Source organism: Sus scrofa, chromosome 17 (genome assembly GCF_000003025.6).
Source record: "Sus scrofa isolate TJ Tabasco breed Duroc chromosome 17, Sscrofa11.1, whole genome shotgun sequence".
In the NCBI taxonomy this organism is placed as follows: Eukaryota; Metazoa; Chordata; class Mammalia; order Artiodactyla; family Suidae; genus Sus; species Sus scrofa.
The window spans coordinates 62303895-62437313 of NC_010459.5; the positions used below are offsets into that span (position 1 = coordinate 62303895).

General features: G+C 65.7%; 6 protein-coding genes across 20 annotated transcripts; 3 read left to right on the top strand and 3 right to left on the bottom strand.

The window, feature by feature from the left end:
* YTHDF1 (YTH N6-methyladenosine RNA binding protein 1) lies at positions 25408-37418 on the bottom strand. Of its 2 annotated transcripts, XM_021078235.1 has the most exons (5): positions 37294-37418; positions 36994-37018; positions 35849-35928; positions 30074-31591; positions 25408-26603 (listed from the first exon to the last, which is right to left on the bottom strand). In XM_021078235.1, the coding sequence occupies exons 1-5, from the start codon at positions 37318-37320 to the stop codon at positions 26577-26579; spliced, it is 1677 nt and encodes a 558-aa protein (XP_020933894.1). In that variant the 5' UTR covers positions 37321-37418; the 3' UTR covers positions 25408-26576. The 2 variants fall into 2 exon arrangements, with proteins under 2 accessions (XP_020933894.1, XP_020933895.1); XM_021078236.1 differs by lacking the exons at positions 35849-35928; positions 36994-37018; positions 37294-37418 and adding an exon at positions 33121-33296.
* Positions 47769-52326, top strand: BIRC7 (baculoviral IAP repeat containing 7). Of its 4 annotated transcripts, none has more exons than XM_021077579.1 (8): positions 47772-48514; positions 49295-49394; positions 49637-49718; positions 49847-49892; positions 50650-50853; positions 51067-51138; positions 51218-51488; positions 52103-52238. In XM_021077579.1, the coding sequence occupies exons 1-7, from the start codon at positions 47809-47811 to the stop codon at positions 51481-51483; spliced, it is 1476 nt and encodes a 491-aa protein (XP_020933238.1). In that variant the 5' UTR covers positions 47772-47808; the 3' UTR covers positions 51484-51488; positions 52103-52238. The 4 variants fall into 4 exon arrangements, with proteins under 4 accessions (XP_020933240.1, XP_020933238.1, XP_020933237.1 ...); XM_021077578.1 differs by having other exon boundaries at positions 47773-48514; positions 49829-49892; XM_021077580.1 differs by having other exon boundaries at positions 47775-48514; positions 49829-49892; positions 51239-51488; positions 52103-52323.
* On the bottom strand, positions 52968-65567 carry NKAIN4 (sodium/potassium transporting ATPase interacting 4). 3 transcript variants are annotated; one of them, XR_002339923.1, is made up of 7 exons: positions 64812-65442; positions 60356-60493; positions 59352-59432; positions 58235-58429; positions 55592-55652; positions 54263-54347; positions 52968-53217 (listed from the first exon to the last, which is right to left on the bottom strand). XR_002339923.1 is itself a non-coding variant. In XM_021077583.1 (7 exons), exons 1-7 carry the CDS (start codon positions 65491-65493, stop codon positions 53208-53210), a joined length of 606 nt encoding a protein of 201 aa, XP_020933242.1. In that variant the 5' UTR covers positions 65494-65567; the 3' UTR covers positions 52968-53207. The 3 variants fall into 3 exon arrangements, 2 of the variants coding, with proteins under 2 accessions (XP_020933242.1, XP_020933241.1); XM_021077583.1 differs by having other exon boundaries at positions 59370-59432; positions 65440-65567; XM_021077582.1 differs by having other exon boundaries at positions 65440-65567.
* ARFGAP1 (ADP ribosylation factor GTPase activating protein 1) lies at positions 76166-87942 on the top strand. 8 transcript variants are annotated; one of them, XM_021077587.1, is made up of 14 exons: positions 76175-76329; positions 79350-79413; positions 79765-79874; positions 80126-80297; positions 80670-80770; positions 81365-81451; positions 82187-82283; positions 83190-83246; positions 83910-83942; positions 84624-84653; positions 85330-85386; positions 85816-85875; positions 86342-86412; positions 87328-87942. In XM_021077587.1, the coding sequence occupies exons 2-14, from the start codon at positions 79354-79356 to the stop codon at positions 87665-87667; spliced, it is 1275 nt and encodes a 424-aa protein (XP_020933246.1). In that variant the 5' UTR covers positions 76175-76329; positions 79350-79353; the 3' UTR covers positions 87668-87942. The 8 variants fall into 8 exon arrangements, 7 of the variants coding, with proteins under 7 accessions (XP_020933246.1, XP_020933248.1, XP_020933247.1 ...); XM_021077589.1 differs by having other exon boundaries at positions 76176-76329; positions 83910-83930; XM_021077588.1 differs by having other exon boundaries at positions 76177-76329; positions 83910-83930; positions 86336-86412.
* COL20A1 (collagen type XX alpha 1 chain) lies at positions 91489-115160 on the top strand. 2 transcript variants are annotated; one of them, XM_021077584.1, is made up of 37 exons: positions 91489-91538; positions 92437-92528; positions 94057-94167; positions 95481-95624; positions 95993-96136; positions 96373-96495; positions 97317-97475; positions 97758-97877; positions 98376-98540; positions 99054-99218; positions 99454-99623; positions 99810-99939; positions 100715-100857; positions 101029-101152; positions 101298-101437; positions 102050-102179; positions 102405-102547; positions 102654-102786; positions 103127-103269; positions 103426-103555; positions 104487-104525; positions 105190-105328; positions 107122-107264; positions 107467-107576; positions 107954-108112; positions 108219-108296; positions 108810-108896; positions 109563-109616; positions 111572-111667; positions 111753-111806; positions 111899-111952; positions 112221-112274; positions 112914-112985; positions 113385-113420; positions 113529-113595; positions 113805-113951; positions 114996-115160. In XM_021077584.1, exons 2-37 carry the CDS (start codon positions 92447-92449, stop codon positions 115019-115021), a joined length of 4014 nt encoding a protein of 1337 aa, XP_020933243.1. In that variant the 5' UTR covers positions 91489-91538; positions 92437-92446; the 3' UTR covers positions 115022-115160. The 2 variants fall into 2 exon arrangements, with proteins under 2 accessions (XP_020933243.1, XP_020933244.1); XM_021077585.1 differs by having other exon boundaries at positions 104490-104525.
* Positions 120778-132752, bottom strand: CHRNA4 (cholinergic receptor nicotinic alpha 4 subunit). The gene is made up of 6 exons (XM_021077821.1): positions 132665-132752; positions 131127-131278; positions 128043-128087; positions 127855-127964; positions 123585-124857; positions 120778-121110 (listed from the first exon to the last, which is right to left on the bottom strand). Exons 1-6 carry the CDS (start codon positions 132750-132752, stop codon positions 120985-120987), a joined length of 1794 nt encoding a protein of 597 aa, XP_020933480.1. The 3' UTR covers positions 120778-120984.

Below are 133419 nucleotides of genomic sequence, written 5' to 3' on the forward strand. Positions count from 1 at the left end.
AACCCCTGTGGGCTCAGCCCAGCCCTGCCCGGATCAGGACGTGATGGCCACATGCTTTAGAAACGCTCACTGCCAACTGGGCTCTGCCCGCTGGTTAGAAGATGGACCGCCCGGCCACAGGCTGGCACTGGGCGAATTTTCCCTCAGCCGAGCCCCAGGCCTGGAGCCCCCCGGCTGTGGGTTGTGTGGTACGAGCGCCGGGAGCGAGCAAAAGCCCCCGGTCTGGGCCCTCCTGGTGGACGGGTGCCCAGGGAGGGTCAGCTCATCAAGGCTTTAGGCTCTGCAGGGTTGCTGCCCCTCTGGGGAAGTGGGTAACAGCAGCGCTGGGCAGAGGGGCCGCTGTTCTTGTCTCGGGGGCCCCAGGGCCGGCACGGGGGCCTGGCCAGGGGGCAGGATGCCTGAGGGTGCAGGGCGCCAGTGTGGGAGCCGGAGGGGCCGGGGTTTTCCCAGGGCCCTGGACGTGTTCTCAGGTCAGAAGTTTGGCTGCAGGTGTGGCCCCCATCCCCCGAGCGAGGGGGCGCCTCTCGCTCCCCCCTCCCTCCCAGGTGCACTCAGGAACCCTGCCGCAAAGCAGCACCCCCCCAGCTTTGGGCACAGACCCTCCGCATGCGCCAGGGGAGAAGGTAACGGCAGCTACAGAGCCGGACACGCCAGGCCCTTCACCACAGGCTGATCTGCCTCAGCCCCGTGAAGGCAGGAAACCAAAGCCGAAGCCTTGGGAGAGGCCTGCCGAGCAGTTATTGGGTCCAGAACCTTCCAGTGCTGGACAGACATGCCCACCTGCGGGACCATCGGCAGCTCCGGCTCCCCCAGCCCTGGTGCCCGCTCCATGGGTCGAGGGTCCAGACCCCATCACCAGCCAGGCGCCCACAGCTGGGCCCCACCCACAAGCACCTCTCCTGGCAGCTTCTTCCCAACACACCTCGTTTCCATGGTGACGCCTCTGGGTCTTCCTGCCTCTCCCTCCGGTTCCGGCATCGCAGGAGTGCGGCCCCAGGCACAGCGGGAAGAGCCTGTGGACTGACCTGCCCAGCGGGCGGCCTGATCTCCAGGCACCACAAGAAGCCCACGCTGGCCCCGGGCCACCCCTTCATGCCCGGAGGTCTTTGAACTGGACAAGCCAGGTGCCCACACTGGCTCTATGCAGCCCTGTGTCCCCACTGAGGGGCCTGCCAGCTGCTGGCCACCCTCTGCGCTCCCGAGGGGGCCTCCTGCAGCCTCAGGATGGCCTCCAGGCCCCTCGCCTCCCCCCTTAAGCTCCCAGCACCACAGATGGGCACTGCTCCACATCCCGCCCTGGAAGGGCATTCTGCACCCCCTGGGCCTGTGTCCCCAGGGTCCTCCCTGCCGCCCCCACCCCTATCTTCCACTGCAGCACTTCCTGGTGGGTGAGGTCATCTCACAGCCGCCCCCCCACCACTTACCCCCAGACACACCCATCACACCCACACCAGCGAATCTTCAGCTCTAAGGACACCTGGGTCCTGGCTGCAAAGCCAGGTCTTGGGCCCTCACCCCGCGGTCTGCTCCAGCAGCAGGTCCCCAAACAGGACAGCCACCTCCTCCCCAGCCAGCCAGCAGGAGGGAGCGCCCACTGGGGGGCTGCTGGCTACACACGCAGGGGAGCCCCCACCCCTTTGTCTGCTCCAGCCCCAGTGGGACTTTGTTCCCCCAAATCCCCAGACGCCAGGCTCAGCCTCTGCCTGGGGCCCCCATGGCAGGAGGGGTAGGCAGCCTGTGCGGTCTCCCCTGGGGCATGCCAAGCTCCACCTCCACTTCCAGAGGAAGGGGTGCCGACCCTCCACCACCTGGAGACAGATCCAGGGCTCCCCGGAGGGGACGTGCCTTTCACAGCAGCCCCCTGCCCCGCTCCTGCGTGAGGGGGTCCTCTTGTCGACTGCAGCTGCCCTGGCCTCCTCGCGGCCTCTGCTCTCAGTCTCTCTGGGACACGCTGCCCCGGAACCGCCCCCCCCAACCTTCACACAGCTGCTGCCCAAACCAGCCAGCTGCACCCACGACTGTGGGTCCCTGGACGGGGCCTGGGCTGCTCCCATTGCCACCCAGCCCTTCCCATCAGTCCAGGCCCAATCCCTGAGGATCTGGAGAAGGTTCTGGAGGCTGCACCCTGAGGGCTTTTCAGGGGAGCCCACCCCTCCTTCCTCCCTGGGGCGTGCCCCTCAATACCAGGAAGCTGGGCTGACACAGCCCCGCCGCCCCAGGACCTGCTGCAAAGCCACTCCACCTGCCTACCTGTCCACGGGAGGGGGAGAGGGAGGGGAGCATCCCCAGGGGCCTTGCTCCCAGGGAACTGACCCGGGGCCTTCCTCCAGCCCCAGTCCACGCGCAGAGGAAGCAGCTCCCTCCCTGCCTCTGCGCTCTGTCTGCACCTGAGCATCAAGCATCCATCAAGCTTCGGCTGCCCAGGGTCCTGTCAGAACAACTGCCCCAGGCCACCCAGGCCCGGGGAGTGGGGTTGGTCTCCTCCCTCCCTGCCTCCCTCCGGGATGGATCCCAGATAATATCGCTCTGCGGCTTTTCATGGAAAATGATTCTGCTGCTGTGGTTCGCAAAGTGTGTCCGCATCAGCTGGAGCCACGTTCCCTGAGTGCACCACACACACACACACACACACACACGTATGTTTGCGCGCACACGGACACGCGAACAGGCGCTGCACACGCTGTCCAAGAGGAGACGGCACTGGGAATACCTGTGTCGGAGCTCCCGTCGTGGCTCAGCGGCTGACGTGAACCTGACGAGTGTCCGTGAGGTGGCGGGTTCCATCCCTGGCCTCGCTCTGTGGGTGAAGGATCTGGCGTTGCCGTGAGCTGTGGGGTAGGTCGCAGATGCAGCTCAGATCCCACGTTCCTGCGGCTGTAGCTCCGATTCGACCCCTAGCCTGGGAACTTGCACGTGCCGCAGGTGCGGCCCCAAAAAGAAAAACAGAAAAATACCTATGTCTGCGCGCGCTCACAGAGTTTTCTCTGCTATTCTGCTTTGTGATGCCAAAAGTGGGACAAATTCCTTTGATTTCTTAATCCTATGTGCCACTGACAGCAAAGAGTTCAGTTCTGTGATGTCCCCAAATAAAGGAAACCAGACTCTCCAGGGTGCTTACTGCAATTTCTCACCCATCGCCGCTCAGGAGGGAAACAGTGAACTTAGAACTGGCTTCCCACCCGCGTCCCCCACGTCCCCTGAGGCCCCTCCGGTTCCCACGGGCTGCCCACTCTGGCCATGTTCTGCCAGCTGTCCCAGGTCGGGGCCAACCCTCTGCCTGCCACGCACATCCGTCTGCTCCCCGGACATGCTCGTCCAGGCGTGTGACATCCAGGGGTGGGGTGAGAGTGCTGCCGGCAGTGCCACCCGTCGGCTTTGGGTGACAGCGGGGCAGGCTCCCCTCTGCCATTGTCAACTTCCTTGGTTTAAAATTCTCCTTAAATCCTTTTTAAGCAAAAAATAAAGACCACCGCCAATGAGGAGGCCTCCCCGCTCCTTTTCCTCTATGGGGCTGGTCCCTCAATAACCACTAGGAACCCCTCGGGGGAGGAGGGGCCCAGGCCGGGCACTGGCAGGGCCCGCAGCTCCTCACAGCCAGGCAGCGGGACGCCAAGACCCCTCACACCACGGGCCAAGCCCCGCCCACCCCAGTGTGGGGGACACAGTCTGTGAGGTGGCAGAAGCCCTGCTTCATCGTGCTGCACAAGCCCTGTCATGATGTCATCCTCACTGAGGACAAGCCCTGGTCCCTCGGGTCCTTTGGGCTTGGGGAGCCTCGTTGGTGGGCGTCGCAGCGGGCATCCGAGCAGGTGTGACCGAGCCTGCGCTCTGAGGCCCCACCATCGCGTTCCCCGAGCAAGGGACGCGCCCAGCCTGGGCTCGGGCAGACGGCTGTGTGTGCAGGCCCGGCCCGGCTCGGGGGTCTGCTGGGGGTGACAGCCACTCCACCCCCCGCTTGCACACGCGCGCACAGGTATCTGCACACCTGTGTGCACACGCAGCACAAAGACGTTTCCGCCCCCGAGCGTGGAGATTTACTGGCTTGGGCTCCACGGAAAATGGGGAGAAGCGAAGCCTCGCCAGGCAACCGGCCGGGGTTGCCATGGCATTTCCGAGACAGCAGCTGGCCAATCCGGGCCGAGGGCGGGCAGGGGTCCGAGCGTGGGCGGAAGAAGACTGTGCGGCAGGCACCGCACGCCCCACGCACGCACGCACGCACGCATGCACGCACGCAGCCGCGCAGGCGCGCACACCGGGCTGCATGGGAGCCACAGGCCTGAGGACAGCCCACCTCATGAATATTCATTACGCCGTTGACAGCAAAGCCAGTTAACCACTTGGCCGCCACTTTGACGGAGGCAGAACAGTTAACCGCTTTTTCTTGGGTGCGCTCTGCTGGTTCACCTTTGGGCGCCGGGAACAGGCTCTGAGGGCTCTCCACCCGGCCCTGGGAGGGGCCTGCACGGTTAGACCCCTGTGCTCCCGCCACTCCCGGCCCTGACCTGGGGCGGTCCTGCGGCCTGCAGTCAGTCACCTGGGGCCCCCACGGGACCCCGGTTCCCACCCAGAAGCCAAGCGCAGCGCAAGGTCCTTCCCGAAGGTCACGTCCAACCGCCCAGTCCCTCCCTGATTCCTGGATCCCTGATTGGGACAATGACAGAGCAGTGACTCCAGCCTTAACTAGCCTCGCCTGGGTCACCCCCGCCACTTCCCAGAGCCCCAGCTTGTGTCTCAGCCCAGGTCCCTAGAAAGCAGGGCCTGAGGCAAGGGCTAAATGCCCCCAAGGGCCGGGAGCTCTGTGGGGGCTGGGGGCTGATGGCTCTGACCTCAGGGTGTGAGGTGTCCCAGCTGGACGCCCAGAGGACGAGGACTCCTCCAGAAAATCTGCAGAGAAGCTGCCCCTCCCAGCGGCTGGCCCGCAGAGGAGGGCGGGTACACCCGTCTTGCTCCCTCCAACTTCCCCTGCCTCTGGCCAGGTCCAGCTCTCAGGAGCCCACCTCGGGCATTCGTTTGTGCCTTCTGAGCCCGCAGGGGAGCCAGGGCCCTCCCATTGCCCACGTCTGGGCGGGCTGCCCTCTGAGCCCACAGGGGCATGGAGCCCTGAGTCCTGCCCACTGCCCAGAGGGCTTGGGGGTGACCATGCCAGCCTGCACGCGCTGTCCCTCCCCGTCCTGCTCCCCCCGCAACCTGGGCCAGAATGGAGATGAATGCCTGGCATATAAGTTAAAGGGCAGCTTGAAGGTGGCGTTGGCGTCCAGAGGAGCAGTGGGGGGGCACATGCCCACCCGCCCGCCACCAAGGGAGTGTGGGGGGAAGGCCCTCAGGGCCTCTGTAGGCGCTCAGGACCGTCCACACCAGGGAGAGGACGCCTGGTCACTCCTGGCCCCAGTCCTGACCTCCCCTGAGCAGCCACAGGCCCCGAGGGGTCATGCAGCCCCTGAGCTTCAGTGTTCTCAGCAAGAGACCCTCACAGCCCCCTCGGCGTAGTCCAGACGTCCTTCTTGTGCCTGGTACAGAGAAAACAGGCATGACCTCCACAAATGCCCATCTGAGTCCCTCGCCCATCTGCGGTCCTGCTCCAGCCGTGACGGTGGCCACGTCTCTGCTGCTTGGCCCTTGGGCCTCCCACTGGGTGCAGGTAGGAAGAGAGGCAGGGGCTGTGGTGGCCCCCATGGTCTCTCTGCCACCTGCCTCCTCCACCTCAGCCCCTCCCCTGGCAGCTCCCCACGTATGCTGCCCACTCCCTGCCCTCCCTTGACCCTTGGGCCAGGGGTGGTCACAGCTCTGCAGCTCTGAGTCCCCTGGAGAGTGACCCTTCATATCTGGTCCCCAGGGCCTGATGCCAGCCCCCACACCCTGAGCCCAGTGGGATGTGCCAGAAGGGGGCATGGGAGCTGAGTGCCAGCGGGTGGGGGGCTGAAAGGGTGGGGCCCCAGCCCAGGGCGGCAGGAGATGCGCCCACTGGGGGCTGCACCGCAGAGGGGAGTGTGTGGTCTCCGCCGCGGGCTGGGGCAGGTGGAGCGGGCGGGAGGCACTGAGGCCTGACCACTGTCGGCCAGAGCTGGGGGGAGGTTTGCAGTCCCAGGGGCCTTCCCGGGTGTTTGGAAAGCTGCCCCTCCCCCACTGCCCCTGAGTGCCCATCACCCAGAGGATGGGTACGAGGCTGGGGTTTGGGACAAGCCAGAAAGTGCCTCTCGAGCCCAGGGTGAGGTCTGGGGACCCTGGCGTGTGCTACCCACGCTCCGTGGCTAGGCTTCTCCCCCTCGAAGGAGGGGTGGGCCAATGACCAGACCCGGCCATCTGGGCAGCACCTCGGACAGCTCCCCGCCCAGCACAGAGCGGCAGGCACCTTCCCTGAGGGTCCTAGAGTCCCCTCCGGCCCCTAGGGGTCCTTCTGGCCCCTGGAGCAGGACAGCAGATGGGGGAGGAGCCAGGTTAAGCCAACGTCCCTGAGGGGGCCTGGCCAGGGGGAATAAAGCCCCCGCCCCCACTGCGCTCCCGAGGCTGTGCCTGGGGGCCGGAGGCAGCAGGCCCCTCACCCCTGGGTGCTCCAGTCCTGAGGCTGGAGGCCTCTGACAGCCCACTTTCTGGGACCAAGCCGTTGACCCATTTTTGGTCACCCCCTTGCTCCTTGCCTTGTGCTAGTGGAAACCAGCACTTTCTTAGATGAGAGCGGGCCTTTGAAATGGGAGAAAATGGGGTGCTGAGCAAAGCTTCCCAGGACTGCCTTACTCCAAAAGCAGGCGGCGTCATTAACACGTGACTTCTAGATCAAAACGGCTGCCCTGTCCGCACCCTCCCCGAATCCCTCACACACCGGCGGCGGGGCGGGGCCGTCCCTGTCCCCGTGTCTCAGATGAGGACACTGAGGCCCAGCGTGGCTCAGGCACCCTTGAGGGGAGCCCACTCTTGAGCCATGATGCCAGGACCCGCCTGTGTGGACGCCAGCAGAGATGACCAAGTATCCAGGGAGCAACTCGGCCAGGACTGACCTCCTTGTGGAGGCCACGACCCGGTGGGGTGGGGCGAGGAGCGTCTGGGGGGCCGGGCGGGGAGCGAGGGAGGACCCCGAGGGAGCAAGAGGTGCCTGGAAGGTAGGAGAGCGCACGCAGGCGCAGGAGGGCGGCGGGGACCGGCAGCCCCTGGCCACAGGGCCTTCCCCCGTCGCCTGAAATGGGGGCACAGGTGGCGCCCTCACCCACCAGCACAGTCTCTTGCCCATCATGCCATGGGAGCCTTCCACTTTCAAGAATGAGTCACAAGAGAATATTTTTGCCAAAGCAGGTTCAGTGTGGCCTCATTCTCTCAGCTGGCAGTGACGTGACCTGACTGTTTGCAATAGCAATAGCCCGGCCCTCGGCAGGACAGGCCAGCGCCGTCTTGGAGGGCAGGAGCCTGGCCAGCCGAGGTGTGTTCCGGGGAGGCCTGGCTCCCCCCGAGGGCCGCAGTCACCCAGAGGTGGGGGGTCTGGGTGTGGGGCGGGGAGGAGGCTAGGGCGGCATCTCCATGGTACAGCCCAGCCTTCTGTACCAACATTGGAGCCATGGGCTCAGGATCTGGGCCGGAGTGGCTGCCACACATCCGTCCCCTCTCGGAGAAGGAGCATGGTGAGAGCCGGGCTGGGCCCCCGAGGGCCTCGTCCAGGACAGGCGGCCACGCAGGCCCCGGGCAAACCCCTCATCCATGTGGCAAACACAGCAGAGATGCCTCCACGCCCCTCCGCTCCATGTCTGACCTGTTTTCAGGGACACAGGAATCCTCCAAATTCCTCCTTGTCATAACTGGGCAAAACAATCCAGGGAAAGAACAACATCCCAGGGTTCGTGGTATCAAGGCTGTTTTCCCTCCAGTCCGGAAGGAGATGCGCTGTCAGTCAAGGACTGGGCACCCTGCAATGAGGGTGGGGGGTGAATACTAACTCTCTCCTACCTCCCTCGGATCTGCTGGGAACTCCCACAGCCAAAGCCAACTTGAAGCCAGAGGCACAGAGGCCGCAGATGGGCACGGAGCACAGAGCAAGAGGAGGTAGCTGCACACTGGAGGAGAAGCAGCAAGATCTTAGCAGCCATTCACACCTTAGTGAGAATTAGTATCTAACACCTTCCAAAGGAGGGTATAGGGAGAAAGGAGGCTTGGAAAGTGATCCGAGTGATGGCAAAAGGCAACCGTGACCATGGCACACATCCCAGTGGACATGTCCCTTCTTCGCCTCTGCTCCTTTCCGGAGGCACGTTCAGCTCTATCTCCCTCCTGGCCGGCCTCAGGCGGGCCCCTTGAAGGCAGAGAACGCTGGCAGCCCCGGCCCTGTCTGGCCTGAGTCATCTCCAATACCAGGGACAGGGTCTCAGACAACCCCAGGGTCAGCTTGTGCCACCCCACCGTCACCACCAGATCTCCCTCCCTCCGAGCAATCTCCAGGTGGGAACAACAAGTTAGGAAGTAAAGCCCAGGCCTGATGCCAGCCTCTGGTGCCGAAGCAAGGAGGCCCCCCCTGCGGCCCCCAGTCCGAGAGCCTCCATGACCCTAACCCACAGGGCCACCGAGCCCCCCTGCTGCCTCTCCTGGCCTCATATGGCCCCGTGCCCCCTTCTGAAGTGAGTGACTGTGCCTGCGACAGCTTTAGCTCTGCACCGCTAGCGGAGATCAGTATCACCAACCCCAAATAAACACGGACCCTGCAACGCAGACAAAACCAAATTGCTTCCTCCAGGTCACGCACGCCCGGCATTGAAGGCCTTGAGTGTGACGTGATTACCTGGGATCAGCACCCAGGGCCGCTCCTCCACACACCTGCCCCAGGTGGGCAGTCCCCTGTCTGGATGCTGGAACGCCCCTTTCGTGTCGGCCCCAGCCCCCCAAGCTGGGCAACAACTATCCACCAGCACCCTCTGCCCCCTCCCAGGGCACAGGTCAGTTCCCCTGCTGCCCACAACCACAGCACGAGGTCCCCTCACCTCTTCCAGCCACACGCATCCTGGTCTCTCATGCGCCCCCCAGCCCTGCCCCCAGGCCAGGGAGGAGGGTCCGTTCTCCTGGGAACCAGGGCTTGTCCTCCACCCCCCCCACCCCCCCACCCCCGCCACTTCTTCGCAAAGCCGCCTTGTTGGAAGTTCCAGCTGTTTCTCCCAGCAGGGGACGCTCCCTGTGACCTTTGCCTGCGACCTAACCCTAAGCCTAAAGGGCGGGGGGGGCAGCCCTGAAGAGGAAGCCAGAAAGCACTCCTGGCCCTAAGCGCAGGCTCCTGGGAGGCCTCCGAGCAGACAGGGTGGGGGCGGGGCTGGAGGACGGTGTGGATTGGGGAGGAAGAGGGAGGCGAGGCCCTGGGGTGGAGGGGACATGTGGGAGAGAAGGAAGGAGACTTGGGGCCGGGGGAGAGGGTGGCGCAGAGAGGGACCCAGAGAGCGAGGCCCTGGACCCAGGACAGAGGGCCCCGCTGCTGCCCGACGCAGTCCCCTGGAAGCTCGGCTCAGGCTGTGTGTGGGGTCCTGACCGCTGGGGCCTCTGAGAGCGGAGGGAGAAGGCACCCTCTGGGGGCCCCTGGGGCAGGACAAGGCCGGGGCTGCCAGGCCTCTGTGACAGAAGAGGGAGCCTTAAGGGGGGCACTGCCTGAGGGCCTGGGGACCTAGAGGGCTGCCAGAGGACCAGGCACCCCTGTCCCCCAAGGGGACACCTCATCGCCTCACATCCTTCCCCCAGGCTGTCAGTGGAGCGGCAGGGACAGCGCGGAGGCCCCTCCGGTGTGGACTTGGGACATAGAGCCTTGGCCCTGGGGCGCAGCTGGTGTCCCCAGCCCTTCACCCCACCTGGCTGAGAGGACAGATGGGGTAGCAAGGAGGGAGACCCCAGAGCCAAGGGGGTTCCTGCCCCCAGTGCTGCAAGGCCCAGGGCCCGGAAGGAAAGTTCCTCTAAGCGGGCATCCCTGCCAGGGGCCCTTCACGCCTGGGTGGGCTCGAGCCCGCAGCTGAGCAGGAGGGCTCAGGGCTGGCAAGGCCGGTTCTGCAGGGATCTGGGATCGGGGAGGCCCCAGGCCCCTTGCTCGGCGGAGGGCAGCAAGGGCAGGCCCACGCCTGGCTTCCCAGCGGTAATCGCTGACACTAGACCCCAAGGTGGGACCCGTGAGGCCTGTCTGCACTTCGCCCAACGACACGCCCTCTGGGACCCAAGTTGGGCTGGGGGCAGCAGGGCTGCATCAACTCCAGGAGCCAGCCGGTGGAGGGGTAGCCAGGCCCAGGTCGGGGCTGGGTCCCTGCTGGGGAAGGGTGGTTGGGTGGGGACCTCAGAGAAAGCGGGCAGGGCAGTGGGGGAACAAAGGCCCGTCCCTGCCACGGGCCAGGCCCCCGGCCGCTGCCCCTCACACCAGGCTCTGCCGGGCTCCTGCACTGGCCTCCACGCCCCCGACTGCCCAGGTGTGCCACTTACCTGGCCTCCTGGTGACCGCCCCTCCACTTCCGCGGCCCAGTGACTCAGCTGGAGCGGTGCACCTCCGGGCCCTGGGCCCTCGTTGTGCGGCAGGGCTGGCTGGGGCTGGCAAGGAGTAAGGGGGCGGGGGCTCGGAAGAGGGGCGGCTGCCTCATTTCCATGCTGGGCCCCTGAGCCCCCGACCCATTGTGCGCCTGGCCAGCTCACAATCGCGGCTTTTGTGGTGGCTTTGCTCCCACCCTCCGCCCTCGCCCTCCACACTCAGGCCTGGGCCGGTGGCCTGGCCCCCCACCTACTTCCAAGGGCAAAGGAAGGCCCTCCATCTCCTGCCGGGTCCCGTCTAGACCCAAACCAAGGGACAGGAACAGAGAGCCGAGCCTCTGTGCTTGGGGGGCTCGTGCCCTGGTTGCACTGCACGTGCTCCCACCCCCAGTCATCCAGGGAGAAGCAGCCAGGTCACTGCCCTCAGAGCACGTAGGGGTGGAAGAGGCCCCCGGAGCGTCCCAGCTGGGTAGGGAGGGAGCCCTTTGGCACCAGGCATCTGCTCTGTCAGTCTGGGAGCCATGGGATGGGGGGAGAGAGGGGAGATGGGGGGAAGGGAGGGGGCGGGAGGGGGGATAGGGAGGAAGGGGCGGGACCCCTGTGCTGCCCTGGCTGGGGATGCTGGGAGTCACCGGTGCCTGGGGGAGGGGACCTGGACCTCACTGCCAGAGCAGGTCTGTGCCTGGGAGCCTTTGAGGTCCCAGGACCACACACGCTGGAGCTGGTAAGCTGACCATTCTGAGGCTGCAGGGGGCCAGAGCAGGAATTGGTCCTGGAGCCCTGTGCCCAGGTCACCAAACTGTCCCCCACTGAGGCTGAAGCCCTCGGCCTACCCCCCTCCCCAAAGCCGTCCCTGCCGTGCACCCTCCCACCCCCGCCCCAACCTCCAGCCTCTCCCTACTCCCCTTGGGGTGGCCAGACCCCGCCCCCCACTCCTCCTCCACCTTGGAACAAGGGCAGGGTCAAGGGTCAAGAGGCTCGGAGCCAGGGGTTCCCAGATGTGGCCACGGTCCCTCCCCTTTGTAGAGGAATGACAGGCCTGGCACCCAGGAGGGGCAGGCGTGTGACGAAGCCGGAGCGGAAAGGGCGGGGGCTTTGCCGGTTTCCGTGGGGCTGCTCAGTCCCGCTATTCACAGGCTCTCATGGTGGCGGAGGCGCGGGGAGGGGAGAAGGAAGAGGGTCCAGGCCGCGTCCCTCCCGCCTCCTCCCTGCTCCCGCCCCGCAAAGCCACCTGACCCATCTCCAAGTCGCCGGCCCAGGCTGGTGAGGCGCCTTTGTGCGCATGGAGGCGGCCGCCCGGAACCCCACGCCCTTCACGGGAGCCGGGGAGCCCCTGCCCCCATCCGCGGAGCTGGCAAATAAATAAATCCACAAACACAAATTCTCTGTGTGCTTGGTGGAAGTGGCACGTGGGCCGTGGAGGAGAGAAGGCGCGGGAGCGGCAGGGGTCGTTGAGGCTGGGCCGGCGCCTGAGGAGCGGGAGGAAGCTCACAGCCGAGCGGGGGCCTGGCAGCAGTAAGTTGATTCTATGGAATCTTTGGAGGCTTCAGGGCCACCGAGAAGGTCCCCACCGTGTGGGCACAGAAGGGCAGACAGGGCCGCTTTCTCACCCAGCACCCACCTTCCTCCCGAGGGCCAGGGCTGGGTATGGAGGGGCAAGCATCCGGCCCCACGGTGCCCAGGATCCCGAGGGCAAACACCCACCGCTGTCCTGAGGGTGTGCAAAACGGGTCCGATCCAAGGTAGGGGCGCCCCGCTCCGGCCTGCCTGGGGAGAGGGGCGCGGTGGCGGGGTGGGCAGAGTGGAAGCGCGCCGCCAGGGAAGGAAACGGGTCATGAGGAGTGCTGGCCAGCCCCTGGTCCCCGGGGAGCCAGCCCGGTGGGAAAGCGGGTCTGAAAGAAGATTTGGGGTCTGTGACTCTGAGGAGCCTTCCCCCTTAGAATGCAGACAAGCTGCAGGGAGCCAGAAGTCGGAGCCGGCCCAGAGCTGTCCAGGAACTCAAGGCTGGGGAGGCCCAGAGCCCTGAAGGGAAGATGGGGAGTAGGGTGAGAACAGCCCAGAGACCGGGAGGACGCGCCGGGCTCAGGGATGGGTTTCAACACCATGGACAGCGGCCCCCGCCATGGCGGGAACCCTACCAGCTGCAACAGAGCCACGGTCTGTGATGAAGCTGAAACTGCCAGCTGCCCGGCACCTCTCACCCTCTACCCCTTCCAGCGAGCATCAGGCCTGGGCCCAGCCGTGGCTGTGAACTCACTGGGCACTGGCTGGGGGAGGCGAAGTTTGGCCTCCATGTGGGCGAGTAGGAGGGTTCTGCAGCCCACGCAGGGAAGAAGGGCCACTCCTGACACCAGCAAAGGGTGCAGAATTGCAGCAGGGATGGGTCCTCTGGGAAAGGCCGTCCTGGCAGGCTGAGGAAGGGGGGTGTCGAGGGCAGAGCTGCTCCGGATGCCAGCCCCCCCCCACCCAGTCGGCATTGCTTCCCTAGGGCTCCCGGAAGTGCTGGAGGAGCCCTGAAGCGAGGAACCGGATGGCATGCCCACCACAGGCGGGAGGGTCAGCAGGGTGGGCAGGTTCTGCTCTGAGGGCAGGTGGCACGGGGCCTGGGTGGGCCCGGAGCGAAGGAGAGGGGACAGAGGCCTGCTGGCCGGGTGGAGCCTGTGGCTTGCTGCCCATCTGCCCTGGAACAAAGGCCCGTGGGGGAGGCATGAGGTGGTGGCTTAGGGAAGCCACTGGTCCTTGGCCCCAGAAGGACAGGTCAGCTCAGCCCTCAGAAGGACTCCAGGGAGAGGGCACTGTCCCAGCTGTCAGGTGTGGGCCGGGAGACAGGAACACCGCACCCCGGTCAGGACAGCGAGGACAGCAGTCTAGGATGGGGCTGGCTCCCTCTATCCTCCTATAACCCCCCATAGGGCCAGAGCGCCAGGCTGTGGGCCTCCTTAGAGCTGTGCTCGTCGCCAGGTCCCTTCCCTTCCTCTGGGGGTTGGAGGGGCCGGCGGGAGAGAAGGTGCAGAGCCGGGCGGGGGAGTGAGTTTGGGGAGAGGAAGGAAGCGCGAACCTGCGGTGAAGGCCCGAGTGCGGAGATGCGGCTGCGGGTGCGGTGCGACCGGGCTGTGCGCAGCCAAGGCGTGGCTGGAGGGTGTCAACACGCGCTCAGGGGACTGCGGCCGGTGGGCTGCCGGAGGAGCGTTCCCGGGGGCGCGGGTGTGTGTGTGAGAGAGGGGGCGTTCCGTGGGCAAACGTGTGGCCGCAGGGCGCCGGGACGGTCGAGGGCGCTCGAGGGCGGCGTCCGTGAGAGCCAAGGAGCGCGCGGGGCGCGACGCGGCGGGTGTGCGCGGGAGGCACCGGGGGCGCAGTGCGTGTGCGCGTGTGCGCGGCGCGCGTGCCCCGCAGTTCTCAAGGACACCTCGGGGAGGCGGCGGCGGAGCCGGTGTCCGGGTGACGTCACCGCGCGCCCCAGTGATAATCGCCCGGTGCCCGAGCCGAGAGCGGAGACGCGCGGAGGCAGCTGCGGCGGCGGCGGCGGCGGCGGCGGGCGGGGGACAGTCGCTCCCGGGCTGGCCCCGGCGAGCGGGAGCTGGGCGCCCGCCGCGCTGAGCCCGCGGACGGTCGACTCCCAGCGCTCGCGGACTTACCCGGCTCCTTTTGCGGCGTCCCCGCGCCCTCCTCCGCCCCGGGCAGCGGCGTGCGGAGCCCGCGGGACGCGCGGAGGCCGAGGAGCGGCAGGCGGCGGCGGCAGCTCCTGCCCCGGACGGGTAACTGCGCTCGGGGCCGGGCCGGGGCGAGTGCCGCGAGCGGCTTCTCCAGGTCTTCCCGTCTTTCTCTCCTCCAACAGCCCCAGCGCCTTGCGCCCGCCCGGCGCGCGGGGAGGGTGAGCTCTCCGGGTTGTGAAAAGAGACTGGCCTTCCTTTCTGAGCACTGAGATTCTTTCTTTTAACCGCTTTCGTAGCGCGCTGGCGGGTCCGGCCGGGAGGGGGCCACAGCGGGGGAGGGCAGCTGCGGAGGAGCTGGCGGCGCTGTCGGGGCGGGCGCCGCACCTCTCGGCCGCCCGCGGCAGGCGGCCGGGCGCGCACACGCTCGCTCTCCCCGCGCCTCCCGCGCCTCTTCGCCGCGATTCCGCGGGGTGCCAGGCTCCGGGGACGCCCGAGGGGCTTGCTTGGAACCCCTCCCTGCTGCGGAAGGGGAAGAAGAGTGGGCTCTTCGGAGTTGGGGGCGGATCCGGGCTGGAGTCCGAGGAAGCACCGTCGGCGTGGCGCAGCGCCCCCGCCCCGCCGCCAAGACGCCGGAGCGTTCGCGCCCTTCGGGGCGAGGACCCCACGCGAGCCGGAACTGCGGCCCCGACCCCGGCCGAGCCGCTCGCCGCAGCCCTGAGGGCCCCTCTGCGTGTTCACAGCGGACCTTGATTTAATGTCTATACAATTAAGGCACGCGGTGAATGCCAAGAGAGGCGCCTCCGCCGCTCCTTTCTCATGGAAATGGCCCTCGAGCCCGGCCGGCGCGGTGCCCCTCCCGAGGGAGGAAGGCGAGTCCAGCCCCCGGCGGCCCCTCGCGCCGCGGACAAATCCGGCAAACAATGCGCCCGCCCAGAGGGCGGCCCAGCTGCCGGGCCAGGGACCTGGCCGCGGGACACAAAGGGACCCGCACGCCGCGGGCGTCGCGGGGCGGGTGGGGGCAACCTAGGGGGAAGCCCGCGGCTCCGACGAGGCTGCGGCCACATGTGTCCGTCCGCGGCACGGAGGGCCCGGAGGGCGGCGGGGAGCGGGAGACAAAGGGAGGGTCTGCGGGGGGCGGCTGAGCTGGGGGTGGGCGCCGGCGAAGGTGGGGGAGGCCGCGCGCCCGGGCGTCGGCGGCCGAGCGGACTGGGTTTGGGGAGGTCCCGCCACTCCGCGGGCGGATCGGAGCGCTGTCCGCGGTGCTGGCGGTGGGTGGCCCCGCGGGACAGGAGCACCACGGGCTCGGGGCCAGCAGTGTCCGGAGGGCCACTCGCCCCAACTGCGGCGTGCTGGGCGTTGCCATGGCTACGAGGGAGAGGGTCGGGCAGGGCCTGAGGTCACTGCGAAGTCCGTCCTTCCTCGGTCCGCTCGGCGGAGGGGTGGGGGCGGCCCTTGAGCTCTTGGAACTACCTCTGCACCTGGAGGACGAGGCTCAAAATGAGGCGGGGGGTGGGGGGGGGGGGCGCGTTTACACCCGGGGCCGGGGTCCAAACAAGGGCAGGTGGATGCGCCTGACCGCATTGTGCCCCAAACCTCCTCTGGCCTATGCAGGACTAGGCACGTGAGGCTCCGCAGCTCCGGGGAGAAGGCAAGTCCCTCCCCCACCATCTGCAGCCGCAGTGACACCCACTCAGGTTTGCTGCAGGCATTTTTTTTTTCTGTCCTCGGAGCCAGCGCCACCTGCTGGCACCCTGGTCCGCAGCTCGCCCTGGCTCCTCCTGCCCCCTTCTCACGGCCAGACTCCCCCCACTGGACAGCATTTTGGATCACTTTTGGGACAGAGGGGCCTCTCCAGCCAGGTCCAGGCACCCTGCTTCCCCTCAAGCAGGCCCCCAACCCTGGCTTTGCAGCCGCAGCCTTTCTTCTTTTGCTGGGGCGAGATGAGCCCCCCTGGCCAGGCTCCAAGCCTGGGCAGGGGCCTCGACTCCCTTCTTCTCGCAGCCCCTGGGCCCCAGGCAGGGAACAGAAAATCAGCACAAAAGGAGCCACTTGGGCTTCCGGGGCTGTGGCCCCTCAACGCCCGCCCACTGCCTCCTGCAGCTGCAGGCCGGGCACCTGCCTCCCCCTCCCCCTCTCGGCTCAGCCGTCCAGCTCCTCCCCGAGACGTGGGCTGCAGGCACAAGCAGAAGCTGGGGGCCTCCGTCTGCCACCCCGCCCTAAGTCGGGGTCACTGCAGAGTTGGGGAGTCCTCCGAGCTCCTGCTCCCTGGAGGACGGGAAGGGCCAGAGAGCCGTGGCCCTGTGGTGGTGCAAGGCTGGCCTCTGGCGCTTGGGGGCGCCGCTCCTTTCTCCTGCTGCGAGGGGTCCAGACAGCACCCCAGGGGGCATCTCTGGTCAAGGGGGGGCTTCAGGGTCACTCTGGATGTCCCCCCAGGTGTGGAAGGAGGGTGGCCCTTGTCCAGTCTGAGCTTCTCTACAGGCCCTCCCTGACCGGCCCCTCCCTGTGGACCAGGAATGGGGGCAGCTCCGCTCTGCTTCCGCGCCTTCCTTCCTGGGGACTTGCCTTCAACCAGGACGGACCTTCTGAGTGGCTGGCCAGGCTGGGCAAGGACACCAGGGCGGAGAGGCAGCGATCGCCGCTTTCCCGGGCTGGTCAGTGTCCTTGGTGGGGGGGGGGGGCTGGGAAGAAGCTGGGGGCTCTAGGACCCTCCCCTCAAGGAGGCCTGAAGGCACAGTCCCGGCCCACGGGTCCACGGTGCTGCACGGTTCTCGGGCCTCCACAGAGCTGGCGTCACCAGGCTGGGCTGCAGATGACGACGGCTGCCATGGGGAGGCCACGTGCCACAGGACACCCAGACCCCAGGGCTGAGCCCAGACCGCGCTCTGCTCCCATCAGAGCCCCGCGTGTCCCTGCTCAGCCCCCGTCCCACCCACACAGGGAGCACTGACCCCTCCGGGGAAGAGCCAACCACCCTTGTGCTCTGGGCTGGGCCCCCAGGACCCTCCCCGCAGAGGTGTGGGGAGCCATCCTGGGGACAGCATGCTTGGGCGAGTGCTCAGAACACCCCCGAGACTGGGCTGGGTACCGAGCTGAGGTGCAGCCCAGGGCGCTCCGGCAGGAAAGCCCCCGGAGTGGCCCCCTCGACCTGCCTGAGGCTCCAGCCCTGTAGAGAGTGAAACCTACTAAACACCGAGGTTGCTGCCACCTGCTTGCAGCCCCCTCTGTGCCCAGCACTGCCCGCTCTGATGGGCAGCAGAGGAGGGAGGTGCTGTGCGCCCAGACAGAGGTCAGCCCAGGCCAGAGAAGTCCCCTCCCCACACTCCCGGTCCCCTCGGCCCTCTGTGGCCTTGCCTTAGGCGGGGGGCCCTCAGGTCCAGCCCCAGGGCAGGCCGAAGGCCTATCTGCTCTGGCCAGCAGCTCGGTTGCTGGGGGTGGGTGACCCTGGAGAGCACTGGTCCTCGGCAGCCCGCCTTCCCCTCTGGGCCCCCAGAGCCGGGTGGGGGGCAGGGTGATGGTGGGGGCAGTGAAAGACAAGCTCTGCTCCCCCAGCTGGTGGGGCAGGGAGGATGCCAAGGAGCTGCCCGCGGGCTGCTCCCACCCAGGGGACTGAGCAGGCGGCGGGGTCTTCTTACCACGCACCCTCCGCACCTCCATCCCCTCCAAATGGGGCTGTGGGATCAGGAGCCGAGCCCCTGCCCTCAGGCAAGCATGGCAGGGGCACCACTGACTCCCCACACGCACACTGACCCACCTCCCTCCTCAGCTTCTTGTCCCCGCCCCCAGAAGCCCTCGTGGTCCCCTCAGCGCAACGAGCACCCCGGGGTGGAGGAAAGGCTGAACCCCAGTCTGCAGCTAGGGCATGTTTCGGGGGCGCATTCCAGGCACCCCTCCTCCCGGCAGCACGCCTGCAGCTGGCCTTGTCCCCACACAGGGGACCCTTGCAAGAATCAACAGCCAAGAAAAAATGGCCACAGAGAGGGGCACATGTCAGCAAAGGCCACTCCCCACCACGGCTGGCGGCTCGTCCCCAAACACCGTCCACCCAGGGGGCCTGCAGCAAGAAAACAGGGCCCCTCTGCCAGCCATTTCTGCAGACACTGACGGGGCGAGGACAGCTGAGCACAGGCTGTCCCCACGGTCAGGGCAGGAAACTGAGTTAAAGGGACACACACAGCCTCTCTGGCAGATAACAGGCTCTGCTCTCAGGGCCACAGACCACATCTTGCTTGGGTCCTCAGTCCCATTCAGCAGGTCCTTTCCGGCTGCCCCCAAATGCCGGTGGGCTCCCTGCCTCCCCGCCCCAGGGTCACCCCTCTGGCCGCAGGGTCCGGGGGAGTCTGCGTTCCAGCCTGGCTGCACCTCCACAGGAGTTTATGCCCGAGCCTCAGCCACTTGGGGAGGGCACCGGGCTGTCTCGGAGAGTGACGGAGACAGTGCCTGCTGTGGACCCTCCTGCCGACCAGCCCCGGAAAGTCCGGCCCTGTGAGTCATGGGCACCCCCACAGCAGGAGTGCTGCACTCCCAGCCTCAGGCTGTGCCCTGCTGCAGCTCAGAAGGCACACAGGGTCGCGGCCCCACAGCAGGCACTGGATCTGCAGGTCAGGACGGCGGCTGCAGAAGCACACACAGCCAGCTCAGGCCCACCTCGCTCTGGCACACATGTGCAGACCTGGGTCTGAGCTCTGCCAGTGCTGGAACTCGCCACACGAGGGTGCCCTGGAGCCACTGCTGTATTCTGCTCCTGAACACGGGAGGTGGGGCCGCCAGGGGCGAGGACAGGCTCAAAGGCCATCTGTGGGAGGTGACAGCAGAGACAGCCCCCTCCCCACTTCAGACCAAGGAGGGAAGACCCATGGGGTGAGGGCCACTCACGCCTGGATGCTCTTCCTTCGACAAGTGTTCCTGAGCCTGTTGTAGGCACCAGGCCACAAGGGCCACCAAGGCCTGGGATGGGACCCTGATGGACAAAGAGGGAATCCAGATGGAACTGAGTCTGGGACAGAGCAGAGCCTCTGGATGACAGCAGACAGGAAGGTGGGCCCCCCTCAGTCGTTGTCAGGGGCAGCCTCAGGCCTCACCCAGTTCTCCTACCTCTCTGTGCTCAGTTTCCTCATCTGTGGCTGGAAAGTGAACCAGACATGTTCACTCCCTAAATGTGGTCATCGACATCACCTCCACCTCCACCACCACCTCCATCACCTCCACCACCACCTCCACCACCTCCATCACCTCCACCTCCCCCACCACCACCACCACCTCCACCACCTCCATCACCTCCACCACCACCTCCACCTCCATCACCTCCACCTCCACCTCCATCACCTCCACCACCTCCACCACCACCTCCACCTCCACCACCACCTCCATCACCTCCACCACCACCTCCACCACCACCTCCACCTCCACCACCACCTCCATCACCTCCACCACCACCTCCACCACCTCCATCACCTCCACCACCACCTCCACCACCTCCACCTCCACCTCCATCACCTCCACCACCTCCGCCACCACCTCCACCTCCATCACCTCCACCACCTCCACCACCACCTCCACCTCCACCACCACCTCCATCACCTCCACCACCACCTCCACCTCCACCACCACCTCCATCACCTCCACCACCACCTCCACCACCACCTCCATCACCTCCACCACCTCCACCACCACCTCCACCTCCACCTCCATCACCTCCACCACCTCCACCTCCACCACCACCTCCATCACCACCACCACCACCACCTCCACCACCACCTCCATCACCTCCACCACCACCTCCACCACCACCTCCACCACTTCCACCACCACCTCCACCACCACCTCCATCACCTCCACCACCACCACCTCCACCGCCACCTCCACCACCACCTCCACCACCACCACCACCTCCACCACCACCTCCACCTCCACCACCTCCACCACAACCACCACCTCCATCACCTCCACCACCACCTCCACCACCACCTCCATCACCTCCACCACCTCCACCACCACCACCTCCATCACCTCCACCACCACCACCACCACCTCCACCTCCACCACCACCACCACCTCCTCCACCACCACCACCTCCACCTCCATCACCAGCAGCAACTCCATCACCACCGTCATTCTCAGTGACAGGTGCAGCACCATTAGCATCATGGACCTCACAGGTCACTCAGACTCCCTCTGGCTCATCCTGTTTTCAGTCCTTTGAAGCAACAGGGTGGGCGAGCAGAATGAAAAGGATGCTGACCCACTGGCCCTGTGGTCACCCACGGGTCACTCAAAAGATCCATGTTGCTCCCAGGAGGGTGACCACATGCTGAGGACACAGGAGAGGCAGGGAGGGGGTGGGGCAGCACTGAGAGTTGAGTGGTGAAGTGTGGGGCACTCTGGGTGTGGCGGTCATATCCCCAACCCCACATAGGGCCGCTCTCACCAGGCCATGGAGGCCCCTGCCATCACTGCCCAGGCAGCCCCGGACCCGGACGACCATCAGGCAGCCTCCAAGGGCCTTTCCCCACAAGCCTTCAAAGTGCCAGGGAAGACCCCTGTCCTGGCAGCCAGAGGGGTGCAGAACCCCCAGGGCCATAAGCCCTGCCTCCTGGTTTGAAGATGTGGCAGCCAGTGGCCATGGCTCTCAGAGCCCACCTGACCACAGACTGGAGATGAGGCCCCAGGAGCCCACAGAAGGCCTGTCCCAGGTGCGTCCCCCCTTGCTTGTGCAGCTGCCTCAGACAGAGGCTCAGGCAGGAGCCTCCAGGGGCCTCTCTTCTTCCTGGACTATTAGCATCTTTACAACCAACCCCTAGCATTACCAGGGCCCACGTGTACATGCAGACGTGTGGATTTGCATGGGTTCATGTGTGTCTGTATGTGATGGGTTACATGTGTGCACACGAGGGTATGTGGGTGTTTGCTCATGCACCCATCTCTTTGTGTTGCTGTGTGTGTGTGTGTGTGTGTGCGCGTGCACGCACGCAGAGAGTGGCTGGAGGGTCAGGAAGAAGCAGGGCCTTTTGGACTCACAGCTGTACTGACTGGAAAGCCCTCCCCCTCGCCACCCCCTCCCCAAATAGCCCTTCAGACCTCGGCTCCGCCCGTCTCACAGAGGCCGCCCTGACCACCCCAGTGGCAGGCGTCCGAGGGACAGGCTCTCCTTAGGGCGCTTCCTACTCCCCTCCCCCCAAGAAGCCCCACCCTCGGGTCCCTCACTGGCAGCCAGAGGCCCCACAAGGACCCGGTGTGTGGTCCAGGGCAGCAGGCCTGCCTACCTTCCTCACGGGCCAGGCTCTGCCCTTCAGGCCCAGTAGGACCTCCCCCCAGCACCCCCCACCGCATCCTGGAGGCCACCAGGCCAGCGGGCAGAAAACTGAAAAGAGGCCAGAGCAAAGCCAGCTCTGAGCCACCCCCACCCCCGGGAGTGCTGCCACCAGGAGCGGCGTGGTTGGGGCCAGCCCTGAGCTTCCCTGCTCCCGCACTGCCCAGGAGGAGGGCGCCAGCAGGGGACTGTCCCAGGAAGGCCAGGTGGCCATTTGTCTTCCTGCAGTGCCCACAGTGCCTCCCACCCCCCCATCTGTGTCCCTACCTCCTGTGCAGCAGGAACCCTGAGCACCAGGAAGTCCCTCAAAAGGCTGGGCCCCGGACCCTGACTCTTGGAGGCGGGGCCAGACACACGGCCTGCTTGGGGCAGGGCTGTGGCTGAGGGACGCCCTAGACCCTGGCCTCCCTGCCCGCTGCCCTGACCGCTGGCCCTCGCAGCCCAAGCCCCTCACCCACCCTGCCTGCTGCCGGTGCCCCGCCCTCAGGCCCCCAGGCCCCCAACCCCTGCCCGCGGGAGCCCACCGGCTCCTCCCCGCCCTCGAATTCTCCAGAAGAAGTCCCAGCGAGCTTCCTTCCTTGCCGGCCTCTTCCTTTTGCTGAGTTCCAGCAGCAGCCAGCTGGGTACTGTCGCCATCTGCTCACTCTGTGACCCTGAGGGACCTCAGTGGCAGGGGCTGTGTCAATGAGCCCTGTCCCTTTGAAGGCCAGTGACCAGCGCTCCAGGGGCTGGCTAGGTTCCAGGCTCCAGTGACATCGGGGCTTGGGGACCGTGGGAGGCCCTGAGGGATCTTCACTAGGCAGTGACAGCGTTCAGGCGACGGCAGCAGGCCAGGCAGGAGGGAGGCCTGACATCAGCCCCTGGGGAGGAGAAGCGGGGGACCAGGCAAAGGGTGCCATTCAGCCAACAAAAGGGGGCAAGCCAGGGGCCCTGGCCACTCCCTGGAAACTGTCCTCTGGTGGGGCCATCCCAGCCTCGGGCACGACGCGAGGCCACACCAGAATCTTTGCCATCCCTCCTTGCCACATCCAGGCAGGCCACGCGTGGATGGCAGTCCTCCTGCAGGGGGGGTGGCCAGTCTCACGGGAGCAAGGAGACACCGCAGCGAATCCCCCAGCAGGCCGGGCCCTGGGCCCCTGCCCCCGCCTCTGCTGGCGGGCGCCCCCTCCCTCGGCACTGGCCCTGGGACGAAACCCATTTCTGCTTCCTTGGGCTACAGCCTGGGGCTGCTGGCCACCAAGCCCTGGGCCCCGGGCTCCCGGCTGTCCTCCGTGTCCCCATCTCCTGAGGAGGCCTACGAGGGACCAGCCACCCAGGGGGCCCACAGGAAGGAGCTGGAGGAGTGGGGCCGGTGACGAGGAGCTGGGGGTCAGCGACCAGAGCAGGTAAGGGGGCTGAGCACGACCTCGAGGCTCCGTCCACCGGGAAGCAGGGCCGAGACGCTTCCTGCTCACCCCAAGGCGCCACCAGCACCGCTTATGACCAAACTGGGCGCAGATGGTGCCTTAGGGGAACTGCCACAGCCGCAGCCACTCTCTGGAGCCTGGTGTGCACCAAACACACACGAGAGCCCCGCAGAGACCTCACACAGGAGAACATGCACCCAACACGGGTACACACACAACACACGTGCACGAGCACACCCACATGTACACAGCACAAACCTACCTGTACACACACACACACACACACCCCTACACACATACAGAGCGATTCCTACCTATACTCTTGTGTGCCCAACACCCACACCTGCCCAGCCTGCACACACAACACACACCGGCCAACACACCCACACATACCTTCGCTCTCACGCGACACAGGCACACACCTACACACGTTACAACACATGCGCGCACCCCACGCACGCCCAGCAAGCCGGGGATCCAGGGCGTGGGGACACATGGGCGGACGACGTGCTCTCACAGCCTTTCTGCAACTGTGACGTTATTTCCAAGCAAGTGTGAAGACAAAAAAGTGGCTTCTCCCCACCCCATCCTGACCCCGGGGAAAGGCCTCCGTGAGCAGCTGCCCCAGCGCCACAGCCCCAGCCCTTCCCGTCTCCAGATGCCAAGTCCCGCCCAGGCTGGGCCCCCAAATGGCAAAGGAGGAGCGAGGCCCGTCCTGCCGTGAGCAGCTCCATCCGGCGACCGGGATGTCTTGGGGCCCATGAAGCCCGCCCCCGACCTCAGTGCCGACCCCGAGAAAGGGGTCTCCCACCAGGACGGATGCCAGGCCAGTCATGCCTGGGGACACATCCCCCAGGCCCTGGGGACAGCCATGGCCACCACCACCTAACACTAGCAAGCCATCCCAAGACAGAGGGACAGCTCGGGACCTCCTCCTGTGGTGGAGAGGGCAGCAGAACTGACGCCTGGGGGTGGGGGGCCCCCGGGCCCTTCTCATCCAGAGCCCTTGCACCCCAACCCCCAGGGCATCCTGCCCAGGCCCCTGCCCAGGGAGAGAAGCCACCCCTGAAGTGCCCTGAAGCCCCTCATTTCTGAGCCAGGTAAGCAGAGCTGCGGTGACACAGCCCTGTCCTCCCAGCGGGGGTCACCCACCAGCCCCTCCATTCTGTCCCCTCCCAGACCCCCAGGGAGCAGAGGGCAGCCACATCATCAGAAACCACCACCCAGACTGCCAGCCTGCGGCAGCCCAGGGCTGCCCAGGGTAAAGGATCAAGCTGTCCTCTACCTGGAGGGACACCTGCGCCCCCCGCCTCTGGGCTCCCAGGACTGTCACCCTATGGCCAACAGTCAGGCCCCTGTTGGCTCATTCCTGTAGCTGCCCTCCGGAAGGCCACTCTCGGAGGGGAGCTGGGGCCGGCAGGTGGGTGCTGAGGGCTGGCCCTGCGTCCAGGAGGTGCCCACCCTGCGTCCGGCCACAGGGCAAGGCAGGGCCCAAGTTCCCTTCCGGCGTGGCCTCCCCTCCAGGCCACACCCTCACCCGAGTCCCCCTCTGGGGTCCCTTCCGGTTAATAAAGGTAAACTCGAGAAGACAGCCCACTGGGTGCTCTTTCAGCTCCAAGTGTCCCCGCGAGACGCTCCCCCAGAGCCGTCCAAGCCAAGATGTGCGGGATGGCTCCCGCCTTTTCTTGAACAACACTCTGGTCTGGAGGAAGACCCTGAACACGCACATCTCAGCGGCGACTCCGGGACGCGGAAGAAACAAACGTGGGGGCTCGTGCAGGCCAGCGGCCGCGAGCTGTGAGCACACGGCTGAGGGCCGGGGTCTGCTGGGGTCCCTCGCTGGCAGGACACAAGGCCCTGCGCCCTGACAAGGATCAGAACCGAGGCCTCGGCTCAGCCGCCTGCCTTGTATCGAAGTCCAGGGGTCCCGGACAGCAGGGAACTCGGGGGCCGCCACCCACCCCCACCCCCACCCCACAGGCCGCGCCAGCCTCTCCCCAGGCCTCCAGCACTAGACAGCTTAACGCCTGGCACAGCCGGTCTGCAAACCAGCCTGCAACGACGCTGCCTCCAGGAGACCTCGTGGGGCACCCTGGGCCTCAGAACCCATCAGTCAGGAGCCCCAACTCTGTGTGCTCTGGGCGGGATGGGGGGAGAAAGAGAGCTGGCCGGGCTGGCCTGGGGGCCCTGACCTGATGTCCCCACTGGCCACCGCCCAGGCTGGATGTCCCTCCTCGGCCCCAGAAAACGAGGGAGGTGGCCGCCCTCTGCCAGGCGCTGGCCCAAGCTGGCAGGCGAGAGGCAGCCTTCAGAGCCGGGAACACTTAAGGACCATCACCCGGCCAGCCAGCAACTGATGCCGTCACGGCCCCTGCCACCCTGCCTGGCGCTGACTGTCACGGGCACTGCTGCCACCTGACCTGCCAGGGAGCACCTACGGGTCCAGGCAGCCCAGGCAACCAGGCCGGGAAGAAAATGGTTGGCAGACGTGAGACCCACGCGGGCTCTGCAAAGGGATCCTTTTTCCTGGCTTTGCAGTTACGTGAACTGGTAAACGGGCGAGGATGAGATGACACCAGACTGCTAAATAGGTTTTGTTTATTAAGGCTTGTAACCTCCTAGAGGGAAGCAGCCCTGTGGCCGTGACTCTGTACAGGCAGTAACAGTTCAGAGAAAGTGACACGTTCTAAATACGAGTCTAAATAGCACAGCTTAAACTTTAACTCGGAGGGCCTGTGGTGAAGTTTTCAGAAAGCACCTGCGTTCTGGGGGGGCCCGCGACGGCGCGGCACAGGCAGGCGGCGAGCACGAGCCAGGCGCGCACGCCGCTCTCAGGCTCCAGCTCAAACTCCCGCGCGACGTCCTCAGCGGCCCCTCAATCCACAAAACGTGACAGCACATTCAGTTTCTAAAGGGTTTTGTTTTTTGCTTTTTTGAACCCATTCAACAAGAAAAAGAAAAGTGACACACGCTGAAATTTACAATCGGTGGCACCATCCGTCACGGGGTCTGGATTCCTAGGTCCCACGGGAAAGCTCAGCAGTACCGGTACAAAACCGCAAACCGGTGTCAGGACCCCCCAGGGACAACAAGGGAAGGGGACGGCCGCCGTGGGAGGCGGGTGTTCCAGGGAAACCGCAGTGGCCAAATCTGAACACCTGAAATCTTTCCTTCTGTCGGGTAGGAATCAAAGGGGCAGATCAGGAGGTAACAGAGAAAATGGCAAACCAGCTGGACACGGTGACAACGAGCCTGTCGACCTGAGCATCTTGAAGAAGAATGTTTAAACAAAACACGCGAAATGCCAGGCAACTCGGGTTTCTTACGTTCACCATTAAAGCAAAAGGGGTGAGACGAGCCTCGTGTAAAGACGTCAAATGACTGTGAGTGTGAGAACGAGAGCGTAATTGTCACCGAAAATAACCATGATAACAAGAATAAATCTTTGGGATGGACTGGACTCGGTCCTCACGGCTACTCACGCTGAGCGCTCCGGCGGTCTGAGCCATCAGCCGACAAACCGCCCTCCCCGTGAGCGCTCACCGACCATGACACACAGAAAGGGGACAGACGGACGAGGGCCGCTCTGGGCACACGTAAACTACAAACAAGGGCAAGACGCGCGCGCTCGAGCCCTGCACGAGGCCGGCCGGGCCGACGCCCGGGACGGCGCCCCGCACCACGCCCTCCGCCGTGCCGGGCGCACGGTCCCACAGTCCGTGTCAGACGGTGCAGGAAACGGCTCTGTCCTCACTGTTTGCTCCGATTCTGCCGTTCCTGCAACGAGAGGAAAGGAGGCGTCACCGTGAGCGGCCACGCCGTGCAGACTCCCGCAAGCCGAGGGGCCGCAGCCAGATCTGGACCCTGCTCCCCGCCGCTGGGGCCGCGCGCCCAGGCGTCCGATAGCGGCCTCCCCGTGGCGGCCGGCCGGGCAGGGCGACGCCTCGAGATGACCTCCTTTCCTGCGCCTGTGGACCAAGCCTGCGACCCGCCGCGCGTCCCTCCCCACGGGCGCCCGCCGCCTTCTCATCGGCGGGGCCCGAAGCCGCCCCGGCCCCTCGGTTCAGCGCCGCCGCCACGCTCAGCTGCGGAGGCGCAAAGGCCCAGCTTCCCCGGCCCCCTGAGCAGGAGGCGGGCGAGGGTCCCGGCTGGGCCGGGGCTGGCCGGCTACGGGTCTCGGACCTTCTGCACCCAGGAGGCACGGTGCAAGGAGGAGCCCTTCCTCCTTGCTAAAAAAGGACTGCACGTGTCTTCAGGTTAACAAATACCCCAATTCTCCCCCACGTGCTCCGTGTCGTCCCCCAGGGGACACCTGAGTGCTTTCCAGGCCATGTCCCTGTCCCGGAAAAGCCCCAGCGCGTGGGTGTGAGCAGGCTGGGCCGACAGCCACGGCGCCAAGAACTGACTCTCCTTCACTGGAGAGCTTGAAACGCTGGGTTTTGGGTTTTCCTAAAACATTCAGCTACCGCCCCTGCGGAGAGCAGGTCCCGACCTCTCTCTTGAGTTCCAAGCGGTGTCTCTCGGAGCCTTGACTGCCTCCCACCCCAGAGTGGGCAGCCGAGCGGAGGTCGCGCCTTCCCAGGGGGAGCTTGGCAGCATCGAAGGCCCGCTTTCCACGCAGGGGCACCGTGGCCGCTCGTAACACACAAGGAGATCCTCAGCCTGACAGCCCCTGTCACTCCAAACCCGCATGACTTTAAGTGCCCTCAGGAGTGGCTGCTTCTAGATTTATGAGCCGGAAGCTTGCAGGGCTTGGACTGACCCAGCTGCCCCGAGGTGCGGTGCCTCCCCAAGGAGCGGGCCACTGTCAGATGGACTGTGAGGCGCCGGAGGTAGGCAGGCCCTCCAAACGGCAGGTACATGCCACCTTCAGCACCAGGCATCCTGAGCATCGTGAGCCTTTGGAAACGATGGAGTCAAACTTCAGACAGAAACCGATGAACCCCAGGACACAGCAAGGTGGGCTTCCTGGAGGCCTCGCCCGCACAAGCCTGGGGTCCAACCCCGTCTCCCTACACATCACCCTAAGGACACACCCACCCTCCCTGGAAAGCCATCCGGGCCGCGTGGAGACCACAGCCCCGTGAGTTCGAGGTGGAAGCTGCACCGGGACAGCACCAGGTCGGGGCTGAGAACAGGATCAAGGCCCCACCGACACCTGTGGACCGAGGCTGCCAGCCTGGCCAGCCCGCGCCTGTGCTTGCTGCACCCACCTGCTCCGGAGCATTCCCAGCCCAGGGGAGGAGCAGGCCCGCGGAAGCCCGACGAGGCCAGCAAAGTGACAGAGGACAGCCCTGCCGGTGAACGTGCCACCACGGCCTGAGCGTGGGCTGACCCCTTCCACCCCCAGCTCCACCATGCGGGCGCCGTCAGCTGGATCCACCGCCATGCCACAAGCTCCAGGCACCCAGTTCCAACCACGTCGGGCAGGAACTGACCCCTCAGCTCATCAGAATCTTCAGATCCAGGATCACAGCGCGAAAAACAAAGCACACACAGAGTCAGCTCCCGGGAGTTCCTGCTGTGGCACAGCAGAAATGAATCCAACTAGAAACCATGAGGTTGTGGGTTCGGTCCCTGGCCTTGCTCAGCAGGTTAAGAATCCGGCATTGCCATGAGCTGTGGTGTAGGTCTCAGACGTGGCTTGGATCGAGTGCTGTAGGCCAGCAGCTGTAGCTCCGATTTGACCCCTAGCCTGGGAACCTCCATATGCCACAGGTGCAGGCTTAAAAAGCAAAAAAAAAAAAAAAAAAAAAAAAAAAAAAAAAAAAAAAAAACCCCAAAACAGAGCCAGCTCCTGGTCACCATTAGCGTGACCTCTGCCCGTCCCCACAAAGGCAGAATTCGGCATTTCATTTCATACCCCAGAGAGCAAAACCAGACTCACAGTAACCGCAACGAAGCAAGCCCTTTTATTTCCTGCACAGGAGTAAGAGTGGATCAAGCCGTTTTCCGTTTTGCAAACTGTGCGTTGTTAGTTTGTGCGACTTTAAGGCTGCTCACGGCGGAGTTCCTGTCATGGCGCAGCGGAAACGAATCTGACCGGAAACCATGAGATTGCAGGTTCGCTCCCTGGCCTCAACCAGTGGGTTAAGGAGCCGGTGTTGCCGTGACCTGTGGTGTAGGCTGCAGATGTGGCTCGGATCCTGCATTGCTGAGGCTGTGGTGCAGGCCAGTGGCTTCAGCTCTGATTAGACCCCCAGCCTGGGGACCTCCATGTGCAGCTGACGGCACCGTGTTCTCCGTAGGTCCCGCTACACGCTTTTCTGCCTGAAACTTTACTCAGGACACTGAAGTCCTCAGAGGGGGAGATGCGTTTTAACATGGGGACCAAACAAGGGTTGAAAACCCAGCTGTTATCAACTGACATCTCGGGAAAGGCAAGACATTTTATTTATCTTCCAGCCACGCCCACAGCACGTGCAAGGTCCTGGGCCTGGGGCCTGAACCCGCCCCTCCGCTGTAACCAGAGCCACCGCAGCGACAACACCGGATTCAGGGATCCACTGAGCCACGAGGGAGCTCCCGGACTGGACATTCTAATACCGAAAAAGCAGGAAGACCCTCAGAATGAACTGTCTTGAACACAGCAGCTTTGCGAAGTGCCACGTCCTTATCGTCCCCACTCCTGGGCCAGTTTCTGGGCACTGAGACCCACCCTCACCATTCCACTACCTACGCGGAGCAAGCTCGGGCCTCCGAGAACCGCAGGAGGTCAGGGTTTTGAGAGAAAAACCAGCACCACCCTCTAAGCAGAGTGTCCCCTGCTGAGAGCAAGGCCCTGCGAGGCCCTCGGTGGGGGCCTCTGCCCCAGCAGCCTCGCCCGTCTCTCCTGGGGGCCCCCAGGGCCAAAGAACATTCTGAGTGTTCCTGACTCGACCAAGACCGGGAAGCACCGCCGTAGAAAGATCACGATTCGTGAACAAGGGCAAGTTACGTGCGAGTCCTCAAGGGGGGGACTCTGCACAGCGGTCCCCACCGTGGTTCCTCACCGGAGGACACCCAGTCCCGGGGGCCGCCCCGCCCCCGCCGGCGCCCCGCCCCCCGCCGGCGCCCCGCCCCCCGCCGGCGCCCCGCCCCCGCCGGCGCCCCGCCCCCCGCCGGCGCCCCGCCCCCCGCCGGCGCCCCGCCCCCCGCCGGCGCCCCGCCCCCGCCGGCGCCCCGCCCCCCGCCGGCGCCCCGCCCCCCGCCGGCGCCCCGCCCCCGCCGGCGCCCCGCCCCCCGCCGGCGCCCCGCCCCCGGCTCACCTTGCGCACCACCTCCTCCTCCTCCTGGCGCTTCTCGTAGTGCGAAAAGTCGTCGAAGATGGAAGTGGAGTGCTTGTAGGAGGCGATGATCTTCAGCACCTGCTTCGCCTTCTCCAGGGGCACCTCCTGGGTGTCGCGGGAGTTGGTGACCGGCTTGTTGTCGTTGTTCTCCAGCCGGATGTGCCGGAGCTGGTTGTTGGGCACGTCCTTGACGAAGATCCACTTCACGTCGAACTTGCCCTTCCACTTGTCCTGAGACCAGACCCCGGCGCTGGTGCCGTAGTCCACGGGCGACTTCATCTCGGCCACCCCGCAGAAGTGCCCGCTGCCGTTGACGCTGAAGAGCAGGTAGACGGGCCCCTTGCTGCCCAGCGCGCGGAAGGCGCTGTCCAGGCGCCGGTTGCCGTGCTCCGTGCTGCACCAGATGGAGTACTTGATGGAGCGGTGCACGTCGTCCTCCGAGTAGCTCTTGATGATGAACACGCGCCCGCTCTTCAGGTTCCAGTCGAACTCCCGCGGGTTGTAGCTGTGCGCGGCTTTCAGCTTCTCAAGGACGGGGTGGGACTCCAGGCTCGGGGCCGCGCCGGGCGGGGCGCCTCCGGGGGAGTTGCTGTCACCGCAGCCGGGGCCGCTCTGCCCGAATGCCGCGTTTCTGTTGCGAGGGGCGACCCAGCGGGTCTGGGGCGGCTGAGGGGGGCCTGGATACTGCGCGTGGGCCAAAGGGGGAGGCTGAGCCGGGAGAGGCTGCGCCACCGGCTGGGGCTGGGGCGTCGCCTGGGGGGCCGGCGCCTGCTGGGGGGCCTTGGGCGCCGGCCCTTTGTTGTCCCAGGTGCCGATGTCCAGGTTATGCTTTATGGGCGGAGGGGGCAGCGCAGCCCCGATCACAGGTCCACTCTTGGCCTTCATCTTCGGCTGGGGCTTGGCGGGCTTGCTGGCAATGGCCGCCCACGACGTGGGCTTCGACCCTGGCATGTTCACACTGGGCCCTCCGCTGCCAGACAGGACGCCCGTCATGGCCACGCTGCTGACCACCGACCCCACCGTCTTGACAGCAGAGGTGGTGACGTCCCCGAGCTTCAGGCCCACCATGCCTTGCTCCAGGCTGTTCACGCCAGGGGCCTTGCTGAGGGTGTCACTGTGAAAGCCCGCCTGCCCGTCCACAATGGTGCCGCCCAGGGAGCTGGGCGGGTAGGTGTAGCTGCTCCCATAGGCGGAGCTCTGAGCCTGCTGCCCCTGAGACCCACTTGTGCCCCAGGCCGAGAAGGCGGGGTTCTCGGGGAAGAAGTTAAACCTGTGCTGGTAGATGTTGCTCCCCAGGCCCCCGGGCTGCCCAAAAACAGCATCATGCATGAAGTGATGGTCTCCGTTACTGAGCTGGCCGTAGGTGGTGAGGTACGGGATCGGGGGGTCCCCGCCAGTGGACCAGGGTGCCTCGCTGAGGGAGTAGGGGAATCCGATGGACGGCGGCGGGTAGTAGCTGGACAAGTAGGGGTCGGCCATGGAGGGGTAACTGTTACTCTGTGGAAACAAGCGGGCGACACGTTAGACGCTGTGGCGACCCGGGGGACCCCGCTAGAGCACAGGCTCCCCACCCCCTCCGGGGGCGCCCGGCCAGGACAGAGGAGGAAGACCCAGGCGACCCGGTGGCTGCCCCAAACACAGAGCATCACTTGCAGCGACCTGGATTCACGCTGCGGGCAGCAGCCACTCAGAAGCCCCACTTCGCCTGCGAGAGCGAGCGGTCCAGTGGGAGAGACCAGGGCAGGAGCAGACCTGACCTACTGGCCACACCGCTCACAGAAGGACACCAATGGCAGGCGCAGCGCCACAGAGAGCGAGGCAGCTTTAATGAGCAGGAGACAGGACGCTCAGGGCTGCGGGCCTTGGACCTGACCCCTCACTCAACCCCCAGGACTCCTTAGCCCTGACCCCACGCTCAACCCCTAGGACTCCTGCCCCAGCAAGGGCCCGCCGAGGAGGCCCCTCCACTGGCCGGTGACCCGGTGGCCCCAGGCGGAAGCTGGGCTGCGGCAGCCAGGGAGGGTCCGGGCTACCTGACCAAAAGGCCTGAGGACGGGAGGAGCTGGACCCCGAAGGCCTGCGAGAACAGGCCAGCCCCTCAGCCCGTCCCAGCCCGCACATGAAGGTCCCCACTGCCACCTCCTGCCTCCCTGTCCCCACCGAGGACTCCTGGGGCTCCAGGGATCAGAGCTCCTTCCTGCCAGCAGCTCGCTGGACGCGGGCCAGTGCCCGCCAATCCCCACGGCTCTCGGGGAGCACAGCCGGGACAAGAGTGCCCCCGTGTTCAAGGGAACAGCCTCGGCGGCCTTCCTGGAGAGACAGGCGGATTCCGGCCCCTCAATCCACCTGCGCCTGCGGGAGAGGCTGCTCCGAGGAGCAGGACCTGGGTGGGGTCTGGGCAAGGCGGGGCAGCCCCCAGGCCAGGAGCCTCTGGGCGAGGACCTCAGCCCCCACAACAGTGACGATGCCTCTGGACAACAGGTCAACCCTCTGCAGCGTGGCCAGCCCTCCCCCTGCCCCCGCCACCACTCGGCCTGGGCAGTGCCCTGATCACAGTAACGCAGCCTCCTCCACAGGCAGGGATGGCACTGGGAGGAGAGGCCGCGTGCGTTCCGGACACGGCCCCGGCCCCAGCCCCGGGCTGCACTTCAGCCTTAACCACCAACTCAGGACCCGAGAGCGCGGACACCACATTAGCCACTTGCAAGGCCCTCAAGCCCACACCCAGTGTCACTGCTGTCCTGCCACAGCTACTGCCACCGTGGGGCCAGGGGTTAGCAGCTGGCTCCAGGCAGGACAGTCCAGGGAAGAGGAAGCAGGCCAGCGTGTGGCACCTGAGTCCTTCCACCGCGGGAGGGACCCAGGGAATGCATGTGGGAGACAAGCGGGCCTGGAGGACCCGCACCCCGTCCTCCAGTGGGGGTCAAGCTGAAGGGCTATGGTGAGGTGCGGCCGTGAGTGAGGCCACGCTCCTACCGCAGAACCGAAAACCAATCCATCCCGCCAGGCGGCTTCCCCGCGCGCACCAGAGGACGCGTCCCAGCACAGCGCGGGACAGGCGTCCACGAACCCCACACGGTCAGCACCGGACCCGGAAACGACCTTCTGACCAGCAAGCGCGTCTGTTACACCGGGAACACGGCTGAGTTACTGAAGAGGGAAGACGGAAAGGCGCGCTTTATTCCTCCGTCCCCATCAGCCGGGACGGGGCGCCGCGGCCGGGCTGCGGAGGGTGCACGCAGGCGCCGGGACTCCCGCGCCCGCCGCCCGGCCGGGGGTCCGCCGGCAGCCCCCGGCCCTGACTCGGGCCCATCTCCACGCGCTGAGCAGGAACTTCTGGGCCCTCCCCATGTCGCCTCACCTCCGAGGGAAAAACAGAGCCCTGGAAAGCAGGGGCCGGCTCAGGACGAGCAGAGCCCAACCCATGCTGCCGGCCTCGGAAGGGGCCCAGGGCTGCTCCAGCCGGGCGCTCCTGGGGCCACGGGGAGCGGCGCCCCAGGCCTTCCTGGGGGGAGAGCCAGCGCCCCCGACGCGGTCCCAGCACGGCGCACGGTACTGGTCAGCTCCCTAAGCCAGAGGCGCACGTCTTCATGCCCCAGTCACCCGAGGACTCCTGCTCCACGGATCACAAAGTCACCGTGTCTCCAAGCGGCTACCACAAGCCAAGTCCGGGTTCAAAGAGAGGCGAGCACCGCGGGACTGACCGACCTGCCCGCTCGCCACCTCGGGCGGCGACAGCTCCACGGGGTGCACGCGGCCAAGCGAAAAGTCGCGCAGGGAACCGTCCCCTTAAACAAGTGCAGTTTTGCTCCTGCCAACGACAGCTCTGTGGAGACGAAGCCGTGTGCTCAGCAGCCTGGCCTTTCTGAATGGGACTCGTGGCCGCACAGGGGCATCCGAGGGAGGAACCATCCCAAGTGGCTCCCGACGCATCACAACCCACGTGGAGAAACGAGCCGCAAACTCGGGACCCAGGGCCCCGCCGCAGGCCGCCACCAGGCACGCCAGGGCCTCTCTGGCCCTCGGTTCCTCCGTCTAGGAGGGAGCTCCTGGAAAGTCAGGCTGTGGGCCCCCCACCCCGGGTTGCATGCTTCTCCACGCTGCAACAGCAGGACGTTTCTGGAACGTCTGTTCTCAGTCGGGAGCTCTCGCGATACTCACTCTTCAGGGTCGTGCTGATTAACCGGCTGAACGGCACTCGTCCTCACGGACAGGGCGGCGGCGGCGGCTCGCCACAGTCTCTCTGCGCGGCTTTCCCGGGGCCAAGCGGAGCTGACTCCGCACTGGCTTCAGAAAACCATCTACTTCGCTCTTTTTTTCCCTCCTCTTCAGGGCCGCACCCGCGGCCCATGGAGGTTCCCAGGCCAGGGGTCGAACCGGAGCTGGGGCCGCTGGCCTACACCACAGCCACGGCAACACGGGGTCCTTAGCCCCCTGGGCAAGGCCAGGGATCCCGCCTGCATTCGCCTGGAGACAGGTCAGGCTTGTCACCGCTGAGCCACGCCAGGAACCCCTACCTCACTCTTTCTTTTCTTTTTTACTTTTTTTTGTTTCCACGCTTGTTTAAACCGAAGAGCTGATTTACAATGTCGTGTTAGTCCCAGATACACACACACGGCAGGGACTCGGTCACACGCACCTGCTCTCTTTCAGATTCTCTTCCCTCGCAGGTCGTTGTAAGGCACTGAGCAGAGCTCCCCGTGCTGCGGAGCGGCCCTTGCTGTCCAGCTGTTTCACGGGGCCCTGCGGTGTGTGTACACCAATCCCTCACCTGCTCCGCGTGTGAAAGCGTCCCTCTAAGCAACACAGCTCCGGCCTCAGAAAACACCCTCCTCGTGTAGAGAAACAGCCCCCTGACACTCTGGTGAGCCTTCAATGCCTCACCCGGCGAAACCAAATCGCAGGAGTGATGAGACAGTCAAGGAAGGAAGTCCACGTTAACTCCCAGCCACGCCTGAGCCAAAGCCCATCGCTGAGCAGCCAGGTCTCTGCAGCCCTGTCCGGCCCAGGGCGCGGCTGACTTGCCAGGCGCAGCCAGGAAGAAGGCCGGGGAGAGAGGAAAGTGCTCAGACACTGTAGAGAAGGGTAGCTTAGCAAGAAAAGAGGCAGAGGTTGTGCTTAAACTTGGACTCCAACTAGCGCAGTGCTTCTACCCAGCACAATTTAGCCCCCAGCAGATACGTGCCAAGACACCGCTGGTTGTCACGTGGGGGGGGCACTAAGGACACCTCATGGGTAAAGGCCAGGGAGGCTGCTAAACATCCTGCAATGCACAGGAATGCCCCCCCACCACCACCACCGTGCCAAGAATGTTTCAGCCCCAAACTTCCCTGGTGCCAAGACTGAGAAACCCTGCGACCGACACCCAAGAAGACCAGTAGCCAGGATTTGCTGCGGTGCATCTGAAGCTTTACGGGTACCGTCTCATCTCTCCCCACAAGTCCATCAGGAGCTCCCCCGTCCTACAGAAAAGGAAGCAGGAGCAGGGAGGGCAGGCCCCCCGAGGAAGTGCCATCAAGTCAGCGGGCAAGTTAAGATCCCAAGGCTGGAGCCTGGCTCCAGAGTCCTGCTCTTAGCGGCTCTCCAAGGCCACAACTGCCATGATGCAGAGCTCGAAAAAGGCCACTCTTTCCAGTGCCTCACAGTCTGCTCCTTTGCTGTTTAAGACGGAGAAGTGAGAGACACGGCAGTAACGGGGGAGTGCGCAGCACAATCAAATCTAACGTAAAATAAGTTCAAAGCAGATACGCTCACCTGGTTTGACTGTCCAGAAAGGTAGGGCTCAAAGTCACTGTCATGAACGCTATCCTTCTGATGCAAAGAACCATTTTGTACTGGAATGAGAAGGGGCAAGACATTACCTTTGAGTTTTTAAAACACTGCTCTTAATCGTGGAAAGTAAAGGTAGTAACGCTTACGTCCACCCCCCTCTACAGGAACTGCTTTTACTCAAAAAGGGCCACAGTCATCCCAGAGCTAATCAGAACGGTGACACTAAACTTTCAACAACTCAGCTTACGTTTTTGGTAAAAATTAATTGTAGTTTGGTATATGGTGACAAAACAGAGGTACAGACAAAACAATGCAAGCAACTGGTAGCTGGGTTTTGGTGAGGAGGAGGTGGTCTGAGGCTGCTGTGTGCCGGACAGAGACGGTGCTTCCGAAAGCCCGACTGCACACGCAGAGCACAGGAAACAGCGCAGTGGAGCCGGGAAGCGTGTAGCTGCAGTGTTTCTGAACTACCACCTGGCCGTGCTTATTTGCCACTGTCACAACGCTCAGCCAGGAAAGGAAGGGAGAAGGACACAGGGGCTGGGCCTCGTCCAATCTGAAAACACGAGGGACCGGATCTGGTTCTGCTCACGCAGCACACACACCAACTGCAGTCTTCTGAGGAAAGACCCAGCGGCACCATGGGAGGGAGGGAGCTCCGGGAGTGCGTTTTGGGGGTCTGGCCCCAGCCAGGACATCCCAAGAGATTGTAAAGACTTAGGAAGCGGGCGGGTTTCACAGGGTGAGGCCACCAGCTCACCCGGGTAAGGCCAGACCAGGTAGGGCCAAGGTCTGGCGGTCACCCCGGAGCCAGCCCCACACCTGGAGCTGCAGACAGACAGGCAAGTGGCGGCTCCCTGGGCTCCTTCCCCACCTAATCAACCCGCTGGCCGTGGGGGAGAAGGATGGAAGTGCTCAAAGCACCTATTTTCCTACTGCTTGAAAAGCCCCTGCTTTAGACCTGTTACCACTCCCCAACAACTGGGAAGTTTCACCTCCCCTAAGCTAAGGGAGAGAAACCGCGATTCCGGGCGCCCCTGCCCACACCTGTTTTTCCCCCACGTGTGCGCCCGGCCCTCGGCGAGCTCCGCTCCAAAGCCTGCGCGGACCGTCCCGACCGCACTCACCTTTAGTATCCTGTCCTTTCGTTCTCTGCTTCGCCACAGGCCCGGACGGTGGGAGCGGACAGAACCCGAGGAAGGGAAATACAAAGTTATTCGCAAGAACCCTTCCAGGCGGGCGGCGCGCTCTGGCCTGAACGGCCCACGGTCCCAGGCGACGCCCACCCGGCTCCCGGCTCCGAGCCCCCCGCCCTGCGACCCGTGCCTCTGGCCCTGGGCCCCGCGACCCCGGCCCGGCCCCGTGACCCCGACTCCTGTCCCCGCGAGCCCAAGCCCCCGGCCCTGCGACCCCGGTCCCGCTGCTACCTGGGGGTCCACGCTGGTGGCCGACATGCTTCATGAACAGCCGGCGCGGCGCGGGGCCGGGGCACCCGCCGGCTCGGGCCTCCCCGCGAGGCCGGGCCTGTCACCCGCGCTCTCGCGGCCCCGCGCCCGCCGCCTCCTTCCCGGGCGCTGGTCGGCCGGGCGGCGGCGGCGGCGGCTGCTGGGCGCGCGGGCCGCTTGCGGACCGGCGCAGCCTGGCGACCAGGACGGGACGCACTGACGAGGAGCGGATTCCAATGGCGGCTGCAGCGGCGGCGGCGGCGGCGGCAGCGACGGCAGCGACGGCGGCGGCGGCTGCGGCGGCAGCGGCCGGGACGAGGCTGAGCGACGTAAGCGCGCGCGGGGCAGGCCGGGAGGCCGACGGGCCGCCACGCGCCGCGCCTGCGCGCCGCCACCCTGCGGGACGGATCTCGCGCCTGGGTCCCAGTCTCGCGCGGCGGGGCAGGGCGAGCCCGGGAAGTCACGTGGGCGGGTCCAGAGGCTCACGGGGGGCGGGGGAGCAGCGCGGCAGGTGTGCACCTGTTGGGTCTCAGGGCCGCAGCCATCGCGAAGGCGGTGATGCTGCGGCAGCAGGGCGGCGCGTGCCAGCGCGGGGTGGCGCAGCCCGATGGCACCCCCTCGCTGGTGCCCGAGAGGTGAAGAAGCGCGGCCAGTGACCGCAGCCGCTCACTTATTGATTGCCAGTTACAGCAGGCTGCAGTCCACTGTAGCCCGCAGCTCGCCCCAGACGCCCGCCGGCATCCTCAGAGGGACACCCAGGCTCTGAGCTTTGCGGTCCTGGACTTCTGCAGCCTCTGTCCCCGTGGAGCCCTGGGCTCTGGCCTCACTGAGGGCGCTGCTTTGTGAGCGCTCTCTTGGGTCTCCAAGGGGCTCCCCAGTTTATAACCAATTTGCACGTTAGAGCCTCAACCCAGATTTCACCACAGGGAAGAAAAGAGCTCAGCCCTGCACCGGGCCCTGGTCCAGGAGCCTTTTGGTCTCTGTTCAGGGATGGACAGCCCCTCCTTGGCTCCACCTTCCTGAAGGGTGGCCGGTTCTCGCTCCCCACTCCCATGCCACCCCACACAAGGTCCCCAGCCTGGATGCCCCTTGGGGCTCCCCGGCATGGCTCCTTTCCCAGCTCTCCCAGGTACACCATCTTCTCAAGGCCCAGATCTCATGTTGTCCTCGTCCTGCTGAGGCTCAGAGGCCTGGAATGCTGGCTCGCTCAGCTTCTGGTAGCCCGAGGTGTCCCTGGCTCTCTGCCTCCGTCATCACACAGCCTTCTCCCTGTGTCATGTCTCTAAATCACCCTCCTCTTCTAGGAGGCGCTCTGATCCACTGTGACCTCATCTTACCTCCATTCTATCTGCAGGGATGCTGTTTTCAAATGAGGGCCCACTCTCAGATACCAGAGAGACAGGAATCTTTTCCAGGGGGCCACCGTTCAGCCAGCACAGGGATCACAAGTGATGTCAAGTAAAAAATCTGGAGCCACGCTCCAGGGCCGGAGGTGTGGAAGTTCAGATTCACAAACGAGAGGCCTGAGGAGGTGCGGTGCCACCGGCCAGGGTGCGGCAGGCAGGACCCGATAGCTACAACCTGGGCCCACCCCAGGCTGCCTCCCCGCCAGCTGGGAAATCTGGCAGTGTATTCCTCACGGATCTCAGCGAGGGGAGAGGGTGAGGGCCACCCAGAGCAGGGAACGTGAAGATCCCCAAAGGCTCTATGTAGGGACCGTGGTGGCCCAGCACAGGGGGCTGAGGCCCCCAGACCAGTGCCAGGGGGAGGCTTTTCCTCCACCAGGCCTGAGCACACCGGAAGGACGGAGTCCGGAGCCTGGACCTGAGCTTCCTGTCATGCAGGTGGTCACTGCCATGGTCTGGCTATGAAGGGAGTGAGAGAGAAACTGCCCCAGTCTGGCCCACCTAGCCCAGCTCCTCTGCAGCTGGAGGCCCAGGCCCTGCAGCTGGGAGAGCAGCTCGTGGCACAGGGAGGAGGGTAGGACCGTTGGTGACACTGACTAGCTCAGGCTTTGGCACGGCACAGGGCGGGATCTTTAGGGCAAGGGTGGCCCAGCTCTGGGTCTGTGCTGGGGCCAACAGACTCGCCCCCTGCCCGGAACGTTGCCCCTGCCCTTGGCACCTGATCCCTGTCATCCTTCACTTTGCAGAGCGGCCCAGTCCATGCAGGCACAAGGCGCAGGGGCCTTCTGTCACGAGTGTCTGCTGGCAGAGACAGCCCACTCCATCCTGCGCTCTCCCCCGCAGGTGCCCCTTCCTGCTGTACCCAGCACGTTTGGGATTTTCTGAATATTTCCAGCATTGATTTAAGGAGGTTTGACTTTCTGTTTATTTCAAAGGCGTGTAGGTGCGTGGTCAAAAGCCTCATCTGTGTACAAAGTGGGAGGCAGAGGGTCCTTCCCACGCTGCTCGGGTTCCAGCCTCACTGGCCCCAAGGCACGTGCACACTTGTGCAAGGGCACCAGGACAGGGGGTCCCGCAGGTGGCATCACCGGTCAAAGCGCACTCGCACGGGCCACCTGCATGGTCTTAGATCTGGCACGTCATCCCCCAAAGAGGCATGACGAGCTGCCAGCGGGGACACTTTCCAGCGAGCTGGGGGCGGGGCCTCAGGGTGTCGGCCCCGAGGTCAGGCGAGCCCTTGGCTGAGCAAACCATCCCCTGGACGTTGGACAGGGCGCACCTGACAGCCGGCCTCCGGGGTCTGCGCAGAAGACGCCTGCCCCCTGGCTGGGCGACAGAGGTGCCCATGCTGCTGTCGGCCACTCCCCGGCCCCCTTCTCACTGACACTCAGGGCTCAGCCCTGCCGGAAGCCCCTTCACACCCCCACAGACCTGCTCACCTTCTCAGGCTCTTCCTGCTCCCAGCTCAGGAATAAGCTTGACGCACCTCCTGTGATTTACAGTTTTGACACTGATTCTCTCTAAATAACTCGCCGGGTCCCTGATTCCATACGTGTTAACTGAGCGCTTCCCTCCACCCTGCAGACGTGGGAGCTGCGGATATGAGCCTGATCACTCAGTGCCTGCCGTGCACCAGGAACCAGGGATGCTGGAGGGCAGAGAATGAGCCTCCTGCTGCCCATGAGGAGGGAGGGACAGGGATAAACTGGGCACCTTGGATCAGCGCCGAGATGGAGCCAGGAGGGGAGCCGTCGCAGACCTGAGGCTCAGGATGGGCAGACTGGGAGCCAGGGCACAGAGGTAGCTGCCTGCCTGCTGGAGGGGGAGCTCCCGCAGCCCCGGCCACGCCTGTGTCTGCTGCTGAGTGCTGGGAAGACCCAGCTGGGTGTGTGGGATGCGCCATCTGACGGGCAGGGAACACACCAGCAAGGCAGAGGCCGTCTGGGTTCCTGGAGCAGCTAAGCCTCTCGGAAGTTAGAGAGCTTGCCCAGACCACACCGCTGCTCCGTGACCACAGGAGGACTTTGGCCAGCTCCTGGCACTGGCAGCAGCAGTGTCCTCGGCAGACACCCTCCCCGAGGGGCCCCACAGCCATGCCCCCCCCCACTGGCCATGCCCATCAGCTCTCCCTCCCTGCTTTGCCAGGAGCTGCTTTTGCAGTGTTTTAACTCCACTTGGCCAAGGGTGCCTTCTGTCAGCACCAAACTGTCCCCAGAGACATGCCAGGTGGCCTGGGGCCTGGATGTCTCACAGGTGCAGGAGCAGAACGCACCTGCCCGGTGGTTGCTGCAACACTGGGGGCTAGATTGCTCTGCAGCAGAGTTCCAACTCGGGTGGCTTCGACCTTGGCAGTGAGAATGTGCGGGAAGCTTCCAGGCCAGCAGGGCCACCGCAGCACAGGGCAAAAGCTTGGGGCCTTGCTCCCCAGGCAGGAGGAGGCCTTCCCTTCCTGCCACCAGCTCTCTCGGGACCCGGTGGCCTTCGGTAGTTGACGTCGAATGTCCCGCTCAGGGAGGGCGCTCACAGAGGGGCACGTGCCCTCCTAGGCACCTAGGCCCATCCCTGCCGGTCGGTGTCCTTCCATGTTCACCCCAGACTCCCGCTGGGGCGTGGGGCAGTGATGGTCACTTGGCGGGGACAAGGGAGTGGGCAGCTGAGAATCCATCCTGGAGGAGGGGCATTGGGAGGCCCTGAGTCCCTGACATGTGCCCCATTGTCCCACCGATGGCACTTTACAAAACATAACTTCAAAGATAAAGTATCAGCCATGTCAGGGAGTTCCCTGGAGGCCCAGCGGTTAAGGATCTAGTGTTGTCACTGTTGTGGCATGGGTTCGATCCTCGGCCCAGGAACTTCCACATGCCATGGGGGCAGCCAAAAAATGTTAAAAGTATTAAGAATGTCAAGATGGGAGTTCCTGTTGTGGCGCAGTGGTTAACGAATCCGACTAGGAACCATGAGGTTTCGGGTTCGGTCCCTGCCCTTGCTCAGTGGGTTAATGATCCAGCGTTGCCGTGAGCTGTGGTGTAGGTTGCAGACGCGGCTCGGATCCCGTGTTGCTGTGGCTCTGGCGTAGGCCTGTGGCTCCAGCTCCGATTCAACCCCTAGCCTGGGAACCTCCATATGCCGTGGGAGCGGCCCAAGAAATAGCAACAACAACAACAACAAAGACAAAAAGACCGAAAAAAAAAAAAAAGAATGTCAAGATGGTAACCACAGAGCTTTAAACACCAAGCGCCAGCCCATCGGAGCGCAGGTTGAATGCCCGAGGCCCCAGGACGCCATGAGCACGCTCCACTACAGGTCCCCAAAGAGTGGGGAATGCGGGAGCCCGTGTGGCCACAAAAGCGGGGGAGGAGCGGGGGGGCCAATGTGACGAGACCGCACAGAGATGCCTCGAGGGCTCCAGGTGGCCTGGGATGGGCGGGGCCTCGATGGCTGGGCCAGGTGCCCGGGGAGGGCAGCGGTGGGAGGGGAATGAGGGTGAGCAGGGCCAGCTGGGGGGGTCGTTCGTGGAGGGCAGGTGAGGAGAACTACGTGCCCACCGCCACCTCCTGTGGGAGGAGGGGAGCCCAGGGCCCGCGGCAAACGGCCTGGAGTGGGGCCGACTCTCTGTGCGGCTGGCCAGCCGTCTCTTTGCATGCCAGCCTCACCCCTCCTGTCCAGGGACACATCCGGCTCAGTCTGGGGTGGCCCCCTCGGTCCCTGCGGTCAGGGGGGGCCTGGCCGACTGGAACCATGAGCCCCACCCGGGACAGCAGCCGAGCTATGAGCACAGGAGCGGTCAGCGGCCACCTTGGCCTGGAGATGGTGCCGCCTGGAAGCAGAGCCCAGTGGGGCAGAAGGGGCAGGCCTGGTTGATCCCCAAGCGGTCACCATTGGGCTTTTGGTCACATGAACAAATACTTTTCACTTTTGCTGCAGCTTTGCGTTTCTGTCACCTGCTGCTGAGAGTCCTGACCGTGGTGATGGTGGGTGCATGATATGCCAACCTCAGGCCCAAGCCAGACACACAGCCCCACTCGGCCAGCCCCCCCTGGCTGCCTCCAGGCTCCCCCGCCTGCCCCTCACAGCCCTGCACCTTCATACACCGCGGGTCCCCGAGAGGACCCACCCCACACACGTGCCCGTGAGCCTCCCACCTGCTGTTCCCTCTGCCTGGGACACCCTTCCCTGGCCCTGCCCAGCACACTCAGCTTCTCCTTCATTCTGAGGAGCCCCCGGAGTCTGGAGCCCCCCCAAGTCTGCCCTTCCCTCCTGCGGCTCCCTTAAGCCTCTCGATTATTCTAGGGAGCCGGGGCCCAGCTGGGTCATCACTTGACTGCAGGAAATGCTCGCATGTGTGAGACCCCAGCCCTCAAAAGTGCCTCCTCGTGAGCTTTCAGAGCGCGAGGCAGAGATGGAGAGACCGGAAGAGGCTCTGGGACCCTGTGCCATGCTCACCCTCCAAACGCCTGCGTGGAGGTGGAGTACGCCGCCCGCTTTATCCTGCAGCCCAGCAGCTCTGCTTTCCCTGGAAGCCTGCCCCCAAGCCATGGTCAGCAAGCCCCCTGATGCAGCCCTTCCTGAAGCTGACCCCGACCGTCCCCGGATGCCAAGGCTGGGATGTGAGGCTGGAGACGGGACCCTCAGGCCTCCAGATGCGAATGTCTGACCAGGGGACATTCCGGGCTCTGCAGGACTGAGACCAGAAGGCCACTCCTCAGCCTCCCCCTTCCCTATGCCGGACCTTCAGTCCAGCCGAGCCTCCCAGCTCAGCACCCGGGCTTGGGGAGGGGACAGGAAGGAGCAGCCGCCAAATCCTCTTCGGGGACTCGCCCAGCGTCCCGCCTGGGCCTGGGGCCATGCACACCCAGGAAATCCTCCGGTTGACCAAACCCCGGCGGTGCAGCCTGGGGCGCGAAGGCGGCCCGACGCCGTGGTCCAGACACCGGCGCGGGGCTCACAGCTGGGTGAAGGTCAAGGTCCAGCCTCACCAGTGGGGAGATGCCCGGGATGGGGGTCCGCCCAGCGCTCACGTTCCCCGCACGCCCCCTGCTGGCCGCTCACAGCTCTGCCCGCAGCGCCCTCCTGCCCACGGGCCACAGGGCGGGGAGCCAACCAGCCAGGCCCAGCTGCTGGGGGCCCACAGCCTCTGAGGCCCCCAGCAGGGGTGCCCACCCAAGGACCCTCAAGAGCACAGCCATCATTTGCCTCCCGCCCACCCCTCCAGCGGCGGTGGCCCCCCCAGTCCCGGTTTCAGGGCCTGCTCTGGAGCACTCTGCCCAGCCCCCGGCCTGGAGGGGGAAGTACATTCTCTAAGGGGAGTGAGTTTTGTTTTGTTTGCTTATTTATTTGTTGGTTTGTTCATCTTTTTAGGGCCACACCCATGGCATGTGCAAGTTCCGAGGCTAGGAATTGGCTGGGAGCTACAGCCACTGGCCTCCACCACGGTCACAGCCATGCTGATCCATAACCCACCGAGCAAGGCCAGGGATCGAACCCGCATCCTCCATGGATGCCAGCCAGGTTCGTTACCACTGAGCCACCACGGGAACTCCCCTAAGGGTGAGTTTTTAAAGGACACTCTTTCCCTCTCTCTCTGGCTTTCTCTCTCTCTCTCTTCTTTCCTTAAATCTTTATGACCCTGTGGCCCAGGCACCGTTCCAGGCTCTAAGGACCCCACAGAGAACCACATCAGATGGGGCTCCCACTGCCCACGTGACCACCTTGGCCTGTCCACGCTGACGCTGCCCGTCCTGGGTAGGGTTGTGCCCAGCTTGGGCTTTGTCCGACTTCCGCTGGTGGTGCTTGGAAGGATGGGGTCCTTGTCACCATCAGCGAATGGGGCTCCAGGTGGAGCACGGGCCTCCAGGCAGGGTCTGCCTGCAGAGGCTCTGAGGCGGACCACGCTGTGAACGGCAATGAGTGGGGAGGGGGCGCAGCCCCAGGGCTCTGCCCCACCTTCCCCAGACCTTCCGGTGGCCCCAAAGCCACCTCACAGGACTCCAGTGTGCTTGCCTGGTGCCCTGTGGTCACCTGGAGACTTCGCTCTGTGGCCACAGGTGAGAGTGCACCTGCGCCAGCCAGGCTCCCAGACCCCCAAGGGGGGAGCTCTTTCCTCAGCCAGGAGGGTGGGGGTGGGGTGCAGAGAGGGGCCCACTGCCCCACATCAGAGGGTGTGGCCCCCGGGCCCAGCACCCCAGCACTGGACATCCTGGAAGATCAAGAGCTGGAAGGACCAGCGCCTGGCTCCGCAGCGCCCCCTGGGGCTGACTCAGAGCTGCCCTCTGTAGCCCCATTGCAGGGAATGAGTCCCCAGGTCTGCCCCCCTGCCCAGTGGCCCTGGCCCCGCTGTCCAGAGGGGAATCCAGAGCGTGTTCAAATGGCAAGCACCCACGGCTTCCAGCGAAGAGTTTTCTCAGGCAGGGGTGCGGCTCTGGGGGGGCGGCAGCTGTGCTCATGCCTGCCCAGCCCCCCTCTTCTTGCGCTGCCTCCCATCACAGGGCGGGGAGCCCTCCGTGTGGGGACATTCCTGCCCAAGCCCGGCTGGTCCTGAACCTTTCGGGGAGAGTGGGGATCTGGTCTGGCTCCAGGAGCAAACCGTACGGGGTCCTGAGTGGTCTTCGTGCTCCTGTGTCTAAGCGGTTGGGGTGACCCAGAGGCCTCGACCCTCCATCTCCGGTCTGGCGTCGTCTTCTTACCTGGGAAGGCTTCACGGTAAAGACCCACAGCGCCCCCGAGCGGTCGCAGGGCGCCTTCTGCGGCATTGCACGTGTCGGCTCAGGTTTAAAGCTGACACTCGGTGAGAAAGATGGACAGATGGCAAAGAGAGCACCTCCAGAAGGAAACAGCAAAATAGTCAACAGCGGCTTATTCCTCAGTGGAGGGAAGGCCGAGGGCCTTTTTGAGGTGCTTATTTCGAAATAGGTAGGGATGCACGGAGAGTTGCCAGGGAACATGCCGAGGCCCAGTGACCTCCCTCCCAGGAAGCTCCCGCGCAGGGTCAACTCTGGGCGCTGGCCCTGGTGGTGCCAGAGCTGGTTCAGAGGGTGGCTTTGATTTTCTCTATATTTTCAGTATTCTCGAAATTTCTGGACTACGTAGATGATAGTTATTTTTAGCTCCCTATTTCTTTCTATTTAATCATGTGAGCAGCATATGAATAATTTCTTGTTTCAGGAGTTTCAGCCTCGGCTGCAGACAAGGGCAGAGGCGGAGGCTGGTCCTTCTTGAGGGGCCGGGCTCCTGCTGGTGACCCTCGGCCCCCCCTCTGCAGCTCCACGCCTGCGTGCACACGCAGAACCCCTGCTTCGGCATGTCGGGGGGACTGGACCCCTTCCCGGGAGATTCCCACAGGCTGGGGTTGTTCGTGGGAAGGTCCAGAGTGAAGGCGGTTGCTTGTCCCGTCCCGGCCCCCTAACTTGGGGATCCGAGGGACTAGAGCAGCGGTGCCCCCATGGATGCCACCTCTGCTGCCGGGGCCACCCCGAGGGTCCTCCAAGCGGGGCTGGTCCCCAGGCCCAGACCGTTCAGAGCAAACCAGGGGCTGCAGTTTCCCTCCTGAGGTGCCAGCAGCCTGGAGGGACCCTGGTGCACAGCCCCATCCTCAGGAGGGTGGGGTGGGCAGAGTGGTCCAGAGGAAACCCACCCCCGGGGCGGGCGGGCACGCTTCTCATTTCCACACAGAGCGGGGAGCCAGAGCCTGGGGGGGTGCGATGCCTGGTGTCCTGAGGTGACCTGCTGGGAGTCCCGCTGTTGGGAGTCCCGCTGTTGGGAAGTCCTATCTGGGGCCTGTCCGTCTCCACGTGGCCCCAGGACTCCCCTGCCCCAGGAGACTGGCCCACCCCCTCCTGGAATTGCCCCAGCGGCGGCGGCGGCAAAGCGGCCTGCTACCTGCTGCCTGGTTTCCCGCCACACTTTTAGTGCACCCTCGGGAAAGCAGGTGGGACTTCAGGGGACCCAGGCCACACGGGGCTGAGTGGCTGGTGTGGCCAGGATGCTGATGGGGTGTCCTTGAGGGTGAGACTGCAGCCCCCACTCCCAGGACTGAGGTACAGCCTGGGCTCCGGGCTCCCCCATCTCTGCCGGGTTCGCAGCACGCACCAAGGTATGGGGAGTGGGGCCTGCTGGGGCCGGGGAGGGGGGCTCCAGGCCTGGGTGAGGACCCCTCCTCCCACCCCTTCTTTGTGACCCTCGGGTGGCCCTGCCCCCTTCCCACCTGGTCCTCGGGCCGGTGGGCCCCTCCTGCCCCCAGGATTAGCAGAGCACTCTGCTTGTGCTGGGCGCGGGGGCCACACCCCATCCGGTCTTCCTCCTCGTCCCACCCCTGCCCAGAGCCTTTCTGTCCTCAGGACCCCACTGGGCCTCCTGGGAGCACTGGCTTCCCCAGGGCGCCCATGTGCCCTGACCGCTGGGCCAGGCTTGTTGCTGAGGCCGAGACCGGGTCTGGGGGAAGGTGATGGCAGCGGGGTCTGGGGCGGGGGCCAGCTCTGAGCACCCAATGCGCCTGGTGGTCCCGATGCCCCAGAGCAGCAGGACCAGCCTGATGCAGCAGGCATGGGCAGGTGGCACTGTGGGCCCCACCAGGTGTCCCCTGTGTCAGGGTCACAGCACCTCCGAGGGAAGACTAACCTTGCAGCGTGTGGCTCCAAGACCCTGGCGGGGGTGTGGCTGTCCTAGGGGAAGGGACAGAGCCACTCAAGGGTCTGCCCAGGGCTCCTGCTGCCACCCAGCCGGACACGGGGAGGGCTCGAGCCCCTTTCGTCCAGGGATGGGAGCAGGAGAACACGCAGGTAAGCCTCCCTGGGGCCCAGGCCCAGCCCTTCACTAGGCGCCCTGTGACTCCCCAGCCGCCCCCGGTCCTCCACCCGACTCCCGCCCCCACCCTGGTCATCCCCCCTCCCCCGGGCAGCACTGACTGTGGAGTTTAGGTCACCTGGAACCTTCTGCTTTCAGAGGCCCCTCTGGCGCCCGGCCCAGGAACTGACAGCTGACAGAGGGCGTAGCCCCCCTTTCAGCCCTGCCCCTGCCCCCCCCATCAGTCCACCCTCCGCGGCTTCCAGAGCGTTCTCTGCCCCTCCCCTCGTGCCAGGAGACACTGCCTGCCCCCATGGAGCAGGATGAGAGTGGCAGCCCCCAGGCTGGCCCCGCCGCTGAGGCCCCTGCCCCGGAGCCCCGTGACACACTCCTGCCTCAGGGAGCATGTGACACAGGCTGCCACGCTGGCCCCTTCCAGAAAGCAACGGGCCCCCGTGTACCCCCTCCCGGCTTTCTGGCTGCTCCCCCACCTGGGGCATCTAGGGGGCAGGACCGTGCCTGCCTCGCTGCCCCGCTATTGGAAGCAAAGAGCGCCACTGTTCCCAGGCAGGCCTCAGGGGTCAGGAGCCCGGGGCAGACTGGCTGGGCACATTGCAGGGCTGGCTGTCCAGGGGCCCCATCGCCGCACAGAACTGGTCAGGGCTGCGTTTTCTGTATGGGGCCTGAGAACAGGGCCAAGTGTGGGTGCTGCAGCCTGAAGCCGAGCCCCTGGGCTGCTGGTGACAGCCCCACCCAGGGGCGCCATGGACCCCGCCCTCTATGCGCCCACAGCACCCTGTCCTGGGGAGGCCAGGACCACATGGATGGGCAGATCCTGAGCCAGCTGCGCCCCCTGGCAGAGGAGGAGGAGGAGGCTGGGGCCGGGTCTGCACCCTCCGCCAGGCCCGCCTTCCCCGGCATGGGCTCCGAGGAGCTGCGGCTGGCCTCCTTCTACGACTGGCCGCTGAGCGCCGTGGTGCGGCCCGAGCTGCTGGCTGCCGCTGGCTTCTTCCACACGGGTGAGTCCTGGGGGCCTGGGCACCGTTCCAGATGCTTCTGGGCTGGGCGCCACCTTCTCCATGGGGTCCGTCCTCCAAGGCAGGGAGGGTCCTGGCCTGATGCAGAGGGGCCAGCCCCCCCCCCCCGCCCTTCCGTGCCTGCCCCCCGCAGTCCCTCCCATGCTTCAGACCAACAAGTGCATCTGGGAGGGGCCAGGACAGCCCGGAACACTTGGTCCCTGCCGTGGGGTCAGCAGGGGGACAGCTGGAGCCGGGAGGCTCTGCGGGCCCCGGCGTCCATCCGGGTACAGGCCGTCAGGCGCCCCGGGTGGGGGGGTGCCTGTGGCAGCCCCCACCCGCGGTCTCTGCACCCCAGGCCATCTGCACACAGTGGGCGGTGAGGAGAGGCGAGGGCCTCGGGGTGAAGGTGAGTCATGAGTCCCTAAGACCAAGCCCAGCAGCAGACAGGCCCCCTTCTTTCTGTCGCCAAGAACCCAGCCCAAGGCGGGGGCACCGAGGCCCCGCCCCCACTCTCTGTGAGCAGGGCAGATGCCCCACCTTCCCCTCCCCAATATTCACCCACCACCCCCACTCCACCTTTGAGAAAATGGGGTGAATTCCGAGGAGAATGTTGGGCAAAGGGGCAGCAGAGGCCAGTGGGAGCCCCCCGGGCTCCCAAGCCACCACAGAGAGGCCCTGCCCCCGAAGGAAAGGCCACCCAGGGGACCAACCCAGCCTGGGGGACACTCCTTGGTGTGCCAGGGGCCAGTGTGCTCAGGGCCAGGTCTCTGCTCCACCCAGGCCAGCAGGACAAGGTGAGGTGCTTCTTCTGCTACGGGGGTCTGCAGAGCTGGGAGCGAGGCGACGACCCCTGGACAGAGCATGCCAGGTGGTTCCCCAGGTACCAGAGCTGTGGCAGCTCCGTGCCCAGTCCCGGCGGCTGAGTCCCGGGGCCCCTGCGGAGGGCGCTGGGCTGTTTCCTTCTTGATGTTCAGCAGTCTGTCTCCAGGACGGCTTCCCGGCAGGTGCCCAAACCCGGGAGCCCAGGCCGGGGGCGCAGGGGTCCACCCAGACAGTGCAGTGAGGGGGGTCCCTGGCGGCCCGCGGTCCGCAGCCCACGGGGCGGCTGAACCCTCCCCTCAGGTGTGAATTCCTGCTCCAGACCAAGGGGAGGGACTTTGTCTGCAGTGCGCAGGAGTCATGCTGCCGCCGGCCGGGCCCCTGGGTGAGTCCTGCCTGTCCTTGGGCCTTTGAAGGACGAGGGGGCGGGGCGGGGGCGGGGGCGGGGGCGGGCCCTCCCCTCCTCACCCAGCTCTTCCGTCTGCTCGGGCACAGCTGACTGGCTCCTTCCAGGACCGTCCGGAGGACCCAGAAGAAGCAGGTCCCGCGGCCGCCTCAGGTGAGCAGGGACACGTGGCCCCACCACCCTGCACGCGGGCTCTCAGCTGTCCCCCTGCAGGAGGCTGCTGCCCTGGGCATGAGGGTGTGGCCTGGGCTTCGCTTCTTGGGGTTTCACACAGGTACCACGTGTGCCCAGGGCCCCAGAGACGCCAAAGCCGCCCCCTGCTGCCCGTGAGCTGGGTGCCGTGGGCTCGGCCCACCCCGAGGCTGGCCGCAGAGGTGTGGGGAGGAGAGGCCACCGTGCACCCACAGCCTCTGGTGGGGCAGTGGCCAGCCACGCCCAAGAGCCAGCTGGCCGCTATCCTCAGCGCACGGAGGAGCTGGCTGGGCTAAACTCTGCTCCCCCTGCAGCGGGGTCAAGCGGCTCTGGGGTTCAGGTCCGGGGCTTCCAACCAACCCTGGGTCAAGAGCTTTTCCTCTCGGAGCCTCAGTGCCCTGAGCTGCGACACAGGGACAGTGCCAACCTCGAATAAACCTGGGTCCACACGACGCTCGGGGAGGAGTGCCTGGCACACAGTCGGGCTCCATCTGTGGCAGCTTTGAGGTCAGGCTCACGTCTTCCCTGGGTGGCAGCGCCTCTGACACAGGCTCTGGGAACACAGCCCCGACTCGGGCGAGGATGACGGCCCCAGAGGCCCCTTGGGCTGAGGGGGCCCCGGTGACCAGCCACAGTGGCACGCCCCTGCCCCTCCAGGGATCCCAAGGCCCTGGCTGTGGCCTGCCCTCTGCCCAGCACCCTTCGCCCTGCCTTGCAGATGCCGGGGGCAGCCGGGAGTGGGCTGTGTGGAGCCAGTGCCCGGCGGTGCAGGCGGTGCTCCGGATGGGCTTTGGGCGGGGCCAGGTGCAGCAGCTGCTGCAGCGTAAGTACCACCAAGCAGTGCTAGCTGGCATGTCCACGTCGCAGCTGGTGGCCGACCTGCTCCAAGAAGAGGACAGGGGCTCTGCAGCAGGAGCCAGAGGTACCTCAGCTCCCTGGACACTGCCCAGCTCTCCCTCCTCCTCCCTCCTGGGCACAGTCCTCCCTCCCATCCCCTAGTGCCCGGCACACAGTATCCATGGCCGCCACCTGAGGGGCCAGCTGGGCACAGTGGCCGGGTGGAGAGGAGGCTCTGGGGCGGGGATGGGGGTGCTGGCACAGGGCCGGGCCTCAGGTCTGTCCTAACTGCCCGCAGCTCCCGCCCACCTGGGCCCTGAGCCACCCACATCCAGGAGAGAGGCGCAGGTGCAAAGCACCAGGGAGCCAGGTGAGGGGAGGGCCCTGCTGGGTGGGGGTGGGGCAGGCCCTCCTGGTCTGGCCCAGCGCCACCAGTCACCATGGGTCAGGGTGTGGGGGCGGTGTCACAGGTCACGCCGGTGAAGAACCAGGTGGAGCCCAGGTCCCAAGGGAGCCCCAGGGAGCCCGGGATGCAGAGGAGCAGCTGCAGCGCCTGCGGGAGGAGCGGACCTGCAGGGTGTGCCTGGACCGCGCCGTGGCCGTCGTCTTCGTGCCCTGCGGCCACCTGGCCTGTGGCGAGTGTGCGCCCAGCCTGCAGCGGTGCCCCGTCTGCAGGGCCCCCATCCGCAGCTGTGTGCGCACCTTCCTGGCCTAGGCTGGGTGAGCGTTTGGCCCCGACCATGACCGCACTGCCTTGTGCCCGCGGGCATGCCGCAGCCACCCCACCAGCGCATCCTCCTTCCTCACCTCGCTGGCCCGGCAGGCGCTGCGGATCAGCCCATTGCCTTCCCCCTGAGGCCCAGACACCTGTCCTGAGTCCTTCTCAACACAGCACCCTGGGGGCCACCACCACTCTGCTGGGCACGTCCTGCCTCGATCTTCCCAGTGGTCGGGGGCACGATGCCTCCTGTTGGGCTGGGCTTACCGGGCGGCAGCCAGGCCAAGGTGGGGGATGGCTGTGGAGGCGGGTGAATCGAAGGCGCCCTTGTTAAAGGCAAGGCTGGGGTCTGCCTGAGCACACGACCCCCACGGAACCTGGCAGCTGAGGCCGGACAGAAACGCGTGGGGGGCGGGTGGGCAAACCGCCGATGCCGGGGGGGGGGGGGCAGGAGCCGTGCGCTCCTTGGCGTTCCCCAAATCTTCTGTGCCCCCCAGATCTCCCTAAGATCTTCGAGGGGAGCAGTGGCAGGGAAAGGAAGCCCCTCGGGGCTGAGGGTCCCCAGCCGGGGGACCAGCCACCTGGAGCCGCTAATTCAGCCCCCTCCTCCTTCCAGGAGCTGTGAGCACCAGCCCCGAGGGTTCCCGTCACCCGCTCAACGTGTCCCTCGGCCCACCCAGTGGCTTGCGGAGGACAGCTGAGCTGGTGTCCAGCACTGACCACTCTGGCGGGCAAGAGGGAGCTGCAGGTGGCTTGGCGCCAGGGGCCAGGAGGGGGGCGCTTTACCTACGTGTGGATGCTTTGAAAGCGTCAAAATAAAGTGTGGGTTTTCCCTGCTCAGCAGCGTCTGCTCCCGCCCCGCCAGCCCTCTCCCCACCACACTGCCCTAAACGTCTGTCCGGCGCCCTCCGCGTCTCGCCTCGCCAGCGGGCAGCCCAGCCCATCGGCCCGCTCCGAACCTTCCCCCGTCCCGCCCCCTTGGCCCTTCCCCTGTTCTTCGTCTTTTCGGCGTTTTAAGGACTGTTAGACTGGACTAGGCTCAGGCCGCATCTGAATCTGAACTTGTAATTGTTCACCAAGCTCCTGCGTGTAGGCGAGGTGGTCGGAGGGAAGGTCCCTCTTCTCCTGAACGTGCAGGCGCCTACGGAGGCTCTGGAACATGTTTTTCCCGTGGGTTCGAACACTGACCCGTGATCCCCCCAGGAGGCCCTTGTCTTGTGGGCTCGCGGGCAAGCCCAGCCCCCACCCAGGGTCCCACTGGCTGCAGCACCTGGGTGTTCAATCCGGAACCTGCGCTCGGATGGGCGTCACGCTTCCCGCATCTCGCAGTCCCTGGGCCAGCCCTGCCCCCAGCACGGGTTGTGCGGCCTTTGGGGTCTGGCCGCCCCCAGCAGGGCACCGAGGGAAGCATGCCCTGGACAGCAGCCCCAGGCCTGCTGCAGGTCGAGTGTGAGACCAGCGCCGCCGGAGGCCAGGGGCTGAGGTTTTTTCTTGTGTCTTTTCTTTTCATTTTTTTTTAGAAAAGGGAAACAAGCTCTTTCGAGGGTGCCGCCACTCCAGCCCCGGGCCACTCTGCCGCCCTGGCTCACATCTGGTCACTTGCTGGGGCACCTGCAGGGCCGTGGGGCGGGAAGGCGCAGGGAGTCCTGCTGCCTGGCGTCTCCTCGTGTGCGGCGGGTCGCCGAGGCCAGAGGTCGCAGGAGGGCAATGGCTGCTCTTACTTACGCAGGCCTGTGGGGGGGGGGGGGTGGGCAGGGTCAGACAAGCTGGAAGGAGGGCATGGCTGGTCCACAGTCAGCAGGCTGCTGGGCCCTCTTCCCTTGGAGAGCAAATGGGACAGTCTCTAAGAAGGGGAGGGCTTCCTGGCCTGGAAAGGGTTGGGGACGGGCTAGAGCTGCCCACGCAGGCAGCCGGGGCATTCCCTGGAGACCTGACTTTGGCCCTCCTGGGACTTGGGGGGCCAGGCTGGGGCAGAGGGCTCAGCCTGGGTCCTTCTGGACACGCCTGCTCCGCGACCGAGGAAAATCCCAGAGGCCTGCCCAGCTCTGCTCGTTCTTTCAGAGCCGATGCTCGGCCTGGGGGAAGCGAGGCTCACCCCCCTTTTGGGAGCTGGACACCTGCTGCCTCTGATGGCCCTTGGCTGACGTGGGTCCTTGCTTCTAGGACAGAAAGGCTGGGGGGTTACCAAGGCACAGGTCTACCCAGGGCACAGCTGCAGATGTGATCTTGAAGGGCGGGCTTGTCCCCAAGAGTCTGGGTGGAGTGTAGGAAGCACAGCTCTACCAGAAGGACCACAGCAGTCTCTTCTGACCCCAACCTTCAGGATTTCACACGGAACAGGGCCTGTGGCCAAGGCCGCCTTACAGGAGGTGGGCCAGCAGCCCGGGCGCCCCCACTTGAGGATTTTCAAGGGGAAAGAAGCCCGGCCCTCTCGAGGTAGGAAACCAACACTTCAAATTTCCTGCCACACTGAGACCCAGGAAAACTGCCACTCGGCCCAGAAGGGAGGTGGCCTCTCAGTGCCCCAGCCTCAACTCCCACAGACTCTGCTGGGTGCACAGCTCCAGGGTGTGGGGGCCCAGCCCCAGGACCTCTGCACCCCCACACCTGGCCCAGAGCCAGCATGGAGCAGTTCTCAGAAAAGTGGGGGATGGATGGACAGATGGATGACGGGTGAACAGACAGATGCCTGGTGAGAGGCCCCAGGGAGAGGAGCCGCTGGCTCTGCCGCCAGGGCTGAGCAGGCCAGCGGGGGCGGCCCTGCAGCTGTACTTACAGGGATGTCTGCTGGAACAAGAGCCTGGAAGGCTTTTCATTGACATGGTAGAGAGGAAATGGATCAAATCCACCAATGAAATCAACTGAAAGAAACCGAGACCCAAATAAAACAAAGCCCGACGGTGGACAGGATGGCAGAGGGGAGGGCAGAGCTTCCCGCGTGCCCTTCCCTCAGGCGGTGATGGAGGTGGGAGGAGCCGCGGGGAGGAGGGCAGCCCGGACCTGGGGGCAGAGGGCGAGTTCCCACGGGGCAAGTGCTTCAAAGGACGGTGGTGCTCTCGGCAGCAGATTGACACGGATGCTCGGAGCCTGGGCGGCTCCACCGCGCCCTGCAAGGCTCTCGCAAGGACAGTGCCCTGAAGCTGCGTCCGCACAGTGCACGGCTGGCCGGGGCTCGCTGAGCAGAGCTCATGCATTTCTGAACCCCAGGGCTGGCTCCCTTCTTAAAACTTCCTTTTTTCTTTTTCTCTTTTTTCTGTGCCCACAGTATGCAGAAGTTCCCTGGCCAGGGATCGAGCCTGTGTCACAGCAGTGACAACACTGGAGCCTTAACCCTCAGTGCCACCAGGGAGCTCCTCTGAAACGTTCTGACGGGACGAATGCAAGAGGCCCCTTCTCTTTCTTCCCAGCCAGCGGTGGGCTGAGCAATGGTTTGAGGTCCCATGGGGGCTGGTCCAGGAGTGGGTGGCCTCTAAAGGACACGTGGACCCCCTACTCTGTGCCCCCTGACCTCTGGGAAAGAGGCTCTGAATTCCGATTCAGATCCCAGGGAAGGTTCTGCCTGAAGGAACCATGAGCCCCCCGGTGCACCCAGCCCTGCACACCCTGGCCAGACCCCATCTGAGCTTGGCATGGTCAGGGCCAGGGAGGCCACCCAAGTGCTGGTGCCGCAAATCAGAGGAGAGTCGAGCAGGCCCGTGGGTGGGGGCGTGCAGACGTTGCCCAGACTGGCCCGCCAGCACTGGGCCCTGAAGGGGGCCTGTCCCCAGCTGCAAGGAGGCACGAGGTGGGGGGTTTCCCCTGCAGGTCAGAGGCAGCCCTCCACCGCGACCCTGTGGGGATGAGGGTGGGGTGGCCACGTAGCCCAGGAGCCCTCAGACTGAGGACTTGGGGGTGCACAGACCCCTGTGCCCACAGCCTGGGGCCTCCCCTGTCTCTGTCAGGCCAGGCCTCCATGGCATGGGGACCCAATTTCAGAGGCCAGGTCTCAGTCCCGGGCCGTGGCAGGCCTGTGGCCAGCCCTCAGCTTCCTCTCCCTCCTCTGCTGCCCGGCGGGGCTGGACGGGTCACTGACAGGCTTTTGCGGGAAGCTGACGGTCACACTTACAGCTGTCCTCCTCCTCCGTGAAAGCGCTGACCACAGAGCAGGCACAGACAAAGCCCACGAGCTGAAAGACACGGGAGTTCTCTCAGGGTGAGGACCCAGGGGCCAGGGAGGCAGCAGACTCCCAAGCGTCCTGACCCTGAGGCCACTGCCCCTGGGGTCTCGGCGTCCTCCTCTAAAATGGAACCAGGACAGTGACGTGCTGGCCCCCGGAGCTCTGGGGGTGCCTCCCCCTGTGGGTGAGGGCAGAGCAGGGCGGGTGGGTCAGGGAGGTGTTAAACGGGCAGATGACACTGAGAAAGAAGCCCTGGGGACAGGTGACCACAGCCTGGATGGCCCCAGGGTGACCGTGCCCCATTCCAGCCAGGCTGTCCACCCTGGTGTCACTCGCTTTAAGCGGACAGCTGCCAGCTTTCTCCTTGGTGGGTGGGGCACCTACAGGCAGTCACGGCTGAGCATCTGAGCTGCAGTCGAGGCATCTGGGCTGCCTGGTTTGGATGAAAGTACAGGGCCACCCAGGATGTGGCCCAGCCTGCAGTTCTGGGCAGAGTGGACGGGGCTGGCTGCTGCGCTGTGGGAGCCAAGGGCTTGGCTAGGCACAGGTTCATCAGCGAGGCTCCTCAGAAGGCAGCAGGGGCACGGTCTCAGGAGGAGAGACTGGCCTTCCATCGGCAGTAGCAAGACCTCAGGGGTGTCACTGAACCTTGGTGTCTTGGTTTCTTGACCACAAAACGGTCCCAACAACCTCCCTGGGCACCCAGTGCGCCTCAAAGGGGCAATGGAGCAAGGGGGGCTCGGAAGCCCGTCCTTCCGGGCAGCAGGTCAAGGCCCCTCTGCCCCTGTCTCCTCGCCTTTGAAAGGCAAACTTGACACCCTTCCCAACAGCTCTGCGCCCCTGTGCCCCGTCCACCTGAGCCTGGTGCTCCTCCCCCAGGAGGGAGCCTTGTCCGGGAGCTGGCCATGGTGCTGAAAGGCCCCGCAGGTGCACCCCAGGCGCTGGCCACACCGCTGCTGTCCTGCTGTCCCCTCCCGCCCCTCCTCCACACCCAGGTCCTCTGAGAGGCTCTCAGCCCCCGCCGTCCACTCCCCCAGCACCAATGAACGTGCAGCCAAGGGGCTGCTGCTCCTGGACCCTTGAGCGCAAACAGCAGAGAGCCGACCAGCATTTAGGAGCCAGCATTTCACAGAAAAAGCCCTGTTCCTAGGATGAGGGATAAAAGCGAGGAGGCGTTCCTGTCGCGGCTTAGCGCTAACAACCCAACTAGTATCCATGAGGATGCGGGTTCAATCCCTGGCCTCGCTCAGTGGGTTAAGGATCCGGAGTTGCTGTGGCTGTGGTGTAGGCCGACAGCTGCAGCTCCAATTTGACCCCTAGCCTGAGAACCTCCATAGGCCGCAGGTGCGGCCCTAAAAAAAGAGAAAAGAAAAAAAAAAAAGACAAAAGCCCAGGAGAAGCTTCCTTTGCTCTTCTCCAGCTTCCTTCCTTCCTGCTGCCGTTCGCACTTTTAGCACTTGGCTCAGAAGCTCTGACGTGGGTCCTTGGCAAGTGATTCTTTCTCCCTTTGAGGAATGCACCGTGTTCCCAAGTGTTTTCAGGGCACCCTCTTTTTGCCTCAGTGAGTGAGCGTGGTGGGAGCCAGTGTGTCCTCACAGCTGAGGGAGGGGAGGCGCCCAGACACCCCAAGGACTGGCTTCTGTAGGACGGGTGAGAGCCGAGCAGAGGGAGCCCTGGAAGCCGGCCCGGCCACCCAAACTCTTAAACTTTCTCTGCCAGGGAAGGCCGTGGACTTGGACTTCAGCTTCTGCTGTCAGCTGCTGGTGCAGCACCTTCACCCTAAGAATGCAACATCCACCCGGACACACAGTGTCGCCACTGCATGCTCCTCGCAGGAGCCCCAGGTCTGACCAGTGGCCGCACCAGTCCCGCCCGAGGCCAAGAGTCCGCCCAGGCTGCCAGGGACCCGCCCGGCCCCGCCCTCCAGGCCAAATACTCAAGGCTCACTTAAGTTGGAATTTTAGATACACGGTGAAACTATTGTTGGTGTAAATCTGTCCCAAACATGGCATGGAGTGTGCTTCCACTAAAACTTGCTGTTTGTCTCAAATTCACACGTAACTGGGATCCTGTATTTTCGTACACGGGGTCTGCATCCCGCCTCTCAACGCCACAGGAGCGGAACGCAGCCGGGTGCAGGCCAGGCTGGGGCTCCACCCTGTCTCCGCCCCGCTGTCGGAGAAGGAAACAGTCCCTCTGGCGTGGAGGAGGCCGTGGGGAGGCTGCCTCCAGGGCGGGAGGAGGACTGCAGGGGCCTTCCTTTGACCGCCCCCCCCCCGAGGGCCCCCCGGCCCAGCCTCGCAGCGTCATCGACACCTTGGGGTTCTGTCCCCTCAGTTCAGCCTCACGCTGACCCTAGGATTGACGGTGGTTCTGAGCCCACTTTCCAGAGCGGGGCACTGAGGCTCAGGTGGCCCAGGCCACATAGGTGGGGACCCGTGGTATGGTTCCTTAGCCCCTGGGCAGGGATGGGTGAGGAGGGGTCCCTGCCCTGGCGGAGGACGGCTGCCTGCCTTGGGCAGGAAAGGCTCGAGGCCGGTCCCACGGCAGAATGAGCCCCTCCGCCGCGCCCCCTCCCGCCCCGAGCTCACCGCCACCAGGATCTGCAGGGCGCTGTGCAGGGCCTCCACGTAGCTGTGCTCCAGGGCGCAGCTGATGCCTGGCACCAGGGCCTGGCCACCCGGGGGGCCCAAGCCGGCTGCCGGCTCCTTGCGCACACAGCCTGGGCCATGCTCACGCCACCAGGAGCGGTGCCTGGAGAGGTTGAAGGTCAGGAGCTCGCTGTCCTGGGGGGAGGGGTGGGACCAGGTCAGCACCAGACACAGCCAGCCCCCGCCCACTGCAGCCCAGACTGGGCCCCCGAGATCGGCAAGGGGTACTTCGCCCTTCCACCTCCCCCACCCCGGCCCCCTCGGTCTCCAAGGCCCTACCAGCCACTCCCCTGCAGGCAAGGCCTCGCTGTGCCCCGGCTCACCACCCCCCAACACCCGCCCAGGTCAGAACCGCTCTCCCAGTGCCCCGGGCCCTCCTGAGCATCTGTCTCCCCTACTGCGGCTCCAGGTGTGGTCCAGGAAGCAGCAGCCGCCTGCCATGCTGCCCACCCGTGCTGCCCACCTCCTGGCTCTTAGGAGCTCCTTCTGAGCTTCGGGCAGGCATGAAATGAAATGCTTTGTGTGAGGTTCCCCATCGGCTGCTTGGGCAGAACGCGCTCAGCCCCCAGCGGAACACAGCCTTGGAGGGGCCCTGGGCTTGAGCAGCACTGCGATGAGTGGCCAGAGGGTGGGCAGGGCAGCGTCCCCTCCGCCGGGGCACCGGTGCTGTTCCCACCTGCACAGCCCACCACCCGCACACCTCCACGAAGGCTGCTCTCTGCCGCTGTTTTCGGCCTTGACTCTCCTAGGCACTGCCCAGGCTCCAGGGCCCCTCCTCCAGGAAGCCCTCCCTCATGCATCTCCTCCCAGCTGGAGCCCACCGGCCCGCCAGTGCCCTCAGCCCCTCATCCATCCATCAGATCCCTGGTCTTTCCCTAAACCTTGACTGCGTCTGCCCTGCGGGCCAGGACTGTTTCGGGTGTGGGGACAGAGCCACGGGCAGGCCCCGCCCCGCCTTCACCGGGGAGACGGTGACAGATGAGCAAACACATGCAGAGCCCATGGGGCCTGGCCGAGCGCCCCTCTGACTGCCTGAGATTCCCACGGCTTCACTCACCTTGGAGAGGCCCCCTACCTCCAGGTAGAAGCAGATGATGAAGGCGTTCCAGGTGATCCAGGCGACTGCCCACACAGCGTACTACGGGGACAAGAGAGGGTGGGGGGAAGCTCTTTGGGGGGCAGGACCTCTGCAAGGTCTGGAGGAGGACATCCTGGAGCCCGCTGGGAACAGGTCCCACACCATGCCAAGGGGATGGCCCGGCTCCTGCTCCTGGGGCTGGGGGAACCCAGGAGACAGAGCCTTGGGGAAGCGACAGCCAGAGGGAGTCGGCATGGAGCACATTTTTTGAGCTCGGTATCCTGGCCCAGTCCATCCATGGACCATCCCCCATGGACAATGACGAGCACGAGCCTAAGTGGCCTGAACCCCCAAGCACCCCGTAAAACTTCTGCAAAGAGCACCCCCGGGCGCTGCCTGCGGGGAGGGGGTGCTGCCAGCTGGCATTCCCTTTTGCCAAGCTTTACTGAGATGCAGCCACGCCCCTCGTCCAGCACCGCTCAGGCTGCACCTGTGCCGCGGCAGAGCCGACCGCCTTCCACGAAGCCTGAGGGATGTGGCCCCTTCCTGCAGCGTTTGCTGCAACCCTGGTCCAGACCAATTGTTTCCATCTGCACTGAGTGAAAATGCTGCCCTGCTCAGAGCACAACTTTCTCAGCGTCCTTCCTGATTCTTCAGAAGCAGGACAGTGCAGGGGTGCTGGCAGGGGTGGGGGGGCTGGGGGGCTGGCAGGGGCGGGGGGCTGGCAGGGGGGTGCTGGGCCACTCTGGGCTCCAGTCAGGCCCCTGGCAGCTGCTCTGCTCCTGATTCCCTGAAGCCACAGTTTCCAGGTCAGAGCCCACATGTCTAGCCTGGGGAAGGTTTGAGCCCAGGTCAGGGCAGCTGACATTCTGGCCTTTCCGGGTTTCTGGCGGCTTCCAGGACAATGCCGTCCCTGGAGTCCCCATGCCAGTCCTCCCAGCCCACCTGCCCACAGGAGAAGAGCAGGAGCGGAGCGGACTCACCACCACGACGTAGCGGGGCCGGTACTGGATGGTGCCGAAGAGGCCCAGGACGACCACGACGATGTGGGTGAAGGTGGCCAGGATGGGCGCCCACTGGTAGCCCAGGAAGTCGAACACCTGCCGCTCCAGCGCAGTGACCTAGGAGCGGGGAGGTGGGGGGTGGCGTGTGAGGATCAGGAAACCCTTGGGGCCCAGGCCCCCCTCTCCTGCCTGACCACCAGGCCAGACGAGCCCAGAAGCATCACCATTGGGGTGTTCCTTCCCCAGCCAGCCCCCCCCCCCAGCCTCACTTTCCTCATCTGCAGAATGGGAAGGCGGAGGCTGCCCTCACTCAGGGGTGTGTGGGACCAAACAGCAAACGGAGGGCAGGAAGGCCAAGTGGGGTGACAGGCCCTGGGTGCTCTGGGCCAAGAGTGGACACTGGGCTCCTTGGCCACCTATCAGCACCCTCCCCATCTGCGGGGCTCCCCATTCATCAGGATGCCCCCCAGTCTGTGCACGCCGTGCTGCAGGCTCAGCCAACGGAGGTTGGACACCATGGAACCTGCGGACTTATGCACAGGGGAGACAGCGGGCTCTGAGCTCCGTTGGGACTTGGGCGGGGGGAGGCAGTCCCTCATCCACTCACTCATCCCCTCTTCCAGGCGTTTGCTCATTCATTCACGCACGTCCGCATTCCTTAGTTCTTTCTCAGGCTCTCGTTTGCTCGTTCGCTCCTTCCTTCAGTCCCTCATTCGGTCATTTGTTCATTCATTCATTCTCTCATTCATTCATTTGCTCATTCGCTCATTCACTCATCACGTTTGCCGGCAGGGCCCTCCACGCGTGCTGGTGAAGACAACTTGCCAGGAGAAAGCAGGACCAAAGCCACTGCGCCCCAGACACCAGCCTACCCATGTCGGGACGAAGAAGGCTCACCCGGGACAGAAAAGACCAGCGCATCCTGGAAGGATAGTGACAGGGAAGGGACGGCAAGCCAGAGGGGCCCGGGGCCCCCACCCGCCCCCCACCCCACCCCACCCCAACCCCATGATTTCCCCACAGGCCCACTGTGCGCCCAGCACTCATCACCCATCACCACTGGGAGGCGCTGCAGAGGTGGAGGTGAGAGAGCCATCCTGACCCGATCACGAGGCGGGGGGCACCCACTGAGCCCCAAAGCAGGGAAACTCTGAAGGGCACAGGAGGATGGGGAGTGTTCCAGCAGGCAGCCTCGGGCTTAGAAGGAGCAGCCGGCCAGGTGGAGCCCCCACACTCCCCTCGCCAAGCACTGCATAGCTGAGGCAAGAGAGGGCAGGACTGGAGGGCGTGGGGCAGCCTCCCTCCCATGTGGCCCCCAGAACTGACGGAATGGGGCCCCGCCAGGTGGCCCTTTGTGGATGGGCCCCATGGTCACCAGCCTGCTGGCTACAGAAACCCTGACCACTGCCAGGGGGCTCGATCCTCCCCGAGCGTGCTCCTCTCTGCTGCTCCTGCCTGTGTCCTGGAGCCTCGCAGGACCCCAGGCAGCCCCCCGAACACAGCTGCTGTGGGTGCGTCCTGGGCACAGCCCAGCCACCATGGTTGACCCAGAGCAGGTAGCAAACACTTCTAAGAGGTCTGGGGAGGGGGACATTCCAAGCCTGTCCTGTGAGGGCTGGGATCCGCCCTCGGGACAGCTGGGCATGGGGAACGTAAGGCAGGAGTAGGTCCACGGGCAGGGGGGCATCCTGGGGAAGTTCCCACGGGCTGGCGGCCTCCAGCAGAGCAGCCCGGCAGCCACGAGGCAGACACCCCCCACCCCCACTCCTGAGGGGGACAGGGGGACGCCGTGTGGCTGCAGCCCCCTGACCCCAAGGCTCTGAACTGCGGGATGATCCTGCTTGCTGGCCTCCCAGGAAGGGGACAGAGGTGGGAGGGAGTAACCGGGCTGGGCTCGGGGAGAGGGGCCAGTTTGCTGCCATAGACACGTGGGCAGGGTGGCAGAGACCCAGCTGCCCCCAGGACGGCCGTGCCCTCCCAGCTGGGCTTTGCCTTCAGGGACCGCCATGTCTGTGTACGCTTTGTGGGTCTGTCTGTCTGTCTGTCCAGGCCTCCCCCGGGGCGCCCACCCCAGCACAGAGCCGGCAGGGGACACTGTCCATGGGCAGAGCGTGGGGCGTTTGTCTGGCCTCCTTCACACCGCCAGGGCCCCTGAGCCAGTCCTCCGCACAGATGAAGAGTGGTCTCAGGATAGCAGGGGACCTCGGGGGGTCTCAGAGGACACCTGCCCAGCTGCTGCCCTGCTTCCCGCCCTCACCGCTCCTATACTTTCAATGTAGGAAAAATAAGACCCTTCATTGGGTCCCAAAGCCTGCAGGGGTCTTCCCTGAATTGCCAGCCCCTCCCCCGCACCCTGCCCCCAATCCCAGCCCACCTCCTGACACAAGCGCACGTGCGCATGCACACACATACACACGCACATGTGAACTGGTCTCATGTGTGTGGTTCGCAGACCACAGGCCTCCAGGAACCCTCCACTGCCTTCCCTGTCCTAGAGCCTCTGCCAGGTTTGCCCCAATGCCCTGGGCTCTTAGAGGATCCCACCAGGATCTCAAGGTCACTTTGAAGCATCCAGTCCTGTCCCAGGAGGCCAGCTGGGCAGCCACCACCGTCCACGGGCCGTGGGGAACCCGGACGCTCCTGGCTGTTTGCGCTCTGCCCCACCTTCGCCCCACGGGCGGGATACTGGCAGTGTCCCCCGAGGTCCAGGCCCACGCCGGGCTGGCTGTGAGGCCCTCAGGCTTTCTCTCTGGTCTTCGTGCCAGAGAGAAACCCCGCAGCTGGCAGCATGGCCAGCATGGATGGGGCTTGTGGGGGCATCTTTCTCATTTCTAAGCCAATGTCCTGGACGGCTCAGCACCCCGCAGCACCCCACTGGCCCCCAAGTCCATCCCCAACCCCTCACTGGGCCCTGGCTCCCGTCAACGCCCGGGGCACAGGCTGGGAAAGGGTCGTGTGGCCTTCCGGTTGGCTCCACACGGGCAAAGGTCAGGCTATTCTCCAGGGAGGAGGCTCGAGATGCTCAGGCCTTTGTCCCGTAGCTGAGCGCCAAGAAAACGCTCAGCTGTCAGAGAGAAAAGCCAAGGGCTTCCCCGGGCCCCCAGGCCCCTCGCCCCCACACGGAGACCAGAGCAATGGGCAGTGTCAAACTCCCCCTGCCCCGCTGCCCCTCAGCCCCGCACAGCCGGGACAAAGGGCCTTTCGCAGCTCCCTGCTGCCTGGCAGCTGTGGCCGCTGGCTGCGTGGGACACCGCTCTGTCCTGGCCCCGGGGCTCGCCTGGCAGAGACTGGAGCATCTGTGAAAAGCCCCCCCTGGGGAAAACCTCCAGCCCTCAAGCCAGGAGACCCCTCCCCCTCCGCCGCAGCCTCATTTCCAGAGGCCGGTGGCACCTTCTGGGTACCATCCACTGTCCCCTGCAGTGACTAAGCAGGCACGTGACCCAACCCGACCCCCACTACCCTATTTCCCCCACCCTGAATCCCACCTGTGGCTCAACCCCGAGCGCATCCTTCTCTCCAAGCTCAGCACTTAGACGCGGGTCCCCAAGCCCCTGCAGCAGCTCTGATCTGCCACAGCCAACTGCCAGCCTCCAGACGGCAGACCTCGGTCAGCCTGGGCTCCTTGCTGTCCCCCAGCCTCATCATCCCGTTTCCCCCCGGGAGGGATTCCCACCCAAAGGGAGCGAGTGACACACAAGGCTCCAGACTTCGCTGCTGCCATGGGAACAGTCCTGGGCCTCACAGCCTCCCGCGGGCACCTCTCTCCCAGCCTCATCTGTTCAGCAAAACCTGCCGACCACCCCCCAGCACCCCTGGCCCTGCCTTCACAGCACGGAGCCCGCCCTGCAGGGAAGGTCCAGCTGCTCAGTCCTTCCTCCAGGTGGGACACGCAGGCCCCTGCCAGCCAGAAGCCCTGCCCTCAGGCAAAGGACAGGACCCGTCCCTGCAGGGCCCTGGGCAGGAGGACTTTCTACTCACAGCCTCTTGGCAGCAAGCCCCCCTCCCCCCAGGCCTCCAGCTCTGGAGAAAACTCTCTGCCAGCCAAGCGGGGAGCATACCTAGGACCTGCCACCAAAAGCACCATTTCCCTTTTAAGACTGAAGACCCACCAGCATCTCCTCCCCGGCCCAATGGCCTCCACCTTGTTTGTCCCCTCCCCTTGGCCAGGGTGCTGGGTCCCTGGAGCTCTAAGGGCAGAATGGAAACTCTCCAGAGACGCCTAAGTTCCCGGACAAAGCTCCACATCCAGGGCCCAGCTAATCCCGGACACAAAAGACAGGGACGCACAAACCTGACACTGGCCCCAACCCTTGTCTCCACTCTCCCTCCAGCCAGGGCAGGGGCGAGGGGGTGGGGGGCGGAGGGCAGAGAGGAGGTCCCCGGTGGGCAGAGCTCACGCCCCCCCAAACAGACAGATATACACACACAAACTCACCAGCACCAGGGGCCTCCAGGGGCTGTCAGGCCTCAGAAAAGGAACTCAACTGGGAACTCCGGCTGCTCATTCGTTGCCCGGTGCTGGCTTTGGAAAGGGAACGCACGCACACCCACACACCCTTGCACATGCTCTTTACACGCTCACTCGGGAGCCACACACACCTTCCTACTTGGGTGGACGCCGGGGCCCTGGGAACTTGGACTTCCCAGGCCTGGTGACCGCCCCCCCCTTCGCAGCCGGAAGGCTTTTGTTCCCCTACCAGCCACTTCCAGTAGCTCCCAGGCACCTGCCCCGACGCTCCAGACCCCTTGGCCACCTCCTTCCCCCTTCAGCGCGCTCGGACACACGCACGCACACACACACACACACACACACACACACACACACACACGGGGGCTCGGGGTCGCACAGAGCAGCTGGAGGGATGGCGAAGGGGCGTTGGCTCCCCCCACCCCCGGCGGCTGGGAACTTCGGCCGCGGAAGCGCGCGCGGCCGAGCTGTGCCCCGTTGGGAGCCCCCAGAGGCTGTCGCGGATCCAGCGGGCAGGGCTGTTGGCCGAGGCGACATCCGGATTCCCCAAAGCGCTGGGACTGCGGGTGCGGGCCGAGAAGGGGTCGCCACTCACCAGCTGGAAAGTGCAGACGAAGATGAGCGTGCAGCGGCCCGAGCAGCGGCCCATGGTGCCGGCCCGCGGGCGCCGCCGCGCGCGTCTGGACCCGCAGCCCGCGGAGAGCGGGAAGCCCGGCGTCTGGGCCCGCCCCGCCTCACCCCCTACTCGCCCCCCACCCCATCCCCCACCTCTGGCCCCGCCCCCCGGCCCCGGGGCCCGCCTCACCCGGCAGGCCCCCCATTCCCGGCCCCCGCCCCGCGATCTCTGGTTCCCAAAGTCCCTGGCCACACCCCGCCCCGCCGAGGGCCCGACCGGCTCCACAGACCGGAGATCGCCGCTGGCGCCCACCCACCCGGCAGCCCCCTCCGGTCCTCCGTCTGGCCCCGCCCCGCAGGCAGCTCCGCCCTCCCGAGTAACAGCTGAGCTCCCTCTCTCTCCCTCTCCAACCCTGACCTGGACTCACAGCCCCTGGGGGCATCCCGCCAGCTGGGGAGGGGACCGGGACCCCTTCTTAAAGGGGCGATGGCGCGGCTTCTCAGGTGGCTGGAGCATTGCGGGGGGGGGGGGGGGGGGAAGGTCAGACCCAAAGCTGCTTGGATAACCCCCAGGGTATCCTTTTCCGGCACCTCCTGAGCTTGCTGAGGCCCCTGGTGACCCGTCCACTCACCCTCATTCCCTGCGGGGTCCCCGAGGTGTCCTGCACCCCACCGGAGCTCAGAGGTCCACCTCCTGGGGGTGAGGACCCAGGCATAGGGGGAGGGGCGGGCTAGCTTTCCAGGAGCTCACCTGCCCAGACTCGGGGGCTGGGGGGGGGGCGGATCTGCAGGCCAGGTCTGCTCTCAGACTGGGCTGGGCCAGGGTCAGGCCTGAGGGGGAGGGACCCTGGGAGACCCTGGGTCTCAGGCAGCCTTGGGGCATGGGTCCTGTGTTTGGTGGTGGGAGGGTGGGACAGGGACCCCAATGTGCCAAGGCAAGGTGTAGGGGAGACGGTGAGGGGAGCACGTAAGGTGGGGGCCAGAGGCGTGGGCTCGCCTGGGTTGGGCTGTATTGCATTGGTCACAGGGAGCCACTGAGCTCTCTATCACGGCTCAGTGACAAATGAGTCCTGTGTTGGGAGGCAGGGCATGGCCCCAGTCAGACCCCAGGGAGGACCAGGAGCTGAGGAGGGGGCGGTGGGGGGGGGAACCCACCAGCTGCAGGTAGCCTAGCACATGGCACTTCAGCCTTGGGTCATTGCTCGTGTTTCCAGTAGTCCAGGGCCAGAGGGTCCCAGCCCCAAGGCGACACTGGTGACAGAGGGCCTCTTGACTGAGCAGCACACCCAGGCAAGGGTATTTGCAGAGCTGTCACTGGACATTGGGACTTTGGAGCTCTGGCCGCCGCCTTCACAGAGGAGGGACCCGAGACCGGTGTCCCATGGCAACCTCATTTCCTGACCCTGCTTGTTTTCCCCTATATGATGTGGTGGGCTGTCCCACAGCCCCTGGAAGTGGGTGGGGCAGAGGTTATTGGCACATCGAGCAGAAGAGCAAGGCCAAGTCCTCCTCAGATCTTCAGCGAATTGGAGATGAAGCCACTCCAGGCCCCTACCCCAGGCTCTTTGGGGAGGTGGGGCTCCCAGGCCCCAGCAAACAGGAGAAGTAGGAAAGGTTTGGCGAGTTGGGAAGGGTTTGCTCGTTGGAGGGGGCGGGGGGCGCAGGGAGGGCCCTGGAGGCCACTCGGGACGGCCTTGGTGGTAAGGGACGAGGGAGCAGACGGGGCCTCTGAAGCCCCCCGAGTGACACCCAGGTCCTGGTGGGATGACTTGGCAGGCCGTACAAGACCCCCCTGGGCAGCTCGGACCCGGTGCAAAAGGTCTTTGATCTTCCTTGCAAGTCCTGACCTTGGGCACGGGCGGAGCGAAGACGGCAGGACTTCCCAGGAAGGTGCTCACGAAGAAGCACTCAGTGAAAGGAGCAGATGGCGAGCGGGTCTCTTGGACAGGCGCGTGGCTGAGATGCGGCCCGCGACCCTGCGGAGCGGCAGCCCACCAGCATCCCCGGGCTCTTCCCACCAGAGGCCAGCGACACCCACCGGTCTTGACAATCCAGAGTGTTTCCAGAGGTGGACAGAGGGCCCTCGGGGCAGCCCTCACTGCCGTTCAATGCTGTCCCGACTTTGTAGAAAGGGAAGCCCTGGGTATCGTCTGAACGGCATGGATCGAGAGGGCGGGATGCTCTCTGGTCACCAGTGGATCATGCATAACCGCTTGGGTTAACCCGGCTTCACCCCAGGAGCCTCACCCGGCACACATTTCCCCACCCGCGCCAGGACGCGGGGGCGATGGCTGTCACCACACCGTCTGCTGACAGAAGCCAGACTGCATAGCCTTGGCTCCCAACAGAACCCAAAAAGAGAAATGCCATTCAACACAGCGGGAGACCACCTCCCACCCACAGGATGGCTGGCATCCGCAGACAGATGCTGCGAGCTTGGGCCGGGACGAGAGAAACCGGAGGCCGCGCGTGATGCTGGTGGCCGCGTGAGGCAGCGCGGCGCTGAGAACAGTCTGGCAGCTCCTCGGAGGTTACATGTGAGGGCACCCTAGTGCCCGGCAACTCGCCTCCTATGTGTTCAGACCAAGGGAATGAAAATGCCCACTCGGGTGCTTCAGCAGCATTGCTTACCACAGCCCTGAGCAGCCCGAGCAGCCCCGAACGGATGGAGGCACTTTAAGATGCGGTCCAGCCACAGGATGGGGTGTCACCCAGCCGTGAGAGGGACCCGGTTCCTGACACGTGCTGTGTGCTGTGACCGACGCTGCAAACGCCTTGGGGGTGGGATGAGTCATGGCAGACCACCCGCTCTTCCTCTCGAAAGCTGACGCTCCGTGAGGGGGGCACCGGGCTGGCCTCCCCCGGCTGGTGCCTCCTGGGCATCCCCTGTTCCAGAAGTACCTGTCCTGGTGGAGGGGTCAGGGGTCAACCAGAGCAGCTCGGACACTGCCTCTGACCGGGGCTCTGCACAGGGTCGATGGCACCCATCTGCCTGGGCACACACACCCCTCTGGCCAGAAGGACGGAGCCCCAGGGTGCAGAGTTGCCCACGTTCCAGACGACTGGGCTGTGACTCTCCCCAGGTCCCCTCTGGGCTGTGAGGTTCTGCACCTCGTTCCCTGTCCCTTCCGCTGTGTGTTACGGTTCTTGAGAGCCGAACGGTGCCAGGTCTGCAGCTTCTGTGGACTCTCAGACGGTCGCTGGTCAGGGGCAGCAGGAACTGCCATCACGGGTCACGAGCGGACAGCAGAGCAGACAGCAGATGCGGGTCACGAGAAGACAGCAGACTGTCCCAGGGGCTGGGGACAGACGGCAGGAATGTCCACGCCGCCCACGGCTGAGCGCAGTCAGCGAACCAGGGAAAGCCCCGCCCTGGGTCTGTGGCCAAGCTGGGCGCAGTGCCTGCCTCTGAGGCTAATGGGCTTTTATGTGTTCTTCTCTCTCTCTGTTTTTTTTTTGTTTGTTTGTTTGTTTGTTTTGCCTTTTAGGGCCACACCCGCAGCATATGGAGGTTCCCAGACTAGGAGTCTAATCAGAGCTACAGCTGCCGGCCTACATCGCAGTCACAGCAATGCCAGATCCGAGCCTTGTCTGCAACCTACACTGCAGCTCATGGCATTGCCAGATCCTTAACCCACTGAGCAAGGCCAGGGATTGAACCCACACCCTCACGGATCCTAGTCGGGGTCTTAACCTGCTGAGACAGAGTGGGAACTCCTCAAGAACTCCTCTATCAGCAGGGAAAGTAGAGGCAGATCCACAGAGCCACAGGGAAGGGGCACCCAACCCCTTCTGGAAGGGATAAGAAGCGGCCCTGGAGGGTGACTGACTCTGTTCTTCTTGTAAGAAAGTGCCCCGGATGGTTTCTGGCCAGCAGCAGAAAAGCAGGGAACAGGAGCCCCTGGATGGGGGAGCCAGAGTCCCACACCCTTCCCCGGGAGGATGGTGCCCCCGGAACAACCTCGGGACAAGACAGGCGGAGAGCCCTTCCGGCTGCGTTTGGTGGTCCTTCAAGGCCACGCCACCGGACTGCTGCTGTTCCTGGCCTGCTCCCCGCCCCGGCTGTCCCTTCTCAACCTACCCGTGGTGCCAGCTCCTGTGTCCCTCCAAACCCCAAGCTCTGTGTCTCTCTCAGGACGTCCCACAGCTCCCATGGTGACCCGGGCCCAGCCCTCCTCCCGTGCAGACCCCCGGCCCCTATGGCTGCCCCAAACCCTCCACCTGTCCCCAGGTGGGCTCACAGCTCCTGCAATGGCCCCACCTCTTCTCTCTGCACCCCCCGCTCCCGCTGGGCTGTCACGCACACCCCCGTCTCTTCTGGCTCCAGCAGCAGCTCCACCTGAAGAGAAGAGACGACAGAGCCCCCACCCTGGCACCCCCAGCAATCCTCCCACCCTGGCTGGTTCATGCTGGGCCCCAGGGACACAGAAGTGTCCCTCAACCTCAGCCACAGGGAGAGCTCACCTGGCCCCAGGGAGCACAGAGCTGGGCTGAACAGCAAGTGTGGACTGCGTGCTTCCCAGGGTTTTGTCCCTGGGCTCCCGAACTCCTCAGACTTCTGTTTGGGGTGCTACAGTCCTAGGAACCCATCTCCCTCCAGGGCTCCAGGGTTGGAGCTCAGAACCTCCATGCAAGCTAGTGAATTCCAGGCTTTTGGCTGGGCTCTGAACCAGGGATGGGAATAGCCTTAGGACTTGGCATCTTGGGCCCTTAGGATGCAAATGAAGCTGCAGAGCAAAGACTTGGAGAGAAACCTGGTTCTCAGTAGTATCGTTGAGCTGCTGGATCAAGTCTCACCTGAAAGCCAACTTATCACTGGACTTTTCACCACCTTAACTAACAACTTCCATTTGCTGTTTAAGCCATGTACAGTTGAGGAGTTCCTGTCATGGCTCAGTGGTTAACGAATCCGACTAGGAACCATGAGGTTGTGGGTTCAATCCCTGGCCTCACTCAGTGGGTTAAAGATTCGGCATTGCCGTGAGCTGTGGTGTAGGTCACAGACACAGCTCAGATCTGGTGTTGCTGTGGCTGTGGTGTAGGCTGGCAGATACAGCTCCAATTCGACCCCTCACCTGGGAACCCCCTTATGCTGCAGGTGTGGCCCTAAAAAGACAAAAAAAAAAAAAAAAAAAAAAAAGAAGAAGAAAAAAGACAAAAAAAAAAAAAAAAAGCCATGTACGGTTGACTTTTCTGTCTCTAAAAACCAGAATATGGAAAGACACCTGACTAGGCCAGGCATGTGAGGGGCTAAGGCGGGGGCTGGGTGGGTCTTGCAGTCAGGGCCCTGGCACCCGAGCCCTCAGGGCTGCAGCCTGAAAAGTTGGCCCTGTCTCAACACATTCTTGGCCACGACTTCTTGGCCTGCATGACCGAGTGGCGTTCAGCACAGCTGCAAGGCCCCGGGTGTTTTAGAATGTTCCACGGCGGAACGGCAGCACGGCTCCGGCTGGTCCAGGAACAGCTGTGCCCTCAGTGAGGTGCACGTGGAGACACGCATGTAAAGACGCACGTGTAGTGATGAGCATGTAGACACACATAAGTACTGACACGCGTGTAGTGACCACATAGGGACACGCGTGCAGGAAGGCGCCTGTAGTGACCACGCAGGGACGCACAGGCTCCCACATGATCTGTGCCTCTTGCCCATGTCCCTTGGCGCTTCCCCGGCTCCGGGGCCCAGCTCTTCCTGCACGTCATTCAGAAGCAGCAGCAGAGCGTCCGCTGGGCTCTCTCTGGCTGTGGTTCAGGGTGACAGGCGACTCACAGGTTGGAGGTGAGGGGGTGAGAGGGGTGAAGGAGAGAAACTGGGGAGAAACTGCCCCTTTCTGTATCTGCCCCCGCCCCTCTGCCGCCTCTAAGAGGGGCTGGCATCCTTCAGAGCAAATGACAGCCCCAAATGCCCGTCACAGGTGGGAGCAGAGCCTGGGGCGGTGACCATTTGACGTGACCTCCTGGGAGGGCTTCCCTGGAGAAGGGCCGGCAGGACAGTACGCACGATAGGGCCGGGGCGGCTAAGGAGGTGGGGGTCTCGCTGGAGACCAGGCTCAGCCTGATTCCACGGCGTCGGGGGCCTTCAGAGTAGGCACTGCCCAGTCACTCCCACCGCCCACAAGGGCTGGTCGGCGCCCTCCCCAGCGTCCATCGGCCTTTGGCTGGAGGAGGCCACTCGGGAGAAGAGGGAGGGGCGGTGAGGGCGACCTCCGGGCCGTCACCTGAGGAGGGCGCCCCGGGGGAAGGGTATCCGATGGCACCACAGCACACTCTGTGCCGAAGCCCTGCCTGGGGACCAAGACCAACTGGCCGGGGACCCACCCCGACGCTCTGAGGTCCGGCATCGGCAGAAGCACACGCTACTGGGGAATGAGAAGTGGGGGTTGGTGGCGGGAACCAAGATCGCGTGTCCCTTTATTTCTGTGTCGGGAGCTCTGACACCTAGGAGGTTAAGTCCCTCTTGCTGGGGCAGGACGAATGACCCTGGCTGAGGGCATTCCTGCTGAGAAACCAGAGGCCCTGTCAACCTGGGCTGGGGGCTGGGGGCTGGGGTTAGCTGCTCCCCGGAGGCCCACCAGGGCCTGCGTGGCTCATAGTCCCCTCAGCACCGCGAGAAGCGCCTGTGAGTGAGCGCAGCGGGGGAGACAGTTCAAGATGAACTAAGAGTCTGTGGTGATGGCCAAGGCCAGAGACTGTCTGGGTGGCCCGGGGGTGTGGGCCAGTTGATGGGGTTAGATAGTCATTTCAAGATGCCCCAAGGTCCTGCGGCCAGAGGCTCCTGGCTGGAGCACAGAATGGCTGATCTTTAAACACCAGCAGCGGTGCTTCCAAGAGCCATCTGTGCCCCAGGGGGAAGGTGCCTGGTCCTCAGGCTCGTGCCCCTCTTCTGCCCACGCAGGTTTTGGGAGCACTGACCCCTGGGCCATGCTGGGGGCACAGGCAGGGCAGTGCTCCAGGGGAGGGCAAGGCAGGCACAGTCCTGGCCTCATTTCTCCTTGAGCACAGGAACAGCGGGCAACCGCTGCTGGGGTGCCTCTGGGGTCCGAGTGGCCTGGGACCGCATCTGGGTGCTGCTGCCACCTGCTGGGGGCAGGACAGTCCCTTGGGCTCCAAACTGCAGCCTCTCTGTGCAAAGCAGCCATGGCAGACCCTGCCTCTCTGGGAAGCCCTGGGGTGGCACCAAACCCACCTGCTGGCTCTGTGGGGGGTGGGGAACTCAGTACAATGACCTTGAGCCTAACAAGGCCTAAGGCACAGACCAAACCTGCAATCCCCGTGCACACTGCACACTTGTGCAAACCCAAACATGCTCACAGGCGTGTACAGTTACATATGTGCACACACATGCCCCCTCCCCCACCCTGTGTCGCCTCCTCAGCTGTTCCTTCGGGCTTGGCAGCTCCTGCCGGCAGGTGGCTGGGCCCCGAGACTGGGCTGTGAGACCCAGACAGGGCACGGATGGCCAGTGCTCATATGCTCAACCCAATTTCTCCAGTGGCTGCACATGTTTGGAAGGAGGCTGACCCCTGAGGCTGGTGCTGGGTGGGGTCAGAGGACACGCCAGTCCCCCAGCCCCACGCCCGCAGTGAAGGCCCACGTTCCGCTCCGAGGAGGATGCTGCAGAAGCCGGGTGCCCACCTCAGCTCACCGCTCCATGACTTTTCCATCTTGGGCAAATTCCTTGTTTTGCGCTTCCATTTCTTCCCCAAACAGCGGGTTCACGTCAGCGGGAGCGGCGTGGCTGTCGTGGGGTCGAAACCGAGCTCCTCTCAGCAAAAGCCCCGGCCTGACTCCCGGCCCGTGGGCAGCAAGCCTGGGCCCTGGCCCGAAAGAGCCCTCCCGTCACAGGTGGGGAAGCTGAGTCCAGGGAAGAGTGGCGGCGCACCCCGGGCCCCAGCGCCCTCGTAGGTGAACTCCTGTGGCCGGGGCCTGCGCCAGGAGCACCCGGCCTCCCAGAGCCCCCTCCTCGGAGCTTTTCATTCAGCTGCCCTCACAGCCCCTCGGTGTCTTCACGTCGAGAACGTCGGGAGCCCTGGGGACAAACCACGAGGATCGCGTTCCTCTAACTGGGAGTCAATGGACCGCTGGCGGTTCTGGAAGAAACACACGTGGTCTTGGTGTTTCGGACGGTGTAAAACGGCTTCAAGTCGCAGCTGCGTGTTCCCCACCATTTGCCGCGTGATTGCCCAGCCCCTGCCCCGGCCACGAGCACTTTCTCCTCTGTGACGTGGCCACTGTGTGAGCCTTAATGTGGCAGAGAGAGGCAGGGGTGCCACGTGTGCTGTGAGTGCAGGCTTGCGGTGTCCTTGGAAGGGCCACCCCTCTGCTCTTGGCTCTGGGGACAGAGGCCCTGCTCTGTGGATGAGCACAGCCCCAGGCCTCCCAAAGCGGGGCAGCGGGGGTGGGGGGGGACGACTGACCTTTTAGCTTTATGATGAGAAAACTGAAACTTCCGCCTCTTCTCCCCGTTCGCTCCAGCCAGGGCCAAACGGCAGCTCCCACTGTGGCCTTTCCGGGACCACCTCCCTTTCCTCTCCTCCCATTGCTTCCTTAGAGCCCCCACTGTGGCTCAGAGGGTTAAGAGCCTGACTAGTATCCGTAAGGACCCGGGTTTGATCTCTGGCCTCATTCAGTGGGTTAAGATCTGATGTGGCCACAGGTTGTGGTGTAGGTTGCAGGTGTGGCTCAGATCCCGTGTGGCTGTGCTTGCGGCTGTGGCTGTGGCCGGCAGCTACAGCTTCAATTCAACCTCTAGCCCAGGAACTTCCCTTAAAAAAAAAATTTCCTCCTTCGCAGCCCATCTCCTCCAGGGAGCACACTGTCGGGAATCCAGCATGAGACCCTCGCACTTTTGAGTCGTGGAACCCACTCGGTTCCAACCACAGGGTCTCATGCTAAACTCCACACTGTCTCACATTGCCGCTGAGTAGACCTTATGAGTGCCCCATCCACACCGTCTTAGCCCTTTTGTGTTTGAGATGCCAGCAGCTCGAATCGCCCAGAAACGAAGAGGAGCACCCAGGGAAGCTTTCAACCAGCAGTGGAGGGAAAATGCAAATGAGACTCTGTGTTGTACCCCTCAGACTGGCTGCAACTAAGAGGCTGACAATACTAAGTGTTGCCAAGGACATGGAGCAACTGGAGCTCCGGGGCTGGCAGAGTGTGAAATGGTACAGCTGTTTCGGAAGACTGCCACACAATTTTTTACAAAGCTCAACATGCCCTTTACTTCATCACCCAGCAATGTTTCTTCTAGGTAATTAAGCAAAAGAGGTTTTGAAATATACCCTTGGAGTTCCCGTCGTGGCGCAGAGGTTAACGAATCCGACTAGGAACCATGAGGTTGCGGGTTCGGTCCCTGCCCTTGCTCAGTGGGTTAACGATCCGGCGTTGCCGTGAGCTGTGGTGTAGGTTGCAGACGCGGCTCGGATCCAGCATTGCTGTGGCTCTGGCGTAGGCTGGCGGCTACAGCTCCGATTAGACCCCTAGCCTGGGAACCTCCATATGCCGCGGCCCAAAGAAATAGCAAAAAGACCAAAAAAAAAAAAAAATGAAATATACCCTTAAAGGACTTGTACATGAACTTCAGGGCAGCTCTATTCACAACAGCCAAGACTCAGAGATGACTGTAGTGTCCAATATGTGAACGGATAAACAAAGGGGCATTTTCATGTCGTGGAATAGTATTCAGCTGTGAAAAGGAATGAAGTGCTGACAGAGGCTAAGACAGGGACGAACCTTGACAACATAGTCTGAATGAAAGAAGCCATTTGAAAGCGTGGCATGATTCTATTAGGTGATGTTCTAGAACAGACCACCTGAGAAATGGGCTAAAAGAACAGGGCTTGCCTCCGATGAGATGCCGTGTAACTGATCATGGTGGTGGCTACGCTGGGGCGCACATCCGCCAAGACTCACTGAATGCACATTACTGAAAATAAACTATGTCTCAGTAGAAGTGTTTATATTGGGTTACTCCAAAAGTTACGGAGGTCCGTGAAGAATATGCGGACTTCTCAGAAAAGCATAAAGTGAAAACAAAACCAAAAATCGTTTGCCATTATACCTCCCAGAGAGCATCACTCTCGACAGTTCCTTTCCTGCAGTCAAATTTCCCGTATTTGGGATCTTACTATTCACACTGCTTTGCAGCCTGCTTGCACCCTTCTTCTCCTCGGAGTTCACCAACGGGCTCGGCCAGCGGGAGGCCGGATCAGGAGATCGGGAGGTGAGAGGCCAGAGGGGCCGGCATTTATTCCTGCGGCTTCCTCGGCTAGATCTCCTCGGCTGGCCACGCCCTCAACCAAAGATAACAGCTTCTCTGGGGCAGAGGCCCTGAGGACTCTCTCCTTCCGGAGTCCCGGAACCTCTCCCTCCCCCTTTTCCTTGGGGCCTGTTGACGTCACAGCTCTGGGGCTCCAGCTCCGGCGGCCCGCAGAATTCCGGCGGTGCCCTAAGCCCGCCCACGCCCCCCTAATCGGCTCCCTTGTAAGTAGACGCCCCTGAGCCATCCTCATTTGAGCGTCCTGATGGCGCGTCGCCGGTGAGCGTGGCTGTCGGCCCCCAGGACCTCGTGGGCCCCGCGGGACAACCAGTCTGAGACTGCAACCCTGGGAAGGACGCGTCCCCATGGTGATGGGGCAGGGACGCGCTTCCGGCCCAGCCGGCCGGAGGAAGTCCCGCCCCCGCCGGCCCGCCCCCGGCTTCCCGTCAGGCCTCGCGACGCGCTACGTAGCCGGAAGCGGGTGGCGGCGGGGTGGGCGGCCGGCGAGCATCTTCGGTGCAGTTCGCGGCGCCGCCGACCCCAGCCCGGACCCCCGCCCGGACCCCCGCCCGGACCCCCGCCCGACGGGCGCGCAGGATCGAGCCCTGCCAGGTAAGACACGGCCGAAGTCCCGGCTCCCCCCGGCTAGTCCTCAGCCCCTCCCGGCGGCTGCCCCGCCCGGACCCCCACCCCTCCCGGAGGCCGCCTTGCCCCTGCCGCCCCCGCCCCGGCGGACTGCTGCCCGGGGGGCCCCCCCGCGCCGCCCCTCCGCCGCCGCCCCCGCCCGGACCGACCCCCCGCCCACCCCGCCGCGCGCCCCCGGCCCCCAGCCTTCTTTCCTCCGAGGCTGTCACGGGCCCCTGCCCACCGCAGCCCCTCCGTGGGGCCAGCCGGCCCTGCCCCGTCCCCACCTTCGGACCCAGGACCGGGTTTGGACACAGGCTCTGGTCAGGCCGGGTCGTAGCTCCGAAGGGGCTTCCCGCCCGAGGAGGGAAGAGTCGGTGTCGGAGAGGCCCTTCCGGGGGCAGCCTCCGGGCCTCAGCTCCTTGCCTCCTCATCCGCGGTGGGTGATCGTCTTGGGAGGAGAGGAAACCGAGAAGCGACTCTAAGATTCTTTTTCAGGTTATGTGCCTTCAGGTTAGAAGTATGCTCCTTGGCCGCCCTCGCTGTTGAACAGCCTCATCGCAGGCCCCGAAGGAGAGTTGTGCTCATTCAGTGCAGGCGCGATGTGCCGGCCAGGCTGTTTCTGACGGGCCCGGTGGGGCCGTAACAATGGCCCGGGGATAATTAGCCTTGACATTTGGCTTCCGCTCTCTGCTTTAGAGTGAGACAGCCTTGTGCTTGGACGAGGCGCTTTGGGTGTCTTGGCTGGTGTCTGAGAAAGATGAGGGTAACAGCCCTGGGGACCAGGCAGTGTCCCTGCGTCACCCCCTTTGATCTCCAGGGTTGAGGAGGTCCCCACTTCAGGAGCAGCATCCTGCAGTCTGAGAAGTGGTTTTCTTCATAAACGGAGAAAAAGTGTGTTTAGTTCACTGTTTGCAGAAGCCACATCCACGTGCAGAAAACTGTGTTTGACCATCTTGATTTCAAACATTAAAACAGGAGTTCCTGGATCATTTTCCAAGATAAACTGTTGTTTTGTTTTGTTTTTTGGGATTGCTTTTGTGTTTTTTACCTTTTCTAGGGCCGCACCTGCGGCATATGGAGGTTCCCAGGTTAGGGGTCAGATTGGAGCTGTAGCCGCCAGCCTACACCGGAACCACAGCAACGCAGGATCCGAGCCGCGTCTGTAACCTACACCACAGCTCACGGCAACACTGGATCCTTAACCCACTGAGCGAAGCCAGGGACCGAACCCGCAACCTCAGGGTTCCTAGTCAGATTCTTTAACCGCTGAGCCACAACGGGAACTCTGATAAACTCTAATTTTGAAAGTTAGCAGGTATTTGTTTTTCTGTATCCAACTTAAAATTTCACAGCATTTAGGGTTCTCACATACAGAACCAGTCGCTGGGGAGAATTCCTCTTAAATCCAGGCGAAGTCATTTATTTTTCACATATTTTCTCTGCAGTATTTCCACAGACACTCACTCTGCCTTATTTTATACAATTAGAAATCAGGACAGGCCACCCCCAGTTCTGACTTTTGTCTGACTGGGTCGTGGTGGCCAGAACTGAGCCTCTGGGCAGGCCAGCTTCTCTGGGAAGGGCGCCTCGTGCACCCGTTTCTACCTTCACACTGTGGGTGTGTGGAGCTCGGCAAGGGCGGGGTCCCCTGTGGGGCGGGGCCGGGTGCCCAGCGCTGGGTGGGGTGGTGCAGTCCAGTGTTCGGTCCGGTGTTTGCCTTCGAAAGTCGGGACCACCAGGCACAGCACAGGAACTAGGGAGCGGAAAGGCGCCTTGAGCAAGCTCCTAGTTTTATTTCCCTTGATTACGGAAAATAAATGTTTATTTCCTAAGTTCAGCTGGTGTAAAAGGGCCCTGCCAGCAGTAGGTGTCCAGAGGTCTGGATTCAGCAGGTGTACTTGGGTGGACAGGCAGGGTCCCCTGGTGAGTAACCGAAGGTGACAGGCGCAATGCCCGACAGAGACGCTCCTGGGTTTTTCACGCTGCACCGTCAGCAGGAATGCTGGTCAGAGCAGTTGCCTCGCCGACGCCGTGGGGTGCGGAGTCCGAGGGGGAAAAACCAGCCGTGGCCCCTGTGTGTGGCTTTCCCTTACAAGGGCCCCTGCCCTGAGAGGCCGTGTGCGGGCGGGAGCTGGCACGCGGGCTCCGTAACAGAGAGAGGGCAAGCACCTGCGGCCAGGCCAGGACCCGTGGGGTCCCTGCGTCCAGCGCCACTGGTGGCAGCCATCCCCTCCCTCTGCTCAGGCCTTCCTGGGTCCGCTTTCCTGGTCAGGAACGAACTGGGCCATGGGTTGAACTTGAACTTTGCCCAAACTAGAAGATTTATAAAGAAATAAAAGGCTTTTCACTTTAGCCCAAGCCGCAAGGCTGCTGGTCCCGACAGTGGCCCTGAGGCATGGTGGCAGGTCCGCTGGTCGGTAGGCCCCTGTCCTTGCCCTGCTGGGCCAAGCTGTCACCTCCATCCCCAAGGGGCCCCAGGGAGGAGCTGCCTGCAGACAGTGGTGAGTCAGGGCCAGGCTTCTGCCCTGAGCGAGCAGCCACCCTGCAGTGGGAGGTGCGGGGTGCAGCAAACGCAGGCTCCCCGTCTTCAGATACTGTCAGCACAGGTCTGGCGTCTCGCCCGGAAAGGGGGAACCAGGCTTAGCAGCTCGCCTGCGCGCGGTTTATAAAGAGCACCCCTACTCTGGACTTCACCAGAAGAGCGACTTTTTATAACCCACGCAGCCTCGATGGTGCCTGAGCTTGAGCAGCGCGGTCCGGTGATTGCACGTTACTCCTAGTGAGCGCGCTCTGGGCCTCCCGGCTCTCCTGAGCGTGTGGGGAGCGGATTCCTGGGGTAAGCGGGTCCCTGGCGCGGCCTGCAGTGAGTGGCCCTGGGACCTGCAGCTCCCACGCAGCTTAGCGGAGTTCTCAAAGTTACATTTTATGGTGTTTTCACATCCACGGTTGATTTTCTGGCGAAGTGACTTATTCGTCAGTTTAGAGGCTGGTTTTTTCTTTGGCAGCACCATGGCCAGCCCGAGAACCAGGAAGGTTCTTAAGGAGATTCGGGTGCAAGATGGAAACAACGTAAGCATCCCCCTGTCGTTGACGCGCCCACCCGCCCTTCTCTTCCTCCCTCCCTCTCTCTTCCTCCCTCCCTCTCTCTCCCTCTCTCTCTCCCTCCCTCTCCCTCTCCCTCTCCCTCTCCCCCTCCCCCTCCCCCTCTCCCCCTCCCTCCCTCCCTCTCTCTCTCTCTCTCTCTCTCTCTCTCTCTCTCTCTCTCTCTCTTTCTTTCTCTCTCGGTGCTTGTGGCCACCGCGTCCTCCTGCTGGTCTCACCGCCCGCCTCCCCCGCTCCCTCCCCCGGGCGCCCAGGCTCTCTGGGGTCCCGGACCTGCCCCTGCCCCACCTGCCCCAGCCGCCTGTGCGCTCTTCGCAGGTGTGTTTCGAGTGCGGCGCCTTTAACCCTCAGTGGGTGAGCGTGAGCTACGGCATCTGGATCTGCCTGGAGTGCTCGGGGAGGCACCGCGGGCTCGGGGTGCACCTCAGGTCAGTGCCCTCCTTTCCTGCCCTCGGGCCGCGGGCTTCCGGAGCTGTGACCAGGGCCTCCCCCGGGCGTGCGGGCCAGGAAATCGCAGGCTGGCCCCTCCTGCCCTCAGGCGCTCTATCTCAGGAGGCGGGAGGCCCGCCAGTCTGGTCCCAGACTGGGGTGGGCTCTTAAATCCTGGTGAGCGGGGAGGCTCCCGGGTGGGTGGGTGCTGGGTGCTCAGTACGGTGACAGGTGGCCCCTCGGTCTGCAGCTTCGTCCGTTCTGTCACCATGGACAAGTGGAAGGACGCGGAGCTGGAGAAGATGAAAGCGGGCGGGAACGCCAAGTTCCAGGAGTTCCTGGAGTCCCAGGAGGACTACGACCCCGGCTGGTCCCTGCAGGAGAAGTACAACAGCAAGGCCGCCGCCCTGTTTCGGGACAAGGTGCGGACCAGCTGCCCCGCTCATCAGGGCCTTTGTGGTTCTGGGAGCCGAGCTCCCGAGGGCCCTGCCTCACCTTGTGCAGTACGTCCGCGGGCAGGACAGATGGGGCTCCCTGCGGCCTGGGGTGCACTGCGTCCATGTGGGTGAACGCTCCTGACAACAGCAGCACCCGCTGGGGGCGCCTGTCAGGGAGGGGCCCCGGTGGTTGGGGTTGGAGCCACGTGGACCAGCACATTGCTCGGGCCCCGGGCATCCTGAGACCTGGTCTCTGCGGTGTTTGCGCCCGGCCTGTGGCTGCAGGGGTTGGGTGCTGCTCGTGGGCGAACGCTGGCCTTGGCGGCTCCCGGCCTCTAACCTGGGCCCCCCCGGCAGGTGGCCACTGTGGCCGAAGGCGGAGAATGGTCCCTGGAGTCCTCGCCCGCCCGGAACTGGACCCCGCCTCGGCCCAAGATGCTGCCAACCTGTGCCCACGGGTAGCTGCTCTTCTGGCCTGCTGGCCAGCTCTGCCCGGGTCAGCCCAGTACTGACCACTGTGGCTCAGGGAACCTGGGGTCGTGGTGACAGCTCCTGGCGTGAGCGATTTGTAAAAGTCGGCAGGAAAAGCACCTTTTTAAGTTACAGCTTGAATGTGTCGTAAAGACCCAGTTAGTGAGGGCACATCTGGCAGGCAGTGGTGACCTGGTCCGCACTGTGAGTCCCTGTGGTCTGGGCCCACAGCGCTCGGCTGCTCTCGTCCCCTGTCCTGTCTGAGGGCCACCTGCCTCTCTGGCGGCCTGGAGGCGGGTGTTCCCGGGAGACTGATTTTGGAGAAGGCGCCCGCGGGCCTCCCCTCCCCTGCCTTTCTTGGGCGGGTTTCCCGTCGGAAGGTCTCCAGACTGCTGCCACGTGCTTGCTTTGGCCTCTGCCCCTCCGATGCCCCTGCTGCCTCCCTGCAGGTGTGGGCCGGGCGCTGTGGAGGAGGCCGCCCTCCACTCTGAGCTTTGTTTTCGGAGGAGCCAGCTGTGACCAGAGACCCCCGGCCTCCCGCAGGCACGACGGCTTCACTGACCTCTGCCTTCCTGTTGCAGGGCCACTGGCCGGCCACAGAACTCCACCGCCAGCTCCGACAAGGCTTTCGAGGACTGGCTGAACGATGATCTTGGCTCCTATCAAGGGTAAGACTCAGGTGGGCTTGGGAGAGGCGGGGACCGGCCCTGGAAGGCTTGGCCTGCGGGCTGGGCTGCTCTGCAGGTCTAGGCACGTGTGCAGTGGCTGCAGAGTGGGCGGCCTCGAAGGGTCCTGACTGGCAAGCCCTGGAGCAGCCCACGTTGCAGGAGGAGGCTTGAGCGGAGAGAAAACCTCTAAGAGGAAATCTCTCCTAAGAACGCCTGGAAGGAGGGATGAGGGAGCTCCTGTTGCGGCTCAGCAGGTTAAGAACCCAGCTGGGATCCATGAGGACGTGGGATCGATCCCTGGCCTCGCTCAGTGGGTTAAGGATCCGGCGTTGTCATGAGCTGTGTAGGTAGGTCACAGACAGCTCGGATCCCATGTAGCCGGCAGCTACAGCTCCAATTAGACTCCTAGTCTGGGAACCTCCAAATGCCACGGGTGTGGCCCTAAAAAGCAAAAAGTAAGGAGACCTTACGGGACCTGCGTGACCCATAGGTGGGTGAGCCTGGAGCCGCCACTTGAACTCGGTCGCTTGGCGCATTGGCTCTGAGGCTCGCTGCTTCTCCGGCAGGTGCAGCCCCTCGTCCGGAACCCGCGCCGGGGGTGTGGCTGCCCCGGTGCAGCCCTGAACGTTCTCGGGCCCCCGGGGGCCAGCCTCTCGGAGCCTCCGTTTTGGGCTCGGGGCGGATCTGCACCCCACGGTTTTGGGGCAGCGCGGCTGTTGCTTGTGTCCCCTCCAGGGCGCCGGAGAACCGCTACGTGGGGTTTGGGAACACGGTGCCGCCTCAGAAGAAGGAAGATGACTTTCTCAACAGCGCCATGTCGTCCTTGTACTCGGTGAGGGCACCCGGCCGGCCCCCGGGGCCTGCTCTTGGCGCTCACGTCCTTCAGCCCTTTGGCGCCAGAGCGCCTTCTGACTCGGGAAGGTCGGGAAGGCGCGCTCCTCCGCCGGCTGAGGCCGCCCTCGTGGTGGAGGCGTCGCTCTGCCGCCGGCCTGTAGGGCCACGGTCTTGGTGGCAGAGGTGACGAGCTGGAGAGCTCCAGCCTCGGCCGCTCCGGGTCCAACCGTCGTTTTCAGGGGCACTTCCAGGGCCTTGTCCACTGTAGGGAGGACGCAGAGCCCGAGGGCCCGGCCGGGAGCTCCGGGGGCTCGCTGGACGCTCTGAGACCCGATGGGGTCCTGGCCGCCGAGTGGGCAGGGCCAGTGCAGGGCATGGGGGGCCTCGAAGGAGGTGGGAGGCCTGGCCGACGCTGGGCCGGGTGCGCACGGAGCCTGCAGACGGGGCCACAGGAGGCCGCTGTCACCACTGCATGCCCTCTTCCTTGACGCGCACTCATCCCCCGTGGAGGGCTCCGAACCCCTGCTGTCCCCCAGGCGCTCAGGGAAGGGGGCGGGCTGCCAGAAGTCCTCCCCCCCCCGTGCGTCTCCAACCCCCCAGGTCGTCCCGTCTCAGTCGCGTCTCAGTCGCGCAAGGGCCCCCTGTGTCTTCTTGAGGAGGAGCCAGCTGAGTCGGGGTTTCAGTGAGACGTTTCTGTTTCTAAATTGCTGTAATGTGTTTCGGGGGCTGGAGAATAGCCTGGGACTTAGAAAACAGGTTTCAGTGGCCCCCAGTCTGTCTCTGTCTGGGGGGGCGCCCGTCTCCGGGGAAAATGGGGAGGGGGCAGCCCCCCCCCCCCGCGGAGGACAGGCCGGTGGGGGGCGGCGGGCGGGGCGGGCTGCTCAGTGGCCGTCCCTCCTTTCAGGGCTGGAGCAGCTTCACCACCGGCGCCAGCAGGTTTGCCTCAGCCGCTAAGGAGGGCGTAAGTAGCTGTCCTGCCCCCTGACTGCGCGGGCTGGGCGGGTCCGGAGGCCAGAGGGTCCCATCCAGGCTGAGTGGTTCTGGTTAGCGGCCCCCCAGCCCCCACCCTCAGCAGGGTCCCAACGCCCAGCAAACCGTCGAGGCCCGCAGAGGTTCTTTGCTTGAATAGTGGGAATGCTTCGCAGGTGCTCCTGGGGCCACCGTGCCCCGAGTCCGCCCCCGTCTGGCCTGGGGGGCCCGCGCCTGGACACCGCTGCTCCGCCGTGGCCTCTGCCACTCCTCTCTGGGGCCTTATCTCTGCAGGGGGTCCGGCCTTCTCCTGGCTTGTTGCGAGAGCCTGGGAGCACCGGGCAGAGCTGAGGGATGTGGCCAGACGGTGACTGCCAGCGAGTGGGAGGTGGCGTGGGCAGCCTGTGGGCCCCACGTCCAGGCCATCTGTCCTGGGTGGTACACAGGCACCCTCCCCCACTGGCCTCCCTCCAGGGGCACCTGGTCTGGGGCAGCTCTGGGGGGCGCCTTAGGGCTGCTGTGGGGTGAGCACCTGTGCGGCTGGCCGTCAGGAGCTGGCCTGGGGGTCTGAGCCATGAGGATGTCCAGCCTTGGTGGCCCTGGTGGCCCACGTCGGGGCAGATGACTGGAAAGCCCTCTCTGTCTTTACTTTCAGGCTACGAAGTTTGGATCCCAGGCAAGTCAGAAGGTAACCCAGGGAGCCGCTGTTGAGAGTGCTAGGCTGGTCCCTTTCTCCTGTGCCCAGGGAGGGGGCACCCGCACACAAATTTGCCCCATCGCCCATCAGCCCAAGTCACTTGAGGTGCCTGCGGGATTTAGCAGGTGGAGTCGGCTGCACCTGGGCCGTGGGGCCGAAGTCCTCACTGTCCCTGGCAGCCGGGCACTCTGGGCCGCTGTGCCCTTGGCTTTGGGACAGAGGGCCTGTGTCCTGCCGAGGCAGCATCTTTCTGTCCCTGGTCAGCACCCTCCCTTCTTGTGGGCAGTGTCCTGGGCCCTGGCATTGGTCTTGCTCCCGGTCTTGGTTAGCAGCTGTGCCAGGTCTTGTGTGGTGCCAGGCCTCCAGCACCAGGTCAGGACTCAGGAGGTCGCGGCCATGGAGGCTGTCCCTGGAGCCTCAGGGCCACACGGGCCCCCTCACACCCTGAGGGGTGGCATGACGTGTCCCAGCCCCACTCAGGGGCCATCTCTGAGCCCCCATCTTGGGTGCCTGAGCCGCTGGCACACGTGGTCCTGGGAAGCGCGGAGTTGGGGGTGGGGACGCCCACCGGGCCCTGTTGGGGACACGACCTGGTTGTTGCCAAACTGCTGCTCCTACCGCCTCGTTCTCTCTCTCGCCTTCTCCCCGCCTCGCCACGCTGCCTGGGTAAAGTTCTGGGGTTCCAAGCAGCAGCCGGAGCCGGTAAGCCGCATCTGTTCTCACGCACGCCCCCTGGTCTGTCTGGGCATGTGCCCTGCTCTGAGCTGTCGTTCTGCGGCCTGTGTGTCGGGGCTTCCGTGTGCTTGCGCTGAGAGCTGCCCACCAGCCTGCCTGGCCCTGCCTGGCCCATCCCCAGAGCTCGGGCATCCACGTCACAGGCTGGAGGCGTGGGATCTGGCACCTGCGGCTGCCGTGACAGGGCCGGGGGTGGGGCCTGCAGGTCCTTGGCGGCATTTTCCTCTTTTAGTTTAATCACCTTCTGCCGAATAAGCGAGAGGAGTCCTGTCCCGCACGAGTGGACTCCCCACCAGCCTGCCTGACCTGACCTGGGCTCGCCCCCCTGCCCCCCTGCTCCATCCCTTCTGTCTGCGCTCCTGCGTAGTTGGCCTTGTTGTCAGCACAGGGGTGGCCTCGCGGGATGGGGTGTGTGTGGTCCCTGTGGCGGGGAGGGACTCCAAGGGCCTGGGCCCATCCCAGAGCGTCTGGGTCCGGGCCGGCGTCTCCCGCCTCCCCGCAGCCTGGGCCCCAGGTGCTGGTGGGCTGCTCGCCCTCCGCTGCTTCCCGCTGGGCAGAGCTCTTGGCTGCCGCGCCTGCCCCGTGTCCTGGGACACGTGCTCCCGAGCTTGCGGGACTCTCATCACGCCTTTCTCTCCGACAGGCGTCCGAGTTGGGCCACAGTCTGAACGAGAGCGTCCTCAAGCCGGCCCAGGAGAAGGTAGCGCGGCTGCTCACGGCGCTCGGCTCCAGGCCCTGGTCCTGGGGGCAGTGGGTGCTAGGGGGCTTTGAGGGGTGCCTGTCGGTGTTGCTCCCTGTGTTCCTGCGGGGGCCCTGGGCCCCCCATGTGGCCGGGTGTGCACACCACCCCCCACCCCACCTCAGTGCACCGAGGGGGCCCAGGTGGGGCAGAGGAGCTCTCCGGGGCTGGGGCCTGGGGGGCAGTGCCGCCTGTCCCCGGGAGGCTGCGGCTGACGCAGAGGTCCCCAGGGAGGGTCCGAGGGGGGCCCCGGGCTGCAGTGTGGGCGGCCCGCTGCCCCCTCCGTTGGCTGAGACGGGCCCCGCGAGCAGGTGCCCGTGGGCGTTGTCCTCAGTAGCGGCCGGGGCAGGGGGGCGTCTGCTCGGCTGATGACGCCCTTTCAATCCCCAGGTGAAGGAGGGAAAGATCTTTGACGATGTGACCAGTGGGGTCTCTCAGTTGGCGTCCAAGGTAGGCAGCCCGCCTGCCGTGTGGGCCCCGCTGGGAGCCGGTCTCCGTGGTCCAGCGCGGCCAGGGCCGCCAGCGGGAAGGGCCGGGCGCTGCAGGCCCCGGTCTCGGCCGCGGGGCCTCTGGGGCCCCAGGAAGGTCAGGTGCTCGCTCGCTGCCCACGGCCTGAGGAGCGCCTGTCACCACCACTAACCTGTCGCTTTTCTCTCTGCCTTTCTTGCCGCTGCTGGCCTTTCCCGGGTGAGTGCGCGGGCTGCCCGCCGTCTCGTCTGGTAGCCGTGCTTGGGGAACGTAGGGCCCTGCAGGGGCAGCCTGCCTGGGAGCCCCTCGCTGTCTGCCCGCCAGGCGTCCCGCTGCCCCAGCAGATCCTGCCCAGGGTGGTCTCGGCCGGAGCCCTGGTGTCGCTGCGTCTCTGAACGTGGCCGGGTGCTGTGCGCCGGACTGAGCCTCCGCCTCCTTCCAGGTCCAGGGAGCGGGCAGCAGGGGATGGCGGGACGTCACCACCTTTTTTTCTGGGAGAACTGAGGACTCCTCGGACAGGTGGGCCGGGTCCCCATCCCCGCGGGCCCCTTCCGTGGCTCCTTCCTGGGCTCTCCCCAGGGGTCCAGGGGTCACGGTGCCGAAGTCCCCGGAGCTCTCGAGGTGCAGAGAAGCGGAGGCGCCCTGACCTCTTGCTCTGAAGCTCAGCCTTCAATCTCGCAGGAGCCACCGCTGCTCTGGGCTGGGAGGGGGGAGGGGGAGGGCCTCTGACCCCCTCCCCCAACGGGGTCCACAGCAGCCGACCCGGCACCTGGTTGCACTCAGGGCTCCTGGCCGGGCCTCTGTGCTGGCGCCCCACCTAGCCGTCTTTCTCGACCTCTGACCCCAGGTGGGACCCCAGGCACCTGATGGGGAGACGCTGCTGGCCAGGCCGGAGCAGCGGCCGTTCCCCTGTGGCAGGTGCCCTGTTGTGCCCCCAGGCCAGGGCGCCTCTTCCTTGCTCCCGGGCTGTGGGGTGTGTTCAGTGTGGCTGCTCTGGCTTTGGATGGGGGCTCTCTGTCCTTCCTGACGCCACGGCACAGAGAAGGGTCCCTCTTGCCTTTTCTTTTCCCCTCAGTTGCTGTGGGGACCAGCTGTGTAGGTTTTCCTTCGGCATGTGGTCTGGATGGGGCTGCTGCAGACAGGGGGGCCGCTGCAGACGGGGGGGCTGCTGCAGACGGGGCGCTGGTGGCCCGAGGCCTGTCTGAGTCCTTCCAGCAGGTTCCATGCCTCGGCTGCATTCCCCTGCCCTAGCACAAGTGCGACAGCCGCAGGACCCTGGGTGGCACTGGCAGAGCGCCCTGGTTGGGGGCGGGGGTTGGGGGACTGCACTCTCGAGCCCCGTTCCCTGGGGAGACGCCCGGGGAAGGCCAGGCGGCTCGGGGCCACCACCGCGATGGTCCTGTGCCAGCCGCTCAGAGGTCCCTCCCTGTCCAGACCCCCGGAAGGCCAGAGTCACCAGAACAGCGGTGGGGACCACTCCCAGAGCAGCCCCTTCGACCCGGGCTTCTGGGAGGCCTTCGGAAGCGCCGACCCTGCCAAGGCCCACAGGTCCCCGAGCAGCGACAGCTGGACGTGCGCGGACGCCTCTGCCGACAGGAGGAGCTCGGACAGCTGGGATGTGTGGGGCTCGGGCTCCGCATCCAACAACAAGAACAGCGACAGCGGCGACGGCGGGGAGGCCTGGGGGGGCGGCGGGGAGGGCAGGGCCAAGGTCACCAAGAAGGCAGCGCCGCCCCCCGCGGTGGACGAGGGCTGGGACAACCAGGACTGGTAGGGCCCCCGCCGCTGGTGCTGCGGCCGCTCTGCCTCCTCGTTCCTTCCGTTTGACCCCAAAAATGCCAGTCGCCATGGGAAGACACCTCGGCCGGGACCCTGGGGCCGTGTGCCTGCCCGTGCGGGGGGCTCGCTCCCGTCCCTGGGGCCCGGGGTCTGCCAAGGGCAGGGCTCCCTGCTGCTGTGGGGGGCCGGCCACACTGTCATGCCCCCAGCGACTCAGTAATAAACGCCTTGCCTGGTGGCGCACACGGCCACACAGTGACGGTGGCTGCAGCCTGTCCTTGGAATGCCATTAATTTCCTGTTTGCTGTAGGGTTTTTTGTGGGGGGAGGGGGAGGCCTTGTCCACAGCCGAAAGCTCCTGGGTCTGGGATAGACCCCGTGCCACAGCAGTGACCCAAAGGACCGCGCCAACAAGGCCGCACCCTAACCTGTGCCACCTGGAAAGTCCTGTGCTGGTCTTTCACCTTCAGAGGTGCTCAAAAGCCCTGGGGTTTGCGCGCAGCCGCCCCCCGCTGCTCCCCCGCTGCTCCCCAGCCCTCTCGCCGCTGTCTGTGCTGGATGTCCCGCCTGTGCTGCTGGCGGCCACTGGTGTGGCAGCTGGGTTGCAGCGTGTCGCTGTGCCTTTGGCTGATGCTGAGGGTCTCAGTCATGGAACTGCGGTCTGCCCCTGGCACCAAGGTCAGAGGTCAGGCCAGGGCGAGGAGAAGACTCAGGTCAGATTGAGAGCCAGGGTCACATCTGCCAGCCTGGAGTGAGGGTCCCAGAGCAGTGGCTCTTGGGAGAGGCGAGGGTCTCGCAGCTGCCGCGACGCAGGCCAGGAGCAGGTGTGCGTGTCCCCACGCGCCTCGTCCTGAGCTGGAGCCCTGACCTGTTGGGACGGCTACTCACAGGGTCCTTGGGGAGACGGGCTCCTGTGCGGTCTGGCCCAGGCGCCCCACCCCGGGGGCCGTGTTAGGTTGGGGGGGGGGGAGCTGTCCGCTGCCGGGCGCCACCCTCGCTGTGGGGCACTCGGCACTGTTTCTAGAGGTGCCGCAGTGAGGGCCCTGCGGACCCAGCAGGAACACGGGGCTTTGGTGGTGCGAGGCCCCTGCTCCTGCACGTCCGTCCACTGGGTCCAGGACCGTGCCAGGCACCTCCGCCAGGCCAGGTCAGGAGCAAGGGCCTGAGTGCCCCGGTCCCCTGCCTGTGTGGGACACAGACTTCACGGTAAGGCATGTGGGAACTCGGGGTGTCTGGCGAACCCCCAAAGGGCCAGACCCGCGGGCGTGGCAGGGGCTCCCCGAGCAGCAGGCGGCAGACACCTTGCTGAAGAGCGGGAGAGTCTCCGGTGGGTGTCCGCCTGGGCGGGCAGCTTGTAACGGGACAGGCCTGCCCTCACCTGGCCCTGCTAGAGACGGGGCAGCCGCGGCAGTTCGGCCCTTGTGTCCCCCGGTTGGGCCTGCGTCCTAAGACCGCCTGGCAGAGGCACTTGTGGCCAGGAGGGGCCAACTCGAGGTTCTGGAGCCGTGGCTTTTCCTGTAGTTTCTTTCCCGGGGTAGTGCTTTGGGACAGGTGGGCCAGGCTGGAGGGCGAAGGCTCTTGTGTTTGGGTGGGAAGGCGGGTCCCAGGGGGACCACCCTGGAGCCCGTTCTTGGCTGAATCCCAGCCTTGCTCTCACTGGACAGCACATCCGTCGGCCATGGCCTGTCAGCCGCAAAGCTGCTCTCGGCCTCTGTGGCTTCTGCGCCCTGAGCCACGCAGACGCTGGCTCCAGGAGGCCAGCCTTTGCCACCTCTTTGCCTCAGACCTCTTGGCCAGGGGCCAGGACAGACCAGCAGGCGCTTCATGGCCAGCTCTGGGAACTTTCTCACAGCCAGGGGACGCCTACGCTTCTTCCTGGGCACCCCCTTCGCACATGTCTGCCTTCGCCGTCTGCTTGCTCTCGGCCAGGTAGTCCTGCCCAGCGGGCTCTGTGCTGGCCGCTTTCCTGGGAGCCCAGGCCCTAAGTCGGTGGGGGTGCAAGAAGATGGGGAGAAGGGCTTCTTAGAGACCGTCTGGGTGGGGGGGTCCCGGCGGTGGGGGCCCTTCCCTTTGCACCTCCTCTGGTCCCCCAGCCCTGCTGTGTCCTGACCCCAACGCAAGGTCTGAAGGGCCCGGGAGTGTCAGGGAAGCTGCACTCAGCACCGAGGGCTCAGTTGCAGCTCCTGGGGCCACCTCCCACCGCCGCCTGCCCTGCCCCTTGGATGAGGCTGTGACAGGTGATGCGGGCTCACCCCGCAGGGCCGGCCTAGCTCCGTCCTGCCCTGAGCCATGACCCTGGGCAGCTGGCGGTCTGGGTGAGCCCCGAGCCTGTTGGCGGGACTGCGAGACCGCAGGGACTCAGGTGGGCACATAGGTGGGGGCCGGCCAAGATCTCCCAGTGTGCGTGGGTGTGCACACGTGTCCCCAGTGCCAGTGAGCCGGGGCGGGGGGAGCGTGGCGGACACGGGAGGTAAGGGCCATTTGCTGGCCTCTGCTCAGGTCTGCAGGGCCCGCCTGCTCGGCAGGTGTGGGTCTCAGGACCCCCAGCACCCAGTGCTCGGCATCCGCCAGCCCCGCCACATCCCCGCATCCAGCCCTGGGGCTGCGTGCTTGAGTGGCTCCCAGAGCACAGCACGTCTCAGAGCTGCCTTCACACTGGGGTCCTCGGCCCCCTCCCGGCTTGAGGAGTGCCCACTGCCAGGCAGGACCTGGGGGCCAGGAGGGCCTCTGAGCACCCGGGACAAGGCCGGGGAGCTGGCTGGATCCTGCTGCGGCCACATGGGGGCTGAGGGTCTGGGGAGGGGGATGGGAACCCCATGGCAGTGGGGAAGGGCTCCACCCCTCTGGCAGCGTCCAGCCCCCCACCCTTCCTCCCAGCCCCTCCCAGCCTCCAGCGAACACCCAGCTGGCAGCCCAGGGGCCTGACCGTGCCCACCTCCCCAGGCACCTCCGCCAGTGGCAGAGGCCAGGGTGGGCCCTGGCAGCCCCAGACACGTGCTGCTCGGGGCTCAGGGGGAGGAACTGGTCAGGTCCAGCTTGGGGTAGGGCGCTTCTCGGGGGGCAGATCCTCAGGTCTGGTGGGGCACCAGCCAGGGTCCAACAGAGACAGGGGCTTGGGGCTCAGGCTGGACACCCCGACCACACACACTCTGGTTAGGGGCCCAGCCTGTGGGGTTGTTGGGGGTGGGGCTTGGCTGCCTTTGCCGGCTGGGAAGGGTCGGGCGGCAGGGCTGGCGTGGAGGAGGCTTCTAGGGTGGGCCCCGGGCCCAGGAGAGACCACGTGGGGCTCGGTTTAGGGTCCTGGGTCCTGGAGCGATGCTGGATGAGGGGGGAGGCTGTGGAGGCTGGTGCGACCCCCGGGTCCAGGGGCTGCTCCAGGCTGTTCCCATCCCCATGCTGCCAGGGACCCCAAGCCCGTGGCCCCCAGCTTGACGCCCATCTACACCTGGTGACCTGGATCCCTGCGGCGCCTGCCTCCCCTCCCCCGAGAGCCCCTTTGGGACAGACCCTGTGCAGGAGGGGAGGAGCGGTTGGCCCCTCGGCGCGCTGATCCCTGCCCCGCGGGGCTGCGGGTCCCTCGTGCTGAGACTTCTGTGTCCCCCACTCAGAGCTGCCCTGGGCGGCAGATGGGAAGAATGAAGAGCCGGGAGGGTGGGCAGGGGGTGGGCCAGGGCGGTGACGTCGGAGGAGAAGGGCCTCAAAAGCCGTGGCCGCCTGTGACTGAAGCAGGACCAGGGTGGCCAGGACTTGTGGGGACCAAGGGGCGCCACCCTTGGACGGGAGCCGCCTGGGAGGGTGGGTGGGAGGGGCCAGCAGGGGATGCTCCCAGGGCTGTGATCCGAGAGTGACCTTGACTTTCAAGAAAAGGTAAGGGGAGCTGAGCTTCTGGGGAGGGGCCGGCAGGACCCAATGCATAGGGGGGGCAGGGGTCCGGCCCCCCAGGGCCACCGGGTGGAGGACGGCAGATGCTGTGGGGGTCCTGTTCACAGCCATGACCGCTCTGCCGCCGGGAGGATCCTGCCAGGTTTCTGGGGAGGGGAGGGGTCTGGCTTCAGAGCGTGGAGCAGGAGGATCCAGGAACAGGGAGCCCAGGTAACCCGTGCCTCATCCTCAAGCCCCTCCACAGCCCCGAGGACCCCGTGAGGACGACTGCCCTGGATGTGGCTCGGCTGGGGGTGGCCGGGGGCCTGAGGTCCTGCATGTCCCCTTCTGCAACCCCCCAGGACCCAACCCCATTTTCAGGGCTTCCCTCTCCCTCATGGAGAGGCCAGGCCTGGGGCTGGTGTCCTGGGGAAGGGGGGTGATTCTCAGCCAGGACACCCCTTCTGGGGCAGAACAGCCAGGGTCCTGCTCAAACTAGGGTTCCAGTCCCAGCTTCGACGCTGCCCGGGACTGCAGGCCGGCCGCCCCCACCCGGCCTTGGTTTCCTCCCAGCGCCTTGGCCCTGAATTGCCACCCCGGCTGGTCTAACGACAAGCAGTGGCCAGGGCCCCGGGCTGGTCTGTGAAGGTCCCAAGGGCGGGATACAGAAGCTGTGACGGGGCCGGATGCGTCGGGGGTGGCTGGAGGGCTCGCCCCTGACCCGGGAGGCCCCTGCCTAGGCCTGTGGGGTGCTGGCCCCTGAGGACAGGAGGGTGGCTGGCTGGAGGCCTGCGGCGTGGGCTCAGCCTCCACCCAAAGGGTGCAGACGATGGAGCTCTGGCTTCAAGGTCAGCAAGGGGAGGACGGACGGATGGACAATGGCTGAGCGCGTCTCCTCCTGCAGGCCCGGCACCATGAGCGTCTGCGCGCGCCGCCACCTCAGGGTCGGCCTCTGTCTGTGGCTGGGTGTCACCCTGGGACTCGGCCAGGGACAAGGTGAGGCCACGGGTGGAGGGCACCCCACCCCCTGCCTGCCCTCCCGGCCCCCGGGGCCACACTTGCCCAGGGCAGAGACCCCAGGGCGGGACACCTGCACCCCCAGTGCCTGCTGCTCCGGGAACAGGGGCTCAGTGAGCAGAGACTTGAGCAAGGACAGCCGTGCCCACGCCTGGCCCCAGAGGTGGCCTGACCTCTGGCCGCACGGCCGACCTGTTAATCGGCGCTTCTTGGTGTTTTCTGTTGGTTTTTTTAATAAGTTATTAACACACTGTGCATTTAATTCCGCATTCGTGTCTTTTAAATGCATGTTTTAAAAAAATAATTCCACAAATGCGTTTTCAACGTGGATGTTTTAAACAGCAGAATCTAGAGAAAGTGGCTCCTCCGAGGAGAAGCCTCAAGGTGCCCCCTCTGCAGGCCCTGCTCCTAAGCTCACTTAAGGCACCACACCCCAGCTCCCGGTCCCCACGGGTCGCGCTCCATGAAGCCTCCTGGGCGGCTGCGATCCGACCGACTGCTCCCCATCGGGCACTGGGCCTTCCCCTGTGTCCCTTTCGGGGTAATGGCCCCTGCTCTCTCCTGGCACCCCCCCCCCCAAGGCCCTGACCTCAGACCCGGAGAGCAGCTGGGCGCAGGGAGACAGAGGCCCTTCCAGAGGGGCCCTGCTCACAAGCAGCTTTTCACAGCCCCCACCCCCGAGACATTCCTGCCTTTCAGCCCAGGCTCCGGGGAGAGCGGGGCCCATCCGGGGACCCTCCTCAGCTGTGCCACGCTCTGAAGCAGGCATTGTGTCTGCGTGGGCTCCCCCAGCCCAGCCCCCTGCGTCCCCGCCCTCAGTGGAGCAGCCAGAAGAAGCCCGTCTCTGTTCCCATTTTCCAAAAATAGGTGGCCCTCCCCACGGGGCCCCCGGACGCTTCCCCTGGAGCTCGGGCTGTGCCTCGGGGCTCAGGTCCCCACAGCCCCTTCCTCCTCCCAGCACAGCCACGCACCCCATCCTAGGGCACCCCCTCACTCCAGGGCACCCCCAACCCCAGGGCACCCCCATCCTCCAAGGCCCCCGTCCCAGGGCACCCCCACCCTCGTCAGTTGTGTCAACCTAGAGGTGACCTTGGCAGCTGGGGTCTGCAGCTGCACAGCTGTGCGTCCAGCTGTCTGGACTCAAGCAGGGGAATCCGGGCTGGGTGGCAGCTGCTGCGTTGGCTCAGCGCCGGCATCTCCCGTGGGGCAGTTATCGTGGCTCCCGGATGCTGACCTCAGCCCGCTTCACCGGGCGGGGCCTCCAGGATGGCAGCAGCCTCCCCTCAGCGGAGCGGGACCCTCTGGGCGGCCCGGTCCTCCTTCAGCCCCAGGGGGGCCACCTGTCATCAAGTCCCCCCCACCCCAGTGGGACTGGGTCCCCTCTGACCTCCAGGGGCTGCAGCCCCCTCAGACACTGGGGACGGGCCCCACTGCGCCTCTCCAGGCCCCCACAGCTGCTTGGGGGTGGTTTAGGGGTCAGTCCTGACCACCTGCTCTGCTTCCCTAGCGAGCGGCCGCCTGAGGCTGGCGGTGCTGCCTGAGGACCGGCTACAGATGAAGTGGAGGGAGTCAGAGGGGAGCAGCCTCGGCTACCTGGTGCAGGTGAAGCCCATGGCAGGTAGGGGCCTGCGCCACCCCCTCCGTGCGGACCGACGTGACAGCTGTCGGCAAGGCGGCCGCTGTGCCGGCTCCTCTGTGATTCTGCCCTCCCTTCTCTCCATGTGCCCCACGAATCCGGGGAGGTCGTGGTAGGGGAACAGGGGCTTTAGCGTCCCTGCCTCTGGGCCCCCGCGCCTGGCACACGTGGAAAGCATCCATCAATGACTTTGAAGAACAAGGACCCTTCTTAAGCTCAGAGCTTCCGGACTCTGCCAGCGCCCAGTGCACGGCTTCCCGGTCTCAGGCCGCATCGCACAGGAGGCGGCAGAGGTGCCCGTAGGCTCAGTGAACACCTCCAGATAGGACTAGAGCTGCGAGTGCAAAACCTTTTACCGAGCAGGGGTTTGACACCTGCGGACCAGCCCACGATGCGGGCGTGTGATTGCCGAGTGGGCACGCCGCCGGACGCAAACACGGGCGGAGCCCTGTTCCCGGAGCGGAGGCCCCCACCGGCTCTGCCCCCGCGCAGAGCCGCCTTCCTGACTTGACTGTAGTTTTGCAACATTTTCACTGAGCCGGGCTGGTGCACCTTACGATTCACGTCTTTGACCCGCGCTGAGCTCGTGTGCATGCGCGCACCGATCCCGTTGCCTACCCGGGAGCCCGGCCGGTCCCCCCACGCCGTGGAAGCGTCTTTCTCTGGTTTCTCACCGACGTTGCTGTGCACCTGAACCCTGCACCAGCGCGGGCACGGGCCGAGTCACCATGTCTTCCCAGCAGACAGGCCTTTCCGCCCTGAAGGCGCCTCATTACCTCCCGGGGCGCAGGTGGGGGGGCTTCCCAGCATCTCCTTTCTGTGACATCCATCCTGCTCCACCAGGGGGCGCTGCCGCGCAGCACCTTCCTCCACGGGCCGCTCGGCCGTTCTTGGCTCTTCCATTTCATTTGTGTCATTTTTAAAAACTGATTCTATTGCAGTAATCGATTCACCAGGTGTGTTCATTTCTGCTGTACAGCAGAGTAACTCACTTATACGTATATATTCTTTTCCATGATGGATGTAAATACAGCCTTTTCAGGGCCGCACCCATGGCACTCGGACGTTTCCAAGCTAGGGCTCGGATGCGAGCCGTGGCTTTAGACTCCACGTACAAGTGACGTCATCTGGGGTTCGTCTTTCTCCGTCCGACTCGCGGGGTCCTGTCCCCTTTGGCACCGTTTCTTTGCTTTAGCGTAGACTCGCGGAGTTGCCGCTGCGGGCGTGCGGTCCAGCCCCCTGTGCGGGGGTGGGTGGGGCCGGCTCCTCCAGGCTCACCCTTTCCCCCCACCCAGGGGACCCGGAGCAGGAGGTCATGCTGACTACCAAGACCCCCAAGGCCACCGTGGGGGGCCTGAGCCCCTCCAAGGAGTACGCAGTGCAGATCTTCCAGCTCACGGGCTCAGGGAGCGTCCTGCTGGCTCGAAGGGAGTTTGTGAGTAAGTCCCTCTCGGAATGCGTGTGTGTGTGAGTGGGTGCGTGTTTGCGTGCACGTGTTTGCATGTGTGTGTGCACCTGTGCACGTGCGTGCGTGCTTGGGTGTGCACGTGTGTGTGTTTTCTTGTGTGCATTTGTGTGTGTGTGCATTTGCACCTGTGCCGAGGAGGCTGGAGTTGAGCCTGGGCAGCACCTCAGGCTGGGAGCCTTGAACCTGGGTTTGAGTCCCGCAGCCGCCTAGAGCCTTGCCTGTACCTGCGGCGCTGCCTGGGGGCCCGTCCCCCCAAGGGGGGTGGGGGGGGTGCAACCCCCAGGCCTGTGTTCTCTCCCTGGGCAGCAGGGCCCTGACAGCCCTCGCATCTCTCCATAGTCGAGGATTTGAAGAGTAACTCCGTGAGCAGCAGCGGCTGGAGGCCCCTGGGGGCAGCCCTGGAGCCCACCCCCTCGCACTTGGCGGACCCAGACCTTGAGCCCCGAGTGGCCTTGGCCTCAAGCCAAGACCCACCCGCACTTGGTGGGTGGAGGTGGGGTGGGGGCGAGGCCCTGGGAGGAGGGCGTGGTCTTGGGCTTCTCCCGTCTCTTCCTCCAGGAAGCCCTCCGGCTTTATTTAAGCTGGGCTGCCACACTCCTGCCTCACTAATCGCACTGGGGAAGGTTATCCGCTGGGGGCATCCTTGGGGCCCTGGAGCCTGGCCCACTGCCCGAGGGCGGCAGGTGAGAGGTGACACTGCTGTGACCCTCTTCCCCCAGAAGGGCCTGGCAAGGAGCTGCACCCAGCCAGCGGCCCCAGGGGGGCGGCCCCTGCTCAGCCCACCTCAGACCTGAGGGAGCAGAACCACACCCGGGCCTTGGCTGGAGGGAGAAGGAAGCCAGGTAGGACAGCCAGGGTGCCAGCCTCCGTGGGCTCCCCGGGCGTTTCCCAGGAGGCCCGACAGCAGGGCTGTGCCTCCTCCACAGCCTGGGATGGGAGGGGGAGGCTCCTTCCTTAAACAGACACATCCCCCTCGAGTGGAGTCCTGGCGCCTGGCCCCCCTGTTTCACAGCAGACTCTGGGCCTGCCAGGATGCTCTCCCCCACAATGCAGGGCCTTGACCCCTGGCTCCGGGGCTCTGCTGAAGGGACTGGGTGCACAAAACCCAGGGACCCAGATCGAGGGCCGTGGCTTTGCCTCCAAGAAACTCCTGGGTCCCCGGGACAAGCCCCGGCTCCAGACGGTGAGGCCTCAGCCCCGAGAGGGCAGCAAGGGCGGAGCTGCCCGGCGCTGTCCTCGGTGTTGCCGCCGCCCACCCCAGCTGCACCTGCTGGGTAGCCTCTGCCTGCTGTGCCTGGTGTCGGCCGTGAGGAAGGTGGGCACGCCCCATAGCCAGTTGCGTGGTGACCAGCACTGCCAGGCTGATGGACGGCAGCGGCGCCAGAGCCGCTGGGTGCTCTCTTAACCACCTCTGGGGTCTTGGAGGGGTGGCCACGATGAGCTGAAGTTCACGTGGGCTTTTCTGAGTCTGATGAGACCCTAGCCCCTGCCCCCCTCCCCGTGCTCAGCTGCCCACCTCATGTGACCCCACGGCCCCTCCCCTCCACCAACCCCACGGAAGGAGGTCCTGGGGGCCAGGGCCCGGCCGGGAGCTGCCCAAGGTTCTGTGGGGGCCCCGGACCTCGCTCAGCATCCCACCTCCCTCCCTCCCCTCCCGCCCCAGCCGGCCCCCAGTTCCGCTGCACGCCCCCCACGCCTGTGGACATGGTTTTCCTGGTGGACGGGTCCTGGAGTATCGGCCACAGTCACTTCCAGCAGGTCAAAGATTTCCTGGCCAGCGTCATTGAGCCCTTTGAAATCGGGCCAGACAGAGTCCAAGTAGGTGGGTGCCAGCCCCGCCCTGCTGCTCCGCCCGGTGCGGGTCTCAACTCCCACCAGACCCCAGCACAGGCGACACTTGGGCCAGTAGGGGAGGAGGAAGGCAGCCTCTGGGACCAGTGCGAAGTTCCCACTCGGCCAGGCAGGGGGTAGGGTGCCCACCTGCACTGGTGGGACAGCTGGCTCCTGGGGCACGTCGTGTAGAAGGTGGGGCTCTGCAACGTGCCCTCGCTGGTGAGCCAGGCAAGGCTGGGTGCCCAGCAAGCCCCACCCGACCTCCCCCCAGGCCTGACTCAGTACAGCGGAGCCCCCCAGACCGAGTGGGACCTGAACGCCTTGGACACCAAGGAGAAGGTGCTGGCAGCCGTGCGCAGCCTCCGCTACCGCGGGGGAAACACGTTCACAGGTCTGCCTGCCCGGCCCCACCCTCGGGTCCACTCGGGTCTTGGTCCTGAAGCCCCCCTCTGTCCTGGGGTCCGCCCCTCACATCCCCCCCAGATTTGGAAACTTCACCTGTGAACCACGCCCAAATGCTGTGTTCACGCTTTTGCAAAGGGCAAATCCGCCGCGTTTATCTCTGGTGGACGTGGTGTGTCAGGCGGTCCTGCCGAAACTGAGCGGCTCCTCCGATGCGTCGAGGCTCCTGGGGGGGTGGGGTCCTGCCAGGGGCTCAGGGGTGGCCCCGCTGGAAGGGTGTCCCTTGGGTGTCTCCTCAGCAGATCCCTCGCCCCACAGCACAGTCCCCCCCATTCTCGGGCCCAGGGCCTCACCGCTCAGGGCACTGGGGCAGCTGCTCAGCAGCGGGTATGGGATGGTCTCTGGGTGGCTTTGAGAGCCGGAGCCGGGGTGTCCCTGCCCTCGGGGTACTTGGGGCCGCCTGCACTCTGTTCTCCCTGCGCCCAAGGCCTGGCCCTGACCCATGTGCTGGAGCGGAACCTGAAGCCCGAGGCGGGGCTGCGTCCAGAGGCGGCCAAGCTGGTGACCCTGGTGACAGACGGAAAGTCCCAGGATGATGCCCGCACGGCCGGCCAAGCGCTCAAGAGTCTGGGCGTCCATGTCTTTGCTGTGGGTAAGCAGTTCCGGCTCCCCTCCGGGGTCCTCACGGCGGGGTGGGTCCCGTGGCCTCTGAGGCTCAGCCCTGCTGTGAGGACCTGAGCCCCTGGCTGCGTGGCCCCGGGGAGGCTGCCACTTGCCAGCGTTGTTTGTAGACCCCTCTGTGGGCCTCACTCAGCCCCTTAGCTCTGTCCCCTGCGAAGGGACCTCCAGACGTTGGGGGGTCCTGGAAGCAGAGGCCCTCCTTGGTGCCCCACCCCAGCCCCCGGGGGCGCAGGACCTCCAGGAACGCACACTGACCTCCCTCCGGCCCCAAGCCCCACAGAGACCCAGGTGGGCACGGCACAGCCCCCAAGGGGCCTTCGGGGGTCCATCCCCACCTTGGCCCAGCCCCTCTCTCCCTGGGGCCCGGCCAGGCGACGCCATCCCGCAGCCCGCGGGGACTTCGGTCTGGGGCTTGGACCGATGGGGGACTTGGGCAGGGGCTCACTGTGGACAAGGGCGCTGAGGCCCGCCCGGCCCGCGGCAGGCGTGAAGAACGCCGACGAGGCGGAGCTGAGGCTCCTGGCGTCCCAGCCGCTGGACCTCACGGTGCACAGCGTGCAGGACTTCCCCCAGCTCGGCGCGCTGGCCGGCCTGCTCAGCCGCCTCATCTGCCAGAAGGTCCAGGGCAGGAGCCCGCGAGGGGACCCAGGTGAGTGGGTGGGGGTGATGCCCGGGCAGGGTCCGTCCCCCTGGCCGCAGCCTCAGTGGGCCCTGCCCGGCCACTCCGGGCAGAGGGACAGGGGACTCTCTGGACCCACTCCCACCGGCTCTCACCTCTGAACACCCGGGGACACCTGTCCTTCCTGCAGTGGCCGCCAGGGGGAGCAGGCAGAGCCGCTGACGCCAGCTGCCCGCTGAGGCCTTGGCATCCTGCTCCCTCCCAGTTACACCAGCAGCGGCTGCCCCGGCCCTGGACCCCCTTTCCGCCGTCACCAACCTGGTCGTGACCCGGGTGACCTCCTCCAGCATCCACCTCTCCTGGACCCCAGCCCCGCAGACACCCCTCAAGTACCTGATCGTGTGGCAGCCTTCCAAGGGCGGCGTCCCCAGGGAGGTGAGAGGTGACCCTGTGCAGACGGGGCTGCAGGGAGGCGCACCCAGGACACCGCCGTGGAGGAAGAAGAGCAGGGTGGGGGGCACCCACCTGCGGCCTCAGAGCCCCCAGACGGCGCGGGGTGGGAGCAGGATGGGGCCTCCGCCCGCCCGCACCCTGTGCCCCACCCCACCTGCTCCTGCGCAGGTGGTGGTGGAGGGACGCGCCTCGTCCGCGGAGCTGCACAACCTGAGCCCCCGCACGGAGTACCTGGTCTCCGTGGTCCCCGTCTACCAGGCCGGGGTCGGCGAGGGCCTGCAGGGCCTGGCGACCACAGGTGGGTGGGCGGGGGTGGCCCCGGGCTAAGAGTTGTAGGGGTGTCCCGCCTGCAGCCCCCCTCGGAGCCTGACACCAGCGAGGGCCACCTCCCACGCGCTGTGACCGAGGCTGAGTCCTGGGCCTCTCTGACCCTCGGTGTCTTCTGAGCACTGGGGACGCCGTGCGTGTCATCACTCCGGCCACAGCTGGGACCCATGATTCTCACTGCTCACGCTGTCTAGCCCCTCCCCGCCCGGCCTGCAGGCCCCCAGGAGCCGCAGTGAGCAACCCCAGATTTAAGGGGTACGCCCCGCAGTTTTACGGGGTACATCCTACAGCTCACCCGTTGGGATTGTACAGGCCCCAGCTTTCTGTGTTTCACAGCATCGTGTACCCATCACCCCAAAAAAAAACCCCACACCTGAGAGGTCGCCCCAATCCACCCACAGCCCCTCCCACCCCTAATGTGCCTGCTGCCCAGACCCTTGGCCTGCGTGGGACCACACGGCATGAAGTCCGCGCCTGGGAGCCCAGCCCTCCCTCCCTCAGGGCATCCCTGGCGGCGGGGGGGGTCTTGTCTCCCCAGGGCTGTGAGCCCGAAGGCTGGCTCAGGGTTAGGGTTAGGGTTAGAGTTAGGGTCAGACGGACTTACAGTTGTCTGTGGGCCCCCCGCCCAGGTTGGTCTCCCCCTGCCACCGTGTCGCCATCAAACACACCTGGCCTGAGCTTGCCGCCCCTTGTCCCTCTGGTCTGTGGGTCTGTGCTGTGTTTCTAAAGCCCCCCGCCCCCCCCAGCACCGCTGCCCCCACCTCAGGCACTGACCCTGGCCACAGTGACGCCCAGAAGCCTCCGCCTCACCTGGCAGCCCTCGGCAGGGGCCACCGAGTACCTGGTGCGGTGCTCACCTGCCTCCTCCAAGGGCGAGGAGGGCCGAGAGGTGCGGCGGGAGAGCGAGCTGGGGGGCACCCAGTGGGGGGAGCTGCAGGGCAGCCGGGGGGGGCGCTGGGGGGTGGGGCAGCCAGGAGGGGGAGCTGGGGGGCAGCTGGGTTGGGGGAGAGCAGGGCAGGGAAGCGCAGGGGGCAGCCAGTGTGAGTGACCGTCCCTGCAGGTGCGGGTGGGGCGGCCAGAGGTGCTGCTGGACGGCCTGGCCCCGGGCAGGGACTACGACATCTGGGTGCAGAGCGTGCGAGGTGCAGAGAGCAGCGAGGCCCAGGGCATCCGCGCCAAGACCTGTGAGTGCCCCGCCCTTCAGGCTGCTGGCACTCTGGGCCCCCCAAGCCCCCCATGGGGCTCCCGTCCTGGCCATCCCCTGCCCTGGCCATCCCCCCCCGCCCCCACACGCCTGGGGAGGTCCTGAGGCCTTGGTATGCTCTGCAGCCGCCCTGGGACCCCCGAGACACCTGAACTTCTCGGACGTGAGCCATGATTCGGCCCGCGTGTCCTGGGAGGGCAGCCCGAGGCCCATACGTCTGGTCAGGGTCAGCTACGTCTCCAGCAAGGGTGGCCACTCCGGACAGGTGAGAGCAGGCCCTGTCGCAGCCCGAGGCGCGGTGCTGTCCAGGGGTGGGGGTGTCCACACAGGACGCAGCATCCTCAGTGCCCCCTCCAGGCACCCTGCATTCGGGGTCTCCCCAGGCACCCTGGCCAGCACAGGGGAGCAGAGGGCAACCTGACCCCGCCCCGCTGTGTGGGCCCGTCTTGGGGGGCAGACACGAAGCAGAGCATTTTACAGAGACTGTATGTGACAGCATGTGACAGGTGTGCGGGGGCTCCTGGCATCACAACAGGTGAAAATGCCAGCTGGCTGAACTGTTTGAAAGAGTAGGAACTGGGGTACCCTCCTGGCTTGACAGGTTCAGGATCCAGCATTGTCACTGCTGTGGCAAGGGTTTGATTCCTGGCCCAGGAACTTCCACAGCCACAGTCACGTTCAAAAGAAAGAAAGAAAGAAAGAAAGTGGGGGCAGGTGGGCGAGACCCCACCCCAGTGCACGGGATCCGGCATCCCCTCCCCTGACTCCCCAGTCTGGGGCTGGTCATGGGGCCTTCCTGGCCGGCAGATCCTGAGCCCGGCTCTCCCTCTGGGGCCGGCTGCCCCCTCCCCAGCTGCCTGTGTCCCCACCCCTGCAGACAGAGGTTCCCGGGAACGCCACCTCGGCCACTCTGGGCCCCCTGTCCTCCTCCACCACGTACACAGTCCGTGTCACCTGCCTGTACCCCGGGGGCAGCTCCTCCACACTGACCGGCCGCCTGACCACACGTGAGTGTCCCCAGGCCACCTCCTTCTGCTCCCCTGGGCAGTTCGAATCAACACATCTGCTCAGTGTCTGCTCTGTACGGCCCCGAGCCAGGGGAGGACGGTCACCTGGACAGGTGTGATGACAGGGCACAGGCCAGTGCCCAGCCCACAGCCCGTCCTGGGAAAGGGGGACCCTGGCATAGCACGCGGGGACGGGGGGCCCCAGCCTCCGTCTCTCTCTTCCAGGGAAAGTCCCCAGCCCGAGCCAGCTGTCAGTGACAGAGCTGCCCGGGGACGAGGTCCGGCTGGCGTGGGCGGCCGCAGCGGCGTCGGGGGTGCTTCTCTACCAGATCACGTGGACGCCCCTGGGAGACGGGAAGGCCCATGAGGTGTGGGGGGAGGAGACGCCCCCGCCCGGGCCCTGGCTCAGACCCCCTGCTGCACCCTGTCAGCACACCGCTCCCCAGGGCGGACACGGGTCCCCGCTCTCGGCAGGTCTCTGTCCCAGGGAACTTGGGCGCGGCCGTGCTGCGCGGCCTGGGGAGGCTCTCGGAGTACGACATCACCGTGCTGGCCTACTACAGGGACGGGGCCCGCAGCGACCCCGTGTCCCTCCGCTACACCCCCCGTAGGTGACCCTGCTCTGCCCCGGGTCCCCAGCTCCGTGGGCCCAGGACCCCAGACTCCCAAGACGGCCCGTGGGCAGCTCCCCGCGTCTCGGACCCCGCACCTGACGGCTCGGGTCCATGGGAGGCCCCCCAGCACCGAGCCCTCCAGCCAGGCATCCCCGGGGTGGCCGAGGGTCCCAGTCATCTGGGGTGACATAGGTCCAAAGACAGTCCTGGAACTCGCCTGGTGGCCATCCGTGCCGAGGCCACTGGGCAGTGTGGCCTGGGGGGCGTGGTGAGGGCTGTGGAGTGGTGGGGGTGGTGCCATCTGAGGCCCCCACCCCCGTGCTCTCCCCACAGTCAGCCAGAGCCCGCCATCCAACCTGGCCTTGGCCTCTGAGTCACCCACCAGCCTGCGGGTCAGCTGGACGCCCCCGAGCGGCCCTGTCCTCCACTACCGGCTCACCTACGCGCTGGCCTCAGGCTTGGGGCCCGAGAAATCGGTGGGTCTCAGGAGCCAGGAAGCTGTCGCCCTTTGCCTACCCCTGGGCCCACCCTGTCTGTCGAGGGGCCCACTCTTCCGTGGGCCGGACACACGGAGAGGGAGCTGAGAGGCCCAAGTGAGCAAAGATGCTCAGGGGACCCCCCCCCGCCCCCAGATCTCCGTTCCAGGACCCAGGAGCCACGTGACGCTGCCTGACCTGCTGGCAGCCACCAAGTACAGGGTCCTGGTCTCAGCCGTCTACAGAGCAGGGGAGAGCATGGCCGTGTCTGCCACGGGCCGGACGGGTGAGTGGGCACCACGCTCCCAGCCCCCGGTGGATCCCCAGGAGCAGAGCTGGCGGGGATGCTCAGCAGGACCCCGTGTGCAGCCCCGTGCTGCAGAGCTTAGCGGAAGGGAATGGGGTTTCAGGTGAGACCTTCCCCACTGAAACACCAACCGCTGGCCTGAGGGGTAAGGCCACAGCTGTCCAGCTGCATGCGTGCCGGCGGCCGTGGAGGGGACCGCGGCTGCAACCTGGCCTGCAGAGGCCCAAGGGGGGCCGGGAGCATGGGGCAGCCTGCAGAGTGGGGACGTGGGGGCAGATCCCAGCTGGGTGGCCATAGCAGAGCCCAGAGCCCACACCAGGCAGCCCGCTCTCCGGGCAGCCGTCGGCCCTGGGCCAGGGCACAGCCAAGAGGAGCCTTTGCTTCCGTTTTGTTGTTCCCGCTGGCTTCCCTGGATAATCAGACTCCCGGTGCTTCCCCAGAGGCCAGTCAGCCTTCCTGGCCCAGCTTCCCTCTGTGTCCCCTCCCCGGGGTGCCCTGCTTTGGGCCTGAATGCCTCTGGGGACGGGGACCTCACTACCTGAGGCTCAGCACCTTCCCACGGTGGTGGGGAGCACTTCCCGCCCCAAGGGCCCCAGCTCCTGCGGCACTCACCTGGAACACTTCCGAGCGCCACGTGGTGCCCGCGGGGGAGCAAGCCTGCGGAGCCCAGCCCCAGGACGGCGGTGCCCCCGGTGGGCACGTCCACACGTGGGGCATCCCCTGGCCCGGCCGCCTGGAACACATACCTCTCGGGGTGCAGCCCCAGTGGGAGCCCCTCGGCCGGGTGCTGCCTTCCCGGGGGTGGAACCTGGAGCTGCAGGACACCATCTCTGTCCCTCGCCGTCCCTGAGGGCACGCGGTCCAGCCACGAGGGGCCCTCCTCCCTGACCCTGACTCGTCCCACTCCCAGCAGCCTGCCCGGCCCTCCGCCCCAACAGCTCCCTCCCAGGTAGGTCCTGCCCTTGGGTGGTGGGAGCTCCCTCCCGGCCCCACCCACTCCTCCGGGTCCGCGTTCGGGAGGGTGGCCTGGCATCTGGGTCCTGGGCACATCGGAGGACCTTCAGGCAGGCAGGGCGGGACCCTGGGGGTTCGCTGGTGCCTTTATTCCTGCTTCAGGGTGGAGGTTACTGAGGCCTGTCCAAGGCCACCTGTCCGAGGCTACGCCTGGGACGGTGGCAGGGCAGAGCCATGCTGGGGGCCCTGGGTCCCGTGTGGCCCCCATGAGCCTCCGCTGATCAGGAGCTGGGCGGGCGAGGAGCCAAGCCTGGGGCCACTCCGCATCTTTGCTGCTCGTGGATCTGAGACGGTCCCCAGAGGGGGCGCTGACTGGCGGGCACAGGCGTGGTCGGGGAGACCCGCCCGGTGGGGGTGGGGGGTGCGGCGGCCTGTCCGGAGGGCGGAGTCCCCCGCGGGATCTCCGGCTGCTGGGCGGGGCCCCCTTGCGGTGGGCCGTGGGGTCAGGAGGCTGAGCCCGGCCCCCGGCCGGCCGGCCATCGGCTGGGAGCTCTGGCCTCGGCTTGCCCTGCCTGCTCCTCCGACCCCAGACCGGGGCCTCCTGCCCTCCGCCCCTGCCCCCCTCCCCTCTGAGGCTCGCTGCCTGGCCCCCGCCGCAGGCTTTGACCTGATGGCGGCCTTCGGCCTGGTGGAGAAGGAGTACTCCGCCCTCCGCGGCGTGTCCATGGAGCCCTCGGCCTTCGGCCCCGCCAAGACCTTCACGCTCTTCAAGGAGGCTCAGCTGACGCGCCGGGCCAGGTGCGGGCAGGGGGGTGTGACCCGAGCGGGGCAGGTGCAGAGCAGGAGGCGCCCGCCCCGTCCCGCAGAGCCTCCCGGAGGTGGGGGGCCCCGGGCTCAGGGCTCTGCCCCCCACAGCCGAGCAGGCAGCCAGCCCCGGGCACGCAGGCTCCAGGAAGTGATGCAGGTTCCTCTAGGGGGTGGGCGGAAGGTCCTTGTCCCCAGAGGAGGGTCCTTGTTCCCTGCGGCCCAGGGGCTGACCGCACCTGCAGACTCCCAGGCAGGCACCGCCAAATTTGTCTCGGCTGAAAACGCCTGCCTCCTGTGTGCCTGAGTTTGATTCGGCAAGCCTGCGACTATCCGGGGTGCGTAAGAAACCCCAGTTTGTGACTGACCACGAGCAAGGCTCGTGGGGACCCTGAGGCCGGCCAACTACCCGGCTTCGTGGTGGGAGACGCCCTGGGTCGCCAAGTAGAATTTCCACCTGCAGAGCCGTTGTTCTCGAGTTAAAATATTTTAAATCGCGAGGGTAAATCACAGGCTTTATAGCAGCACTTTGGAAAATACACAGTGTGTCGTTCTGCAAACCCGCCCCACGCGACCAGGATCCAGGGCAGTTTACACAGCCTGCTTTCTCTCTGACGCAGGCGGGTGGGGCGGCCGCGGGCAGGTGGCCTCGTGCGGCCTGTCCCTGATCTTGGCTGCGAAGATTCCCCACGACCTGCTCCCAGTTGTGTGTCCGTGGAGGCTGGTTGGCAAATTTCACTTTTCGTGTAGGGGCTGAAGCCTGCCTCTTCCCCCGCAGCCCCTCCCGACCCAGGCCTTGATCGGTGGTTCTTTACCCGGGCGGGTGGCCCTGGGTACCCGGAGCCCTGAGTTTAAGCTTCCCTGGCCTCTGCCCATCGGGGCCTGGCTCCACCCTCGCAGTCAATCTGCTGTGCGGCAGCCGCCGATGCTGAAGGCTGCGGTGCCTCCTGCAAGTGGGGTTCTCCCAGGGCCTCACAGGGCAAGTGGGTGCCTCCTGTTTGTCCTTAGGGAGCTCGCACCCCAGGAGGTGGGGGCAGATCGTCCTGCAGGCGCGGTCACCCAGCACAGGCGCAGTCAGCCAGCACGGGAGGGGTGACCCCACACGGGAGAAGCCCTCCCCCATGACAGCTGTTACGAATGGGCCTCCGGGCTAACAAGAGTGACGGGTCCCTCCTGGGTCAGGAAGGCTCCCCCAGGAGGTGGCAGAGAGCAGGACCCGGAGAGAAGGGGGTGGGCAGGGCTTGCAGGGAAAGAGCAGCCCGTGCCAAGGCCCTGGGGTCGGTTTGCTTACGGAATTGGGGCACTGGAGCTAGGCTGGGCTTGCAGGCCCTTGGTCACCCCAGGAGAGCACACAGGGAGGCGGCTGGGCATTAGAGCATTTAACTGGGTGGCTCGGGACCCTGGTCCCTGCCTTCCCCACCCCCAGTGCCTTCTGTCTGAGCAAGTCCCAAAGGCAGAGCTGCCTCTGGGCTTGTGGCTTCCTGGTCGCCAGGAGACAGGCCCAGAGTCACCTTTGTGGGGACCCCGGCATCCTGCCCACCCAACAGAGACCCTGCAGGGACCAGCACGGGTGCTGCGGTGGTGGAATGGCCGCGGGCTCTTGCGGCCCCAGGGGTCCGGGGCTGCTTGAAACCCCAGCCCGGGGAGAGGGTCTGCCCCTCTCACCCCGTGTTGCTCACAGGGACCCCGAGGCAGGAGGCCCAGCCTGGCCCGAGGACCCCGCTTTGCAGTCCCGAGGGTCCGGCCCCCTCTCGGGCTCGTGGCCACCCCCTCCTGTGCCCCCACAGTGACATCCACTTGGCCGCCCTCCCGCCGGAGCACACCATCGCCTTCCTCCTGCGCCTGCTCCCCGAGACGCCCCGCGAGGCCTTCGCTCTGTGGCAGGTGGCAGCCCAGGACTTCCAGCCCGTCCTGGGGGTCCTGCTGGACGGTCAGTTGTGGGGGGAGCGGTGGGCCCCGGTCTCCCCTTGAAGGCAGGGATGCTTGGCAAACTCTGACGTTTGGGGTGCCTGGGGCTTTGCACACCTGTCGTGGCCAGCCCCCCCAGAACCCCCCCAGCCTCTGCTCTGCCCTGGGAGGGCCTCCCGTCTTCCACACCAGAGGGTCTCACAGGCTCCTTGCCCGGCCCCCAGCTGGCAGAAAGTCGCTGACCTACTTCAACCGGGACCCCAGGGCCACCTTGCAAGAGGTCACCTTCGAGCTGCCCGAAGTGAGAAGGATATTCTTCGGGAGCTTCCACAAGGTCCCAGAAGTTCCCAGAACGCCCGCAGTGCATGTGCCCCCCAAGTTCTGGGTGGACCCACCCCGGGCCTCTGCCCGTCACCATGCCCCCGCCCCCGCCGACTGCTAGAACGTTCCGTGAGGGTCACGTTGCCCCCGCAGTCCCTCTGCCCGGACGCCCTTGCCGTGACTGTGGTGGAAGAGCTCGCAGCCTCCTTCCCGGCCCCGCATGTCCCGGGAGGGCCTGCGGCAGGTCTCACCTGGCCCATCCTGCAGGGAAGCCAAGGCCACCCTCCTGACCCCAGCCCCAGGGGACGGTCATCTCGCCACCCCCGCTCTGGCCCTGGCCTTGGGGCCGAGGAGGGGGAAGCGTGTCCTGACTCCCATGGTGCCTCCCAGGTGCACGTGGCCGTGGGCCACTCCAAGGTCAGGCTCTACGTGGACTGCCGGAAGGTGGCCGAGAGGCCCGCCGGGGAGGCTGGCGACCTGCCCGCCGAGGGCTTTGTCACGCTGGGGAGGCTGGCTAAGGCCCGGGGCCCCCGGAGCAGCTCAGCCTCGGTGAGCGCAGACCTCGTCCTGCGGAGCCAAACCAACCCGGGGAGGCGGAGCCCCTTCCAGCCACTGCCCCAGCTGCCCTGGCAACCCTGCTCCTCCCTCTCCGTAGTTCCAGCTCCAGATGCTACAGATTGTCTGCAGTGACTCCTGGGCAGAGGAGGATGGGTGCTGCGAGCTGCCGGCATCGGTAGGTGGCAAGAAAGCAGAAGAGTCTGGGAGTAGATGGGCCATTCAGGTCATCACAGCTCAGAGAAATCAGGGCAGGCTTCCTGGAGGAGGTGGTCCCAGGACCCAGAGCTGGAGCTCAAGGCAGCTGGATGGCTGTGCTGGAGGCCCTGGGGCAAGCAGGCTGGAGCAGGCCCGGGAGCCCCCAGCGCCGGGGGCTGGCTGCTGTCACACACTCTGGGCCACTGCCCTTTCCTACGGGAGCAGGTGCGGGCCAGGGTCCTCGCCCACTGCCCTATGCGCCCAGGCTGGGCTCCGCCATGTGGGGACCTGTGAGGAAGTGAGAGGGGCTCCTGTCCAGGGCTTGTGCAGGCAGCACGGGCGTGGAACCCAGGACCTGGTCCTACCCCTCACCCCCGGCCCCCTGAGGTGGGTTTAGGGTTCCCTGGGCCCCGTGTCACGGACACCCCGAGCGCTGGGGTCAGACGGGGCTGAGGAGCGAGCTCCCTTGACGCCAGCGTTTCCTTTCTCCCAGAAGGAGGGAGGCGCCTGCCCTGCCTTCCCACCCGCCTGTGCCTGTTCCTTGCAGACCCCCGGGCCCCCGGGCCCCCAGGGGCCTCCGGTGAGTCCAGCAGCTCCTCCCCGGGGTGACCAGGGACTCCTGGCAACGGCTCGCTGCCAGTGGTGGCGAGGGCGGCCCCTCCCCACACCCAGCAGCCGTGCCAGGCCTGCAGACCGAGCAAAGACCTCACGAGCCCCGCTCCCTCGTCCGCCCCCGGCGCGCGATGCCCCTCCTGGCCAGCCCTTCCCTCCTGCTGGGTCCCCTCCCCAGCCGTCCCCTCCAGTGTCGAAACCCATGTTTCCCCTGGGGTGGGGGCCCTGGACGGGCGGGCTGGAGGCGGCCGGGCCATGGTCACGGCCACAGTCAGCTTCCGTCCTGGGCGCTCTGGGCCATGGGGCAGCCTGGGGGCCCTTCCCCAGGCCCCCGGGGAGGCGGCTGCGGGCCAGGGTCCCCCTGCGGTGCAGATCCAGACCCTCCAGCGGCCTGAGGCTCCAGGACCCACTGCGGTTGGTGGGTCACAGGCCTCAGCAGGACGGGAACACAGACCCGCCTGAGCCAAGTGTCCGGTAACCAGGGCTGCGGGGGTGGTTGCAGGACATGCTCCCCCTGAAGCCCCTTCCTCTTCCCGCCTAAAGACGGGCACTGGAGTCCAGGGCGTTGCTGGGGGGCCGTGAACACCCCAGCCTGGGCGGGAGCCGTGCCCAGCCCTGCTTGTTCCCTTTGCAGGGTCCTCCTGGGAGGAACGGAGCCCCAGGAGAGCAGGGCTTCCCAGGGCCCAGGGTAAGTCGGGGGGTCCTGGGGAGCTGGATGCGGGCTGAGCCCCACGCAGCCCAACCCAGTGGGGTGCGACGCCCTCCCCCCGGGGCCTCAGCCCACGGAGCGCGCGGCGGGCGGGCCACCGGATGCGCGTTTTCTGCCTTCCCGTGACCCCGCTCACAGCGCCTCCGAGCCCTTCCCACGTTGCCGGTATCTTCTTGTTGGACGTGGGTCCGCCGACCCTGCTCCGCTGGCTGATTTCCCCTCTTCACTCTTCGCGGCTCTGGGTTTTACGGAAACATCGGTGCCCTGAGTTGTGGCTCGTTCACCAAGTGGTTGCCTTTTGACTTGGTTTATGACGTGTGTCTCTGTGCAGATTTTAAAATCGCCCTTGCCTGGGAGTCCCCTGTGCACAGCAGGTTGGGGGGCCAGCTTGTCCCTGCAGCAGCTCGGGTCCCTGCTGTGGCGCAGGTTGCACCCCGGCCCCGGGAACTTCCACGCCCGTCTAGGCAGCCTCACCGTCTGTCTTCAGCTCTTGACATTCGTATCATATTGAAGGGCCCTCCGTCTGAGGAGAGCATCTGCCCGTGGTTCCCAGGAGGCCCTTCAAACACGGAGATGTCAGTCCATCTGAAGTTACTGTTTAAGCTGTGGGGGACGCCCCCCCTTCCCCCCCAGACTCCTGCCCCGACGTGTAAGCCCATTTATCCAGTAGCTCGTTTCCCTCCCTCACGCCAAATGCCTCTGTCACGTCACAAGCTTTCCAGACTCCAGAGTCCAAACAGGGACGTCAGACGCTGCCTGGGCACCTGCCGTCCAGGTGGAAGCTGGACCCACCCCGTGTGCAGCTCCGCCCTCAGCCTCCCTAAGCCCTCGCCTCTGTGTATGATTTTGGCCCCTAGTTCCTCCTCAGTTACCTTCTTTGCCATGGGTTTTTATTTTCAGATGTTGGCTTTCTTGGAATTTCCCGGTTTAAGTCTGCATCACCTCCGAAATACCACTTCAGGGTCTCCGTTCCGATTTTTTACTGCTCTTTGCTCTTCTGGTGTCGGTGCCACTCCAGAGCCTGTCAGAGACCCGTGGCGACAGCTGGTGTGCTCAGCTAGACGCCCTGGGAAGGCTTCTGGTGTTTGACACAGAGGGCGCTGCCGGCCCGGGGCTGGGACCGATCAACTTTGCCACGTGGTGGTCAAACCCTAACCTCGTGTCATTAGAAAAAAATCAAGAACAGATGTTAAGTAAGATGTGGTGCTTCCTGGGGAGTTCCCGGCGGGGCGCAGAGCAAACGAACCCGACTGGGAACCATGAGGACGCGGGTTCAATCCCTGGCCCCCCCGCTCAGTGGGTGAAGGATCCGGTGTGGCTGTGGCTGGGGTGGAGGCCGGCGGCTGTAGCTCCGATTCGACCCCTAGCCTGGGACCCTCCATATGCCGTGGGTGTGGCCCTAAAAAAGAAATGCGGTGCTTCCTCAGCTGCTGTGGACACAAGGAGATAATTTCTCCGAGTTTGGTGTGCGTGATCTTGTCTCTCGCAAATCCCGGCCTCTTCCCGCCACAGTTAAGAGCCAGCGCGGTCCCTGAGCCCGTCGCCGCCCACTTGACCTGCTCCAGGCGTCCGTCCGTGTGCTCGTGTTTTCTTTAGGATTTTCGCGACGAAGTTCGCAAATGGGGAAGCCTGTGGTTTTCTGTGTTGAATTTGGTGCGTTGATAGGCTTCCTTCTCAGCGATTATTGGAGAGCAGTCTTTCTTTCTTTCTGTTTTTTTTTAACTGCAAGTCAAGCGGTTTGAGCCGCGCTGGTGTCCCGGTCGCCTCGAGGTTTGGCAGACTGTTCCCGAGTCTGGGATCGGGGCTCTGTGCTGGCCCGTGGAGAGTCAGCCCAGGGTCAGACCCGGTGCCCCGCCTGGGTCTGGAGGCCTCGGGCGCCGGGGCTGCGGGAGGGGCCCCGTGTTTCTCAGCCCCGCCCACCCCTGTGCTTCTAGGGGGAGCCCGGGCCACCTGGACAGATGGGACCCGAGGGTCCTGGAGGTCAGCAGGGGTCACCAGGCACCCAGGGCCGAGCCATCCAGGGACCTGTGGTAGGTGTTGCCTACCCCTGCCCTGCACCCCCCGTCCCAACGCCCTTCCCCGTTGCTCTTGCTCCTCAGTCCGTCTCCCCTCCAGGGTCCACCAGGGGTCAAAGGAGAGAAGGGGGACCATGGACTCCCCGGCTTGCAGGTAGAGGGCCGGCCGCACCTGGGGCGGGGATACGGCCTCCTCTGGGTCGGACCTGGGCCTCAGCCTGGCCGGCTGCCTCTGTTCTATTCCAGGGTCACCCCGGCCTCCAGGGCACCCCCGGGAAGGCGGGCATCCAGGGACCAAAGGTGGGAGAGGAGCCCGCCCAAGAGGGTCTCCAGACAGAGGCTGGGGGCTTCCTTCTCTGCCCCGCACGGGAGCCCCACCCCATCCTGCCCGGGCCCAGTCCAGCCAAGGCGGAGGGAGCGCCAGTCCACACGGCCCGGGGCAGGTGTGGCCACTGCCTGGGGCGGGGGGCACAAGCGTCTCCCCCCTCCCAGGTGTGGGTTTGGGGTCATCGTGGGAGGGGCGGGCGGGGTAGCTGCCCAGGCCCAGCCCCCCTTCCTTTGCCCTCAGGGAATGAGAGGCCTGGAGGGGACTGCTGGCCTGCCTGGACCCCCTGGCCCTCGGGTAGGCACCACCTCCTCCAGGAGGCCCACCCCGCCCACCCTGCCCACACCCTCCAGGGTCCCTCCCTCCGGGGTCTCCAGGGCTCAGGAACACGGCAGCAGCCCCCCCGACCCAGCCCCACAGGGGGCGCGTTGGTAGAAACGCCGTGTTTGTGCACCCCAACAGCACACGCAGGAGGGGCCTGCGAAGGGTGGATGGTGCATCTGGATTTGGGACGTGGCCTGGGCCCCCTCGTCAGCCTCCAGGTGCCCCCACTGGAGGGCCAGGGCCACCGCCCCTCCCTGCTCGGAGTGGGAGTCCCCGACCAGCAGCCCAGACCCCGCCAGGGTCTCCTGGGGGTCAGCCTTGCTGGAGCCAGGGAGGCGGAGCTGCCCCTCCTGCCAGAGGCCTCCCCTCAGGGCCTGAGCCGTGGTTACCCCGACAATGGGACCAGAGTTGGGGAGGTTTTAGCTCCGAATCAGCGCCAGTGGGCGGGGGTGGGGGGTACTGCCCTGGGCCCAGGTGAGGACGCAGAGCCCGCGGGAAGCTGGGGACACGCTACAGGGGCTGGTCCGGGGCAAGGGGATCCAGACTGAGGGAGCTGGGGCTGAGGGAGGGGGCCAGACCCACGGGGGCTGCAGCCAAGTCTCACCTTTGCAGGGCTTCCCGGGCACGGCGGGGGCCAGGGGCAGCGGCGGGGAGCGAGGACTCCCAGGGGCCGTGGGGCCCACGGTAAGTCCCTTCCCCACACAGCCTGACAGCCGGACAGCGAGGGCTGGTCCCCGCTGACCACCCAGGGGCCTCCTGTGGCCACCACGAAGCTCAGGCAGAGAGCCTGAGACAGAGCAGGTGGGGGCGGAGGTGGGGCTTGGCCTCCAGGACCTGGGGGCAGACCTGGGCCTATAGGCCGAGTGGGGCTGCAGCCCATGGCGGGGGATGGGGGGGGGCAGTGAAGCCTGAGCCGGCCTGGCTGGTCCCTCTGCAGTGGGCAGGGCCAGTCCTCTGCCCCCTGGGACTCCTGGGATTTGTTCCTGCGTGAGGCCTGCACCCAGTGGGCGGGGCCCATGGGCGGGATCCAGGGGGCGAGGCCCGAGGCCGTGGGGTCCAGGCATTTCTTTTCCTCCCACTCAGGGGCTGCCAGGGCCCAAAGGGGAGCGAGGAGAGAAGGTGAGCATGGGGAGTCTGGGGTCCCAGCCCTTCCTGGGGGAGCACGGGCAGGCACTGACCCCCACGCTGGCCTAGCGGTCGGCCATGAGGCCCGCCTTTCTCTTGCAGGGTGAGCCACCGTCCCTGGCCACCATCTACCAGCTCGTGGGCCAGGCCTGTGAATCTGCCATCCAGGGTGAGTGGCCTGGCCTCCTGGTGAGGCCCCCAGAGCCTCCTCTGCCCCCACCCACCCATCTCCATTCCGGCCTGGGGGCCGGCAGGAGAGAAGCCCAGGCGCCCGGTCATTAGTGGACCCAGCCTCGTGGGGCCACGGAGCAAGGGAAGGGCCCGGAGGGTCCCCTCCCCCCACCCCTGCTGACCGCCCGCCCCTCCCTCCTCCACCAGCGCACGTGCTGAAGCTCCACTCCTGCTCCCACGAGGGCACCAGGCCGCCCATGCCCATCCTGGAGGCGCCCAGGGCCCTCGGCATGCGCAGCGAGGCCCGGCTCCCTGGAGGAGGGGGGCACGGTGGCCCCCGCCCCGAGGACAGAGGTACCGACCCCCTGGGGAGGGGTCTGGGGGACTGCGGCTCTTCCCCACGCCTGGGGCTGGTCACTGTGTGGGGCCCAGAACACCTGCTCCAGGCCTCTGGGTGGGGAGAGGGACGCCCTGAGCCCACTCGAAACTGGCTGCCTGGCTTCCTGGAGACCCCAGAACAGCCCCTTCTCCCATCTCCCAGGAAGCCTGAGCTTAGGTGCCCCCCCCGCCCCCGCGCGCCCTGTTCTGGGCTGGAGCTCAGCGGGAGGCTTGGTCCTGTGACCTTGTCCTGAGACAAGTCCATCTGACTGGGGCTGCAGCGCCGTTCCCGGCTCAGAGGCTGAGAGGTGGAGAGGCTGATGAGGGGAGATGAGCTGTGGCCTGGACAGGGTGCGGGAGGGGGAGGGTGTGGATGGGGGGGAGCCTGGTCCCAGGCAGTGTGCGGGTGGGAGAGAGGGCGCCTCCCCCCACTGCCTTTGCTGTAACACCCCCTGTCTGTACCCGCCCTTCCAGACAAGGCTAACGTGTGCTCTCATGACGCCCACTGTGGCCACCTCCCCCTCCCCCATCTCATGCTTAACCTCGGCCTCGGGGACAAAGATTAGTAATGGCTGGACCTGCTGCCCCAGGCCCGGGGGGGTTCAGGACCCACCTTCCTGGCTCAGAACAGGGCCCCCAGGAAAGAAAACGATTGCTACCCACACTCTCCTTCCCCTGGGAGGGACAGGGGGCCCTGCCCGTGGGAGGGGTGGGTGGCAGGGAGCCCAGGAGGAAGGCAGGTGGGTGGGGGAGCCCAGAGCCGGCCCGGTGGGCGCCAGGGAGGCCCAGGTCGGGGTCAGCTGGGCAGGGAGGCTGGAGCAGGTGTGCATGGGGGCGGCCCCTTGGCCCAGGCGGCCTGGGGGTGGGGGCAGGGGGCACGAGGGGCAGCACCCTGGGAGCAGCTCATGCAGTTGGCTCACAGTCCAGCGGCCCACGAGGCTGGGCAGGCTGGACAGCGTGTCCTGACAGGTGTCAGCTGTCCACCCACCCTCGGACCTGCCCACGCTTTCCTCCTGCCAGGACGGTCCCCCTGCTGCCCCGAGTGAGCCAGACCTTCCCCCCAGATCCCGGACACGGGGTGCAGCTGGAGCAGCCTGGACGTGGAGGGACAGGGGATGGAGGCCGAGCCTTGAAACCTCTTCTCTGCCCGTTTCCTGTGCAGATAAACAAGCACTTGTCAAGGAAGTGGCTGCTTGTTACTAGGGCCCCACGGTCCTGGCCAGTGCGGCCCAGATCCGCACCCTTGTCCCTCGGGGGGTGGCCACCCCCCGGCTTTGGCTCAAGGACCCTCCACCACGGTCTCTCTGTAAGCCTGAGACTCATCCCCCTTCCCACAAGGCCCCCGCAGTCCCCAGGCCCTGTTGCCACCCAGCCCGGCCCCTCCAGGCCTCCGTCCCCGCTCAAGGGGGCTCAGCCTCCAGTGCACCTTTATTTGGCGGCACCTGAGACGTGCTGAATTCCTGGGCCAGGGATGGAACCCTCACCTGAGCTGCTGCAGTGACAACATGTGTCCTTAACCCGCTGCGCCTCATGGGAATTCTGGGGGCACCTGGAGTCATTGGGGGGGGGGACTTTGAGAACGGGACTGGCCCATCCTCCGATGCTCCAGCCAGGACTCCCCCAGTGGTGGCCTCTCCTCTAAAGTTGTCACGTCCAGCTCAGCCCCGAGCGCTCAGGCTCCTGGGACCCCAACCTGCTGCCCCCTGGCCTTGTCACTGCCTAGTGCCCCGCCTCCTCCCCCGACCAGCCTGGACGCCAGAGTCAGTGCTGTGACCGCTCCCCCGGCCGTCCCGCCCGCTTGGGACGCCGCCAGTTGTGGGCCCTTGGACGGCGCCGCGTGGTGCCGGTTCAATGCCAGGAGTTTTCCGAACACCAGGCAGAACTGGGGGCGGAGCTAACGAAGGTCCCAGGTGAGGCCAGAGCAGACAGGACAGAGTGGGAGGGGGAGGCACGGAAGGTTCCAGACAGAGGCCCCGCACATGAGAGGCCTGGGGTCAGAGAAGCTGAGCTCAGGGTGGGGACGAGGGTCAGCCCGACGGATGCTGGGGGCGCTGTGGGGAGGGGCCTGGGTCTTGCCCTCAGAGCGACACAAGTCCCTGGGGGTTTTGAGCAGGGGCTGCCGTGGCCTGGACCTGGCGTCTGTAGGTGAGACTGCAGGTGGCCAGCTGGGCGGGGATCCCGTCTGTCGCCCCTGGGGATGGAGGTGGCTGGGCTGCGGAGGCGATGGCTGGGAAGGGGCGGGCAGGGGCTGAGCCCTGGGCCAGCTGTGGGGACAGCAGGTCCCCGAGCAGCCAGACGTGGAGAGGAGGGGCCGGGGGATTGGTGAGCGTGGGGCTCACGGGGGCAGAAGTGTGGGTGCTGTCATCTCAGAGGTGAGTGGAGCCCACAGGCCCAGCTCCCGTGAGGTGAAACAGGCCAGGCTCACCCAGTCCCGGGACTGAGCCCCACGTGTCTCCAAGGCCGGGTGGGCAGAGCCGAGGGCAGCAGCAGGAGGGTGTGGATGCTGCCAGCGAGAGGCAGGTGAAATGTGTCCCCAGAGCCGCCATCACAGGAGGGGACAGACACCTGCCCCGCCCAGCAACATCCTGGCCGTTGGCAGCGACTCTCCCCTGGCCGGGCTGGGGGTGGGGGCTGGAGACAGAGCCCGGGGAGGGGGGGCTGGCTCTTTACTCTTGGACCCGCTTCAAGGGCTGACGGCACAGCCCCCCGTGAGGCCCTCCCAGGACAGTAAACGCCCCCCCGCGGGGCTCCCCGTGTCCGTGCACACACATGATCACACGCGCCCTCACACCCACACACGCGTGGCGCTGCCCCCGGGTTTGGGGGAGGAGTTAACGAGGGACACGAGCCGTGGGAGCGGCCGGCCGGGGAACCAGGGCGCCTTCTGCCCGACATTTAGACTCGCGTCTCTAAGACGGAGGCTGGATCAAGACAACACGAAGCCGAGACTAATGGGTGTAAGGAGAAACAGTGAGGAAAACAGAGCAGAAAAGTTCAGGGGAAAAAAGAAAGAAAAATAGCATGTAACCGGTGCCTCCCAATGAGGGGCTTTGAGAAGAAACAGTCCCGGCGGGGTCGGAACGTGGGACTAATCACCCTGTTAAGGAGCCGAGGGCTACAGAAGGACTCACCCCCGGAAGGAAAGGTCGGGGCCAAACGGGCCCACTTTTAAAACGTACCCTTAGGGAGTTCCCTGGTGGCTCAGCCGGTTAGGGATCTGGCATTGCCCCTTCTGGGGCGCGGGTTGGATCCCCGGCCCAGGAACACCCTCAGGCCACGGGCGGCCAAACAAAGTGTACCCTTTGTCCACTGACGCAAAACAGACCCAGATGAAGGCGGAATTCTTTAAAATTCTTTCTACGGAGGAAACAGGCGCGGCTCGATGCCAGCGATGGGAGGAAGCGACCTCAAAGGGCTGAAGGGAAAATGCTCAGATCTACGCCCTGCAGATTCATCACCGAAAGACAGACTGAGACCCACGAAGTCCGTGAAGGCGGGTCACACGCACACAGGCTCCTCTGAGAAACCGGCCGGGGCGGGTGCTCCGCAGAAAGAGAAGGGTCAGCAGTTGGGCCCGACCCCCGGGACGTCCCTGGGCGGGACGGTCACTGACCACGCGGCTCAGCAGTAACAAACCCAACCAGGGTCCATGAGGACGCAGGTTCAACCCCTCGCCGCGCTCCATGGCTCAGGATCTGGTCTTGCCGTGAGCTGAGGTGTAGGTCGCAGACGCAGCTCGGATCCCGCGTTGCTGTGGTGTAGGCCAGCAGCTGTAGCTCTAATTCGACCCCTAGCCTGGAAACGTCCATGTGTCCTGGGTGCAGCCCCAAAAGGCAAAAGAAAATAGAAAGAAAGAAATTCACCGTTTACTGAATCATCGCGCCCTCTGCAGACACGCATGTCTCGAGCGACCTAGAACTAAATTCTAGGCTGTTCGATTTCCCGAGGCAGCTGGGGTGCGCGCGTTGTTTGGAGGTGGGAGACAGGGTTCATGTCACCTCATTAAACTCTTGAAAAATACAAAGGCTTTGTAGGGAGGAGCAGCCACAGGAGGAAAAGCGCTGACTGTATATACAACCTCCAGGGTCGGCTGGCTGGATCCAGTTGTCCTCTCTGGAAGGGGCTGAAACCCGTGTAAACAGAAAAGTCAGAGAGACGGAACACGTCCCAAGCGGCGATAATCACAGGGGCGTTTGACTCTTCAAAGGGCTGCCGGAGATGACAAGACACAGCTTCCAGCTTCTGGCCATGATGCAGTAACCCTCCAGGACCCCAGACCATTCCAAGCTGGCAGGTAGATGAGGAAACGGGTTTTATACATTTCAATGGGGAAGGGTTAGTGTTTTCAACAAGAGGTGCCCCAGGGCGTCCAAATGCCACCAGACACAAACGAAACGCAGTCAATACAGAGAGAAAGGGGAAGAACGCCCCCGAGACCGCAGACAGTGGCCCGAGTCAGGGCGACTGGACAGAGGCCCGCGCGGGGGACAGGGACACAGACCTGCTTTCGTTTATTCAGACGGAGGACACGACTCCACAGCTAACGACACAACTATTCGCAGATGAGACAAGGTCACAGAGGGGCTCGGCCACATGGCACCCCCGAGGGGAGGGAGGGCGGGGCTGCACACGGGTTGTCCGCTCACACCAGGGCAGGGACGGGCATTGCCAGCCCAGGCGAGGGTCAGAGCCAGCGCTGCCCCGGGGCACAAGCTGGAAGGGGCCGGGAGGGGGCTCCAGGGACGGGGCCTTGGGGCCAAATTTAGTAAAACCCACTGATCTGAGGGCTTAAGACCAGGGATTTTGCCAGAGGTACATTTACCTCCATCGATAACCCCCCTGGGGACAAACACCCCCAAGGGCCGGGGGGTGGCTCTGGAGGGGACGTGAGAGCTGCGCCCCGCGTGCGGTTTCCCGACTCGTGTCTGAGTCTCAAAGGAGGAGAAGCAGAAACAAGAAGGGGCTCCGGTCTCTCCCGACCCAGAAAAGAGCGTGTGTGGCTGGGCCGCCCCACGTCCGCGCTGGATCCACTTACATAAGGCGGATTGAGGCGCTTACGTGCGGAACCTGCTGCTTCCTCGGGCCGGTGGCCACCCGGTCCTGGGTCCTGCTGAACTGGCTGCCTGGGCTTGTGCCCGGTGCCTGGATCCGGCCCCAGGGACCCCCGGGGAGGCGAGCGCCGACCAAAGCTGGGCAGACCAGGCCCTAAATGTGCTGGGGCTGCTCCTGCTTCCCAGGCGGCTGGGGGGGGCTACGACCCCCCCCATACACCCCACTCCGCTGCCCCAGCTTTGCCGCCCGGCTGGCCCTTGGCAGCCAGTGTTCAGTTCACCAGGAGCTCAGTCTGAACTTCACTGAATTATTCATTCTGTTCCCCCAAGTACGCGGGGGCGGGGGGGGGACGCGGGGCTCCAACCTGCCAGCCACACCCCGAGACCCTGGGATCTGAGAGGCGAGAGGCGGGAGTGTGACCATCATAGGGGGGGAGTCCCCTCCCCCTGAGGGGGAGGGCAGGGGCCCTCCAACCGGATGGCATTCCTGGGGGAGTGGCCACCAGGTCCTGCTCACCCCCTCCCCCGGGGCACCTGGAGCCTGAGGGTTCCGAGGAATCAGGACAGCTGGGGCAGCGCCACCCTTGACCCGCATCCAGGGCCGAGTCTTCCCAGGGTCACAGGGACACGGCAGATGCCGCCTGGTGCTCAGCCTTGATGGGGGACACTGGGCCCCAGGACCTCTCTCCCACCTCCTGGCAGGGCAGCCCTGTGTGGTGTGGGCAGAGGCTCCTGGGCTGTGTGGGAGCCCCCCCAGGGACCACACCCCACAGGGTCCTGAGTCAGAGGATGAGATGTCCTCAGGGACGGGGTTCATTGTGGCGCCCACGTCAGAGAGGCCCTTCCCGTGTCTGTGCCCAGAGGAGCCCCCAGGCTGGGAGCAGAGGGGAGCCCCCCAGGCTGGGCGCAGAGGGGAGCCCCCCAGGCTGGGAGCAGAGGGGAGCCCCCCAGGCTGGGCGCAGAGGGGAGCCCCCCAGGCTGGGAGCAGAGGGGAGCCCCCCAGGCTGGGAGCAGAGGGGAGCCCCCAGGCGGGGAGCAGAGGGGAGCCCCCAGGCGGGGAGCAGAGGGGAGCCCCCCAGGCTGGGAGCAGAGGGGAGCCCCCAGGCGGGGAGCAGAGGGGAGCCCCCCAGGCTGGGAGCAGAGGGGAGCCCCCCAGGCGGGGAGCAGAGGGGAGCCCCCAGGCTGGGAGCAGAGGGGAGCCCCCAGGCGGGGCGCAGAGGGGAGCCCCCCAGGCGGGGTGTCCTGGAGAATTGACAAGGAACCCGGACCAGGCCCCTCGCCAAGGATCAGGGCCCACGGGGGCCTGGGGGGTGTCACCAGGGCCCTGACAAGTGCTTGCCCGAGACCCCCAGCACCCCTGGAAGGGGGACTTCTAGACTCCCCAGCGCCCGCGGCCCCTCCCCCACGGGACCTGCCCCCTGATTCTCCTCCAGGCAGGACCAGACCCAGCAACTCCACCCCAAGGCCCCATGGGCACGAGACCTGGCTTTTCACTCATTTGCCCAGAAGGACCGAAATAAATGCCCTGCTTGGATCTGCTGGCAAATGACTCTCCTCTGGGGTCAGAGAGCAGGTCCAAGGACCCAAGATGCCCACGCGCGGGGAGGTGGGGGGCGGCCAGGCCGGGCTCAGTGCCTGGGCCTCGAGGACCCAGGTGGGGGGCGCTTGGGGGGCCGGGAGGGGCTGAGGGTCGTGGCCCCTGGAGAGTTTGCCGAGGGTGGGCACATGGGCAGGAGGCCACCACGCTGCCATGCCCCCCATACACTTTAATGACAGCAGGGACACCACCCTGCATGTGGACAAGCCCTGACCGGCCCCAGAGCCGGCCTCCCCCAGGGGCAGCAGCTTCCTCCAAGGCCGCCTCGCAGCAGAAGAAGGGGGGCAATCTGGCGCGTGCGGGGAGCCCCGCGGAGAGCCGAGAACAGCCCGAGAGCCGCTGCGACCCGGCGCCCTGGCCCCTAGATCATGCCGGCCAGCCAGGGCGGCAGGAAGAGGCCGGCGGTGCCCAGCAGACAGACGATGACGAATACCCAGAGGAAGATGCGGTCGACGACCATGGCCACGTACTTCCAGTCCTCCTTCACCTGCGGGCGACACACACGGTCACTCCGGGCCGCCACCCTCAGGCCTTGCCGCAGCCAAGGTCACCAGGGCGCAGGCCTCCTGTCTGAGGCGACGGCCGGGGAAGGGCCCAGAGACACGACCTGCCCAGCTGACGTCTGGACGCAGAAACACTCTGGCCTGCGGGGGGTCGACGCCCTCCGTGGGGGGTGGACCGCAGGGCCACCACGGGAGACAGCGTTTGGCCTCGTGGCCCCGGGACTGCACCTGCCTGGCCTAGTACCTGAGCTCCGAGGAGGAAAGCCAGGGTCCGGCTGTCACGGTGACCTCGTTCCGGGTCAGCTAAAGCTGGGGCACGGGGACCAGGGAGCAGACCCCCATCTGCAGATGGAGCAAGTGAGGCCTGGGCGGGGGCGCCCGCAGCCCCTGGCCGTGCAGGGCGAGGCCCGGGGGGCATCCTGGTAACAGGGCCTGACCCTACCAAGAGCCTGGGGGAGGGGCTCGCGTGGCTGCCCCTGGGTCCCAAGGCCCCTCACAGGTCCGTGGGGTTTCTCAGTCTGTCCCTAAGGCCCCTCGAAGGAGAAGGTCACACGTGAGAGGCAGGCACAGCCCTGTGCTGCGGGCAGACCCTGCGAAGAGCAGCTGCCAGATGGACGGGGGGCTGCACAGGGGTCAGGGGCGGGACCCTGGGAGCGAGGTGGGACACAGACCCTGAGGCCAGAGGGCAGCTGGAGGGAGCTCTGGGCACGGCCCCCGCCGTCGCGCCCATGGACCCTGCGAGGAGGGGGCCCTATGGCCCATCCACAGATGGGGACACTGAGCCCCAGGGCGACGGGGGTCCGGCCACAGCTACACCTCCACCTGGGGTGACCTGGGGCAAAGCCTCAGGAGGCCGCAGGCGGGTCTGGGTGGACAGCAGTGGGCACCTGAGTGACCAGGAAGGACACAGCCCGAGCTCAGGCCATCTGGACACTGACAGCGCCCTCAGGCCTGGGCGAGGGCGGGTGCGGCTCCCCCGTTTTGAGGATTCTTCATGCCGTTTTCTGCTCTGATTTTTTAAAGTAATCGGAGGCATCGTGACGGTTTTAAGCCAGAGCTGAAAGGGCCGCGTTTATTCTCAGGAAACAGGAGCCAACGGGGTCGCTTAGACGCGCGCGCGCCGGACCGCTGTTCCAGGGAGCGGCCCGGCGGGGGGGGGCGGCCTCCGCGCTGCCTTTCAACCGCCCCTCGGAAGATGAAACGCTCGCGGACAAAGCCGCCACCGCCCCATCCCGGGCCGGGTCCTGTGACGTCGGCTGTTCCCCAAAGCCCGGATGACGCTCAGAACCAGAACGGAGCCAGAACGAGGTCACAACAGTGGGGCCGCGAGGCGGGTGGGGGGGTCTGGGGACGAGGGGCCCGCCGGGGCAGAGGACGGCTGAGATCTCTGCTCAGCAGCCCCCAGACCCGCACAGCAGGGTCAGAGTGGCAAGAGCCGGCAGCAAAACGGCCCCAGGCGGAACCTTCCAGAAACCCCCACATGCCTCACAGCCCCTTGGGATTCAGGAGGGTGACTGGGAGACCGGCTCCCTGCTGGGGGGCCTCGGCTACAGAATGACGGTCTCCAGGGATCACACGTGTCCCGTAAACGACCGCAGCCATCCCCCAAGGAGGCCAAGGACCAGGAGGTTCGGGGAGGGAACAAGAGGGTCTCGCCCGCTCCGGGGGCCCGTGTGACGGCCAGGAGGAAGCGGACGTGGAGCAAGGTTGACGCGGCAGGACCGATGCCCAGGTTGAGCAGTAGGTCAGCAAGACCAAGCGGCCCGACCAGTGCCCTCCCCCCTCCCCGACCTTTGCCCTGAACAATAGGGGCTGGGCCATCAGCCTGGCACCCCCTTTGCAGGCACCCCAAGATGTGGCCGGCAGAGCCCGGGCCTCAAGGAGCAGCCCCAGCCCTCCCGGCTCCACAGGGCCCCAGTCTCAGCCGCATTTGAGCACCCACCCTGCACCCCGCCTGGACCCCATGCTTGGTCTGCCCAGCTTGGCGTGGGGGTGCTGCCAGAGGGGCAGGGCTGTGTCCTGGGCCTGAACGCCCCTCCTCCCCAGGCTACGCGGCCCCTTCCTGGCTCTCCTCCGTGCCTCTCACCCCAACTGCAGAGCCCAGACGCCCCAGCCGCCACCCAGGGGCCCAGGGGCGCAGTGTTGGGCCGAGGTCAGAGGGAGGCGCTCTCCAGGTACAGAGGGTGCTGCTGGCCCCCAACCCCGGCTGCAGACTCCCTGGCCCTGAGGCTCAAAGGGAACACCCCGAGATCCACCCTGCCGACCGACTGCGCTGCCGCCCCAAGGCCCCTGGCTGGTGCTGGAGGCTTGGGAAGGGGGAGCAGGCAAGGCAGGGGCCCCAGCCTGAGCGGCCGGGTCTGGGCCCTGGTTTCTGGGGTTTTCGCCAGCCGCGCCGCGCCCTCCCTCAGAGTGGATAGGGCAGTGGGCCCCGAGCGCCGCGGCCGCGGCAGGGACTCACCGAGAAGTCCGTGTCTTCCGCCTTCAGGTGATCCGCGATGTACTGGACGCCCTCGACCGCCCGCACCAGGGCCGGAGACAGGGGCGGGGGCGGCGCTCTGGCTCGGGGGGCCTGGAGGGCCGTGCTGGGGACCCCGGGCCCCTTCCTGCACTTGCATTCGCAGGGGGAGGCCTGGTCTGGGGGCGGGAGCTCGGCCGAGGGGGCCTTGGTCAGAGAGGCCGGGGCGGCGGTGGCGGCGGCGGCGGTGGCGTCGTCGTCGTGCGCCGGGCCGTCGGCCTGGGCAGCGCCTTCCCCTCGGGGAACGCAGGGCTGGAGGCTCCGAGACCGGCACCGCACGCCGCCCTCCGGCGCTTCGCTGGGGCTGGACACGTGCTGGACGCTCAGGGACCTGGCCTTGGCGAGCCCCGGGGCCCGGGGGCCGGCGGGAGGGGGGCCCGGCCCCGGCGAGGGCTGCGGCGGCGGCGGCGCGGGGCCGCTGTCCGGCTCGCCCGGGGGCTCGGGCCAGAAGCGCGGGGCGCCGGCCCCCTTGTGCACGGACTCGATGAGCCGCCGGCAGTTGTCCTTGACCACGGACGGCCGCTTCATGAGCAGCAGGCGCGGCACGAGGTCCAGGAAGACGCGGCGGACCCAGGCGGGCATGGTGTGCGTGCGCGGGGAGCGGTGGTGCACGTTGAGCACGAAGACGGTGATGACGATGGAGAGAGTGACGAAGACCATGGTGAAGAGCAGGTACTCGCCGATGAGCGGGATGACCAGCGAGGTGGACGGGATGATCTCGGTGATGAGCAGCAGGAAGACGGTGAGCGAGAGCAGCACCGAGATGCAGAGCGTGACCTTCTCGCCGCACTCGGACGGCAGGTAGAAGACCAGCACCGTGAGGCAGGAGATGAGCAGGCAGGGCAGGATGAGGTTGACGGTGTAGAAGAGCGGCAGGCGGCGGATGACGAAGGCGTAGGTGATGTCGGGGTACACCTCGGCGCAGCACTCGTACTTGCGGGTGTTGTAGGTGCCCACGGCGTCCACGATGACCCACTCGCCGCTCTCCCAGAAGTCCAGCTGGTCCACGCGGCTGTGCATGCTCACCAGGTCGATCTTGGCCTTGTCGTAGGTCCAGGACCCGAACTTCATGGTGCAGTTCTGCTGGTCGAAGGGGAAGAAGGTGACGTCGATGCTGCAGGAGCTCTTGTAGATGGCGGGGGGCGTCCACTGCACGCGCCCGTCGTGGAAGAGGTGGGCCTTGGTCAGGTGCGTGACGGCGAAGTCCCCGTCGGCGCTGCGCGGAGAGAGAGCCACGTGAGGCGCCTGCCGCCCTCCCCCGGGGCGACACGCCGCCCGGACGCTGCCCGACGCCCACGCTGGCTGCAGGGGATGCCCGACTGTGGGCTGGAAAGGCCGCCCGGGCCGCATCGAGGGCCCTGGGGACCCTGTGGTTCCCCCTGGGGCTGGGCAGAAGCCACCACCGGCTCCAGACCGGGCGTGTCGGTGACGCTGAGCCCGCCCTGCTCCCTCCCTACCGAGCCCCAAACTCAGAGGTGGGAAGGACCCCCCTTCCTGCACAGGCGAGGGCTCCAGGGCCCATTGAGGCAAAGACTGGGTGCCGCTGCCCCGCCCCCCGCGTCCCCGAGCTGGACCTGGACCCCATCTGTCACACTCCAGGCCATCGGCCCTCCTGTCTGAGGCGCCTGTGCGCAGGCCTGGGAGGCGCCAGTACTCGGGGCTGCCGTCCCGGCCCCTCCCCTGGTGGGCAGAGCACCAGCCCCGGGCCTGGGCCTCCGGATGGCCACGGGCCCTCGATTTTCTCCTCCAAAGTCACCCACAGGGGTGGGAGGGGGGCCGGGGAGCACGTCGGCAGGATGAGAAGTGAGGACACAGGGACACCTGCCCACAGCCCCCGAGAGCCCTGTCGGCCCCCAGAGTCAGCCACTCTCCTCTCGGTCCCGAGCGGGTGTGGCCTGGGCTGCAGGGGCCACTCGGACCATGTCTGGCGCCCACTGAGGGGTGGACCCAGGCCCTCAGGCAGCCCTGCAACTTCAGCTCTGAGATGTGGACGGACGCCTCTTCTCCTGCCTGAGGACACTCCGTGGACAGCTGGTCCCAGGACCGAGGACCACTGGACAGCGGCCACCATGCTCTGTCTTTGCGCTCCCGTGCCGAGGGCGCGGCCAACCCCAGCAAGGTCCTCACGGGGCCCAGGGCCAGTCCTTCGCTCTGCATGTGGGACCCAGCCGCCCAGCAGCCCCAGGAAGGAGCAGCTCGTCCCAGGGAAAGCTGTCGCCACCACACAAAGTCCCGTCCCTCTCTGCACAGCTGGCTCCCCGTGCCAGGGGACAGAGCACCACCCCACAGAGCTGTGTCCCCAGGAAGCCCAGGAGGAATGGACAGCGGGACAGAACCACCCAACTGGGCTTGCCACAGGGAGCCGCGGCCCACGCTGGGTGGGAGAGAGGGAGCCCCCCCGGGCAGCCCAGGTTCCCGCTCCAGGAGTTAGATGCCCATCTGCGTGGGACCCGCTGCCTGAAGGGCTGGCATAGGGAAGACCCCAGGGTACAGCATGGTCTCAGGCACATCCCCGACCTCGAAGGGGTGCCCCAGAGCTTTTAGAAAAGCCGCCCCCGCTCCTCACCCAGCAGCCTGGGAGCACCCCTTGGCCACGCTCAAGGGCACACGGGCCTGGCCAGTAGCCACCCGCTGCCCCTGGCAACGGGCCTCCTCAGTGGCCACGGCCGGGCCAGTATCAGCCACCAGCCCCGAGACCCAGCCCCATCCGAGGGCCTCAGTGTCCATCACAGCCCCCGAGAGAAGCTGGGGGTGTAGCCCACTACCCGACATGTCTGGGCAAGGAGGTGAGAGAAGGAGGGGATTTGGGGGTGGCCCCCCGCCTCCAGGGCTGCCGTCCTGTGGGGTCTGCTGGGATCCCAGAGCGGCTTTGCCATTGGTACCATCCTACCTAGGGATGTTCTGCTGGTCCCGGAGCACAAGTGCTCCTGGTACCTTCTCTGGATCAAAGAGCCACTTTGGCAGATTAGCGGTAGGTCCTGGGGGGCCAGGCGGCTGGGAGAGCTGAGTGTGGACCCAGGGAGACCAGGGGCTGGAGGACCCCAGGGTAGCTTTCAGAGGGAGAGCGGAGAGCCTGACCCGCCCTCCACCTGACAAGCTGACACCCCCCCACTTAACGCAGCCCCAAAAATCATCTCTGAGCTCCCTCCCGTGCAGCCACTCTGCCCGCTACCATTAGTGGAATCAATTCAGTTGGAAGAGGAGCCCGATCGTTCTTAATCAAATAGCAGCATTTTGTAGGTCAGCCCCAAGCCCGGGGGCCCAGGAGGGGCTTTTGTGCAGAGCGCTGGGGTCTTGCTGGGAAGGCAGGGGGCTGCGCGCAGACGCTGAGGTCGGAGGGAAGCCAGCACTCCGTGGGCTTTCTTTGTAAGTGCGGCGGGGGCTCTGCCGCCTGGGCCGAGTCTGGATCTGCCAGCGCGGATCCGGTTCAGAGGGAGCTGGCCCGGCAGTGACACAGCAGAGCCGGGGGACACGAGAGGACGTCAGGCTGCCCCAAGGTCAGGGACCACACGAGGGTCCCGGGAAGGACAAGTTCAAGGACACCGGTCCGCTGGAGTCCACTGTTTGCCACGGCCGTGCCCGTAAAACCCTGGGTCCCCAGCACAGAGACATCCTCAAACAATCAGATTTCATCTCAGCTTCACAGGAGCCCGGACGCAAGGCCCAGACAGAGGCTTTGTTTGCTGGAGTGTGATGAGCCGGGGCCTGGGGACTTCGGTGACGTCTGTGCAGGAGCTGCGAGCACAGAGGGAAGGGCAGGGCACGAGCCGGGCCAGGCAGGTGCTCTGGGGCTTCCTCTCCCCTTCCCAGAGCTCCCCAGGCAGCTGCCCTTTGTTCCAGTTGAGCTGTGTGTGCTGGGGCCACGTCCCTGCCAGGGACAGAGCCCGGAAATGACTCCAGATCCCAGGGGAGCCGCAGCAGCAGGGCCCCAGTCATCCTGGGAAGGGCTCCGACCCGTCCCGGCCCCAGGAGAGAGACTGAGCCCCACCCCCCGCCGTGTCTGTGCTGCTGTGTCCCGCCCCCCTCTCCCCGCCCCGCCGCCAACACCCTCCGCTGCTCCCTCTTCCTCCCCCCAAGCTCAGCCTGGACCCTGGCGCCAAGGGGGCCGCACACACATGCCAGCCTCTTGCTCAGCGTCTCACAGGAGCCGCGGGGCTGGGGCACCGCAGGGGTCAGGCCCCTGCCAGGCCTGCCCGCCAAGCGCCCGGCTCACTTGTTGTACAGGACGATGTCAGGCCGCCAGATGAGCTCGGAGGGGACGCGGATGGAGGTCACGTTCTCGTAGTCAGCAGGGTCCCAGCGAAGCTTGTAGTCGTGCCACTCCTGGGGGAGGGGAGGAGAGAGGTGGGGTGGGGGGGTGGGAGGGCGCCGGGGGGCCGGGGGGGAGGTCCTCCCACTCACCTGCTTCACCCACACGTTGGTCGTCATCATCTGGTTCTTCTCATCCTGGGACACGGAGGAGAGGAGGAGGTGACCCTCGGGTGGGCGACAAAGTTTCCTCGCCCACAGGGACAGCCAGGAGCTGACCCTAGGGAGTGGGGGAGCTCAGGAGGGAGAGAGCGCCTCGTCCCTGAAGGCAACCAAGCCCAGGATGGCGGCCGGAGGAGACTCAGGGCCGCGGGGACAAGGCCTCCCGAGCTTCTCCAGGAAGAGAAGGAGGGCAGGGTTCGGACGACGTCACAGCTGCCCACCTGCACCCCTCCCAGGGCCCCGCCCGCCTGGCCAGGCAGCTGCCCTGCAGAAGGGCCCTGGTGAGCTGGCACGCCCCTCCCACTACCCCAGAGCCACCCTACTCACTGGCCAAGCAGGGCCCTGGTCCAACTGCCCATCTAGGACCCGAGCCTCAGGCCCTGGAGGTGGACAGCAAGGGGCTGAACAAGTGAGGTGCGAGCAGAGGCCCGGCAGGCTCATCCCCAGGTCACTGGGAGGCCACCTGTCCCAGCGCACAGAGCGGACCATGCACCCTGAGGTCCCTTCCAGTCTCCCCCCTCCCTCCTGCACCCCCGCTTCCATGGCCTTCCTCGGTCCCGTTCCCGGAGTGCAGACAGGAGAAGGGAGCCCGGGTGCGGGGACGCAGGGGTCTGTGGGGACAGAAAGCCTCAGAGTCCTCACGCCCTGCTCTGGGGCTGCTGAGCTGACCTCCAGGAACCACAGCCACACCACAACCACTCAGAGCGGGGCTGGGCGGGGGTTGGCTCCTGGCCCAGGCTTGGGGTCGGGGTGCTCGGCAGCTGATGATGAGAGGACCCCTCAGAGAGCAGGTGCCTGCGGGGACCCGAGGTGGTGGCACAGGGTCTGGACACAGGGCACGGGGAGTGGCTCCCTGACAAGACTCTTCCTGCTCTGCAGGCCCAATCTTTGCGCTCACCCGCCCCAGACCTGAGACACGCAGGCCACGGGGACAACTGCTGAGGCCAAGGACACCCAAGGCCAGTGGAGCAAGAAAAACGCCCGAGCCTGGACCAGGTCGGGGGTGGGGCTGTGTCCAAAGGCCTCCCCGTGCTTCCCCCAGGGGACAGGCCACGGGAGCGGCCCTGGCACTGCCCTTGGCCTGCTCTCCGGCAGGGCCACCTGGGACAGGCCGCCGGAGGATGCTGGATCAGTGTGACCTGAGCGGGGCCCGGACACCTCATCCAAGGACTTCGGCAGAGCAGTCCCGCAGTGCGGCCCTCGCCCTGCGCCTGCCCTTCCCTCTGGGCAGCCCTGCCCTGCCCTGCCCCTCCCCCACCCCAGGCTCAGGACAGGCTTCAAGGTGGCGGGGCCTGGCCTCCTTCCCCACGTGCCTGTCTGTCCCCCCCGCCCCGCAGCTGTCCCCCAGGCACCCGTGTGACGTGCCCTCCGCATACTCAGGGGCGGGAAACATCAGCCCGGGACCCAGAAGCACCCAGGGATTCCTCAGCCTCCTCGGCAGGCATGAACGTGAACTTGCACGTTCATGCGCTCAGCCCTGGGCACAGACCTGCCGCAAACACCCGGGCCCCACAAAGAGCCGGGCAGAGAGAGGCGAGGGGCGGCCCCTTCCACAGAGGTCAGCTCCCAGGACGAGCACCTGCACACACGCGTGCGCAGGCATGTCCACGGACAGCAGAGCCCGGCAGCGGCTCCCATCCTTGGGGCCTCGGGCGGGTCCCTGGCCGGCATCTGGGAGCTGTCGTGCTCCAGGCCCAGTCTTTCCTGGACAAACTCGGGAGACGTGGCAATATGGGGGCGATGGGACAGCCCCGGGAGCTCAGGCGGGAGGCCAGGCCGGGGTGCCGCCGGCCCAGAACACGCGGCCACGGCCGCCACCGGGAACAGCATTTGCAAGCGGTGGCGGAACCCCACGATCTCACATTGCCTTCCAGCTGCACCCCAGCCAGGAGTTCCTTACAGGGAGCGCCTGAGGCTGGTTCCAGGAGGTCTGAGGTCACGGGCCTGGACGGCATGACTGACTGGGTCTCTGCTAAGGGGGCCCACGCGCGGCCCTTCCTGTCCACGCGAATGTGGCCACAGCCCCTCCCACCTCCCAAAGCCCCTCAGACCAACATTGCTCGCTCAGCCCCAGATGGCACCGTCCCCCTCACCCGTTCCTCAGGTGAGAAGATCAGGGCACCAAGGGTCACCAACATGCCGGGCACGAGCCTGGAACCAACCAGGGCCTCCAGACTCCAGAGCGGGAGGCTCTGCCCTCACGGGGCCTACCTGGGGGTGGGGTCCCAGCAGAGGAGTGGGGGAGGCGGGTGGAGACACCGCCTGGCCCTGTGGCTGGACCAGTCCCAGCTCCTTCCGTGGGGCCAGAGCTGCCTGTGGGTCCTCGTGTGGAGGCTCCAGCCCAACCCAGCCGCTGCGCACCTCCGAGGGGCCAGGGAAGCGGGCTCCCCAGGCCCCCTCCCCGCCAGCCGGAGCCCACATGCCAAGGCCCTGGGGACGCTGCCCCGAGCTGTCAGACCCACAGGGCGGCCCCACCCTGGCTGGATGCCCAGCTCCCCCAGAGCTGTGGCCACTCGGAAGCTGGACTCACAGCCTCTCCCCAGTAGCCTCCTTGGTCCTCAACTGAGAAGGTCAACACACCCCCGATGGACAGCCTGACTCGCCAGGACACCTGTCCCAGACCGGTGGACAGTGTGGGGCCTCCTAAACCAGGTCGAGGTCAGGGTCTTGCCAGGGCACCGCAGCCCCTCCCCGACTCGGTGCCACAATTCACACAAAAGCCCCTGCAGCTCTGTCACTGGGTCTGCAGAGCTGTTTTCTGCTTCTGAGGGTGGTGGCTCTGACCCCCTGCGGAGGGGGTGGAAAGGCCAGGGCCTGGGGCGGCTGCACAGAACCTGCCTTGCCTCCCACTGGCTGTGCAGGGCTCGGACACACACACGGCCCTCCCCGCTCCTCCAGGCTCCCCCAGCCCTGGGGCCACCCCCAGGCCAGCCTCTTCCCTGACATGGTGCTTCCTTCAGGTCCACATGTGGCAGCCCCACCCGGAGGTCCCCCCACCCCAGCCCTGGCACCTACCACGTCAATGAGCTGTGCAATGGACAGGCCGAAATGCACAAGGACGACATCCGAGATGTTGGCCACGGGCCGGGACCACTTGTTGTAGCCAGAGAAGAGCTTCTTCAGCAGCCGTTCTTCCGCGTGGGCCCGGGTCTCCACGTGGCTGCTGGCTGCGGGGACAAGCAGGTGTGCCACTCCAGGGCAGGGGACGGTGGCCATCCTAGCTGCCCCTCCGGCCTCCCGCCAGGCCATGCTCAGCCCCTGGTCTCCCTTCTGGGTCCTCAGGGCTCAGCCCTCCTACCCCAGGACCTTTGCACATGCTGCCCTACGTGCGGCCAGTTTCTCCTCCTCCCCCGGGTCTATAATGCAACTTCTGCAGAGGGGCCTCCCCAGCACCTGGCCTCCCCATGAACGTGGACCACTGACACCAAGGAGCCCATTCGGAAGCCTCCCCGTGGGACCGTGGCTGTGGGAGGGTGCTGCACCTCTAAATGCTAGCAGAGTCCTGAGACCCTTGCCTCAGAGCGCAAGGTGGCGGTGACTGCATGACATGAAGGGACAAGGGGCAGTGGGGGCAGGCCAGGCAGGGATATGGAGGAAGGGGAGTGAGGGTCTGGCCACCGAGAGCCTGTTTCCTGGGGCTGCAGCAGCCCCAAGCCATCACCCAGGGAGAACCGTGCCCTGGCGCCTAAACGGCACTGGAAGCCCAGGCCCTGACAGTGAACACAGCACCCTGTGTTCTCGGACAGACACACACAGCCTGCTCTCAATGACCAGGTCTGAAGCGGGCCTGGGGAGGGGGTCCCCTCGTCCAGCCCAGCCCACTGGCCCATCTGTGGTCCTAGGACTTCCTGGTCGCCTGGGGCCACTGCATGATGGAGGGGTTTGAGGAGGGGGACAGAAGACCCCTGCCACCCTGCTCTTTGCACTGACTCGCGGACAGGACCTCAGGAGGGCATTTTCAAGGCCCCCTGGGATCCTAGACCCCAGGACCCTTCACTCCAGCCCAGAGCCCCAGGCTTGTTCTTCTTGTCCCTCCGGCAGTGAGGCGGGGAGAGGGGTTAAATTCCCTCCACTCACCCTTCGAGAGCAAAGTGGCCTCCCAGGGGACGGGAGGAGGGAGCCTGAACTTCCTGGGGGGCCCTTCCAAGGGCTGAGGTCACCCCTCTGATCCCCCAAATCGCGGGCCCAGGGGAGGGGGCGGTGCGCGGGAGTCTGGGGGGGAATTTGGCAGAATGAATAAATGCCGGGCGGCGAGAAGGGCCGGGCCTCTCTCCATCCAAGTTGGAGCTTCTCGGTCCAGCGACAGAAGCAGCACCTCACACCCACCCAAAGCCCCGTCCCCCATCGCCGGTGAGTCAACTCCTTCCTCGCCGGGCTCGGCTCGCGCTGCGGGACAGCCTGGGCGCCCCGGGGGTGGGCAGCCTCCGCGGCCGCCCCGTTGCGCGCACCCGCGGCCGGGACCGCAGCCGGGAGCCTCCCTTCCTCGGGTTCCCGAGGCCCGAGGCCGCCCTGAACCGGGCGGAAGGGGGTCCGCCCGGCGCTCGCAAACTTACCGGGCAGGAGGCCGGCGCCCAGCAGCAGCAGCAGCGGCGGCAGCAGCACTGGCGGCGGCGGCGGCGCCCCCGGGCCCCCGAGCTCCATGGCGCACCGAGCGGTCTCTAGATGCGGGCGGCTCCCCGCTCCGCCGCTCCCCTGCTCCGGGCTCCGCGCGCGCCCAACTTCATCTGCGCCGGCCGCTCGCTCCGCCGGGCCTGGCTCGGCCGCTCCTCCCGCGGGGCGCGGCGGCGACACCCGGCCGGGAGCGCGGGGCTGTGGGCAGAGGCGCGGTCCCGCCCGGACCTGCCCGCCTCCAGCCGGGCGAGGGGGAGGGGAAGGGGAGGGAGGGGAGGGAGGGGAGGGGGGGAGGGAGGGGAGGGAGGAGGGAGCGGCAGGGAGGGCGAGGACCGGGGGAGGGGGAGGAGCAGGGGGACGGCCCGCAAGCGACAGGGGACGCGGAGGCTTGGCTCGGCCCCGCGCGGGGGTAAAGTTTCCTGCGACCTCCTGGGGCTGGGACGTGCCCCAGCCATGGGTGGGGGCCCGGTAGTCACCGCCTGCGACTAGGAGATTCCGGTGTGGTCCGGTTTGCCAACCACGAGACACTCAGGGCCCCCAGCTCTGCCACCCTGTCGCCTGCCCGGAGAGCCTCCTCTCACCCAGGGCCTCCAGGCGCTCGGGGGGCGCCCCGCGCGCCTCTGGTCAACTTCATCCCCCACCCCCCGCCCCCATCTGCAGTTTGGAAATCCAGGTCCTTCCTGGTCTTCCCCAAGGA

Bases quoted from the DNA above. Each gene is read 5' to 3' on its own strand.
- YTHDF1 (XM_021078235.1), bottom strand. From the start codon at position 37,320: ATGTCGGCCACCAGCGTGGACCCCCAG. The intron at 35,929-36,993 runs GTGAGTGCGGTC...TTCTCATTCCAG, and splicing joins GAAAGGACAGGATACTAAAG to TACAAAATGGTTCTTTGCAT. The intron at 31,592-35,848 runs GTGAGCGTATCT...TTGTTTCCACAG, and splicing joins TTTCTGGACAGTCAAACCAG to AGTAACAGTTACCCCTCCAT.
- BIRC7 (XM_021077578.1), top strand. From the start codon at position 47,809: ATGGAGCAGGATGAGAGTGGCAGCCCCCAGGCTGGCCCCGCCGCTGAG. The intron at 49,395-49,636 runs GTACCAGAGCTG...CCCTCCCCTCAG, and splicing joins CATGCCAGGTGGTTCCCCAG to GTGTGAATTCCTGCTCCAGA. The intron at 51,139-51,217 runs GTGAGGGGAGGG...ACCATGGGTCAG, and splicing joins GCAAAGCACCAGGGAGCCAG to GGTGTGGGGGCGGTGTCACA.
- NKAIN4 (XM_021077582.1), bottom strand. From the start codon at position 65,493: ATGGGCCGCTGCTCGGGCCGCTGCACGCTCATCTTCGTCTGCACTTTC. The intron at 59,433-60,355 runs GTGAGTCCGCTC...TTGTCCCCGTAG, and splicing joins GGCCCCGCTACGTCGTGGTG to TACGCTGTGTGGGCAGTCGC. The intron at 58,430-59,351 runs GTGAGTGAAGCC...CCCTCCCCCCAG, and splicing joins AGGTAGGGGGCCTCTCCAAG to GACAGCGAGCTCCTGACCTT.
- ARFGAP1 (XM_021077586.1), top strand. From the start codon at position 79,354: ATGGCCAGCCCGAGAACCAGGAAGGTTCTTAAGGAGATTCGGGTGCAA. The intron at 79,414-79,764 runs GTAAGCATCCCC...CGCTCTTCGCAG, and splicing joins GGGTGCAAGATGGAAACAAC to GTGTGTTTCGAGTGCGGCGC. The intron at 81,452-82,186 runs GTAAGACTCAGG...TGTCCCCTCCAG, and splicing joins GATCTTGGCTCCTATCAAGG to GGCGCCGGAGAACCGCTACG.
- COL20A1 (XM_021077584.1), top strand. From the start codon at position 92,447: ATGAGCGTCTGCGCGCGCCGCCACCTCAGGGTCGGCCTCTGTCTGTGG. The intron at 101,153-101,297 runs GTGAGTGCCCCG...TATGCTCTGCAG, and splicing joins GGGCATCCGCGCCAAGACCT to CCGCCCTGGGACCCCCGAGA. The intron at 111,668-111,752 runs GTAGGTGTTGCC...TCTCCCCTCCAG, and splicing joins GAGCCATCCAGGGACCTGTG to GGTCCACCAGGGGTCAAAGG.
- CHRNA4 (XM_021077821.1), bottom strand. From the start codon at position 132,752: ATGGAGCTCGGGGGCCCGGGGGCGCCGCCGCCGCCGCCAGTGCTGCTG. The intron at 124,858-127,854 runs GTGAGCCGGGCG...CTCTCCGCGCAG, and splicing joins GACATCGTCCTGTACAACAA to CGCCGACGGGGACTTCGCCG. The intron at 121,111-123,584 runs GTGAGTCCCTGC...TGTCGCCCGCAG, and splicing joins CGGAAGACACGGACTTCTCG to GTGAAGGAGGACTGGAAGTA.